This window comes from Rattus norvegicus, chromosome 17 (genome assembly GCF_021556685.1).
Source record: "Rattus norvegicus strain SHRSP/BbbUtx chromosome 17, alternate assembly SHRSP_T2T, whole genome shotgun sequence".
In the NCBI taxonomy this organism is placed as follows: domain Eukaryota; kingdom Metazoa; phylum Chordata; class Mammalia; order Rodentia; family Muridae; genus Rattus; species Rattus norvegicus.
The window spans coordinates 73,068,969-73,213,147 of NC_141550.1; the positions used below are offsets into that span (position 1 = coordinate 73,068,969).

General features: G+C 44.1%; 4 protein-coding genes and 3 long non-coding RNA genes across 12 annotated transcripts; 2 read left to right on the forward strand and 5 right to left on the reverse strand.

Annotated features, from left to right (window-relative positions):
- Window positions 1–43,118: 43,118 nt before the first annotated feature.
- Window positions 43,119–49,501, forward strand: Ucn3 (urocortin 3). Of its 2 annotated transcripts, none has more exons than XM_087591365.1 (2): window positions 43,119–43,422; window positions 48,571–49,497. In XM_087591365.1, exon 2 carries the CDS (start codon window positions 48,582–48,584, stop codon window positions 49,074–49,076), a length of 495 nt encoding a protein of 164 aa, XP_087447491.1. In that variant the 5' UTR covers window positions 43,119–43,422; window positions 48,571–48,581; the 3' UTR covers window positions 49,077–49,497.
- A 7,267-nt stretch (window positions 49,502–56,768) lies between these two features.
- Tubal3 (tubulin, alpha-like 3) lies at window positions 56,769–68,858 on the reverse strand. Of its 2 annotated transcripts, NM_001440124.1 has the most exon segments (4): window positions 56,775–58,161; window positions 59,797–59,949; window positions 65,635–65,878; window positions 68,816–68,858. In NM_001440124.1, coding segments are annotated over 4 exon segments (1,341 nt in total). In that variant the 5' UTR covers window positions 68,819–68,858; the 3' UTR covers window positions 56,775–57,220.
- Window positions 68,859–74,611: 5,753 nt separating this feature from the next.
- On the forward strand, window positions 74,612–103,750 carry Net1 (neuroepithelial cell transforming 1). 2 transcript variants are annotated; one of them, NM_001440284.1, is given in 12 exon segments: window positions 74,612–74,892; window positions 79,799–79,865; window positions 82,527–82,586; window positions 97,595–97,702; window positions 98,076–98,243; window positions 98,592–98,654; window positions 98,957–99,053; window positions 99,181–99,257; window positions 99,821–100,078; window positions 100,406–100,576; window positions 101,388–101,574; window positions 101,924–103,750. In NM_001440284.1, coding segments are annotated over 12 exon segments (1,788 nt in total). In that variant the 5' UTR covers window positions 74,612–74,764; the 3' UTR covers window positions 102,328–103,750.
- Window positions 89,098–92,240, reverse strand: LOC148000265 (uncharacterized). Its single transcript, XR_015641800.1, has 3 exons — window positions 92,123–92,240; window positions 91,279–91,378; window positions 89,098–90,812 (listed from the first exon to the last, which is right to left on the reverse strand). It is a non-coding gene; the product is annotated as an uncharacterized LOC148000265 (long non-coding RNA).
- An 11,379-nt stretch (window positions 103,751–115,129) lies between the features above and the next one.
- LOC148000266 (uncharacterized) lies at window positions 115,130–122,146 on the reverse strand. Of its 3 annotated transcripts, none has more exons than XR_015641801.1 (2): window positions 121,613–122,146; window positions 115,130–116,771 (listed from the first exon to the last, which is right to left on the reverse strand). It is a non-coding gene; the product is annotated as an uncharacterized LOC148000266 (long non-coding RNA). The 3 variants fall into 3 exon arrangements; XR_015641802.1 differs by lacking the exon at window positions 121,613–122,146 and adding an exon at window positions 118,994–119,084; XR_015641803.1 differs by lacking the exon at window positions 121,613–122,146 and adding an exon at window positions 117,086–117,567.
- A 9,574-nt stretch (window positions 122,147–131,720) lies between these two features.
- Window positions 131,721–133,674, reverse strand: LOC103694125 (uncharacterized). Its single transcript, XR_015641804.1, has 2 exons — window positions 133,526–133,674; window positions 131,721–132,122 (listed from the first exon to the last, which is right to left on the reverse strand). It is a non-coding gene; the product is annotated as an uncharacterized LOC103694125 (long non-coding RNA).
- A 1,308-nt stretch (window positions 133,675–134,982) lies between these two features.
- Calml5 (calmodulin-like 5) lies at window positions 134,983–135,902 on the reverse strand. The gene is given in 1 exon segment (NM_001400752.1): window positions 134,983–135,902. A coding segment is annotated over 1 exon segment (444 nt). The 5' UTR covers window positions 135,760–135,902; the 3' UTR covers window positions 134,983–135,315.
- Window positions 135,903–144,179: the final 8,277 nt, after the last annotated feature.

The window sequence follows — 144,179 nt, forward strand, 5'->3', positions numbered from 1 at the left end:
CAGGGAGAGTAACCATCATGATTCCGAAGTCACAAGGCAAACATAGTTTGGTAGTAACCTGTCAACTTACTGTCATGAGAACCTTTAATCAAAATCATATGACTAAAATATTAATCTCAGTGCTTAGCTGCAGATAAGGAGCCAACAGATGGTTGATAACCACTACTGCATCAGAGACATCCTGTCTGCGTTTTCGTTTCCAGCTCACTGACAGATGCTCAGCAGAGGCTTCATATTCAGAAGCTCAACCATAATGACCACACACACACACACACACACACACACACACACATACACACACGTGCGCGCACGTGCGCACACACATATACATACACACATTCACACACATATACATACACACACATACATACACACGCACACACACATACATATACATATACACATACACATACACACATACATACACACACATATACATATACACACACATATACATACACACATACACATACACACACATACATACACACATACACACACACACGCGCGCGCACGTGCGCACACACATATACATACACACATTCACACACATATACATACACACACATACATACACACGCACACACACATACATATACATATATACATACACATACACACACATACATACACACACATATACATATACACACATATACATACACACATACACATACACACACATACATACACACATACACACACATATACATATATACACACACACACATACATACACACACGCGTGCACGCAGGCACACACACACACGCGCGCGCACGCACTCGCACTCGCACTTGCACTCGCACTCGCACACACCACCCTACTTGTCTTCATTTTCCCAAAGGATTAGATGCTCAGGGAAATTTCCAAAAAGAAAGATACCGATCAAATGTAAAGACTGCATACTCGGGCTTCTTTATATGACAATCTCTGCTTCCTTGTTCCTTCTAGCAAGAAGGTATGTGTAAACCCCTGTGGATCCACAGAAAGAAGGAATAGTATGGGGAAAGGATCTGGAGAACAGAGACAGTGAAACAAACTATTGAACACGTTGAGAATACATGACTAGCAGAATATGAAAAGTTTGAGTTTGGATCTCATGCCTCCCAGGCTGGCCTAGAAAGCTGTCATTACCACAGGAGGATAACCTTGAGCCTCAGACTGGTCCTTCTGCCTTCTGAGTGCTGGGATTATAGGTGAGTGCTACTATGCCTGAGGTTCTTGGGATCAAACCCAGGGCTTATGCATGCTAGGCAGGTGGCATGCTACCAACTGAGCTATATCTCCAGGCATTCTGTTTCCTTTTCCATTGACATGTAATAACTGTATCATAATGCATGATAATTCACTATATATTTATACCTATGGTAATAATTGCATTAAAGCAATTAATTTTCATATCGCTATTTGTAGCCTTCAAATTCTTACATTAAAATTTTAATAGTTTGAGCTTGTCAAGGAAGCATCTATCTTTAATCTCAGTACTTGGAATATTAAGGCTGAAGAGTTGCCATGAATTCAAGACCAACCTGGATAAAAAGTGAAAAGAAACTACTAATATCAGAGGGAGGGGGGACAAACCATATATATATTTATATTAAGTCATTTTTTACCTACATAGTAAGAGCAAGGCCAGCCTGGGCCATGTAAGACCCTATATCAAATAAAATACGATTCTATCCTCTATAAACCTGTTTCAACAGTGCAAGTCCAGAACACTGACACCAATAATTGCTAATGACAAGGACATTGGGCAACAAGATGTTGCTGATGAGAATGCAAAATAATAAGCTACTTTAGGAGACACCTTATTACCTTCTTATTAAAGCAAACATGCTCTGTTCAATCTAGCAACCAATACTTCCAATGAGTTAAAAATGTGTGTCCAATATATTACTCTTGCAGAAGACCTCAATGTGATTCCCAGCGTATGTGTAGGGTGGCTCACAACTGCCTGTAACTCTATCTCCAGGGGAATAAAATACCCAATTTTTGGCCCTCACTAGCGCCTGCACTCATGTGCACAGAACTACACATAAATACAGACATACACATAATTACAAATAAAATAAGTATTTGTAAATCTCTACATGTGGGTATTAAATCAGCTTCACGGGTAATTGTGAGAGCTTTAAAGCAGCTACCTTTCAGTAAACGGACAGATAAACTATGGTGCACACAACAATGATACGTGATACAGAACTAAAAGATTATATATCAAGCCCCGCATTGTCATGGAGGAAACTTGAGTGCACAAGACTAAGAGGAAGAAGTCCATCAGAAAAGGATATAGCACAAATCTACTATAGGACATTCTGAAAAAATGAAAGGTGTTGCTTGCTCAGAGTCAGTGGGGAAGGGATAAGGAGAGTGACAGGCTAGTCTGTGTGACACGGTAGATACAAGTCATTGCGCATTTATCTACATCCATGAGAGGTGTGATGCAAAAAGAACATTAATAGAAAGCGAGTCCTAACGGACTTAGGGAATTATAAGAATGTGTTGGTGTAAATTTGTAACTAGCTCACTATTTTAATGAAGATATCAATAACTTGGGAGGCTGTTCATATGAAAAAGCAGGAGGTATATGGGAAATCTTTGTGTTTTCTCTATAGGTTTTTTTATAAACTAAAACCACAAAAATTAAATTGGGTTTAACATCCATCCTTGCAACTGTTAGTTAAATTCCCTTGGAATGTACAAATAGGTCACTAAACTCCACCAACCCAAAGGCTGGGTGGCATAAATAGCATCTGAGACTTAGAGCAGAGATGTCCCCACTTGGCTGTAACTACCTACCCCAAATTCCCACCAATGCAATGGAAAATTGCTTTGATTTATAACTTTCATTTGTTCTGTTACTATGAAACTGTTGCTATGTGGGAACATGGTATTCGGAGTAACCAGAATCTGTGTTCCTGGGCCCTGGAATAAACTATGGCTCCAGAATAAACTATCTCTTAACTCTTTAAGATGAGTACTGTTTCTACATAGAAAAGGGGAATGCAGGAGAGCTTTCCCATTAAAAACTAATCAAACTGGCATAAAGATAGATAGATAGATAGATAGATAGATAGATAGATAGATAGATAGATAGATAGATAGATAAACAGATACATAGACAAATACATAGATACATGATTGAATGGATAGATGGATGGATGGACAGATAGGTAAATAGATAGGTAGGTAGGTAGATAGATAGATAGATAGATAGATAGATAGATAGATAGATAGATGATAAGTAGACAGACAGATACATAGATACATAGATAGATACATGCATGGATGGATGGATGGATGGATGGATGGATGGATGGATGGATGGATAGATAGATAGGTAAATAGGTAGGTAGATAGATAGATAGATAGATAGATAGATAGATAGATAAACAGATACATAGACAAATACATAGATACATGATTGAATGGATAGATGGATGGATGGACAGATAGGTAAATAGGTAGGTAGATAGATAGATAGATAGATAGATAGATAGATAGATAGATAGATGATAAGTAGACAGACAGATACATAGATACATAGATAGATACATGCATGCATGGATGGATGGATGGATGGATGGATGGATGGATGGATAGGTAAATAGGTAGGTAGATAGATAGATAGATAGATAGATAGATAGATAGATAGATAGATAGATAGATAACAACGCAAGAAAAATTTTATTTGGAAAAACAGATCCACTACTTTAAAAGTAAACATGGAAAAAATGGAATGCTAAAAACCACTTGTAATTCAATCAACAGTTCTTTGGAACTTGCAACACTGATTTCAAGTGTCACTTGCCTTAGTGGGTGGGTAAGATTAGACTGGTTTCATCAGAGGTGTTACAGATGGAAAAATGAAACTGTCGATTTTTTTTTTTTTTGCTGACATGCTTACTGTCATATAACTCTGTGCAGTGGACATATTGTTAGTAAAAAAAATGCAAGATTGTCTGCCGTACTTAACTTTTTCTTTTTCTTTTTTCCCCCGGAGCTGGGGACCAAACCCAGGGCCTTGCGCTTGCTAGGCAAGCGCTCTACCACTGAGCTAAATCCCCAACCCCCTTAACTTTTTCTTATATACATTTTTCGGTGTTAAAGTTGAACTTTTGCTAGGCAAGCACTCTATGACTGTGCTATACCCCAGCCCTGAGCTTGTATTTTCAGAAAGTTGAGGGGAAGTGGATGGATAGGAAGAGGTCTTCTACAATTAGCAAAGAAAAGATGGGAATATCTTCCCATAGGACTTCTAAGTCTTAGTCTGAGCCTCCGTAGAGCAGGACTGCCACAGACTCGGTTTCTTTGATGATAATTCAAACAGCACTTCAGGAAATCATCCCTCTCACTGTTTGGAATGGGGTTAGCTCTGAGCAAATGTTCAAAGCTGGTGATGGCTGGTCTTGGTGGCCTACCATATGTGAGACTCTGGGTCCTTCCCCAGCAAATAAATAGTTTGAAGCTGACCTGGTTGGTCTTAGGCTGGTTCTTGGCATCTCTTCTTTTTCTGTTTCACACCCCCATCCCTGTGTGCTTTGTTCTGTTACTGACTGTCTGACTATGAACCACCTTCTGCCTGTGCTGAAGGAGTTCGTCCCTCTGTAGCATTGGGTTGAAGTCTGCAGTTCCTAAAGACTGGCAAGTTCCCAAGCACAGAACAAGATGTCTGTGATACTGTGCCTGGTAACACTTTAAGAGTCTAACAAGAGGGAAACTGTGAGCCTTGCTCCTAACATCACCCGGAAGTGCACACTGCCTTGTTCTGAGTCTCCTGTGTTGGGAACACAGAGAAAGCCATAGGTATATGCAGGAAGCAACATGTGAGTGTTGGTTATGATGCAGGATTTCTTTGTTGTTTTATTTTAGACTCTACAGTGAATCTTTCTTCCTAACCCTTCCTCCTTTCCAGGTTCAATGAACCATTCTCCTTCCTTCTGAGACTGAACCTATGACTGAAATGTGTTCTGCTCCTCCATGATTTGATTTGATTTCAAATACAGAGAACACAGATCTGTCTTCATGCAGGGCTTAAGAGAATCTTTGTCCCCTGGACATATTCTGACAAGGGGAAAGTGGAGCACAAACCAATGGACTAAAGACTTTGAACATTAGCCTGAGGTCACCCCAGAGTGGATCAGGAATGATCTGCCTCCCTGATGTCATTTAAGAAACCCCATTTTCTTAGTTAGGGTTTCCATTGCTGTAATACAACATGACCAAGGCAACTCTTCTAAAGGGAAACATTTAATTGGGGCCAGCTTACAGGTTCAGAGGTTCGATTCATTATCATCATGGCAGGAACATGGCAGCGTCCAGGCAGGCATGGTGCAGGAGGATCTGAAAGTTCTACCTCTTGTTCAGAAGGCTAACAGAAGAAGACTGGCTTCCAGGCAGCTAGAATGAGGGTCTCCAAGCCCACGCCCATACTCCAACAAGACCACACTTCCTAAGAGTAACATTCCCTAGGCAAAGCATATACAAACCATCACACCCCGACAGCAAGCCTGAATCATGCCTTCCTTAGTGTTACAAGGATAAACTGAATTTCAGGAGAGGAAAGCCACAACTATATCAAAGACAAAAATGCTGACCAACTGGTTAAAACTTCTTGATTGTGCCAAGCTAGGATGTTTGAGCCAGAGCCAAATTACCTTGGACTATCTTTAGTTCCTTTAATAACCTTTCATTGCCCACCTGTGGCTGACCTAATACCCTTTCAATGATCAAGCAAAATAAATTAGACTGTATTAACAAACTAAGGAAGTCATCACATAGCTTCAGACACCTAGGGAAGAGATTTCTCAGCTTTGATTGCTAATATAACCTGTCTGATATTCCTACTATTGTACTGGGAAAATGCCTTAATTTATGACTTCATACTTTTCCATCACTATAAACTTCATGAAGCTGTTTCCACACTGAAGCATGTTACTGTGGGCAACTGAATCTCTCTTCCCAGATCATGCTCACTCATATGCAACTCAAGAATAAGCTGTTTATTATGCCCATTGTGGTGAGATCTGTCTTTTGCATCCGTACATGGAAACTGAGGCAAATGCATTTTCAGTGGATATGCCCCCCTTGTATCTAACTTGGAGCTGACCCCTCTTTACTTTGTGCACTGTCAAACTCTCTCTCTCTCTCTCTCTCTCTCTCTCTCTCTCTCTCTCTCTCTCTCTCTCTCTCTCTCCCTTCTAACTCTTGAAACTCTTGATTTCCTGTCTCTCTACTATTTCTGCACTACTCAGTATTAGCTCATGTGCTTCTGAACTAGTGCTCCCTCTAGAGCCCCTGGGCCCATAGAAGATGTCTTCATTCTTTAGGGACCAGTTCCATACACAGTGTGGTCAACTCCACAGGTCAAGTAGAATTTCATATGTGCCCACAAACCTTTCTGTGAGGCTACATGGCTTACTCAGACTACTGTGCAAGCAGATATGTTGGATAAAACACATGGTAAAACAATTGCCTGTTTTCTCGTGTTTGGCATTCTAGACAGTTAGCAAGAATTTGGTGGTATGTAAACTGCACAGCTTAAGAGAATATAAATTAATAAAAGATATTACGCAGGAATACCACAGAGTCCCAGAAAGTCAGACACTGTCCTGTACATCTAGGAATATGTTATCCTACATAGCATTCTCCTGTCACAATTCTGTGGGTCATCAATTTGGGTTAATGGTTCTTCTGACTCCCCACTGGGATCAAATACAGATCTTGGGGCCTTTGGGTTTTCTGTTTGTTTGTTTGTTTGTTTGTTTGTTTGTTTGTTTGCTACTCAGTCCTCAAGAGACAATTTTATCCTTCCTCAGTGCAAAGCACACAGTGTACAAACTAAGCCATGCTCTAAAGAAAGCTGACTCCCTTCCTAGCAAATGAATAGGGGTGTGTGTGTGTGTGTGTGTGTGTGTGTGTGTGTGTGTGTGTTGTAATCTATGTTTTTTTTAATTTCTGAAGTCTAGCTAATATACCATAACAAAAAGCACTTTTCAGTCAAATAAAATTAAATCTTGCCTTGACGGTGTATCCACAATGTCCACTGTCCCTCCAGAAATTTCAATTTCCATATAAAATCAGGAAGGTCAATGGAAAGACTAGATAGAATGAGCTAGCCAAACAAACGTGGACACATTAAGGGAGGAACAATAGTAAAATAGATCTAAATCAAAAGCAAAGAGATGAAATTATGGGTGAGAAAATTTAGCAAGGAAAGGTAACAAGGAGTGGAGGAGTTAAGAGGCAAGTAGGAGTGGTAATCTAAAGGAAGGGTGTATGAAAACTTATATTGAAACCAAATCTCTCATAATCCAATTAAAAAGTACAGCTGAGGCAATAGTTCTCAACCTGTGGGTCATGGTCCCTTCGGCAAACTTCTATGTCCAAAAATATTTACCTTGCAAGTCATAACAGTAGCAAAATGACAGTTATGAATTAGCAACAAAGATAATTTTATGGTTGTGGGTCACCACAACATGAGGAGCTGTATTAAAGGGCCGCAGCATCAGAAAGGATTGAGAACCCACTGAGGTAGAGAAGTGTTATAATACAGGTGATAGGGAAGAAGAGCATGGAGAATGCTGGTGGATAAGGAATTACGTGGGAAGAAGTGCAAGGAGTGGGGTTGTTGAGTTAACCAAAACCAAGGAAGTGTGTTAAGCCCTCATGGAACCCACTAGCTAGTAAGTTAATTTCAAAGGATGACTTTTTAAAAGAGGAGCTTGAACGGAGTTACCGTGAATGGGTGGTTAATGCTGCCCCCCCAACTTAAAATGGCAATCCATGGAGGGGGGGGCACCTCACTATGACCTATTGATCAAAGGGACACAGAGGTCTCAAAACAACACAGATTATTACCATTTCCCTTAGATGTTCACTGCGACTACATTGACTACATTGTAAGATGTTGCTGAAGACACTGTATGCTTTGTAGACCATAAGAAAATCAATCTCAAATGAGCAAAAAAAAACAAAAAAACAAAAAAAAAACAAAAAACAAAACAAAAAAAAAAAAAACCTCCTTCCTCCCTGCTGGCTAACTTTCATAGTGCTAGAAGGTGTTATACTCTGTGGCCCTGGGTTGCTCAGTTTAGCCTAAACATTCCATCTTTTATTCTCAGCATTTTGGCCCCAACTACCTCTCCACATGAACAGTTATCCACTGCAAAAAGAAGCTTATCTGAGCAAGGTTGAGCAGAGCCAAGGTTTACAGACTTATTTAAAGGACATCTTAATAACACGACCATTCAGTAAAACTACAACAGCAACTTCTACTTTAAGGTATATGCCATGTCCAGTCTTGGGCTTTTAACCAAGACTATAGGGCCAGGTGTGGAATTCCCTCAGTAAAGCAGGTCTCAGCTACAGTCAGAGCAGTTAATCTTTCTATGACAGTAATGCTACCATTGAATGAATGGTAGGTCAGTACTGTGGCATTCTGGGTAAGATTATTGATGTCTTTCTTTTCCCCCAGAACTCTACATAGCACCTTCTTCCCTCTCATCAGGATCCACCCCTTTCTGTCTCTTATTAGAAACAAACAGTCTTCTAAGAGTTATATAATATAATATAATATAATATAATATAATATAATATAATATAATATAATTAATATTATATATAATATAATAATATAACAAAACTAGCACCAGAATTAGACAAAACAAACAGAAGGGAAAGAGCCCAAGAAGAGATACAAGAAACAGACACTCACTTGTTTGCACACCCAGGAATCCCACAAGAATCACTAGACTGGAAGCCACAATAAATACCCAAAAGAACTGTATAGTAAAAAGAGAGAAGAAAAATATATATAAATGAAATAAAAAATAAAAAATAATGAGCTAAAATTAAAAAACGAAGTCCTGACATAACGTTGCGAGGCACCAAACCACCAAAGATGCCGTGGAGTTCATTTTCTGTTGGCCATCTACTGAGGGACGTAACAGCCTACCCTTGAGAGTAGTTTTCTTCACAAGTGAGACTCCCTCGAAGAAAACTGAATTTTCTTTTGCAGTGGTTATCAACTGGAGATGGCTTCGGGGTTAGGGATGAGCGCATGTGCATGCATCTACTTCTCCTCTTATATGTACAGCTCCATCTGGTGCTAACTCCTGAAGGGCCCATGCATGCTGCCTCCAATCCTGTGTCTTCATATGTGTGTAGATCATATCGATTTAGAGGGTCTTGTCTTCTTGTTGTCCTCCACCACATCTGACTCTTGTACTCTTTCTGCTTCCCCTTCCACAGGGTTCCCAAAGCCCTGGAGTGAGAGATTTGATGGAGACATCCTGTTTAGAATTGAGTGTTCCACAGTTTCTCACTCTTTGCACATTGTCTGACTGTGGGTCTTTATATTTGTCCCCATGTGTGACAGGAGGAAGCTTCTCTGATGGTGGCTGAGCTTCACTGATCTATGAGTACAGCAGAATTTCATTAGGAGTCATTTTATTGCTACCTTTAAAAAAAAAAACAGTAATGTTCAGTTTTACCCTAGGTCCTCGGGCTGGCTAGTCCAAGGTTGTAGGGATCACCTGAGTAGTATCTGCTATAAGTTCCTTCAAAGGAAGTGGGTCTTCAGTCAAATCACATATTGACTGGTTACTCCCACAGATTTTGTGCCACCATCGCACCAGTGTATCTTGTAGGCAGGGTTCTATTGTAGATCTAAGGGTTTTGCCTGGGTTGGTGTTTATGCCTCTTGTTTGGTAGAGTGCAGAGTATATTCATGTATCAAAGACCCTAGAACATAAGGATGAGGTCTCTATGTAGACCCCAGCTCTACTTCTCTGTGTTTAATGAGGCATGTAGATGTCCTTAGCAACGGAACTTGCCATTAATTAGTTTGTGGAAAAAAAAAACATAAAGTCTTGGAAACTGCCTGGATTGTTTGAGAGTTTTCATCAGACCCTTTTGGACAAACAAGCTGCCCTTCTATACTACAAAGAGGACATTTGTCAATGCAACATAGCCAGGAATTGTCATAAAAATCATGGAGGCTGGAAAATAACAGGACACCTTACAATAGAAAAAAAGAACTGAATCAAGAAAAGGAAGTCATTACTTTATTATTTGTCTTTATGTTAGTTTTATATTAAACCCTTTGTTTGAACAGAAGGGAGATGATTGGTTGGCATGTGTGAGCTCTCCTCTATCCATATTGAATAGCTTTTTAGCATACCTGTTATGGGGATTGACAGCAAAGACATAAGAGCAAGAGAGTAGACTCAAGCAGCAGATCCTTGAAGTTCTGAGCTTATCAATAACATGAAGTGTGCCTTTTTATGCTCTTTATTATGCATTCAAACTCAACAATCACTTCTATCATAGAAACAAAGATTGCAAGTTCATAAAAGTTAAAAGGAACAAATGTGCTTCTTTAACATTTAGCAAGAATCCTTCAGTACATTCTTGGTTGCTCTGAAGCTTTGAGTTAAATATTGTTTCACTTTCTTTCCCTGACTCTGAAATTTTTAATGGATTCCTGACAAGATTAGGTTTTAACTCCTCCATCCTCTCTCTTCTCATCCCATCCCTGACTAACGTGTGACCTTTTATGACTGAAGTATTGAAAGCCATTAATGGTCTCATTGCTTCTGATTGCCAACATTTGCTAACTGTGCTATGGCATTTATCAATCTCTTGTTAGGCTGGGCAAGGATCATTCCCACCATTAGTTTAATCTCCACAAACTAATTCTCCTTAATTGTAAGCAGTTCAACTCTTACAACCCAGGCTAATAAACTACTAATGGATTTGCCATGGAGCCCACAGCAAAGAAAGAAATTTTTAAAAAACCAGTCGATTGATATTTAATGAAGTTAAATAGTAGTGAACCCTCAGAAATTAAAGTCACATTTCTACAGCTTTGACAATATTTGAGATTTTTTTTACTGGAAAACTGGGAAATGTTGCTCTAGTAACACGGCTTATGGTAATAAGGTAAGGGTAAGAAAATGATCTAACACTAGAGACTTAATGTTTTCCTTCCTGCATCTTTACCTCACTTCTCGAAAGAAGCAAAAGCGTGTTTCTCTTTAATTTTATTTTATTTTTGAGATTATAATACAATAACATTTCTCTCTTCCCTTTCCTTCCTCCCAAACTTTCCATATACTACCCCTGCTTTCCTTCAAAGTCATGGCCTCTTTTTTTTTTTCACTAACTGCTATTGCATATCCATATTTCTCTCTCTCTCTCTCTCTCTCTCTCTCTCTCTCTCTCTCTCTCTCTCTCTCTCTCTCTCTCTCTCCCTCTCTCTCTCTCTCTCGGTGTGTGTGTGTGTGTGTGTGATAGATAGATAGATAGATAGATAGATAGATAGATAGATAGATAGATAGACAGACAGACTTATATAATGTTACTTGTGTGCTTTGGAGGCTAACCATTTGGTACTGGACAACAAATTGGATGCTCTACTCTAGGGAAGACCATCTCTCCCTCTCCCAGCTTTCCCGCTTGTCTATAGTTCTTTGTGTAGGATTGAAGCCATGTGGATTTTCCCTGTCCAGTTTGGCATGTCCATTGGTCCTTATTCAGGTCACATTTAGGCAGTCATGTTGGTGAGATGTAGCTTCTAATGCTAAGAGACACCCTCTCACAGCAAACTTCCTGATCTTCTGCTCTTACAATCTTTCCACTCTTCTGCACTATGCCTTGAGCATTAGGTGTGGTGGTGTTTGTAGATGCATTGGTTGGGACTGGGCCTCACAATTCTGCATATTGATTGGTTGTGGCTTCCTGTAGTCATCTCTATGCATTGCAAAGGGAAGTTTCCATTGTGGGGGTGAAGTCTTTATTTCTCTGTGGACATAAGGAAAAATGTTTTTAGATTGCTGTTAAAGATTAGGCTAGTTTAATAATTAGAGGTTGTAGATTCCCTTCCAATAGCCATGACTTCACTAGAACTCAGTTAGATAGTTAGGTGGCCAGTACCAGGCACAGTTTCCCTCTTCTTGAGCAGATCTTATATCCAGTTAGAGAGATGCTGGTTACCACAAAGGTACCCATGGCATTACTGCTACTCATCATAACATGCTAGTCATTGGTGTGGTTTATAAGCATCCTAGTTAGAGCTGTTGTCTGCCTCTCTCCTTTGGAAGCTTGTATAGTGCCTCCTGGTACCATGAAATCTAGTCCTCAGGGAGGAGACATTCAGGTCAGTTCCAGCTCAGGAGTCTCTGAGCCCTGTTTTTGAGGTGCACAGTGTCTTTAGAAGTAGGGATTTATTTTCCACCTCCAGGAGGTATCCAACAGCAACAGCAATAAACTGTATGTTTTTTGGAGCCTCTTGGACATCCCTGGATAGCAACTCAAAAGATTCCTTTCTCATGTCTAGTATTGGAATTTTGTTAAATGGTCTTTGGCTCTTGGGAAGGGGCACAATCAGCCCAGATGAGAAGAGTTCATAAGATTATATATGTATATTTATATTTGGAATTACATGTTTTATAGATTTTGGGGTAAATAATTAATAGAATGATACCTTATGGCTTTATCAGACACCCTTACTGTTGTTTTACTCATATGCTTCCTTCCTCTGTGTTTATCTCTATTTCCCTCCACAAAGAGAGCCCTTGGAAGGTTATTTCTTTAATTGCTTCCCAAATAGGTTCTTAAAATTCCAGGGGAGTAAAAGCTCACCTCTAGGAAATGTAAGATTTTACTAACTATATAGGCTCAGGCAATAGCTGACCTCTTAATTACCGCTGGGGTCCAATTAAATTTCAGTACAAGAGGCATTATACTATTTTACTGCTTCGAAAACAAAGTTTGAATTCTGTCCAGGATCTCCTTCATAATCACGTTCCTAGTAGATGTTACTTCAAAGCTGTCATGATTGCATTACCCACTGCCTTGGCTAGTTTTGTGTGTCATTGACACAAGCTGGAGTTATCCCAGAGAAAGGAGCCTCCCTTGAGGAAATGCCTCCATGAGATCCAGCTGTAAGGCATTTTCTCAACTAGTGATCAAGGGTGGGAGGGCTCATTGTAGGTGGTACCATCCCTGAGCTGACAGTCTTGGGTTCTATAAGAGAGCAAGCTGAGTGAGTCATGGGAAGCAAGCCAATAAGTAACATCCCTCCATGGCCTCTGCATCAGCTCCTGCTTCCTGACGTACTTGAGTTCCAGTCCTGACTTCCTTTGGTGATGAACAGCAATGTGGAGGTGTAAGCTGAATAAATCCATTCCTCCACAACTTGCTTCCTGGTCATGATTTTGTATAGAAATAGAAACCCTGACTAAGACACTCCCGTTGTTATCAGACCATGAAGACCTAAAGCTTCTTTTCATAGTAGCTCAAAATATTCATGCATCTGGCTGGAAGCCTGGTTTTTAGGTAAATAACCAAACTCCTCCAGTTTTGAAAAACTAATGTATTCCATAATGAGATGCCATCTCAAAGTCCTCTCAGGTTTTGATAGGACAGTAGTGATTAGGAGAAGCTTTTGGTAACAGGAGAGAGAGAGAGAGAGAGAGAGAGAGAGAGAGAGAGAGAGAGAGAGAGAGAGAGGTGATAATTGATTAAGAGCCTGGACTTCACATCTTTCTGCAGCCCTCTATTCTGTATACTGTAAGCAACTTTCCTCCCAATTTGAGGAACAATTTGCCCCACTTGTGACTATTTTCCTCTTCCCTCCCTTCAATTTATTAAATATAAAATTAATTTCCACCCTTCCCATAAGACCCATGTCTTTAGTGCCAAAATTACCTCTAAGGTTGAGAGGAATTAAAACATTTCTATTTTATATATTATGTTACTCTTATCAAGATGGTCATTTCAGCTCCCTGGTGTGTGGGAGGCTGAGGCAAGTGGATTAAATTTTGAGGCCTGAGCTACACAACAAGACTCTGCCTCAAACAAACAAACGAACGAAATCAAACAAGCCAACAATAAACAAACCACAAATCAGCTAGAGGCACGCGACTTCATTCAGGCCTCAAAGATTTGCTGGGCCTAAAGCTCAGTCCTAATTTTGGGTAAGACACACAAGTCTAGGTAGAGTTGGAGCGATGGCTCAGCCACAAAGAGCTAGGCTCACAACACTCCCTTGCTCCAAAAAAAAAAAAAAGCTGGTTAAAATTAAAATTTTGGCTTAAAATTAGATAAGATATGAATTATCTAGATAAGAAAAATGATTTTAATGTGGAGATTTGTGCGTCTCCTGCCATAATTGCTCATAACTCTCAAAACATGAGCCAACTGAACTCTTCCTCCTTTAAAGAGCTTCTGTCAGAGATTGGGCCACGGCAAGGGAAGCAGGTATGTTACCATGCCCTGCTGCCATGGGTTGTATTCTGAAGCAATCAGGAAGCTGGTGTTACTATCAATTTTATATTTTTTTCCCAGAGAGCATCTAGCCCACTTGAAAGTTGGACTATGAGCCCACACTGCCACAGTCCTTGGGTTTCCAGTTGTAAATTCTCATACGAGACTTTCATTTTTCCCCCCCACACAGATCCTAGACAGAATTAAGATATTTTTATGTCTGTGTAAGAGGGGAGAATATTTTTTTGCATCTTGATGAGTCTCTTAAGTACAGAGCACTTTCTTAACAAATATTTTCTTAGTGGTTAGGTTTCTCTTCAGCAGTGGCCTCTTGTGATGGAGAGTTTAATATCCTCTTCCAGAAGCTACCCTTGATCTACTGACTAGAGGAGCAGAGATTTGTGAACACCAGAGTAACATGACTGTTTTCAAGTATGCTCTGTTGAACTATAATGCAAAGCTTAATACAATCCTGAGGTCTCTGGACATTCAGAAAGTTTGCTTCTAATTGACATGCACAGAAGTAAACTCGAGCAGATTATCCAGAGAGCAATGGTGTAATGAAAAGACTGGGGCGAGCCCTGGGTGCCTCCAAGCCTACTCTGGTACAGAAACAGAGAGAGAGAGAGAGAGACAGAGACAGAGACAGAGACAGAGACAGAGACAGAGAGACACAGAGACACAGAGAGAGAGACACAGAGAGAGAGAGACAGAGAGACACAGAGAGAGAGACAGAGAGAGAGAGAGAGAGAAGAGAGGAGAGAGGAGAGAGGAGAGGAGGGAACATTTTTTTAATTTTTGCATTTTTTATTTATTGTGTGTATGATACAACTTTGTACCCCTCCCCCTACAGATTTGATTCCTCTCTAAGCTCTTTTTGTTGTTGTTGTTGTGGTTGGTAGTGGTGGTGGTGGTGGTGGTGGTGGTGGTTGTGGTTGTTTTTGTTTTCCTTAACATATCTCAGAAGTTAGTGTTCTTATTAGCATTTGCTTAATAGACCTCATGAGGTCCTGCCTCAAAGTAAATGGCACAAGTCCCCAGTATAATTTCTATTTTTTTTTATGCCAAAGCAATAGAGTATCTCTCTCCTGAAATTCATGCCTGTGATTTTGACATTCTGTTCTCAAACCTCAGAGTATTTTGCTAAATAAAGGTAGTCTCTTCCCAAAAGAGAAAAAAAAAAATCCCACACCAAGCTAGTGAGGCTGTTTTATTTTCCATCCCAAAGTCCATGGTTTGCATTTCAACTCCACTATCTTGCTCCCACAGGGAGTGTCAGGGGGAAGAAATTCACACTGGAAACGGGACACAAATAGTGTTGACAGGAGCATTAATGTCTTAGTCCATTGTCTAGCTCATAGCTGAAAATAAGAGTCAACCGCAGGGTTGCTCCCTGTATCTGGGCAACTGAGAGGGTACTGTGATGTCATTTAGAGTACTAGGAGCCACACAGGAAATCATTTTGATGAGACTATTGACTTACAGTGAAGGCTTCCTACCTTCCTATATCTCTGTAACCCAGAGTTTTACCTCATCAATTACAATCTTGTCAGGTGCCCCTCAGGAGCCATCCGTGATTTTGCTTAGATTCCCTAGAAACTCTTTGAAGATGTCTTCAAAACCCACTAAAATGGTATATGTGGCTATTATGAAGAGAAACAAAAAGAAATTAATAATCTGAGAGGAGATGATACTCAGTTTTGAAAACTCTGAACTTGACCCATTTCTAGGTTATAGTCATAGCTAGATGGCTATTCAATGTACAGTCCGAAACTAGACATCCCTAAGTCGAAACCTCAGAATGAACTGTATACAGCAGAGGCTACAGCCTCTAAAGCAGACTAGGGTCTAGGCTAGCCAGACTCCTCCCAGAAAGATTCAAATGTGAGTACATGAATTCTGTGCAAGCTGGAGAGATGACTCTGCCATTAAAAGCACACACTGCTTCTGCAGGGGACCAGACTTCACTTTCCAGCTTCAACATCAGATAACTTACCTGTAACTCCAGCTCCCTGGAACCAGATACTCTCTTCCGGCCTGTACAGGCACCTGTACTCCCGTGCACATAACCACATACAGATGTACACAATTAAAAATAAAACAACTCTTTACCAAAAACAGAAATCCGTGAAGAACACTGAATTTCTAAGATGCCAGAAAGAGAAAACGGGCAGCTCAACCACACAGGTTGGTGGAGGATGCCAAAGGGGAAGATCATTCTAGAAACAACTGGCAGGACTGTTGGGTAACTAACCTTCACCAGGCTACTCTTCTCTGGTCCCCAAAACTTTCAGAGATACTCAAACCAAGGTATGTCATATCTAGACTAGACAGCTTAACTCGAATGCCTCAGCCAGATGGCAGGTTTGTTCTCAAATGAATCCAAAACACAGAACTCTTACCCAAGTAGGGGTCCAAATGAGAAACCCAACATCCCCCTAAACTCTGGGAAAACTGACCTCACCAAGACCTAGCCTACTGGGGAGAGGAGAAAAGTACTTGCTAGTTTTTAAAGATACCCTTTCCAGGTGAGTAGACGCATTCCCCACCCAGACTCAAACTGTTCAACTAGTAGCTAAGAAGCTCCTCCAGGAACTGGTTCCCTGGTTTGGTCTCCTCCTGGTAACGGGGTCAGACAGTGACCTGGCTTTCATAGATAAAACCTTTCAATTAATAGCTAAAGTTTTAGACATAGACTGGAGAATGATCAGACATTCATGGTGCCTCTAGACCTCAGAGGACTGGACAAGTTAAAAAAAAAAAAAAAAACCAGAACGTTAAAAGAAACTGAAACAAAGCTCTCACTAGAGTCTACCAAAGGATGGATAGGCCTCCTGGCCTCCTCCTTCAGCTTTGCTTCAGCCTGCTGCACCGCAGATAAAAAAAAGATTTGCCCCCATGGTGTTAGGGTTTTTTTTTTTAATCGATTTTTGTGAATTTTACATTATGCACCCCAGTCGTCCTCATCTCATCCCTTCATATCTACCCTCTGCCCCTGCAAACCCCCTCCTCAGAAAAGAAAAAATAAATGAATAAATAAATAAATAAACAAATAAGATATATATATATATATATATATATATATATATATATATATATATCATGGAAGCTGTAGTGTGTCACTCTGTGTCCCACAATATATTCATTTGTCTACACATCTTTACTTGCAAGTGTTCATTGCAATGAGTCATTGGTCTGGTCCGAGGCCTCTGGCTTCTGCCACACTATCTGTACCGGATCCTCACTGGGACTCCTTGAATATTCTGTGGTTGACCTGTGTCGTGGAGATCCTGCAGCTTCCGTTCTGCGGGACCAGCCCTTTCACATACTCCAGCAGAACACAGATGGGGTAGATGTTGGAGTGGGCCATCTCAGAGCCCTGGGCCTGGGTGGTAACCAAGCTGGTCATTCCACCAGTTCTCTCACACCTACACCACCAAGGACATTTCTCCTGTACCGCCCCAGCTAGTTCACCCAATGCTACAGCCACCAAGGGGCTGGGCTAACTCTCTAGCTCTTGTGTCCTTGGGACCACCTCACATGCTCCCACGTCACCAGGGCCAGCTCTACTGAGCTCCTAGGCAAGGTATAGCCAGCTCTCCTGAGTGCTGCAGCCATTGAGGAGATTCTGTTTGGAAGACCCTCCCCTCCCCAACCCCCACTTTTTGGGCTCAGAAACTGTCATTTTTCTCTAACCATTCCTGGGAGAATTCTCTAACCATTCCTTTCTTAAGTCACTACAGTTACTCCCCTCCTCCATAAAGGCTATTCACTAAGCTATCGGAGACGCCAAGCTGACCTGCAAGCCCACCACCAGTTTCCCTTTATTCCAGTGCAATGACACTGTCAGGGTCAGGCAGGTAGCCAAACGGGCACTAAAGCTAACTTGGAAAGGACTCCACATGGTGATTCTCTCCACTTCTATGCTATGAAGATACCGTACCCAGATCAAAGAAGTGGAAGCCACAGATGCTGCTGCCAAATGGACTGTGTCCAGACTATGGACCCATTGAAATTAAGGTTTCCTTGGTCCCTGCCCCTCTTCCTCCTCCCAGTACTTGTGGTTGGTATGAATACAAAATTATGGTTCAACCCCCATAGACCTCAGACCTGGACCTAGGAACTGAGGAAGGCAGATACAGGAAGTGTATTAGCTAGCGTGACTAGCATCTAGCAAGCCATATTCCATCTTGAGCTTTACTTGCTGTGGACCACTTTAAATGTCTAGTTGTACCAGAAAAAAGAAAGATATGGGCATCTATCTTTTGAGATAGGAATGCAGAGTTTACGATTCTGAGTATGCCCCGTGACGGGGCTCCATAATTGGCAAGAGCAAGGGAGTTTCCTTTACAAAAACTGGGTTTGTAAAACTGAGGTTTCTGAAAGAAAATTCTTTAAAAGATGCTGGGCTTTGGAAATATGAAAACAAAAAAACAAAAAACTGGGGAATCAGACTCTACACCACAGGAAGGGACTCTGGGAATAAAGCTTTCATTCCTAGTCAAAAATCAGCCAAGATTGCTGGTTATACTTAGACATTTATCCCCTGTACTACCAAGAATAGAAACTAACCAGACTGTAAGTCCACTGGCTGACAACATTCACTATGACTGTAGGCAGCCCAAATTAATGCTATGAGACTTATAAGGGTCTAAAACTTGTCTAATATCCAAAACCTTTAACCTAAGAACTTCTGCTTATTCTGATGCCTGCTACTCTGCCTTATGGATTAATTCATATGGATAACAATATTACCAGACTTCTGAGACTACTTGGTGGGCATGTACTAATGGTTTGTGCAAATATGCCTCTTCTTATGCTTTCCAAACTAAGAAGATAGATTAATAAGGACCTACAGATATTAAAAGTTTCCACTTCTGGCAGCAGCTCTCTGCTCCCAGACCCGGTGAGAGAGAGACCCAACCGCCTGGTCAGGTGGGCACTCCTGAGGCTGCAGAGCGGAAGAGACCACCAACACTGCTCACCCCTGCCCACATCCCTGGCCCAAGAGGAAACTGTATAAGGCCTCTGGGCTCCCGCGGGGGAGGGCCCAGGAGCGGCAGGACTTCTGCGCCTGAGACACCGCCGGAACCTGAAAGAAACAGACCGGATAAACAGTTCTCTGCACCCAAATCCCGTGGGAGGGAGAGCTAAACCTTCAGAGAGGCAGACAAGCCTGGGAAACCAGAAGTGACTGCTCCCTGCACACACATCTCGGACAGCAGAGGAAAAAGCCAAAGACCATCTGGAACCCTGGTGCACTGAAGCTCCCGGAAGGGGCGGCACAGGTCTTCCTGGTTGCTGCCGCTGCAGAGAGCCCGTGGGGAGCACCCCACGAGCGAACCTGAGCCTCGGGACCACAGGTAAGACCAAATTTTCTGCTGCAAGAAAGCTGCCTGGTGAACTCAAGACACAGGCCCACAGGAACAGCTGAAGACCTGTAGAGAGGAAAAACTACACGCCAGAAAGCAGAACACTCTGTCCCCATAACTGACTGAAAGAGAGGAAAACAGGTCTACAGCACTCCTGTCACACAGGCTTATAGGACAGTCTAGCCACTGTCAGAAATAGCAGAACAAAGTAACACTAGAGATAATCTGATGTCGAGAGGCAAGCGCAGGAACCCAAGCAACAGAAACCAAGACTACATGCCATCATCGGAGCCCAATTCTCCCACCAAAACAAACATGGAATATCCAAACACACCAGAAAAGCAAGATCTAGTTTCAAAATCATATTTGATCATGATGCTGGAGGACTTCAAGAAAGACATGAACACACTTAGGGAAGCACAGGAAAACATTAATAAACAAGTAAAAGCCTACAGAGAGGAATCGCAAAAATCCCTGAAAGAATTCCAGGAAAACACAATCAAACAGTTGAAGGAATTAAAAATGGAAATAGAAGCAATCAAGAAAGAACACATGGAAACAACCCTGGATATAGAAAACCAAAAGAAGAGACAAGGAGCTGTAGATACAAGCCTCACCAACAGAATTCAAGAGATGGAAGAGAGAATCTCAGGAGCAGAAGATTCCATAGAAATCATTGACTCAACTGTCAAAGATAATGTAAAGCGGAAAAAGCTACTGGTCCAAAACATACAGGAAATCCAGGACTCAATGAGAAGATCAAACCTAAGGATAATAGGTATAGAAGAGAGTGAAGACTCCCAGCTCAAAGGACCAGTAAATATCTTCAACAAAATCATAGAAGAAAACTTCCCTAACCTAAAAAAAGAGATACCCATAGACATACAAGAAGCCTACAGAACTCCAAATAGATTGGACCAGAAAAGAAACACCTCCCGTCACATAATTGTCAAAACACCAAACGCACAAAATAAAGAAAGAATATTAAAAGCAGTAAGGGAAAAAGGTCAAGTAACATATAAAGGGAGACCTATCAGAATCACACCAGACTTCTCGCCAGAAACTATGAAGGCCAGAAGATCCTGGACTGAGGTCATACAGACCCTAAGAGAACACAAATGCCAGCCCAGGTTACTGTATCCAGCAAAACTCTCAATTAACATTGATGGAGAAACCAAGATATTCCATGACAAAACCAAATTTACACAATATCTTTCTACAAATCCAGCACTACAAAGGATAATAAATGGTAAAGCCCAACATAAGGAGGCAAACTATACCCTAGAAGAAGCAAGAAATTAATCGTCTTGGCAACAAAACAAAGAGAATGAAAGCACACAAACATAACCTCACATCCAAATATGAATATAAAGGGAAGCAATAATCACTATTCCTTAATATCTCTCAATATCAATGGCCTCAACTCCCCAATAAAAAGACATAGATTAACAAACTGGATACGCAATGAGGACCCTGCATTCTGCTGCCTACAGGAAACACACCTCAGAGACAAAGACAGACACTACCTCAGAGTGAAAGGCTGGAAAACAACTTTCCAAGCAAATGGTCAGAAGAAGCAAGCTGGAGTAGCCATTCTAATATCAAATAAAATCAATTTCCAACTAAAAGTCATCAAAAAAGATAAGGAAGGACACTTCATATTCATCAAAGGAAAAATCCACCAAGATGAACTCTCAATCCTAAATATCTATGCCCCAAATACAAGGGCACCTACATACGTAAAAGAAACCTTACTAAAGCTCAAAACACACATTGCACCTCACACAATAATAGTGGGAGACTTCAACACCCCACTCTCATCAATGGACAGATCATGGAAACAGAAATTAAACAGTGATGTCGACAGACTAAGAGAAGTCATGAGCCAAATGGACTTAACGGATATTTATAGAACATTCTATCCTAAAGCAAAAGGATATACCTTCTTCTCAGCTCCTCATGGTACTTTCTCCAAAATTGACCATATAATTGGTCAAAAAACGGGCCTCAACAGGTACAGAAAGATAGAGATAATCCCATGCGTGCTATCAGACCACCACGGCCTAAAACTGGTCTTCAATAACAATAAGGGAAGAATGCCCACATATACGTGGAAATTGAACAATGCTCTACTCAATGATAACCTGGTCAAGGAAGAAATAAAGAAAAAAATTAAAAACTTTTTAGAATTTAATGAAAATGAAGATACAACATACCCAAACTTATGGGACACAATGAAAGCTGTGCTAAGAGGAAAACTCATAGCGCTGAGTGCCTGCAGAAGAAACAGGAAAGAGCATATGTCAGCAGCTTGACAGCACACCTAAAAGCTCTAGAACAAAAAGAAGCAAATACACCCAGGAGGAGTAGAAGGCAGGAAATAATCAAACTCAGAGCTGAAATCAACCAAGTAGAAACAAAAAGGACCATAGAAAGAATCAACAGAACCAAAAGTTGGTTCTTTGAGAAAATCAACAAGATAGATAAACCCTTAGCCAGACTAACGAGAGGACACAGAGAGTGCGTCCAAATTAACAAAATTAGAAATGAAAAGGGAGACATAACTACAGATTCAGAGGAAATTCAAAAAATCATCAGATCTTACTATAAAAACCTATATTCAACAAAATTTGAAAATCTTCAGGAAATGGACAATTTCCTAGACAGATACCAGGTATCGAAGTTAAATCAGGAACAGATAAACCAGTTAAACAACCCCATAACTCCTAAGGAAATAGAAGCAGTCATTAAAGGTCTTCCAACCAAAAAGAGCCCAGGTCCAGACGGGTTTAGTGCAGAATTCTATCAAACCTTCATAGAAGACCTCATACCAATATTATCCAAACTATTCCACAAAATTGAAACAGATGGAGCACTACCGAATTCCTTCTACGAAGCCACAATTACTCTTATACCTAAACCACACAAAGACACAACAAAGAAAGAGAACTTCAGACCAATTTCCCTTATGAATATCGACGCAAAAATACTCAATAAAATTCTGGCAAACCGAATTCAAGAGCACATCAAAACAATCATCCACCATGATCAAGTAGGCTTCATCCCAGGCATGCAGGGATGGTTTAATATACGGAAAACCATCAACGTGATCCATCATATAAACAAACTGAAAGAACAAAACCACATGATCATTTCATTAGATGCTGAGAAAGCATTTGACAAAATTCAACACCCCTTCATGATAAAAGTCCTGGAAAGAATAGGAATTCAAGGCCCATACCTAAACATAGTAAAAGCCATATACAGCAAACCAGTTGCTAACATTAAACTAAATGGAGAGAAACTTGAAGCAATCCCACTAAAATCAGGGACTAGACAAGGCTGCCCACTCTCTCCCTACTTATTCAATATAGTTCTTGAAGTTCTAACCAGAGCAATCAGACAACAAAAGGAGATCAAGGGGATACAGATCGGAAAAGAAGAAGTCAAAATATCACTATTTGCAGATGACATGATAGTATATTTAAGTGATCCCAAAAGTTCCACCAGAGAACTACTAAAGCTGATAAACAACTTCAGCAAAGTGGCTGGGTATAAAATTAACTCAAATAAATCAGTTGCCTTCCTCTATACAAAAGAGAAACAAGCCGAGAAAGAAATTAGGGAAACGACACCCTTCATAATAGACCCAAATAATATAAATTACCTCGGTGTGACTTTAACCAAGCAAGTAAAAGATCTGTACAATAAGAACTTCAAGACACTGAGGAAAGAAATTGAAGAAGACCTCAGAAGATGGAAAGATCTCCCATGCTCATGGATTGGCAGGATTAATATAGTAAAAATGGCCATTTTACCAAAAGCAATCTACAGATTCAATGCAATCCCCATCAAAATACCAATCCAATTCTTCAAAGAGTTAGACAGAACAATTTGCAAATTCATCTGGAATAACAAAAAACCCAGGATAGCTAAAGCTATCCTCAACAATAAAAGGACTTCAGGGGGAATCACTATCCCTGAACTCAAGCAGTATTACAGAGCAATAGTGATAAAAACTGCATGGTATTGGTACAGAGACAGACAGATAGACCAATGGAATAGAATTGAAGACCCAGAAATGAACCCACACACCTATGGTCACTTGATTTTTGACAAAGGAGCCAAAACCATCCAATGGAAAAAAGATAGCATTTTCAGCAAATGGTGCTGGTTCAACTGGAGGGCAACATGTAGAAGAATGCAGATCGATCCATGCTTATCACCCTGTACAAAGCTTAAGTCCAAGTGGATCAAGGACCTCCACATCAAACCAGACACACTCAAACTAATAGAAGAAAAACTAGGGAAGCATCTGGAACACATGGGCACTGGAAAAAATTTCCTGAACAAAACACCAATGGCTTATGCTCTAAGATCAAGAATCGACAAATGGGATCTCATAAAACTGCAAAGCTTCTGTAAGGCAAAGGACACGGTGGTTAGGACAAAACGGCAACCAACAGATTGGGAAAAGATCTTTACCAATCCTACAACAGATAGAGGCCTTATATCCAAAATATACAAAGAACTCAAGAAGTTAGACCACAGGGAAACAAATAACCCTATTAAAAAATGGGGTTCAGAGCTAAACAAAGAATTCACAGCTGAGGAATGCCGAATGGCTGAGAAACACCTAAAGAAATGTTCAACATCTTTAGTCATAAGGGAAATGCAAATCAAAACAACCCTGAGATTTCACCTCACACCAGTGAGAATGGCTAAGATCAAAAACTCAGGTGACAGCAGATGCTGGCGAGGATGTGGAGAAAGAGGAACACTCCTCCATTGTTGGTGGGATTGCAGACTGGTACAACCATTCTGGAAATCAGTCTGGAGGTTCCTCAGAAAATTGGACATTGAACTGCCTGAGGATCCAGCTATACCTCTCTTGGGCATATACCCAAAAGATGCCTCAACATATAAAAGAGACACGTGCTCCACTATGTTCATCGCAGCCTTATTTATAATAGCCAGAAAATGGAAAGAACCGAGATGCCCTTCAACAGAGGAATGGATACAGAAAATGTGGTACATCTACACAATGGAATATTACTCAGCTATCAAAAACAACGAGTCTATGAAATTCGTAGGCAAATGGTTGGAACTGGAAAATATCATCCTGAGTGAGCTAACCCAATCACAGAAAGACATACATGGTATGCACTCATTGATAAGTGGCTATTAGCCCAAATGCTTGAATTACCCTAGATCCCTAGAACAAACGAAACTCAAGACGGATGATCAAAATGTGAATGCTTCACTCCTTCTTTAAATGAGGAAAAAGAATACCCTTGGCTGGGAAGGGAGAGGCAAAGATTAAAACAGAGACTGAAGGAACACCCATTCAGAGCCTGCCCCACAGGTGGCCCAATCATATACAGCCACCCAATTGGACAAGATGGATGAAGCAAAGAAGTGCAGACCGACAGGAGCCGGATGTAGATCGCTCCTGAGAGACACAGCCAGAATACAGCAAATACAGAGGCGAATGCCAGCAGCAAACCACTGAACTGAGAATAGGTTTTGAAGGAATCAGAGAAAGAACTGGAAGAGCTTGAAGGGACTCGAGACCCCAAAAGTACAACAATGTCAAGCAACCAGAGCTTCCAGGGACTAAGCCACTACCTAAAGACTATACATGGACTGACCCTGGACTCTGACCTCATAGGTAGCAATGAATATCCTAGTAAGAGCACCAGTGGAAGGGGAAGCCCTGGGTCCTGCTAAGACTGAACCCCCAGTGAACTAGTCTATGGGGGGAGGGCGGCAATGGGGGGAGGGTTGGGAGGGGAACACCCATAAGGAAGGGGAGGGGGGAGGGGGATGTTTGCCCGGAAACCGGGAAAGGGAATAACACTCGAAATGTATATAAGAAATACTCAAGTTAATAAAAAAAAAAATGTTTTAAAAAAAAAAAAAAAGTTTCCACTTCTAAACTGAAAAGAGGTTAGATTCCTTTGCAGAGATGGTTCTACAATATTGGAGATGCTTAGACTTCTCGTGAAATAAAGGGAACTATGTATGTTTTGGGAGAAAACTGTCGTCTGTATGCTAATTGATCAGAGTCATTAGGAAAGAAATCTTGCCCGTGGTTGGAGAAATAATTGGTGCCAATCTCTGTTCTCTTGGTCTGCCTGGCTAACTTCTCTGCTGTCAGCACTGGTTGGCCCTTTAATTCTCACTCTGACTGGATTAACAGCAGGGCCCTGAATCTCAGATGAGTCCACGGTTTGACTCATTCACTAAGACCAGTGGGGAATATAGCAAAGCTCCAGAGCTTAACGCAGACTGTAGCACAGCTGGCTCCGTGACGGAAGCACCATTCAGCTATAAAACTCGGCACGTGGGCACCACCCCTTGCCAACGCTAAAGCAAGGGCCTAACCCGTCGAAGTCCAAATAATTCTGGGAAAGTCTCAAACTGTACCAACCTTGCTTTTTAGCTTCTGTGGGTCTGCTTCTGTCTAGCTACTCTTGTTAACTGAAGTACGTCAACCCAGGATGTTTGTTTTGGCTTAAAACCTCACCCTGTGGAAGGCCCAGGACTACACTGGAATCCCAAACACCTGGTGTCGTCACCAGCCAGCTAGTAAGGACTTTCTATTGGCTTAAATCCATGTCTGAGCAGTCTTCTCGAGTGAATAGCACTACATGATGATGCTATCTGGCTGCCCTTAGCAGCTCTAGATAAATTGACAAAGAGGAGGAATGGTCCCTGAGAAAATTAACCAACTTGTAGCATCCCATAATACAGGGAAGGATAACAATGAAGGCAGGCAGCTGGCAGCTGCTTGTGAACAGTCTAACGGTTTCTAAGTGTACCCTAGAAGAGAATCTTCTCTTTAGCACCGCAGAGCTCAAGCTGAGGAAAATCAAACAGAGACCCTCATTCTAAGGTTAGCTGAACTGCAGCAAAAATATTCAAGTCCCAGCCTCAGAGGGTGTTGGCAATTAAAGTAAGGGCATAATGTAGTAAAACAGTGGAATCCTCTAGCTTGGATAGGGATGTGCAGAGAGAACCCTACTGAAACTGAGAACTTTGAATCCTCAGATTTTTCAAGGTTTGACTCCCCTGAGGAAGTAGTCTCTCTACCCTAAGCAGAGAATGTACTCCCACTCCCACTCCTGTGAAATATCCCCTTTTTCCTCATTGACTGAGGAAATTAACCCTTCATTGTCTGCTAAACCACCACTGACCTTCTCTGAAGGAAGTTCCAGGTAAGACAATACTGATATCCCTCAACCAAGAGTTGCCTCTAGGGGCTGGAGAGATGGCTCAGTGGTTAAGAGCACTGACTATTCTTCCCGAGGTCCTGAGTTCAAGTCCCAGCAACCACATGGTGGCTCACAGCCATCTGTAATGAGATCTGATGCCCTCTTCTGGTGTGTCTGAAGACAGATACAGTGTAGTTATATATAATAAATGAATAAATGAATGAGTCTTAAAAAAAAAAAGAGTTGCCTCTAGACCTATAACGGGAGTTAAGGCAAAGCAGGTAGGCCCCTCGAGGAGAGGTAGAAAGTGGGGTCTGTGAGGAGATGTGCTACGCCACTAAAGAGCTTAAATTGTTTGCTATATTCATTTAAGCAGAAGTTTGGGAGATATGTATGGGAATGGTTTTTAAGATTGTAGAATAACAGCATAAAACTGAATCAGGCTGAGTTTATTGATATGACCCCTCTGAGTGGAGATTCTAGGTGACACGGAAGCTCACACAGTTGAAGTTGTCAAAAACTTGAATGGTCAGTTGAAGCATTGGTCAAAATATGGCCTACTAACAAGGACCTGAAGATGCCTGATATTCCTTGGCTTGGTGTTGATGAAGGGATTTTAAGGCCAATGGAAACTACAAAGCAACACACACATACACGCGTACACACGCACACACACACACATACAAACACACACACTACATATTACATATTACATACGTGTGTATATGTGTGTACAACCTACTGAGTCCATTTATTGTGGCTCGTAAGAGTTATTTTTAAGAGGAAAAATCATGTCAAAGACAACATAAGACACATTTGGAATTGTTAGACAGTTTTTTTTAATTAATTATAATGATAATAGGTTGATTTTTAAAAGTCTGATCCCGGGGCTGGGGATTTAGCTCAGTGGTAGAGCGCTTACCTAGGAAGCGCAAGGCCCTGGGTTCGGTCCCCAGCTCCAAAAAAAAGAACCAAAAAAAAAAAAAAAAAAAAAGATTAAAACTCTGATCCCATGGTGCTCTTCAGAAACAAACAAAGACCACATAAGACACATTTGGAATTGTTAGACTGTTTTTTTAATTAATTATAATGGATAATAGGTTGATTTTTAAAAGTCTGATTCCATGGTACTCTTCAGAAACAAAGATACAGAGAGGAAAATTAAAGATACAAGTTATTTAAGGTGAAATAATGCCAGCCAATAAGCACATAAATGAAAGGGTTAGAAAATGGCATATGTAATCTCAGTTTATCTGGGCATAGCTGACCTGTATCCTCCATTTTGAAAAAGGATCCCATCGGCAGTGTTGGTTAGAGAAACCAAACCTTGGAGGTAAAACACCCTGAGTAGGGAGTTATTTGGTCAATTCTCTTATTTCACAAAACAGAACCCTGACAGATAGCGCTGTCTTCAAACTAAACTTTGGAGGTTTGAAAGACAATCCCAGGGACAAAGGGTGGGCGAGTCAGAGATAAGCAAGGAATGTCGCTTGTGGAAATCTCATTTTCACTTCCAAGCTGCCCAGAGAGTGTAGTGAGGTTCTTGTTAGCAGCTCAGTTCTGCCTGGGCTGCCCTGCATCCCAAGCAGGTATGATGTCAGCTGACCTTCTGCAAACATTACGGACTGAGCAGCATACCTGCTGAGTGCCTGCTTCTTTCCAGCAAGAAACTCAACTCAAGGATCCCATGGGCTCCGTGAGCCATCCACCTGACATGCAAAGTGTGAAACGAGCATGATTGTTTCCTGACCTTGAGTGGAAAAAGAAAACTCAGTCAAAAAGAAAGGCAGGTTTTAAAGTGTTCTCATTGTTGTCATGTAGATAGAGAGAGAGAGAGAGAGAGAGATAGATAGATAGATAGATAGATAGATAGATAGATAGATAGAGATATAGATATTGTGTGTGTGCACACTTGAGCATGCTTGTGTGTATACACATGTGTGTGAGTGTGTGTGAGCATGTGTGTGTGTATGCAGGTGTACATGCATGTGCATGTGCGTGTGTCTATGCGTGTGTGTGGGAGTGTGGAAGTGTTGTGCACCTGTGTGAGTGTATGTGCATGTGTGTGTATGAGTGTGTGTGTGTGTGTGTGTGTGTGTGTGTAAAACCACAGTTAAAGAAAAAGAGGCCATGAATTTTATAGAGAGCAAGAAGGTACCTAAGAACAGAGGGATGAAAGGGACAATAAGAAGGATGTAACTTCAAAAAATTTAAAGAGTGTTTCCATTGGACATGGCACTGTGTTATATAACCATGTGTGTGTGCGTGTGTGCATGTGTGTGCGTGTGTGTGCGTGTGCGTGTGTGTGTGTGTGTGTGTGTGTGTACATGGGTATGTACAAATACACATGCACATTTTTAGGTGTGTATGTGGAGACCAACAATGATGTCAGTTTTCTTCTTTGGAACAGCCTCTCTCTCTCTGAACCTGGCTCCCACCATCTGACCACACTAGCTGGTCAGCCAGTGGGAGGGAGTCCCCTGTTTCCATTCTCCCAGGGCTGTAATTACAGGCAAACTTTAATTCCTAGCCTTTGACACGAGTTTCAGAGATCTGATTTCAAGTCCTCATGCTTCTGCAGAAAACACTTTACCATCTAAGCCATCTCTCCAGGCCCACAAAAGGAGATATCTCATTGAGAATTGTCTCTCGTGTGTGTACGTGTGTGTGTGTGTGTGTGTGTGTGTGTGTGTGTGTGTGTGTGTGTTGAATATGTATATGTGCATGTAAGTATGTATGCATGAGTGTGTATGTGTGCTTGTTAGTGTGTCTGCTTTAATAGGCAAATGGGAAACTATAAATTGTGACTAATTCTGAAATGTCAACACTAACTCAGAATGTTACTGACCACAGGAAGGGGAGCTATTATAATCTGGAAAAGTGGATGATGTCAGACCTCTAGGGGTCCCCCTAGATGGGCCTTGGCTATTGGTCCTTTGTCTTTTTCTTCAGAGACCAAGGGCTAAAGGACACTTTGCTATTGCTTTTTCCACCTAACAGAACTCTAGCCTAATACCTGCAAGATAATAGTCAAACATGAAAAGAATGAAGGCAGATGTCTTGACTTTTGGGGTGGTGGATAAGTGCATAAAACATAATCCATATTGAAAGTCTGAAATGTAATGTGAAGTCCCACAGCTTCCATTTTGAATGTTTATTCTAACAATACTTATTCATTGAGTCGTATAGGATTTGGGTCTGGTTAATTTGGGCTTGCAATGTTTTTATCCATTTGCAAGTTTTTTTAATAGAAAGTTCATAAAACTTTATAAGATATAATAAAAACAAAAATTATTCTTTGGAGGCAGTGAGTTCAGCAAAAAGTGAGAGGAATTTCCTTGGTCCCAGGGCATCTCTAGCTTTGGGAAAAACATCTATGGAATCATGGTGTATATGTGAAAGTGGGAGAATGAAAAGCACACTGGTTAGCAGCTCCCATTAGCTGACTAGAAATAGCCTACTGGGATTTGCAACAGAAACACTAGAGGTCCCAAGCTTCTAGGCACATAGGCAACACGGATAGATAGCTTGTCGAAATCCGAGTTACATGTATTTATAGTCACAGCACAGCTGCTATTTGATATTGCAACCTTTATTTTTCTGGGCTGGAAGGATAGCTCCTCAGGTAAGAGCACTGACATTCTTCCAATGGACCCAGGTTCGATTCGCAGCATGCACACGGCTGCTCACAACCATCCGTAACTCTAGTCCCAGGGGATCTGACGCCATCTTCTGGTCTCTGTGGGCACTGCATCCATATGGTGCACCGCCATTCGTGCAGGCAAAACATAGATACACAGAGAAATAAAACGGAAAGGAAGTATGCGGTGCTGGGGCCACGGAGGTGACTACAGAAGCATAACTACCTTAGGTCGATCCCCAAAGCCCACAGAGAAACACTGGGCATAGTGGCAAACACCTGTAACACCATGTGGAGACAGAGACAGGATACCTAAAACTTGGCGGCCAACCAGTCTAGCTGAAGTGATGAGATCCAGGTTTGCTGAGAGATCTGTCTCGAAAGATAACTACCAGATGCCAACATCCATCCCCTACACAAAGTCATGTACACCCATAAACACGTGTATGCTCACAAATGCACAGATTCCCCTTTGAATTTTACAATGCAAGTCAGCTTGGCATGGTGTTTCATTGTCAAAAGCAAACTCTTAGCGGTGTTACTGCTTTCTTATGGAGTACCAGGTCCTCACAAAACAAACTATACCTCCTACAGACTTCCTGGGTTGCTAGAGATAAACTATAACCACAATGCCATCTGATCCCCGCACTTGTCTTTCTGAGTAAATATCTAATAATCTCTCATCTTTATCTTATTTCAATAATATTATCTTCAATTACAGGCTCTGTGGCTAAAACAATCACTCACCTTCTAAGCAGGGCCCAGTTCCACACTCACTCAAGGCAAGCCATGGTCAAAGTCCCTGCTGTTGCACAAGACAAAGCCGCACAGAGCATGCCTGTGCCCAGGACCGGAGATCTAACATGGTCTGTGTGATCCTGACTACCTGATTTAACACACCTGAGCCTCAGTTTCCTCTTTTGAAAAAAAAATTGAATTCGATTTTTGGGCCAAATGTTTGATGATTATAGAAAAGTTTTTCCAAAGCTCAGAAATATTTAAAATTCCTAGAGAATATCTGTTTGGGAATACATTGTGGTTATAATGAACAATTTTTTTAGTTCTACCCAAGCCCACATTTTACAGAGCAAGCTCGCCAAAACATTCACCACACAGACGTAGATCAAAAGAACTTCCTCCTTCCCCACTTGACGATGGATACTCATTTTGAGAATCCAGTAAGGAAGAGGGGGGAGGGGAAGGTAGGGGGAGGGAGAGAGGAGGGGGAGCGGGAACATGCTACATGCATAAACACACTCGGGAACACACAGAGACATACACGCACATGCACACACAGCAATACATATGCAGACATACATACAAAAGCATATACACAGCCACCACCACCACCACCACCACCACCACCCCAATACCTCATTTCCCCTGCCTTGATCTAATCTTCTTTCAGTCATGGTATTTTCAAAATTGTGTCTGAAGGAGTTGTTTATTTTGAGTTTGGCTTGGGCTTGTTTCATTCAATTTAATGTAGTAATAAAAGCTGTGTTCCAGACACAGTTTTGCACAGAATTCTATTATATAAAATAGAGAAAAGCAGGAGTCCTAGTGGCTGCGTGGAAAGCAACCTGAAACCCTGCCCCTTCTGTCTCCTCCTCTTTAGCTCACCCCAAACCGAACCCCAACCCATCCTCCGATTTCATGGAAGATGCCTGTCTCACCATGACCATTCTTCATTTCCAGTGAGAGGGAATGGGGCGGAGGTGAGCCTAATTTGTTCAAAACTAACAGTTCTGTTCCCTGGTGATTCTTTTTTAACTAAAACAATTTCTATATAAAGTGGACCGTCAGCCCAGCTACGAAGAAGCCTGAGGCAGGAGGATTGCCAATTCAAAGCCTGCCTGGGCTGCAGGGTGAGCTTGAGGCCAGCCTAAGTGACCTAGTGAGGCGGTCTCAAATAGGAAAGCAATGGATAAGGCTGCAGCTCACTGACATAGTTCTTGGTTAGCATGCACGAGAGTCCTAGGTTCCATCCCAGCACTTCAGAATAATTTTAGTGGGTTTTTTAAGTACGTGTGCACGTGGTGCGTTCATGCATGCATGCGTGCGTGCATGCGTGCGTGCGCGTGTGTGTGTGTGTGTGCGTGCCTGTGTGTGCGCGTGCGTGCGTGCATGCGTGCATGCGTGCATGCGTGCGTGTGTGTGTGTGTGTGTGCGTGCCTGTGTGTGCGCGTGCGTGCGTGTATGTGTGCGCGCGCGCGAGCATGCGCACATGGTTTACATGTAGATGTCAGAGAACAGCTTGTGGGAGTTGGTTCAGTCCTTCCATCATGTGGGTCTGAGGAACCCATCTCAGCCATCAGTCTTGGCAGTGGGTACCTTTACTCACTAAGCCGTTTTACTACCACCAAAAATAACTTAAAAATACTTCTATAAACTGAGGTCATGTTATTTTAAGAGTTACTTCCGTGTGTAACCTTTCCAATATGGCCTCACTCTTCCAAAGCAAGCAAAAATACTCCTAATTTTTTCTTTTTTTTATATTGGGTGAGTATGGCATATTTCGGTCCTCCATTATGTTAGCCGCATGAAGTCAAGTTCAAGTCCCTTGACGTCATACAGTTTCTCTGCTCAGGCTCGCACAGTACTCTGAACACAAAGGTACCTAACTAACATTCTAAAACCAAAAGTTTCTTCCCCATTGCCCTTTCCTGTTGCCTAGAACTTTTTACTCTGAACGAAAGCACCTAAGTTTGTCATAACAGAAAATCTGCACTGAGGAAAGCATTGTGTCTGTCGAGGACACAGTTAAAAACAAATACTCAATTTCCAGCCTTGATCTTTGCAGGAATTTCTTATGTTCCCTCAATCTCTGCCGAAATAGGTTTGCAATCTCAATTTCAAATTCCCATGGATGGGGAGAACACTTTCCTTACACCTGCACCATCATTAGTACTGCAGAATTTATTTATTTATTTGTTTGTTTGTTTGTTTGTTTAAATGTTATTTGTGTGAATGTGTTGTTCCTGCTAATTGTGTGCTTACTGTCATGTGAGTGTAGTCTGCATGGTAACCAGAAGAGGACACCCAATCCCCTAGAGCTGGAGTCATGTCATGTGCTGGGGACCAAATTCCGGTCCCTGGCAAGAGCAGTCAAGGCTCTTAACTGCTGAGCCATCTCTCCAGCCACTAATGTAATTTTTTTTTTTTTTAGAGATTAAGTTTTACCATCCAATGGAAGAAAGATAGTATTTTCAACAAATGGTGCTGGTTCAACTGGAGGTCAGCATGTAGAAAAATGCAAGTCGATCCATTCTTATCACCATGTACAAAGCTTAAGTCCAAGTGGATCAAGGACCTCCATATCAAACCATATTCACTCAAACTAATAGAAGAAAAAGTGAGGAAGAGTCTCAAACACATGGGCACTGGAGAAAATTTCCTGAACAAAACACCAATGACTCATGCTCATGTTGATCAAGAATCAACAAATGGGACCTCATAAAATTGCAAAGCTTCTGTAAGGCAAAAGACACTGTCATTAGGACAAAGTGGCAACCAACAGATTGGGAAAAGATCTTTACCAATCCTACATCTGATAGAGGGCTAATATCCAAAATATATAAAGAACTTAAGAAGTTAGACTCCAGAGAGCCAAATAACCCTATTAAAAAATGAGGTACAGAGCTAAACAAAACACTCTCGACTGATGATTATCAAATGGCCAAAAAGTACCTAAAGAAATATGTCATCAGGGAGATGCAAATCAAAACAACCCTGAGATTCCACCTCACACCAGTCAGAATGGCTAAGATAAAAACTCAGGTGACAGCAGATGCTGGCAAGGATGTGGAGAAAGAGGAACACTCCTCCATTGTTGGTGGGATTTCAAACTGGTACAACCATTCTGGAAATCAGTCTGGAGGTTCCTCAGAAAATTGGACATTCCACTACCTGAGGACCCAGCTATACCTCTCTTGGGCATATACCCAAAAGATGCCCCAACATATAACAAAGACACATGCTCCACTATGTTCATTGCAGTCTTATTTATAATAGCCAGAAGCTGGAAAGAACCCAGATGCCCTTCAACAGAGGAATGGATTAAAAAAAATGTGGTACATCTACACAATGGAGTACTACTCAGCTATCAAAAACAATGACTTCATGAAATTCATAGGCAAATGGAATGAGCTAGAAAATATCATCCTGAGTGAGGTAACTCAATCACAGAAAAACACACTTGGTATGCACTCATTGATAAGTGGATATTAACCAAAAAGCTCAAATTACCCAAGATGCAATCTACAGACCACAGGAAGTTCAAGAAGAAGGATGACCAAAATGCGGATGCTCCCACTCCTTCTTAGAAGGGAAAAAAAATCCATAAGAGGGATATGGAAGCAAAGTTTAGAGCAGCAACTCAAGGAATGGCCATTCAGAACCTGCCCCACATGTGGCCCATATATATATATATATACAGTCACCAAAACTAGATAAGATTGATGAAGCTAGAAAATGCATGCTGATAGGGACCGGATATAGATCTCTCCTGAGAGACACATCCAGAACATGTCCAGTACAGAGGTCAATGCTAGCAGCAAACCACTGAACTGAGAACAGGACCCCCTTGGGTGGAATTAAATGAAGTATTGAAAGAGTTGAAGGAGTTTGCAACCCCCCCCCCCCAAAAAAAAGAAAAACCAACAATGCCAACCAACCAGATCTTCCAGGGACTAAATCACTACTGAAAGACTATATATACATGGACTGACCCAGGGCTCCAACTGCATATGTAGCAGAGAATAGCCTTGTTGGGGCAACAGGGGAAGGGGAAGCCCTTGGTCCTGCCAAGGTTGGACCCCAGTGCAGGGGAATACGGGAGGGGGCAAAAGGGTGATGTATATGGGGAATACCCATATGGGGGAGGGGAGGGAATGGGGGCTTATGGACAGGAAACCAGGAAAGGGAATAACCTTTGAAATGTAAGTAAAGAGATACATCTAATAAAAAAAATTTTTTTAAGTTTTAGAATATTTCACGGGGAAAAAAATCTGCTTCCACAATGAGACTGTTCTCTTTATCAACCCCACCCTGCCCCCATTGAGAAAATGATCAATATGCTTGGTATGAATGACAGTTCATTTTACTTATCACAGTTATGAAATAAGGGAATTAATTACCCTGCAGCCATATGATATTGAGGCTTGAGAGACAGATGGTTTGCTGAGCAAAGGTCTGTTCCTTCTCATTCTTGACAAATGTAGAGACAATCTTTTGATGTTATTAAAGTAGCTGCATTTTCTCATAGTAGCACTTACCTGTTTATTTTAGGAGCAGTGTTCCACTATGTAGCCCAGGATGGTCCAAAACTTGTAATCTTCCTATCCTGGTCTCCAAAGTGCTAAGATTACAAGCATGTGCCGTCACCAAACCATCTCCCATCTGATGAATTAGCCTGGTTTATTGTCAGTTCCTCAAGAGATGACTGGAGCATTAAGACAAACCAAGGTTGTCCTGGCTTTGGCTTTCAACGCTTCAAGAATTAAAGAGAGCACAGGGGTGAGAACAGAAGGTTGATAAAGTCAATAGAGTCAACACAAGAGGCTTCTGCATTCATGGGATGAAAGTGTGTAAAAGAAGAAGCCATGTGCAAGGAGGAGAGGTGAGACAGAAAGGTGAAAGGAAGCTGGCATGAAAGATGTGCCCATTACAGCAAAACACCCCTGGTGTCCCAGCCTCCTCTCAAGCCCCAACACTCTGGACCACACATGTCATCAACCCCCTTGCTTCCTGAGCCCAATTTCCAGCATCCAGAACCTTAATGTCTACCAGCTTGGGAGGAGGTGCATGTGGGTGAGGAGCCTGTGTACCTGCATGGGTGTGGGAGCCACAGGAAGCATCGCTATCATTCCTCAGGTGCCAGATGCTTTTCATTAAACAAGAGGAAGGCAAAGTGGAGGAGTCTTTCCACAGAAGTGACCTCGTAGGGCAAGAACAGGCTTTTGTCCACCCCATTTCTGGGTGGCCTGCCCAAAAAAGTGCCCACCAGGAGATTTGTGTCACCTTCTTCTTCTTCTTCTTCTTCTTCTTCTTCTTCTTCTTCTTCTTCTTCTTCTTCTTCTTCTTCTTCTTCTTCTTCTTCTTCTTTTCTTCTTCTTCTCCTCCTCCTCCTCCTTCTTCTTCCTCCTGCTCCTCCTCCTCCCCTTTCTCCTCCCCCTCCTCCTCATCCTCTACTCCTCCTCTTCTTCTCCCCTTTCTTCCTCCTCTTCCTCTTCCTCTTCCCTTTCTTCCTCCTCTTCCTCCTCATCCTCTCCCTCTTCCTCCTCCTCTCCCTCTTCCTCCTCCTTCTCCACTTCTTCCTTTGACAGCATTTCTCAGTGATCTGGAACTGGTCTAGTAGGCTGACTAGCCAAACAGCCATAGCAATCCCCCTGTCTCTGCCCTCCCAGCATTGGGATTACAAATACTCTCTACCCTGCTTCGGTTTGGCTGTCTGTATTGTTTGTTTGTTTGTTTGTTTGTTTGTTTGTTTGTTGATGTGGATTCTGAAGATTGACCTCAGGTCCTTTACCAGCTGGGCTGTCTTCCCCAATCCCTGTATTTATCAGTTTTCATCATGATCTTTAATACAGAGATATCCGAGCATACCCCAGATTACTTGGCGTTCGTCTTGTATTTTTTTCTAATAAAGAGAATGCACATCACTAGAGAAAAGATAAAATGAACTCTTCCAAATTCTTAATGAAATCATTCCAGAAAAATTTTTGCACTGCTATCAAGCCTGTCTGAAAAATGTCTCCATTGTTAACTCAAAGTAATGTCAATGAGACGGAAAGAAGCCAGCTGGGGTTTGGAGGGTGGACCTCCTGCTACACCGGGGTTCTGTTTGCTTTGGTTAATGGACTGTTTCATTTCGGTTTCCAAAAGGGGAGGAGGAAATTGGGCCCCTCACAGATGAGATCCTGTGCTAAGTAATAACACATACCATCTCGAGTAACTAACGCTCACAAGAATGGGCCTGGTTGGGTATAGTGGTTTTCACTTTCCCTGATGAAGAGAAATGAAGATGTAGAAAAGTCAGGTAACCAGCAAAAGATCGTCCATGTTAAACTACCACAGGGCTTGTTAAAACAGTCAGCCTGTCTGAATCCAAAGCGGAGCATCTATGAAAGTTTTATGACCACCTCAAATATGCCATTTATCTAGAAAAGCGCAGTTCAAAAGACATTATAAGTGGCAGTGCAATTTTTAAGTGGTCAAATTTTAACAAATAAAAATGAAACCATATAAGACAGACAGACAGATTAAAAAAAGGAGGGAGAGAGAGAGAGTTCAAAATACAAAATGGCAGGGCAGTAATGGTGAATACCATTAACCCCAGCACTGGGGAGGAGGCAGAGGCAAGGGGACCTCACTGAGTTTGAAGTTCTCGGATGGCAAGGGCTACACAGAGAAACCTTGGTTTTGCTTTGTTTTCTTTTTTCTTTTTTTCTTTTTGATTGATGTATAGAGTGTTCTGCCTGCATGTAGGCCTGTGTGCTAGACGGGGGCACCAGGTCTCATTATGGATTGTTTAATGAGCTACAGCATGGTTACTGGGAATTGAAGTCAGGGCCTCTGGGAGAACAGCCAGTACTCTTAACCTCTGAGCCATCTCTCCAGTCCTGACACTGTTTTTTAAAAAAATTAAATATGTTTACTAGGATGGCTTCCCTCTCCTCTTGATTCATGGTGCTTTTTGGACCACTTTCCCCTGAAAGCATCCTCCTATAAGGGTTGCTTCCCTCCTGTCAGTTACTCGAGTCGATACACAAAACTACAGTTTGTGCACAGATAGAGATAGGGCAGGTTTGCAGTATCCTGGGTTCTCCATATCCATGGAGAAGGAACTGGGGTTCCATGCCATGTACTTCTGGTGGCTCTTCTTTTTAGGAGCGAGGTGAATGAGACCCCTTTCAAAGGGCATGCTCTCGTGGGAAAGCCATCACCATTGGAAAAGGTTTCATTTCGTTTTATCTCTGTTTCTTGAGACAGAGTCTCACACCATAGCCCAAGATCACCTAGAACATACCCTATATCACAGACTCATTTCAAGCTCATGGCAATCCTCCTGCTTCAGCCTCCCAAGATCAATGCAAGCCACCACTCCCAGCTTAATCATATGTTCCTTTCAACATATGAGGTTATTTTGGTGACCAGAGACGTAGCTCAATTGGTAAAACACTTGACTGGCATGCACGAGATGCTTACTTTGATACACACACACACACACACACACACACACACACACACACAATCAGTGACATCATCACACACTCACACAAACACTGACACACACACTGACCACACACAAAATCAGTGTCAGCATTACACACACAATCAGTGACATCATCACACACACACACAAACACTGACACACACACACTAACCACACACACAAACATTGACACACACACTGACCACACATACATACACACATAAACACACACTCACACACACACACACACACACACACACACACAATCGGTGTCAGCATTACACACATTCACACACACAATCAGTGACCTCATCACATACACACACACACATATACACACAAACACTGACACACACACTGATCACACATACACACACACATAAACACTCACACACTGACACACACACACAATCAGTGTCAGCATTACACATACTCACACACACAATCAGTGACATCATCACACACTCACACAAACTTGACACACACACTAACCACACACACACACACAAACATTGACACACACACTGACCACAAATACACACACATACATAAACACACACACACACACACAATCAGTGACCTCATCACATATACACAAATAAACACTGACACACAACACACTGACCACACACACTGACACACACACAAAATCAGTGAAAACAAGCTTGAAGAAAGATAGAAGTAATTTGTGACAGCAGTTACATGCCTGCGGTCTCAGTACTCTGGAGATGGAGATTTGAGGATCTGGGATCTGGGAACCTGGTAAGCTGTAACAGTGAGACTCTGCCCCAAGAGAAGAGTTGGGAGGGATGAGAAGGGAAAGAGGAAGGAAAGTAGGAATGTTACCACAGATAAGGAACATTTTATAACAGCAAAAATGTCAATCGATAAGGAGAAATCAGTCCCTTAAGGGCATGTGCTCATAGCAGAGTCTCAAAAATTATGTGGGACAAATATTAGCCACAAGCACATAACAGAGTAAAAAGAGATTCTCTTGGGCCTCTTCTTAATTGTCTTCAACTCAACATAATTTTCAGGCTACCATGTTAGTTTAGGTCTTGGTCTGAGAATCAGCAGAAAGGGAAACTTCACTGTCCTGGCTTCAAGTTAAAACCTGTATCACTGAAGCTTTCTTACAGCTTTCTTAAGACTTGTTCCTTTTTCTCCACCATCAAGTTCAGATTTTAATAGTTATATTGTTAATGTAAGAGCTTCGAGCACACTTTATAAACATAAACCATTTCTAACTCCTATGTGAGGGCACGTAGCTTTTTCTTCTCACCCTGGCCCTTCACATATTCTCAACAGAGTGCTTACACCCTTAAACAGCATGCTAAATGCTGTTGCTAACTCATAAAAGAGCCTAATGGTTCACAGGGGCCAGAGAGATGTGCTAGCACAGCAGGAAGCCTTGCTAAGGCTTCAGGAGGGGATGGGGAGGAAAAACATGGCTTCCTAGCTTCCAAGTGACACTTGGGAACTTTACTCGGTAATCATACTCGTGTTGCTCCGAACTGTCCTTAAAGCTCTAAAGCAAATGATTACTTAGTGGTGTTTTCCTCACCACTTTCATCAACAGACGTTTATACCAAGACCGCAAGTGCCATGCACCCAGGTCTTTGTACCATTAGATACCGAACTCTGTTAGTGGTGGATTTGAAAGTCAACTCCCATCAACCCACGGAAACGGATGTGCTTGCTCTCATTGTTAAAACCCTAGGTTCCAGAGACAGTCACAGCCACAAAGAAGCCTGAATCTTCACAGGGGACTGACTTCTGGGAAGGAGGGTTTCTGGGAAGTCCAGAGGCAGCAGAGCAAATTCGTAAGAAAAGAAGTCACCCTCCCCCCTCCCCATCCCCCCTCTCCCGCTCTACCTGAAGTAGGCAGGAGAGCTAACCACAGGGTCATGAGAGCAGGAGAATTGGCCCCACCACTTGCTGGCTGCAATACTCGGGAGAGCAGACCCTGCACCTCACCTGGGCAGCACAGTAGAGCTGGCTCCGCCCTTTTCTGACTGTGGCATCGAGTGAGCTAGCCAGGGCAGTGCCAGAGAGCTCACCCTGGTGTATGGGTGTGAGGAAGCTGGCAGACTGACCAACTCAGCTGCCAACCAGGCCCAGATCCAGGGCTTTGAGTTGGCCCACTCCAACGTCTACCCTATCTATGAGCTGCTGGAGCGTGTGAAAGGTCCCTGCGGACCAAAACTGCAGGATCTCTATGATACAGGGCAAAAACAGTATATGTGAGAGGGGTCCCAGTGAGGATCCAGTATTGATAGTGTAGCAGAAGCCAGAAGCCTTGAACCAGACCAATGACTTGTTGCAACACACATTTGCAAGTAAGTTGCAAGGGCAAATGGGTATACTTTGTGACACACTAAAGTTTCCATGGTGAGATGGGTTTTTTTGTTGTTGTTTTGGTGGTTGTTGTATTTTGTTTATTTTTATTTATCTTTGTTTCATTTTGTATTTTCTTTTTAGGAACAAGGTAGCAAGGGCAAAATCAATGGGATGGGGAGCTGAGTGGGACTGGTATGCATGATGTGAAATTCACAGAGAATCAATAAAAAGTTAAGAAGAAAAAAGAAAAAGAAAAGAAAGGAAAGGAAAGTAACCAAGGTTTAGTGCCTCACCCTAGGCTGTTTTGGTTACCACAAATGGTGTGTGGACAGGTGGTTTTGTTACCACTGAACACAGAACAGACAGATGTTGCTGAATATCCTACAGGGCTCCATAAAGACTGCCACATCGAGGGACTGTCTGACCAAAGTGTCAGTACAACCAAGGTAGAGAGACCCTGATTTGCATGAGCCGTGTTTGCGATCATCCTAGGTCTGCCTCCCTTCCACATCAGAGCTCATAAAAGAGAAATGAGTCAAGTTCAAGTTTCCTACCACCTACCCTCCTTCTATCTACCTGAGGCCCCTGGATGCCTAAAAAAAAACAAAACACAACAAACAAAAAGCAACAACAACAAAAAGATTCTTCTCAAAGACTAGTATACACTAATTAATTAATTGATGACAGAGCTGGTGGATCTGAACATAAATCTAGTTGCACTTTACCTCTGACTTCCTGAGAATCTCATCTCTGAAGGAAGGGGCTTCCTTTTCATATCTCTCTAAAACTTGTGCTACTGGAGGGTAGGGTCCCAGGCTCTGTGCCCTATCACTGAGCTATAGTTTCCTATCTTATAAAGAAGGTTAGGTTAGAAGAGACTGGGTACCTTAGCCTCCTTCTCCACTTATCCCTAGAAAGATTTATGGACACTGAAGAGTCTTAATTGTCTAAGAAGTCCACCTAGCTAGTTCTTCACCCAGAATTTCAAGAAAGGAACAGTCATCTAGGCTGGGGTCTTTGGTTTTGACATGAAGACCATGAAGACCCAGCCCGTTCCATGGCTCTTTAAAAATTCTACTCAGCCGAAAGTCTAACATGGATTAGGAATGGTATCGTGCCTACTGTAAGGCTGGTCTAACCTTACTCTGTGACCCTGAGCCTATGTGGTCCCAACAAGATTTCCCACAGCCTCAGTCTTTTCATCCATGAATTAAGGGTCACCTGCATGGACTCTGCCCCCCTTCGAATCTTCTAAGACTTATTAAAACGATGTGTGCTCTTTAAACAGGTCTTCAAAGCACTTGTAAGTGTAGGCCAGACCTAGCTTCCTTTTGCCTGGCTCCTTCCCAGCTTCCTCTGTCCCTCAGCTCCATCCACACCAGACCACTGTGAGCTTGCCTCCTGCTCTCCTCTCACTGAGCACAGGGACCTCTCACTCGCTTAGATCTGCTCCATTCTAAACTAGGGTATTTGCCCTTGGTAATTGAGTGTGCCTTCTCTCTCCCCCTCCCCCACTCCCTCCCTCTCTCTCTCAAGCTCTTCTCTATACCAGCCCCAACTTCCTTATCAATGAATTCCCCCAGAGTCTGAAAAAAAAATGCCTGACTTACAGTAAGTATCCAGTAAATACTGGGTTCACAGATTAGTAAATTTCAAGTGATTTCCTACTAAAAATCTCTAGACACAGAAGTATTTGACAAACAGTGACAATGAGCTGTGTGAGTAGCCGGCTAACACCGCTGTCAGAAGCCACAAAAGGACAAGGCAACAGATGAACTGCAAACCACCTTCTCTGCTTGCAAAGCAGTTTGGAGCCCCAGATTACCAATGGGAGGGTGAACGGGAGAGAGAGGTTAGGGGAGGCTAGAATTAGCCTGAATTAAAACCAGTAATGAAACTGTCCAAAGACAAGGCTTCTCAGCTTACCTGTGGTTTGGGTTCTGTTGTTATCTTTTTTTTCTTTTGCCTTTAATTAAACAAGCAAGTTGCAAGGGCAGGAGGGGAAGAAGGAGGTGACTAGAAGAGGGAGAGGCGGGAGGTTCCAGTCTCCTGAGTACCTGTCATCTCTGTGACGTGCACAGCTGGCTCTAGTTGTATTTTAAATGAAATCTCATCCTAAAGTAGACACTACGTCTGGAATTACGATCCACCCTGTGATCTGTCACTTTTACATACATGCACAGGGGAGTGGAGCGGTTTCCATAGAGAGGAACTACCACAGCTCACTACGAACAATACCAGAGAAGACGAAGCTGCGACCCCGAACGGCCAGGAGTTCAGAGGACCTGCGGGGAGCAGCCCTCCGGGCCCAGAAGCTGTGCCCCTCGCCCTGAGCACTTCCACCCTAGAGCAAAGTCCTCTTACAGGTAAGGTTGTCCTCGGGGACTGACTTATGAAGTGTAAATGTATTTTCTCTCAACAAGGGCTGGCTACTAGACAGCTGAGAGCTGGCAGCAGCCCCTCGGTGGGAACTCCTGGGAAGGGAGTGCTGAACTCCACCGCCAGGCTTGTTTTAAATCAGCAGGAATTGGTACCAGAGACACCAGGGAGAAATTATTCAGGGGCAGAATGATTATTCCTGTGTTAGTATACAGAGACCTGCTTGGAAGAGACCTGCTTGCATATCCAATGCAGTCTGTACACACACACACACACACTCTCGAAAGCATGCATGCATTCATGTGTGTGTGTGCGCTCTCTCTCTCTCTCTCTCTCTCTCTCTCTCTCTCTCTCACACACACACACACACACACACACACACACACACCTCTTGTCTCTGAGTACAGTCTGTCTATGAATACAAAAACCGTCCTTGGTGATACTTTACAACTGCTTAGGGATCCCAGAGCCTCAGACACTAGAGGCCCATATTCCACACTGCCTCAGAGCAGCAAGAATGCATTGCTGTCCGGTACTTGGGTGTTCTTCTCACCTGTGGCATCTCCTTTCCTTCCCTGGCATGGTTGGGGGGAGGGCGGGGAGCAGGTCCCACAACAACCCCTGGTGCTAACCCAATGCAACAGGAAAGGTGAAGAATTCCCCCAGCCCTGAATCTGTTCCAGCTTCTAATGCTGAAAAGGGGGGGGGGGGGGCGGTTCAATGACTACAATGGCTTCCACCTGTGAAAGCCAGTGATCGGGAACACATTGGGGGATGTCTCACATCTACCGTTTCCCAGGAATTCTATTTGCTGTATCCTTTCTAAACTAGGCTATATAAAAATGAATAAATAAATAGAAAAAAAATAAATAAATAAACAAACAAACCTCTTCTGGGGATGGAATAGTTAGGACACAACTGTAAATAGCCTATCCTCCATCTTCCAGGGAAGAGCAGAGCCTGTCTTGCACAAGCCCTCACTTTTTACATTCAAGGGAAAGTGTCTCGGGTCTAGGTCTAGTCTGGGGAGTGTTCCACAAAACTCTCCCAAAAGTAAAATATTTCGAAAAGCTTCATCTTACAATATTCGAAGTGTTTAGTGTCCCCTAAGTTCTGCAGCGTGGACTCACTAAAATGTTTTAGCCTTTTTAGGTGCACTTCGTAGTTGAGTTTCTTATCTGTGTTTGCAGACATGGGCCCCAGAGGTCCGGCTCTGTCTTTGCTGCTACACTTGGGAAGCTGAGAAACCCATGGTTTCTGCATCCTGTGCTTTTTTTTTTTCCTGTGAGTCTGGCTGGATCGTTCATGGCCTCATATTTTAAGCTTGATTCTGTTAACTGTTGTCGGAAGTGAGTGGATCCCTTTAAAGACCCTGTAGGAAAGTACTGCTCAAACAGCCTCAAAGAGGTCAGACACCTGACAAGAAAAATATAGGTTCACAGATTGGCTTCCCAACCTTAACTAAATATGGTGTTTCCATAGGAAGTAACAAGGATGCCTTGATGCTGTTTCAGTTGGGGTAAAATGGTCCTGAAAACATTAACAGAGAAGTCCGTTCAAGAATCATGAATCGCCTAGGGAACCTTGGCATCTTTTCGTGTAGTTTTGCTTTACTTCATTTGTTTATTTCGGCTTTTCAAGGCAGTCACACATTGTCTTGGGTTGGCTGGTACTCCCTGTGTAACCAATATGGCCTTCAAGTCCGACTGCCCTATCCCTGCCTCCCAGTACTGACATTATAGTTATGTGGCACTATACCTGAAAATGAATATCTTTCCTCTGATTTTATAACCCTTGGAGAGATACAGATGAATTATTACAAGAAACATCCTGAAGAGAAATGTGACTCTGTCTCCCAACCCTAACCATGGCTTTGATTGTGAAAATACCCAGCGTGGTACAGAATCCTTATACTCGAGATACCCCAGAGCCAGGGCTTCTCTAGAGGGACAGTGGGTCTGGGTAATGGTCTTTGCTTTACATCTTTTTATTGGTGTCAAAGCTGATGTTCCTTTCTCACCCGAAACACCCACAGTCTCATAGGCGTACACTAGAACTTAGGGTCCACAAACAAAGTCCCACACAAGACATTTTCCCACAGACACTTACTATGTATCATTTACACATCATTTGCTTCCTTCCCATGATGACTTTCTTCTCTGATGGAATCACATGGCCTAAAGAGTAAGACAACAACATATTCCTCTCTGTGTGTCCCTGTCTCTGTCTCTCTCTCTTTCTCTGTCTCTGTCTCTCTCTGTCTCTCTCTGTTTCTCTGTCTCTGTCTCTGTCTCTCTCTCTCTCTCTCATACACACACACACACACACACACACACACACACACACACACACACACTCAGATAAATAGATGAAAAGGGATCTCACCTCTCAGCCCAGGGTCAGTTACTTGTGGACTTGAGATAGGACACAAATATCCTGAGGTAAATATGGGGGGCTCCAGGGAGGCCAGGTCATAGCAAAAGAGGAAACTTTAAAAAAAAATTTCCTGGGAAAACTGTAGACTGATTTTGCAGAACTGTTTTCTACACATATGTGTGCAGAAATGCATATGTGTGATTTCAACAAAAGCAGGACAACCAAAGCCCTTTGCCTCGGAGAGCATACTTGTCCCCTCAGTAACACATAATAATAGCATGTATCTGCACAGAGAAAATACCTCTAAAAGGAGAATGGAAACTAGGTTTTCCTGCCTTAGGGGAAATAAATTTCCTTAAGTGCCTGAAGGCTAATCTGAATGTCAGTTTATATAGCAAGTATTTATTGAAGATGCGATTTAGTATAGGGCTCTGTTGGCTGTATCTGCTGCTACCCAGGTTCTCAAGAGCCCCGGGGAACAAAGGGAGAGAAAATCTCCTCATCACAGAGCCTGGCACATAGCAGAAGAATTGGAAACAGCAAAGAAACACAGAGTTCAGAGTGGCCCGGGTCTTTAAGAGGCTGGCTTGTAAATTCGGGCTTAGTTCACACAGGAGGAGCAGCCAGGAGGGGTAGGGTTAGTCCCAAGATGGACTTGGGTGCAAATTACAATGTTTGTGCTTCTCGTATAAAAATCTAAGCTGGTCCCTGCTGCTGTGCCACAGTGGGTTTCAGGAGAGGAAGTGGAGTGAGTGTAGGATCTGGATGTCAAGGCTGTGTGTGCCTGAGAATCCCCTCACTTAGAGTCCAACCAGCTCCAGGAGGAAGCAGCCTAGGGAGTGGGGTTAGAGCACACACGTTCGCACATTGGCCATTTGACTTTAATTCATCACTTAGCCTTTGTGAGACAGTATTGTCACCCTGTTTGCCCAATGAGGACATTGAATGTCACAGGGCTAAGGAATCTGCCTGAGGCTTTCAAAGGACCAGATGGACCCTGAGCAAATTCTGTCTAATTCCGAAGTGTGTGCTGTCACTAAAGCCTGTGGCACACTCACAGCTGGCCTCTGTATATGTATTCAGTTTCTTTAAAGCAAGGTTCATTTTGTCACAAAATACTATAAAATATTTTCGATAAAAATATTTCATATTTTTATCAAATGCTTATGATGCTAGACATAAATAAATTGCTTTAAAAGGAAAGAAAGGTGGTAGCTATGATGTGCATCCAGGAAAGAAGAAACTTTTACAGGAAACTACAACCAGTGCAGGGGGCTTGAATGTGCATGTGTATGTACGTGTACATGTGTGTATATGCATATATGTGTGACTGCATGTATCTGTGTGTATTATATAAATGCACGTGTGTGAGTGTGTGTGTGTGTGTGTGTGTGTGTGTGTGTGTGTGTGTGTGGAATGTGTGTAGGACTTAGAGGTTGTTTCAGAGAACTGAACTCAGGCATACATGCAGTCTGAGCTGGGTCTGGTGGCATTTGCATAGTTTTCCAGTACTTGGGAGTCTGAGGCAGGAGGTTTATAGCAGGAGCTTGAGGCTAGCCCAGGCTACATCCTGATCAGTTCCATACTGGCCTGAGCTAAAGAGAAGGGTTCCTGTTTACAGCCTAAGGAAGTCTAAGATTGCCTTGAGACCACCCCTGTTCATCTATTGGGAAAGGGCATGGCCTAGGTCACATAGGCATTAAGGGGAGTTTAGAACCCAGCCTTCTGATTACATGTCCCCTGTCACTATACACCATGCCTGCAGATCACAAGACATCCTTTCTCACTGCTAAATACTCAGCAGAATCCCTGTGTTGGTTTACTTAAGAATATCTCTTGCCTTTTTATTATTGCAAATAGATTCTTCTTTTGTACAATATATGCCAACCACAGTTTCCCCTCCCCTGTCCACTCCTCCAAGCTTTTCCATACACACCTCCTCCTTCCCCCAGACCCCCACACACTTCTGCCAATCGTTCTAAAGGACAAGCACAGACAACTAGTTCTGAAGACCAGGAAGGTGGCCACGTATTTACTTAGTACACGTGTTATTGGCTTTTTTGGGCCAGTAGCAAAGCTAAATTAAACAAGCTAGAAATGCCAGACTGGCAAACTCTCAGACTGTAGGGACCATCAGAATTAATGGGCGGTTAACTGTTCTGCATTGCTCTAATAAAATACCAGGCATGGGCAACTTCAGGGAAGAAAGGGTTATTTTGGCTCATGGTCCCAGACGTCTCAGTCCATCATGGTACAGCAGAATATAGACGCTACCATCATGATAGAGGGAATTCAGACAAGAAACAGCCAGGGGTGATATACCTCCTAGAAACACACCCCATACCCCAGTGAGTTTCTCTCTCTCTCTCTCTCTCTCTCTCTCTCTCTCTCTCTCTCTCTCTCTCTCTCTCTCTCCCTTCTGAGTTTCCAGAACTTTCCAAAAGTACCTCTATCCAGAGACCAAATATTCAGGCCTGAAAGCCTACAGAAACCACTACATATCCAGAAATATCCGAAGGATGCGTTAAAACACAGATTGCTGGTCTCTGTGTTTTGATTTTCGCTGGTTGTAGAGAAAGATCTGAGAGTTGTTTGCCATTGAAACAAATTTCCAGAACATGCTGATGTTGCTTGTCTGAGGATCAACCTTGAGAAACCTCCCAGAAGACCATTAGAAAATACTCTATTAGACTATATACCCCATGTCCTCCTCAGACCTAAGTCCCTCTCACACCTATTTCCACATCCTTCTTTCCTAGTACAGGGAGCGATGCTGATGCCCACTTACTTCCTGCTGCTTCTGCTGCTGCTCCTAGGGGGCCCAAGGACAAGCCTCTCCCACAAGTTCTACAACGCAGGACCAGTCTTCAGCTGCCTCAACACAGCCCTGTCTGAGGTCAAGAAGAACAAGCTGGAGGATGTGCCGGTGCTGAGCAAGAAGAACTTTGGCTACCTGCCCACACAAGACCCTTCGGGAGAAGAAGAGGATGAACAAAAACACATCAAGAACAAAAGAACTTTCTCAGACGCTGTGGGTGGGAATGGAGGTAGAAGCATCCGGTACAGATACCAATCCCAAGCACAGCCCAAAGGAAAGCTGTACCCGGACAAGGTCAAAAACGACCGGGGCACCAAGTTCACTCTGTCCCTCGACGTTCCCACTAACATCATGAACATCCTCTTCAACATTGACAAGGCCAAGAATTTGCGAGCCAAGGCAGCGGCCAATGCTCAACTCATGGCACAGATTGGGAAAAAGAAATAAAGCAAAGGCCAGGCAGGAGGGCGCCCCATCGAGACAAGAGCCCCAGAATAAAGGGGAGGGAAACTGAGGACGTGCCCTCGAATTGCAAAGGACGGATGGTCCGTTTTCACAGGCTACTCCACTGCTGTACCCCTCTGACCCTCTCCTGCTTCCAGCCTGTGCCCACAATGGAGGTTAACGTCTCTCCCCATATCTTGTGTTTGCTTTCTAGTTCCCTGTGGCAACAGACAAGTTCACACAGTGCCCCTCCTTTCCAAGTTCCTCCCTGATGTCCCATGTCTGAAGAGAGAGCTCTCGGGCTCCCTCTTTGTTCTATGTTGGTCTGAGCCTCGGCAGAGACACGGAGAAGCACAGCTCACCCTCTTGCTACCAAGTACCTCCCCTACTTCCTCATCCGGATTAAAGTCAGTGGCTTCTTGAACTTGTGCTTGTCTCTGCTTTTTCTTCCATCAAACTCTGAGCTTAGAACAGGAAAGGCTAATGAGGGATGTTAATGCGGGTGGATCAATCCCCAGTCCCTCCAAGGAGCAGCATCTGATAAAGAGAAAAGGAAAGATTGAGTGTCAGTCTGTTGGCTTTCCCGTCTCCATCTCAATCCATCTCTGTAAATAGGTCCTACAAAAGGAGCATAATTTCAGATTTGTTTCTGAGAGAGCATCAGGGCTATGGAAGGGCAGTAAGCTGCAACGTTCCAAACCTCCCTAGGCATGGAGCCACGGGTTTTTTTTTTCCCCATGGTGTGTGTGTGTGTGTGTGTGTGTGTCTGTGTCTGTGTCTGTGTCTGTGTCTGTGTCTGTGTCTGTGTGTCTGTGTGTGTACATGTGTGTATAGATGCATGCATATGTGTAATAGCATTGTGTTGATGGATGTGGCTGCATGTGTGTATGCATGTTGAAGGTGGAGGCTGACGTCGTCGTCTTCCTGAATAAAACCCCATCCTTATACACGGAGGCAGAATCTCTTACTTGAACCATAGCTCACCGATTCAGATACTGTAGTTATCTAGGTTGCTCTGGGGATCCTCTGTCTCCCCCTCCCAGAATGTAGGATTATAGAAAACCCACCAACCACAGCCCCCCCGCCCCCAAACCCCACCCTTTTTATAGAGATACTGGGAAGCTTGCATGATGTCTTAATTTCTTTCTGTTGCTGCAATAAGACACTATGGCCATGGCAAATTATGAAAGAAAGTGCTTATTTTGTGCTTACAGTTTTGGAGAATTAAAGTCCAAAACCACCGTGGTGGGGAACATGCCAGCAAACAGGCAGGGAAACATGGTACTGGAACAGTAGCTGAGAGCTAACATCTTGAGACAGAAGGCAGAGCAGACAATGGCAAAATGGCTCGTTTTGAAACCTCAAAGCTTGCCCTCCAGCGACAAAGCTTTTCCAATAAGGACACGCCTCCTAATCCTTCCCAAACAGTTCTGCCAACTAGAAACCAAGTATTCAAACAAATGAGCCATTCTAAATCCAACCACCACACATGGCAAGTGCTCTACCCACTGAGCCATCTCCCCGACCCCTTCCCTGCAATCTCTTTGAACCCACATACCTACCCAATACAGAACAGGGCACTGCGGCAGATCCTGATGTCTCTCTGATACAAGGGGGTGCTTCTGCTGTCTGAAAGCCAATAAACTAAGTGAATGAACAGAGGCAAATCTGGAAAGAAGCCAATGATGAACTTGAGAGTGTGGACGGTTGTGTAAAATTACAAACATATTCATAGATACATATAAAGAATCCAAAGATAAGAATATTTAATATGAACAAAATTCTTCTAAAACTGGACCACACTAACAACTCTCTGGTGGCCTCCTGGCAGCAAGACTCAATGGTCAGATTCCCAGAAAAGACACACACACACACACACACACACACACACACACACCCAGGAGCATCAGCATCACAACCAAAGATAAAGTCAAAATAAAACCAAAGTTAGGCAGTCAAGTGTGGTAGCACACACCTTTAATCCCAGCACTTTCGAGGCAGAGAGTTCGAGACCAGCCTGGACTACAAAGCATGTTCCAGGACAACCACGGCTGTTACACAGAGAGACCCAGTCTTATAAAAGGCATTTTAAGAAAAATGAAGCTGGGGCATAGTTCAATGGTAGACATTTGCCTAGTTGTTGGCAAGGTCCTTGGTTAAAGTCCAATACACGGAGAGAGAGAAAGATGGAAATGAATTTGGAAAATGTTCTGCCACTTGTGCAAAAGTGCACAGCTTTCGGATCAAATATATGTAAGGAGCTATTTAAAAAAATAAACTTAATAGGAACAAATCCAAAAGAAAAACAAACAAGGATGTGGCAGATCACATGAGCACATAGACATGTGCAAACTTCGTAACGACTGCACTGCTACAACTACCACATGTGATGCTCTCATCTCTCATATGGGCAAATGTCTGTGAGTTTCACTACCCTGGTGATTTTAACGGCCACTCTCCAGAATTATTCGCCAACATTCCTGCAATTCAGAGAGAGACGAGTTGGCAATATACAGTGAAATTATAAAGTTTTACATTCTTTGACTTAATAACCATTCTTATATAAGCATTATGGGAAAATTTTAAACCTTAAACATTATTAAATGTTAAATGCTCTATCTCCTTAGATTAATACTCGAATCTCAGAGAAATTAATTTTTCTGCATATTACATGTGCAGGAGAAAATCTTGCAAAGTCACTAGTGTTCCAAAAACCAGGCCTGATACGTATCTATGAATATTATCTTACTTAACTTTAATGAGTATTTTCCAAGGTCTGTAAGTTGTTTTTTTTTTTTCAGTTTTGGAGACAGAGCTTGAAGTTAAAATGATACTGGAGGTGTCTCTGCTGTGGATGGCAGAGTCACATTCATCCGCTGGTGACCCCTCTCTTAGTCAGTATTGCAAGCACTAGAAACTAGTGTATAAGGATGGGGTTATATTCAGGAAGACAACGAAGTCAGCCTCTATCTTCAACATGCACTCCACCTCTAAGAGCTGTGAGCTTAACGAGCTGCAGATGTGAAAGCATTAGAAAATAAAAAAACCTTCACATAAATCAGGGAGTTAATAGTATGGTCCCCAGCATGTGAACTTACAGATGATGAAAATGTGGGATAACACATGAACTGGGATGGCTGTCCCAATCTGAAACTCATCACTGAGAGTCGGCAGAACACAAGGTTTCCTTTCAGCGAGCCCCCATCCAACAGTTCTGTTTGTCTGCACATACAAACCCTGACTTGAGATTAAACAGTACCTCTATATAAATTAATCATAATCCCTTCAACACATGGGAGGGAGAGTTGGCCACATCCAAAGAGCACCGTCATTCCTATCTAACAGGCCCAGTTCACTTTTGTGTTGGTAACTTTGGAGGAGAGCCATCTGTCACTGCCTGAGGAAGTCCCCTGGTCCTCCTGGTTTCTCCCCAGTCAGACGGGGACTAATGCACAGATGAGAAGTCACCCCGCCAAGCACAAGGGCATAGCAGTTCAGCTCAGTGATGAGCTGGTGTTAACTACTCTAGCAGCCATGGCAATCAGTACCTGACACAAAGGGAGCTTTGAACACACAGGAATTAAGCACTGTTCAGGGAGCTTCCATGAGTTCTAGACACATAATAATGCTGCCATTTTCCTAGGACGCTGTTTTGAATTATTCTGTAAGACAGTTGTGAAGGAACAATTCAATGACCTGGTGAGGGAGCCTCCTATAATCAGTGTTTGAGAACTCTCAGAAACTGTGGCACTGTCTAGTGATGGCCACTCACCCTCTTGGGATTAACAGTTTCGATGGCGTCACTTAGGTCTTCTTCAATCAAGTGGGAGGAAATGACTGATCAATGTGGAAGTGCACAAAGGTGTCAGGCCTCGCCTCTGTGAGCAGGTTTTGGTTGATCATGTCACACGGAATATTAGAGGACCATGTCTGACTCAGAACCCTGCAATGGTGGCCTGGACAAACGAGAAGGTGTCAACAACAGCGAGTTGAGTGGAATCCATTTATTATGCCTCTTAACTCGTGTGTAAATTACGTTTTATTGATTGCGTGCACATGCACACGCAAGTGTTCGATGCCACAGCACAAATGGGGACATTCGAGGTCAATGTACAAGAGCCATTCTCTTCTCCTCCTATGAAGTTCCCATGGTTTGAACTCAGGTCATCAGGCTTGGCAGCAAACACCCTGACCCCTGAACCATCTTGCTGGCCCTTCTAACAGACTTATATTCAGTTTATTACTTTCACTCTCCACGTTCACTACAGGCTACTCTCTATGAGAACAAGAATTATGTTGTTAAGTGTTGTGTCCCTGGTAGCTAGACTAAGGATAAACCTACCATGCATGAGTGACTAACAAATTAAACGAAGACGTTTCAAGCTTCTGGAGGTATAAAGAGGTTGTACACATTTGACTTTAAACTACACTGTTTACAAAAATCTAAGAACACCTGGCATAGAAGAATTATACTAAGCCCTTTCACTCGCAATTGAATTATGAACTTTTCATAAATAAATTTAAACCCTGTAGAGTCAAGTAATGATTTTTCTAGTTTATGAATGCTTCTTCAGACAGGTGAGGGTAACTAGTTTAAACTTATAGTTTAAATTTTAAAATTATTACTAAGGGCTTGTGGAAAAGTTTGTCATACTACAGCTGTCCTTAAATGGAAATGGGATAATATTCAATTCATACCTGACCTCAAATATTTAGTACCATTTTTTGAAGTATAAATAGCATTTTCTTTTTTTTTTTTTCTTTTTTTCCGGAGCTGGGGACCGAACCCAGGGCCTTGCGCTTCCTAGGCAAGTGCTCTACCACTGAGCTAAATCCCCAACTGAAGTATAAAAAACAGTATCAAAAATGTGTGTGGATCCTGTAAAGGCAAGTGTGTAAGTTTGCCTACCTGAAACGCTGGGCAGGTGTAGCAGCTGCCTGTAATCTTGGCATTCAGAAAAGGAAGATGGGGATTGCAGAGCAAGCTGGGTGTTCCGCTCAATCGGAAAGCTCTGAACTCATCTCAGAGACCTTACCTCAGCAAACAGTGAAGAGAGTGATCGAGGGAGGCACACGCCCAGTTCAGCCTCCGACCCCCACACACCTGTGCACACATGGGCACATACACTTGTGCACACACATGCTCCCCACACGAGTGCACACATGCATATAAGCGCGCGTGTGCACACACACACACACACACACACACACACACACACACCTCACGTATACACATGGAAAAAAGGAAAACCCAGACTTTCAAATAGTGGGATTCATAAGGTTTATTTTAAAACTCAAGAAACGGTTCTCATTTGAATACTATTATGTAGTTAATTTTTAAAATAAAATCTACAAGTGGTTTGTGTGTGAGCAAGAGGACGTGCTTCACCGATGCCCTCTAGTGGCTAAAGAAAAAAGGTAACAAAGGTGTAATAAAGAAGGTAATGAATTTTAGCTTAAAAAAAAAAAAAGGCCTAACAGAATTGTAAAGCACTGTATAGGATATTCAAAAAGAGGTGTGGCCTTGTTGGAAGACATGTGTCATTACGGGGTGGGCTTTGATGTTTCAAAAGCCAACTCCAGGCATAGTGTCTCTATCTCTCTGCCTCAGCTACCGTTACAGCATTGTCTTAGTTAGGGTCTTATTGCTGTGAACAGACACCATGACCAATGCAAGTTTTATAAAGGACAAGGGGCTGGCTTATAGGTTCAGAGGTTCAGTCCATTATCATAAAGACAGGAGCATGGCAGCATCCAGGCAGGCATGGTACAGGAGGAGCTGAGAGTTCTATATCTGAAGGCTGCTAGCAGAATACTGACTCCAGGCAGCTAGGATTGGGGTATTAAAGCCCACCCCACTGTGACACACCTACTCCAACAAGACCTCCCCTCCTCATAGTGCTGCTCTCTGAGCCGAGCATATTCAATCCGTGGCAAGCAGCATGTCTATCTGTTACTGGCCATAAGAATAGTAGGCTATGGTTGGGGGGTTTAGCTCAGTGGTAGAGCGCTTGCCTAGCCAGCGCAAGGCCCTGGGTTTGGTCCCCAGCTCCGGGAAAAAAAAAAAAAAAGAATAGTAGGCTATCTCTCTGAAACTGTAAGAAAAGTCCCCAATTAATTCCCAATTAAATGCTTTCTCTGTTTCTAAGAGCTGTCTTGGTGTCTCTTCACAGAAGTAGACCAGTAACTAGGACAGTGGGGAAGATGTCCTTGATGGTAAATGTTGTCAAGTTGACAAGACTTCCAGTAGCCTAGGAGACAAACTTCCGAGTATGTCTAATTCTATGAGGCATTTTCTAGATAGGGTTAATTAACACTGGAAGACTCATCTGAAAATACAGACAGCCCCACTCCATGGGCTGCAGCCCTGGAATAAAAAGAAAAATGTCAGCCAGGCATCAGCATTGAGATCTCCCCCTCTCCATCTCCCTCTTTGCCCTTCTTCCTTCCTCTCCCCTTCCCTCTCACGAACTCATGTGTGAAGTGGTTTTTAAATACCCCACCCTCTCTTTACGTCTCTCCCGGTTCCCCAGGTTTTCTTTACTCCAGTTCAGAATTTACATCGTCATCATCAGACCTCTGAAGTGGTTCAGAACCAAGCCTGCTGGCCACATTCATGAACTCCTCTGTAATTGAATGCCATTGTCAACTTGACCGGATCTTAGGATCACCTCAGAGACATATGTCAGGTGTGTCTATAATGGTATTTCCAAAGAGATTTAGCTGAGGAGAGAAAGTCCATCCTAAATGGGGGGCTGTGTACCCACAACAAGAGAAAGGGGAGAAAAGGGAGAAGGAAATCTTTTTTTTTTTTTTCGGAGCTGGGGACCGAACCCAGGGCCTTGTGCTTACTAGGCAAGCGCTCTACCACTGAGCTAAATCCCCAACCCCGAGAAGGAAATCTTGATAAACACTATCATTTATGTCTCCCTGCTTACTGACTGGATGTGATGTGACCAGCTGCTTAATGCTCCTGCTGTTCAAGCCCCGAACCTCCCCCATCCCCTCAAACCATGAGTGTAAAAAAGAAAAGAAAGAAAAAAGAAAATAAACAACAACAAAAGAAAAACACCACTCCCTTTGTTAAGTTGTTTTTGTCTGATTCATTCTAATAGCAAGAATAAAAGTAACTGCCAATAGCCTTGTGAGGTGGGAGAAATGGTCCAGGGGACAAAGTGCTTGCTGAACAAGTATAAGGATCAGAGTCCAGACCTCCAGTACCCACAGAAAGTCAAAGACGGCATGGTTGCCTACCTCTAATCCCAGTGCCTGAGAGCCTGGGCCTAGACAAGCTGGTGATGGAGAGACCCTGCCTTGGCAAATAAAGTGGTAAGAGATTGAGAGAGACACTTGTCATCAGTTTCTGGCTGCCATTTGAAATGGCCATATGCCATACTCCTGCAGACATACAAACACGTGCGCGTGTACACACACACACACACACACACACACACACACACATATACACACAGAGAGACACACACATACACAGACACAGACACATGCACACACATGCAAACAAATAAAGCTTCCTTCAGACAGGGCACCTGAAGAGGCAATAGGTACTTTCTTACCTGCAGGATACTCATACCCAAATTCTAAAAGTGCCCAACAGTACTCGTTTGCTTGCTTGTTTGTTTTGTTTGAAAAGCAAACTGAGGACTTAAAGCTCACACTTGGAAAAAGAAAAAGAAATGTTCTGAAAGTGTTTATGATTTAATGATGTGCAATGCATAGATAATGGAGAAATAACATTCATTATCTGTGCATTTTCCACCTCAGACAGACAAAGGAAAGCAGAAACATTAGAGTTCCACACTCCCCCAATGCTGCATTTCATTTTGTTTGGCAAAGAATAAAGCTGGACTTTTACTATGACGTAAGAACTAACATAAAATAACTCTACCTAGAAGAGACCCAGTAGTTCAAATGATTCTAATCCCCAGTAGGCTCTCAGGTAGCAGAGGTGAATTCTACTGTACACAAGAAAATATTACTTTATTGTTTACATTAATACATTTATTTAATTTAATGCAGAACTTTGGATCTTGCTGATTTGATTTTTGCTCTCCTCTTATCCACTAGGGATATAGAAAACAAAGCATGAGAGTTTTAACTCAGCGTTCATTTGCCTGATTACCTTTTCGTCAGAAACTTAGACCCACTTCTTCATAATCTTTTTCCAGAGCAGCCAGATCTTCCCTGGCCTCTTCAAACTCCCCAAGCTCCATGCCTTCTGTGATGTACCAGTGCAGAAATGCCTTCTTGGCGTACATGAGGTCAAATTTGTGGTCTAGGCGGGCCCAGGCTTCCACAATCGCTGTGGTATTGCTCAACATACACACAGCACGCTGAACCCTGGCTAGATCCCCTCCTGGTACCACTGTGGGTGGCTGACAATTGATGCCCACCTTGAAACCAGTTGGACACCAATCTACAAACTGAACAGAGGTCCTCGACTTCATGGCTGCAATTGCTTCATTGACATCCTTGGGGACCACATCTCCTCTGTATAGTAAGCAGCAAGCCATGTACTTCCCAAGCCGGGGATCACACTTGACCAACTGGTTGGAGAGCTCAAAGCAAGAAGCAGTGATGTCAGGCACAGAGAGGTGCTCTTGGTACGCCTTTTCAGCAGAGATGATGGGGGCGAGGGTGGTGATGGGGAAATGTATTCGTGGATAAGGTACTAGGTTGGTCTGGAATTCAATTAAGTCCACATTCAAAGGTCCTTCAAATCGCAGGGAAGCAGTAATGGAAGACAGCACCTGAGCAATCAACCTGTTGATACTCGAATAGGAAGGATGCTCGACGCCAAGTTTGCGATGGCAGATGTTGTACACAGCCTCATTGTCCACCATGAAGGTACAGTCTGAGTATTCTATGGTGGAGTGAGTGGTGAGGATGGCATTGTACGGTTCTACCACCGCAGTGGAGATTCGAGGAGATGGATAGACAGAGAACTCCAATTTTGTCTTCTTGCAATACTCTACAGAGAGTCGCTCCATCAAGAGAGATGTAAATCCTGACCCCGTGCCTCCTCCAAAGCTTCGGTAAATCAGAAATCCCTGAAGTCCACTGCATTGCTCTGCCTGGGGGGAAAAACAGGCAGTTAACTAGATGATAATGGTGGAATATAACTTCCCAAGAACAAAAGACTCAGAAAGGAGGGGAGGGCAAAGGCTCCATCAGGAGCCTTACAAGCATGCAGGTCTGATCTTCGGAAGCTACCTACACAGTTTTAGAAAGAGGGAGGGAAGAGGAGGGAGAAGGGGAGGAGGAGGAAAAGGAGGAGGGAGAGAAGAGAGAGGAGGGGAAAGAACTGGTCATAGTGCCAAATGGTTATAATCCCAGGACTGGAGAGGTGGAGGGCAGACGGATTACCAGGGTTTGATGATAACCTGTTGGCCAGGATATCTGTGTTATCTTGGTTGGCCAGTCCCACATCAATAAGAGACCCTGTCTCAAACAGACCACAAAATAGATGCTATCTGAAGGATGACAGGCAAGTTTGTCCCCTGGTCCCCACATGCACCTGTGTATACAAATACACACAAGAAAAATATGTCCTTTAAGAGGATTCAGAATGGTTTCTTTGCCACATCAGCTACACAGCAACCATAGCTACTCTAAAATATACCTGAGTTGGGAAAGCCTGGAGTTGGAAAAATCTTTAGGGTTTGACAACTGCCTACGTGGTCCTAATCCCAAACTCCAAAATGTTCCAAATCCTCTCTTTTCTTTCCTTTTGAGTACTTACATGATGCCACTGATAGAAATTCCATATCACAGCTCATAGAAACGGGTGGCAGGCAACACAGCATACAGGCACACTAAAAGTACTGCATTAAATTGTCTGAAGCCTGTGACTATAAGTGGTATTTGAAATTTAAATAAATTTTACATTTCACTTGGGTTCCCTAAAAATTCATATGTGTGTGTAAATACTCTAAAGCCTAGAGAAAAATACCCACCCAGTAGTTCTGGTCCCAATCATGACAGATAAGGGAGACTCAGCGTATAAAAGCGAAGCCTAAATATTTGGCTACTTTTCATTGTTTCCCATGAATTTATCTACATATGATGTGAAGGTTTTGTCAATAGTAAAGAAAAGGAAGTCGGGCTGGGGATTTAGCTCAGTGGTAGAGCGCTTACCTAGGAAGCGCAAGGCCCTGGGTTCGGTCCCCAGCTCCGGGAAAAAAAAAAAACAAAGAAAAGGAAGTCAGCAAAATACAGGGGCAAAGTAGAGTCCTCTCCATGATATATAATGTGCCTCTCAAGTTACACACTGCATCCAGGATACTATGATAGGCAATATGCTACCAGTGGTTACACCAAACCACTTACCTAACAAAGGACCTGCAGATTCCTACCCTTACAGAACTATTAGACAAGTCAGCAAATAATCTTCACAAAATCTCTGCCCCGGTCATCTTCACAAGTAGTGGCGACAATTGGAAAAGAATAGATTTGAGAGAGCTTTGAACGTGTCTGCTAACACACACAGCATAAGTCATCCAATGGTAGGAACATAAAGGGAAGCTACCTGGTAGTTGTAAAGGCTTCCCATGTAACCACGTAGCTAAAGCCCCCCCTTAAGCATCTACAGGAGGCCCAGGGTGAACGGCTTGTGACAGAAAGAGGGCAGTAAGCAAGGCCGGTGGATGCTGCTACGAGACCACAAGTATCCAGCATAACCTATCCAGAAAGGGAGAAGAGCCACTTGCCAGCTTTCGGATCCTTTCTAGAACAAGCTCGATGACCTCTGAACCCACAGAGTAGCGACCTCGTGCATAGTTGTTTGCAGCATCCTCCTTTCCATTCACAAGTTGTTCTGGGTGGAAGAGTGAGTGGTACTTCCCCACACGGACGCCATCTGCAGAGAGGGAGGAGTGGTCAGTGCTTACATTCACTTTAACTGCTGGCCTCTTTCAACCTCTCACAGAATTCTATACTCTGGTCTCCATCCTTTTCCCATGGTGTGGCCAAGGAATGGAATTTATCCTGCGGAAATGGTCTTTCTTAGTCTGGAAAAACAAATTCTTCTGGTTGGTGTTGGTAGGCAAGGTATTTGATATTCCAAAATAGACCTAGAACTTTTTATCCTCCTGCCCCTGCTCTCTGAGGTTTGGAATTACAGGTGTGTACTGCCATATCTTCTTTAACATCGAACTAAAATATTAATTACAAGATTCTTGCATGTTAGGCAAGCACTCTACCAACTACAACTCCCCAGTAGTTTCTTAGTTTTATTTCTTCGTAACACCCAGCAGAGCAATATATAGCCCGGATATAAGTATCTTTGGCCTTACCCTTTTTGACCTTAGTAAAATTTTTAATCTTTGCATTACATTAACATTCTTTGACATAGGTCTACTTTGACCCATCAATTTGTTATATGCTCTAACTCTATTCTAATAAAGATAACAACTCTCATCTAATATACACAGATTGTATTTCTCTAGTAGGGCAGACTAGCTTCCAAAGATGGCCATAAAAACACTTCCCATCAAGATGAACTCTCAATCCTAAATATCTATGCTCCAAATGAAAGGGCACCTACATTCATAAAAGAAACCTTACTAAAGCTCAAAGCACACATTGCACCTCACACAATAATAGTAGGAGATTTCAACATCCCACTCTCATCAATAGACAGATCATGGAAACAGAAATTAAACAGAGACATAATCAGACTAATAGGAGTTATGAACCAAATGGACTTAACAGATATTTATAAAACATCCCATCCTAAATCAAAAGGATATACCTTCTTCTCAGAACCTCATGGAACCTTCTCCAAAATTGACCATATACTCGGTCACAAAACAGGCCTCAACAGGATACAGGAAGATAGAAATAATCCCATGCATCCTATCAGATCACCATGCACTAAGACTGGTTTTCAATAACAACAATAATGACAGAATACCCACATATACATGGAAGTTGAACAATGCTCTATTCAGTGATAACTTGGCCAAGGAATAAATAAAGAAAGAAATTAAAGGCTTCTTAGAATTTAATGAAAATGAAGAAACAACATTTCCAAACTTATGGGACACAATGAAAGTGGTAGGTACTAAGAGGAAAACTCATAGCTCTGAGTGTCTGCGAAAAGAAACAGGAGAGAGCATATGTCAGCAGCTTGACAGCACACCTAAAATCTCTAGAACAAAAGAAATAAATAAACCCAAGAGGAGTAGAAGGCAGGAAATAATCAAACTCAAGGCTGAAATCAACCAAGTAGAAATGAAAAGAATTATACAAAGAATCAACGAAACCAGGAGCTGGCTCTTTGAGAAAATCAACAAGATAGATAAACCCTTAGCCAGACTAACCAGAGGTCACAGAGAGTATATCCAAATTAACAAAATCAGAAATGAAAAAAGAGACATAACAACAGAATCTGAAGAAATTAAAAAAAATTATCAGATCCTACTACCAAAGCCTATATTCAACAAAACTGGAAAAATCTGCAGGAAATGGACAATTTTCTAGATAGATACCAGGTACCAAAGTTTAATCAGGAACAAATAAACCATCTAAACAACCCCATAACTCCTGAAGAAATAGAAGCAGTTATTAAAAGTCTCCCAACCAAAAGGAGCCCAGGGCCAGATGGATTCAGTGCAGAATTTGATCAGACCTTCATAGAAGACCTCATACCAATACTATCCAAACTATTCCACAAAACAGAAACAGACGGAACGCTACCGAATTCCTTCTATGAAGCCACAATTACTCGTATACAGAAACCACACAAAGACTCAACAAAGAGAACCTCAGACCAATTTCCCTTATGAATATTGACGCAAAAATGCTCAATAAAATTCTTGCAAACTGAATCCAAGAAAACATCAAAACGATCATCCATCATGATCAAGTAGGCTTCATCCCAGGGATGCAGGGATGGTTTAATATACAAAAATCCATCAATGTAATTCACTATATAAACAAACTCAAAGATAAGAACCACATGATCATTTCATTAGCTACTGAAAAAGCATTTGACAAAATTCAACACCCCTTCATGATGAAAGTCCTGGAAAGATCAGGAATTCAAGCCCCATACCTAAACATAGTAAAAGCAATATACAGCAAACCAGTAGCTAACATCAAACTAAATAGAGAGAAACTTGAAGCAATCCCACTAAAATCAGGGACTAGACAAGGCTGCCCACTCTCTCCCTACTTATTCAATATAGTACTTGAAGTCCTTGCCAGAGAAATCAGACAAGGAAAGGAGGTCAATGGGATACAAACTGGAAGGGAAAAAAAATCAAAATATCACTATTTGCGAATGATATGATAGTGTACTTAAGTGACCCCAAAAGTTCCACCAGAGAACTACTTAACCTGATAAACAACTTCAGCAAAGTGTCAGGGTATAAAATTAACTCAAAGAAATCAGTAGCCTTCCTCTACTCAAAGGATAAACAGGCTGAGAAAGAAATTATGGATATGACACCCTTCACAATAGTCCCAAATAATATAAAATACCTCGGTGTGACTCTAACCAAGCAAGTGAAAGATCTGTATGACAAGAACTTCAAGTCTCTGAAGAAAGAAATTGAGGAAGATCTCAGAAGATGGAAAGATCTCCCATGCTCATGGATTGGCAAGATTAATATAGTAAAGATGGCCATTTTGTCAAAAGCAATCTACAGATTCAGTGCAATCCCCATCAAGATTCCTACTCAATTCTTTATAGACATAGAAAAAGCAATTTGAAAATTCATCTGGAATAACAAAGAACCCAGGATATCGAAAACTGTACTCAATAATAAAAGAACATCCCTGACTTCAAGCAGTATTACAGAGCAATAGTCATAAAAACTGTATGGTATTGGTACAGAGACCGGCAGATAGATAAGTGGAACAGAATTGAAGACCCAGAAATGAACACACACACACACCCATGATCACTTGATCTTTGACAAAGGAGCTAAAACCATCCAATAGAAGAAAGGTAGCATTTTCAACAAATGGTGCTGGTTCAACTGGAGGTCAGCCTGTAGAAGAATGCAAATCAATCCATGCTTATCACCTTGTATAAAGCTTAAGTCCAAGTGGATCAAGGACCTCCACATCAAACCAGATACACTCAAACTAATAGAAGAAAAAGTGGGGAAGAGTCTCAAACACATGGGCACTGGAAAAATTTCCTGAACAAAACACCAATGGCCTATGCTCTAAGATCAAGAATCGACCAATGGGACCTCATAAAACTGCAAAGCTTCTGTAAGGCAAAAGACACTGTCATTAGGACAAAATGGCAACCAACAGATTGGGAAAAGACCTTCACCAATCCTACATCTGATAGAGGACTAATATACAAAATATACAAAGAACTTAAGAAGTTAGACTCCAGAGAGCCAAATAACCCTATTAAAAAATGGGGTACAGAGCTAAATGAAACATTCTCAGCTGGGGATTATCGAATGGCCAAAAAGTACCTAAAGAAATGTTCAACAACCTTAGTCATCAGGGAAATGCAAATCAAAACAACCCTGAGATTCCACCTCACACTAGTCAGAATGGCTAAGATAAAAACTCAGGTGACAGCAGATGCTGGCAAGGATGTGGAGAACGAGGAACACTCCTCCATTGTTTGTGGGATTGCAAACTGGTACAACCACTCTGGAAATCAGTCTGGAAGTTCCTTAGAAAATTTGACATTCAACTACCTGAGGACCCAGCTATACCTCTCCTGGGCATATGCCCAAAAGATGTTCTAACATACAACAAAGACACATGCTCCACTTATTAGCAGCTTTATTTATAATAGCCAGAAGCTGGAAAGAACCCAGATGCCCTTCAACAGAGGAATGGATTCAAAAAACTGTGGTACATCTACACAATGGAGTACTACTCACCTATCAAAAACAATGACTTCATGAAATTCATAGGCAAATGGAATGAACTAGAAAATATCATCCTGAGTGAGGTAACTCAATCACAGAAAAACACACTTGGTATGCACTCATTGATGAGTGGATATTAGCCAAAAAGCTCGAATTACCCAAGATGCAATCCACAGACCACAGGAAGCTCAAGAAGAAGGATGACCAAAATGCGGATGCTCCCACTCCTTCTTAAAAGGGGGAAAAAATATCCATAGGAAGGGATATGGAAACAAAGTTTAGAGCAATGACTCAAAGAAAGGCTATTCAGAGCCTGCCCCGCATGTGGCCCACATAGATAGATAGATAGATAGATAGATAGATAGATAGATAGATAGATAGATAGATAGATAGATAGATAGATAGAGATAGAGATATTCACCAAAACTAGATAAGATTAATGAAGCTAAAAAATGCATGCTGATAGGGATCAGATATAGATCTCTCCCAAGAGACACATCCAGAGCATGTCCAACACAGAGGTCAATGCTAGCAGCAAACCACTGAACTGAGAATAGGACCCCCTTGGGGGAAATTAGAAGAAGTATTGAAAGAGTTGAAGGAGCTTGTAACACCTTAAAAACAACAATGCCAACCAACCAGAGTTACCAGGGACTAAACCACTACTAAAAGACTCTACATGGACTGACCCAGGGCTCCAACTGCATATGTAGTAGAGAATAGCCTTGTTGGGGCACTAGTGGAAGTGGAAGCCCTTGGTCCTGCCAAGGTTGGACCCCCAGTGCAGGGGAATATGGGGGCAGTAACGGGGATGTATTGGGGAAATACCCCTATGGGTGAGGGAGAGGGGAGGGTATGGGGGCTTATGGACAGAAAACGGGGAAGGGGAATAACATTTGAAATGTAAGTAAAGAAATATACCTAATAAAAAATTTAAAAGGAAAAAACTCTTCCCATCATACATTTGCTTCTAAAACTTTCTACTCTTGCATAAAAAAGTGGAGTGGGGTCTATATCCCTTCTCTGATGTCTTCATAACTACCTTGGCTTATTGAGAACAGAAGAAGGGGCACTAGGTGACCTTCAGAGCTGGGTGGCAGACACCATGTACATCTATCTGCCTTGTACCCATGGAATAATTGTTCTTGAGACCTGGTACCATGCTACGACAAGGATCTAGGCATTTTAGAGACAGGCCACGTGACAAGGACTAAAAGCCCCACCAACATCTATGCCTCAGGACTCAGAACATCAACTTGACACATAGGTGAATGAACCCCCATCCAGGTGAGTGCCCTGGCTCCCGTCCGAATCTTTAAATCTAGAATCAAGTAGAATAGTGAGAATTTGTGCCTTCTGAACTCCACAACAGATTACTACTCTCTTATGACAATGACAAAGTTTCAGCTTCTTTGCCAATAGCTTCTAGTTTTGCTCTCAGAGCCAGGAAAAATATTCAATGTTGGGCCGAAGTGTGTGTATGGGTAAACTAGGAGTTTTACATAGTTTCACCCCACAGGAAAGAAGGCCAACCTTCTTCCCATTGGAGTATGTTTGTCATGTTACAGACTGAGGTTTGAGGAAGGTCTACATGATCCTGTTCATATAGACTAGTCCAATCTCATAATCTTACCCACTTGGTTTGTTTGACTGTGATCTTGGTCAAAAGCACTAGCAAGTCAAATTTAGATTACCTATAACGGTTGGTTCTAGGTCCATGAAAAGTGTTCTGGGCACATGCTTCCCAGTGCTTGTCTCATGAAAGAAGGTATCTAAAGATACAGTCCTGTGATCCATATTAGGATTTTCCAAATGATTGTGTTGACCATCCAGGATAAAGCCATCTGGCTGGATTCCATGTTCCAGGCAATACAGTTCCCAGCAAGCATCACCAATCTGGACACCAGCTTGACCAATGTGAATGGAGAGACACTCCCTCTGCAATAAGCCACAGTGAGTTAGAACAGAGTAGGAGCTGAGACAGCATAAGCACTACTGATTACAAATGTCAAAGACCAAACTAGCTTAGAAATCACAGAGGAAGTACATTATAATCTAGCTGAGTGGTTCTCAACCCTTCTACTGTTGCGACCCTTGAATAGAGTTCCTCTTGTTGTGTTGACACTCGACCATAAAATTGTGTTTGTTGTTACTTCATAACTGCAATTTTGCTACTGTTATGAATCATATTGTAACTATCTGTGTTGTATGGTGGTCCTAGGCAACCCATGTGATGCCCAGGTTGAGAACCACTGCTCTAAAGAGTTCTAGGAAAGGGGCTAGGTGGTCCAGCAGGTAAAAGCAATGGCCAGCCCCTTTAACCTGACACTCCAAATTTAATCCGTGGAACACACGTACAGGTGGAAGGAGATAACCATCTCCACAACAGTGTCCCAGGAGAAACAGGTTCCAAGGAGCAGCCAAGGGTCATAGAAACCCGAACTGAGGACTAACATGGTGCTTACATTATTTCATACTGGTGAGTCTGTGCGTTGACTTGACAGCCCTGAGTTAGATCCCTGGAACCAAGGTAAAGATAGAAAGAGAGAACAGACTCTACAAATGGGTGGTGACGTGCAATGTTCATATAGTCACATCATACATACAGATGCATGCATACACACATTATTATTATTTTGTGTGTCTATGTGCATAGGAATTCAGATCCCCAGAACCCAGATAAACACAGTGTGGGGCAACTTGCCTATAATTCTAGACTGGGAAGACAGGGATAGAAGACCCAGAAAGCAAACTATTTGCAAGAGTAACTGCATCAGTGAACTCTAGGCTTGACTGGGAGACCATAGTTGAGTGAATAAAATGCAAGAAAAATTGAGAATGATTCCTCACATCAACCTTGGGCCTCCAGATGCATGAACTCTCATATACACATGTCAGCGCTCGCACATACACACACACACACACACACACACACACACACACACACACACAAGAAAAAAGAAAAGAAATCATGATTATACAAAACAAACTCTAGTTACTTCTGAATAAGTTTTTTTTCTTACGTAACAGTTACTTTTTTTTGAAGTCTGCCTTCATCAGCATCCATTATTTTTCTTAAAGGAAAACAATCCTTTGAGTATTTGAGCTGGGATATATTGACTATTTTTTTAGGAGAGAGAAGGAAAACGTAAGTCGTAGAAATCTACGGCAATATCTGATGTTAATTAAGCAGCTGCATTTTGTTTGCCCGTGGTCCTGGACCGAGTCTGCCCCTAGCTGCATTGTCTTCTACATTCTCAGGTGCTCAAGCAGCTTGGCTCGGTCTTGAAGCCCAGGGGCAATGCCACATGCACTGTCTCAAAGCCTGAACTCAACTACAGACCTCAGACTTCCCACCAATCACTGGCCTATGGAATCCACAGGCCCCCAGTGTGGGTGAGAAGGCAGAGGTCAAGGGCTCTGACCTGGCACACCCTGGCAATCTGATGTGGACTCTGTGGTGCTCCTCAAAACCTTGCACTTTGTCTCCACTGGCATGGCATACCATAGACTTCTCCACTTCAAGAGAATTTCAGGTTCAATAGTTAGAATTTCATCCTTGTTTCTTCTTTGTGCAACTCTGTTTCTAGTGTCAACGGCTGTCAAAGTAACATCAACTCAACTTCACTTAGAATGAACGAATAGCCTTTCCAAGTATTGGCATGTGAAAAATCAAAACAGTGCATTCCATCACGACCAAAGTCCATAAATCCTTATCTGCAAAGAATAATTTCATCCCTCTACCTTCGTCTTGGACTTTAAAAGCTGTAAACGCATTAGCCAAACCAGACCTTTGTCCTCTAAGTTTAAGAACGATTTCAAAAGGAGGGGTTGGCTGTTCACCATGTCTGCACCTCTCAGAACCTCTTCACCTATGAAATTCCCATGCAGACAGCTCTGAGGAATTCCCTTCTCCAGCTGCCAGCTGCCCCCTCAGGAACTCAGTTGAGAGGCACATTTGCTGACAGTAAGCCGCAGTGAAAAACAATCACCAACGGAGATAAATTGCTGTCCTTTGGGTGCTCAGACAACATGATAAGTAACATGGTTCTTTCTCAACACACCACAAACAAGTTGACCTGGCAAGCCCTGTTCCTGGCTTCAGAAGCATCCAAGGGTAGAGAGGACTAGACTGACTTTATTTCTCTCTCAACCTCTGTCACCTTTCCAAGCTCTCTCTTAGAATATTCATCGCAGTACTGAAGAGTCTAAGGACGCAACTATCCATTAAATATCAACATCAACAAGTCCCAGCACACTAATAAATGCCACTCCAAAACCGATCTTGAGTTTCCGAGAAAACCTAATTATCAATTAAGCCTTTAATGCCAAGATAGCTGTAGATTCAGCTGCAACTCGAAGAAATACGACAAAAGGCCTCCTATACCCGTCATTCATCTGCTCTCAGAGGAAATCTCTTGCAAGTCAACAACACAGCCAGAACGCTGACATCGATCCAGTCATGACACAGAACATTCTACTGCTACAAGTATCTTTCGTGTTGGAAGCCATGATTCCTTACAAGTGAAAACAACTTAAGCCAACTTAATGAGGGAGAGAAAGCCCACACTGGGGCAAGACAGAGAAGAGCAGTTCGAAAGGTTGCTTCCACTGAAAAATTCGAAATTCTAAGGTGCTAATAACTACTGTGAGAGGGGAAGTGGTTCTCTAAATGTAATCCCAAAACAGAACTAACAGAAGTAACTGTATTCACTCTCACACAGAACTAAAGAGAGGGTAAAGAAAACGTTCTGTCTTTACCCTGCCTCACGTTAGCGATGTATTAAGGATTTAGGTTGGAGGACCATGTCTAAATACAACGTACAAAATCCGCTGCCATCCCAACACTGTTAATTGCATCCCATGCCCACTTACCATGCTGATCTGAAGGTGCCCCTACAGCACTCTGATGACAATTAAGGAGCAGTCATTTCTAGCTCAGCCTTATCACAGGGAATGACTCCACCTGAGGGCTGTAAACATTCTTCCCTTAAAGCAACACGCCCAGTTTTTGAGTTTTCAGTTCTCCGACAGCAACCGAGCCATATTGGGCCTAAACAAGCTATAATGACGTTTGCGCCAGCTACAGCTTAGTCTACTAAGCTAGTGACAATTTACCCTCGACTGCTTCTAAGCTACGTATAGGTAGAATATAATAAATTACTTTGTGCATGCTTGGGAGAGGATGTGCATGCCTTTGGAGACCAGAGGACAGCCACTCTAGTGTGGGTCCTCAGAAGCCACCCACCTTGGTTTATGTTGCAGGGTCTCTCACTGGCCTGACACTTGCTGATTAAGCCAGGCTGGTTGGCTGGTGAGCCCTTGGGATCCATTTGCCCCCACCTCTACATCACTGATTGTCTTAGTCACTGTTCTCTTGGTGTGAAGAGACACCAGGACCAAGGTGACTCTTCTAGAAGAAAGCATTTAACTGGGGCTTGCTTACAGGTTCAAAGGTTCAGTCCCTTATCATGGAGGAAAGAACAGTAGCATGCAGGTGTATAGGGTGCTAGAAGAGTAGCCAGAAGTTCTATAGCCACATCCACAGGCATAGGCATGAGAGAGAGAGAGAGAGAGAGAGAGAGAGAGAGAGACAGAGAGACAGAGAGACAGAGAGACAGAGAGACAGACAGAGACAGAGAGACAGACAGAGACAGACAGAGACACAGAGAGACACAGAGAGAGAGAGAGAGAGAGAGAGAGAGAGAGGAGAGAATGACACACTTCCTCCAAAAGGAGACCACACCTCTTAATCCTTTCAGATAGTTCCACTCGCTGATGATCAACTATTCAAATCTGTGAGCCTATAGGGGTATTCTTATTCAAACCACCATACGGATGTAACTGATACAACGGGGATACAACTAAGGTTTTCAGGTTTGTGCAGCAAGCCCTTTCCTGATTATCTTCACAGCTCACAAATATCCTCCAAAATTTTCCCTTTGGTATTAAGAATTGAGTCAACATTTATGAGGAAAATGAAAGCATGTGGATAACACTCGCTACACTTGCAAATCAGCCTAGAAGTGCTGGGAGTCAAACTTTAGTCTTCCTCAAGAGCAGCAAGAGCTCTTAACCACGGAGCTGTCTCTCCAGCCCCAATCAACCCTTTCTGTTTGTTCCATGTGCTTTTCATAAGTATCTTGTCTTTGAATAGGTTTAGACCATTCTAAATACAAACAAGACCAGACACATTCAGTGCTGTATAAACATAGATCAGTCCTAAATACTTAGGGAGAACAAAGTATCATTTCTCTTTGTTTTCTTTTCTCTCTTTCTGAGGTAGGCTCTTAGTGTGTAGACTATATGAAACTCAAATTCTGGCCTCTTCATGCTGAGATTAAAACCATGTATTGGAGACTGGTTCTAATGCTTTTGATTCAATTGTGAACCTGCATGCCCAAGTGCTAAAGATCCTTGTCCCCAACTGGTTTTCGATCGACCAATAAAGATGCCCACAACCAATGGCTGGGCAAAGGGAGACATGGTGGGACCCTTAGAATTGTGGGCTAGGACGCAGAGCGGAAGAGACAGAGAGATCACCACAAAGCGGTGGGAGATATATGGACGCAGGAGCTGCAGGAAAGAAAGTCAATCAGCCATTGGAGAATTCAGGTGGGTGGTCACTGGCCACTTCCCCGATTGGGCCTGGGGTAGCAGGGGAAGGTTTAGAAGTGCCCAGCCTTTGAGGTAACCAAGACATTTTAAAATTAACTAGCGCACTCGCGTGCGTGCGTCTTCCATTCTCAAATCCAGAGAGCTCCTGGGCAGATGACTGGAAGCGCGAGACCCACTGGATGCACGAAGCGGTGTAGCCCAAATTTACCGCTACAGCCATGTGTCGCTATTGCTTGGTCAGGTGCACTCTTCCTACCAGCACCTGCACTTGGTACAACAGCACTCCCAGACATAGGGGCTGTAGGGGGTATTTTCTAGATTTGTGCTATTACTTTGTTAATACAGTACTTTAATTTGTTAAATTTATTTTCTTAGAGAAGCAAGTTTAAATTCATAAACCTTTATGGGAGCATCTCCTCATATAAACTACAGCAATTCTCTGTAATGTGTGCCTTCCTTATACAATTAGTCCAAAAGGCCATAGGACCAAAATTGAGGCTCTCCAGAGAAAAAAAAGAAAATTGTGATGTAGATAACAGCATCTGTGTCTTCAACAGTTCCTAGTCAAGAGTTCAAGCCCACAGGGCACCTACTGATGGCAGATCTCACAGCCCCTATCATCATATACAGCAAGTCCTTGGAATAAATCATATATAAATACAGTACTAGTTTGGACACAGTTGGTAGCTATGCTTAGGTCTTGAAAGAATGAAGAAAATTAAACTGATAAAAGCATGGTGCTTGCTATTAGGATTCCCTTTCATTTCCATTCGTTTCTTAAGCAGTTTTTAATAAATGTGGTTTCAGTGACCAGCTCTCCACATACAGCAAACCAAAAGAGCAGCCTTGAAATTCTTTTCAAGCAAGGCTTTGGATTTTGTTGTTGTTGAGCTCATTGTTTTTAAGATTTATGTTTATTTTATGTGTGTGGGTGGGTGTGGGCATGGGCCCCATGTGTGTGGGCACCCGTGGAGGTGAGAAGAAGGCATTGGATTACACTGGAGTTACAGGCAGTTGTGGGCTGCTCAGTGTGGATACTGAAATCCAAACTTGTACATTCTACACGGTCGACAAGTTCTACTCACTGCTGAGCTGCCTCTCCAGCCCTGGTTTTGGCTTTTTGAGACAAAGCCCTATCGTGTTTACCAAACTACCTTGAACTTCCCGTCTTCCTGCCTCTACATTCCAAGTCCTGAGGTTACAAACCTGTGAAACGTTGTTTGGCAAAGGAAAATACTCTCAGCAACAAGCCAGTGGTTTTGATTTTTTTTTGTTGTTGTTGTTTAAATCACTCAACTATGAAAAAATAATTCTGACATTTTTGAAATGGTGTTTGATGACCCTCCATTGGTGGGCTCTAAAAATCACTGGCCGTTGTCATTCTGCCCTCATTACACCTAAACCCCTCTCCTCTCCCTCCATCCTCACCCATTAGGAGCACAACTCAGCCTTTTAAGTCTTCAGTGTCTTTCCCTGAGATAGTCAAACACACGCGCACGCACACACACACACACACACACACACAATGTTTTTGTCAAAGTTTCTATTGCTGCAATGAAACACCATGCCAAAAAGCAAGTTGGAGAAAAATAGGGTTTGTTTGTTTGTTCGTTCGTTTGTTTGTTTGTTTTATGCTTCCTTATCACAGTTCATCGTCAAAGGAAGGCAGGACAGGAACTCAGCAGTACAGGAACCTGGAGGCAGGAGCTGATGCAGAGTGCTGCTTACTGGCCTGCTCCTCATGGCTTGCTCAGTCTTCTTTCTTATAGAACTAGCCCAGGGATGGCACCACCTGTGATGGGGTGGTCCCTTCCCTATCAATCACTAATTAAGAAAAATGCCCTACAGGCTTGTCTACAGCCCAATCTTACAGAGATTTATTTTAAATGAGGTTTCTCTTCTCTCTGATGACTTAGTTTGTGTCCAGTTAACATAAAACTATCCAGACACAGGGGTTGAAGAGATTGCTTGGGTTAAGGCTTAAGGGTACTTGCTGGCTTCTCAAGCCCCAGTTTTAGCTCTGAGCATCTGTAGTGGGTAGTTCATAATCATCTGTAACTCCCTCCTAGGACATCCAATGCCCTCTTCTGGCCTCTGTACATACATGCATACACACATACATGCATACATACAGACATGCATACATGCATACATACAGAGAGAGAGAGAGAGAGAGAGAGAGAGAAATAAAATCTAAAACAATTACTACACATCCAATTAATTGTCTCAGCTCATAAATCTTTCTTCCCAGCTTTTTAGAGTGATTGATGTCAGTACATATGTCTGAAGATTTTTGCAGGGGAATAAAAAAATCAATCTACACTTGAAGGTAGATAACACTTAGCCCCAGTCAAACTAGTGAGATAATCTACTCAGGGGAAGAGACCTAGCATCCAATTTTACATAAACAAATAAAAGGTTAAATACCACCAATTTTCTCCACTCTAACCTGAAAAAAAATACATTAAAACAGAGGAACCATTTGCCCAGAGTTGAAGACTCAGTGATTCATACACTTAGTGTTCTCCTAGGCAGAGAAAATTACTGAATCCAGAGAGCAGGGGGATGGGACATTTAGACATGTGCATTTGTAGGCATCCACTGGCTTTTCCGGGGTTTTAGGACCAACTCTCGATGTGTGGTTCTGATGACTTGAGTGGCAAATGTTCTTCACAGGCTCAGGTCTTTGAACACCTGTGCCCAGCTGTTTAGGAATGTTTATGAGGAGGTCCCTTACGTGGAGAAAGTATGTCACCGGGGGCTGGCTTTTGGAGGTCATAGGGCACTCTACTTCCAGTTCATGCTCTTTACCTCGTATTTGCAGTCAAAGATGTGACCACTTGTGCTGCTAACCCCGTCCCTGCAACTTGCTGCCGCCTCTACCAACCATGACAGACTCTCGTCCCTCTGGAACCGTAAGCCCAAATAAACTCATCCTTCCATACACTGCTTGGGTCGTTGTATTTTATCACAACAGAACAGCAACTGATACAACAGGCCAGCTTCCTTCCACTTGCTTCAATATACCATGGCAGTTCTCTGACGAAGATGTGTCTTGAGTTCCTTTTCTTATGCTACGACCTAGCTGAAAGCCTCGTATTTTATTGTAGATATTCAATAGATATGGGTGAGTAGTTAAAAAAAAAAAAAAAAAAGGAACAATTTCCCAAGAATGAAACTTGAGTTTTCCTGCACTGCTCCCACGAAGTCCCCACACCAGCATCTATCTTTTATTAACTATCATACTGACAGTAAATGTTCTCTAAGGACCAGTGGTGACAACACCAAAACCAGCTTCTGTATCTGCAGGGATAGAGACAAACCACCTTGCTTCCGTTGATAAAGGTGTGTGGTTCCACCAAAATATCTGCATTCCATTAAACTCTGGGTAGAGTTTCTTCATCAGTGTTCCCAGCTAATGAATTGTTTTTAGATATATCCCAATCATTCATACGGATTGCCTTTAATTTTTCTATTATACACAAAGTCATTAATATCTTCCTGTATACGAGAGAGACTACATTTAAGACCATAAGCAATATTTAAAAATCAAAGAACGTTTTTATTTGCCAATCTTCGTATACAAACCTGAAAAGGTCCCTTGTTTCATGCTGCACCTTTTGCAGTCTTGCAAGCAGAGAAAGACGGGAGGACATAACTAGATTTCACTGGTTATGTAGAGACACCGGAAGAACACAGGTATTGTCTTTGGCAATTGGGCATATATCCCACACGAATAATTTGGTGTTTATATGCCCAACTGCGCCTTACTTTGGGGTCAATACCTTCAGCCCATCTAATGCTAAACAACATCAAATGGTAAACAGCTTCCAATCCATTTTCCTGGCCTGCCGTGAAAGTTATAGTGAAGAGAGACCGCCTTTGGAAGAATAAGGGGTGTAGTTAGAATAAATCCCCAAACACCTAACTTTTACCCTACTACTTTGCGTTTGTCCTTCAGACACCTTAAAGTGTGGTGTGAGGTCTTCCGACTGGGGCGGGACTCCACGTAGCCTAGCAACCGCTTCCCGTTCTCTGATTGGTCGATCTCTGGGCAGCCGCCATTTTCAAATCCCCGGATGATGGCCGCAGCCGCTCTCTGCTAGAAGGCAACTTGCTGCTTCGCAGAAGCTGGCGGGCACCGTGCCCGCCACGATCGGTCTGCTGGGCACTGGGCCACCGCCCCACCCACCCCCCTCTCCGGACATGGAGCCAGAGCCGGCGGCTCCTAAGCAACCCCGGCCGCGGAGGAGAAGCCGCAGGGCCTCAGTGCTCAGCGAGGACCAAGCCGCGGGGCTTCCGGCCGACACACCCGGGCCGGCGGCGAACGAGAGGTGAGGGTGGCCAGAGGTGGGTGGGGGAGAGCGGGGGACGGAGTCTGGAGACTCAGGACCGGGATGGACGGGAGAACCGGGAGGTGAGCAAGGACTGGTAATGGGGCAGGGGAGGCTGGGGATGCCTGGACAGAAATGCCGCGGGAGGAGAGTGCGCTAGCCCGGCGGGATGCACCGAGGGCTAGCCTTGAGCCGAGGCCCCAAACAGCCACTGCTCGGTCCTGCCTTGAAGGGGCGGACTCGATGGACTTGTTGACAGTCTTCTTTAACCCACTCCCTGGGGAGCCATACTTCTGCACCAGAGCTGTTCTCTCCATGCAGGCTCTCATATCCAGACTGTCATGGACCCTGTGGTGAGAAGAGGAATTGTCACCTGAGCAGACAGACACCAACCCTTTCAGCCTTTTAAAAGCAACTATTCAAATGAAATGTTTTTTACAGACCAGAACAGGTCAGGCTCCCAGAGTGAAGAGATCAGAGAGAAAAGACACTTTCTGGCTTTTCTGTTATTAACACATTTTCACAGTCTGTGTTGTGTCTTCCTTTCTGTGTGTCTAGAAAAGGCGGACCCTAGATTAATTTCAGAAATCTGTGTCTGGAAGAGAGGCTGTGGAAGTCAAAATATTTTTATTAAATAGGAAATGGAAACGGCAGTTGTCTGGACTACTCTGTCATTCTTTTGAGCTTCAAACTATGAAGAATAGTCTCAAAGTACTGAATATAGTGGTTTCCCATGATAATGTTTGACATTGACGTTACAAAGCGTATAACTTTTGTTCAAATTCTGTGTCTATGCAGTGAGTTTCTGGTAGTGTCTGCTTCATCTAAGGCATTGTGAACTTCAGTGCCTACCGTGGGTCTGTGCAGAGAATTCCACAGAGAATTCCACAGACAGAGAAATCTTGTCTGTCAGTTTTAAATCTGTAAAAGTAATAGCTTTGTGTCTGCGCCGTCTTGTCAGACATCCCCATGGTCCACTTGACATGATTTCAGTTTTTCTGGTTTTGTTTCTGAGACAAGTTCTCGCTATGTGACTTGATCATCCCAGAACTTACTACATAGAGACGCTGGCCACAAACTCACTGTGCTTCTGTACCAGAGCTGTTTTCCACCGAATCTGGTAGACTGCAGGTGCTCAGACCAAAATCCATGGAACTGTGAGGAGAGGAATTGTCACCTAGCAGGCTCCAAACCATTCTGCCTAAAAACTGGTGTTTCTTCCTTAGCCCCACCCCATTCTCAGATTGCAGTATGTACCTCCCTACCCAGGTCATTTGATACGATGTTAAACTAATCTTTTATATAACTTATAGTGCAATCATGCCCAATGGTTTTGAGGAAAAAGCAAACACTTTAATTAATAAGGCATGGGTAAACCCATTGTATTAAGTAACTCTATAAAGAACTGGGTTCTTTCACTTGGCACTAATTTTTTATTAGTTTGAAGTTTAATGCAATATTTGCCAAAATTCTTGCTTTCTGAAACTTCCTGTCTTCCAAAAAGACCGTGTGTTTAAGAAGTCAGGGTGCAGAAAGAAGTCATCTCTGAGACAGAATTACAAGAATTAGGATGGGCTGGTCAAAGAGCAGAGAAGGAGGGCTTCCAGAAGATGAATGGAAGCAGTGCTTCATTCTACCCTCAGTCTGTAATACTGTTGCCCCTGCCCTAATATCAGACACTGTTGAGGACAGTGGGGATGGACAAAAGCAGATGGAGCTCTTGCTCTTGGGAAGCTTACATTCTCTTGGGAGGAGTTAGTCATAACATGTAGTGAATTAAAGCCTTTTTGGTTCTGTGCAGAAGAGGAAAGATTCTAGGACCCAGAGTTGGTAGATGACTCCAAGGAAACATTATCTTCCAGACAGAATGCACAAGACCTGCAAGCAGGTTCAAACCAGACATAATCCTAGCACTGAGAATGGGAGAGCGGACACACTGTCCCACCCAGAACCAAGAAGCTATTTGCAATTGATGCCTGCTGGAAAAAGGAAAGTTGTTTTGTTTCCAATGGGGTATTATTGGTATATCAACCACACTCAGAGCAAGGACCATGCCCAGGTATCTTAGTGACTGTTCTGTTTCTGTGAAGAGACACCATAATTGAGATAACTCTTACAAAAGAGGCTGGCTTATACAGTTGCAGAGGCTAGTCCATTATCATGATGTGAGCATGTAGGCAGACACGGTGCTAGGGTTCTGTATCCTCATCTGGAGGCCAAAGACAGTCTGACTGGGCCTGGCATGGGCTTTTGAAACCTCAAAACTCATCCGCAGTGACACACTTCCTCCAACAAGGCCATACCCCTTAATCCTTCTAATCCTTTCAAAGAGTTTGCATTCATTCATATATATATATATATATATATATATATATATATATATATATATATATATGACTATAGGTGTTGACGTAGGTTTTTTTCAAAGCCTACTTTAATAAGGGTTCTTAAATGCTTCAATCTCCCTTCTAGCCCACCACCCACCAGAGGTAATGGAAAGGAAAGGTTAATAAGGCAAAGAGAGACGTGGACCTGTTCAGAAGGGGCAATTCCAGTCTTCGTTGTCAGGATATGAGCATCTCAGTTCATATGAATCAGCAGTGGTAGCCCGATCCACTGGCAAACGCCCCTCATGAATCAACAAGGGCAGTTTGATCCAGAAAAAAAAAAAAAAACATGAGGCTTTGCCAGTCACCAATCAGCCCAAGTCCAGGAATATCGTGAGAAGTTCTTTGTTGCGTTTCTCTCTGAAGTCATGACAATCAGTGAAGAAGGCAAGGTGAACCAATGCCAGAGCGTCAGTTTTTAGGTTATAATTACACACTTTCCAAACATCATGTGTCCTCTCTGGCGTCTGCTCCAGCACATAACATGCCCTTTTCCCAGGCAGCTTCCAGAAAAACACCATGTGTCCTATTCTCAGTGAAACATCTTCTCAAATGTCTGCTTCGGCAAAAACATCCTCTCATAAGACAGTTTCCAGAAAATATCACATGACGCAATGAGAAACCAGCAATTTCTACTTCAGATAGGGACCATTCTTACTCAGACCACCACACCAGAAGTAGCTGGTCCACACAAAACTAGACACCATGCTTTTGTCTGCTTGATTGGTTGTTTTGATGTGTGTATCCTGCACATAAATGAGTTTGTTTTAGTATTTTTTGTCTTACTGTCTTTTTTTTTTAATTTGTTTTTGATTTTTGGGTTTGTTGTTTTTCCCATTTGTTTGAGGTGGGGGGAGATCAGGAATTGGGTGGGTGGGGAGGTGGGAAGGATCTAGGAGGAATTGCGAAAGGGGAAAGAATATGGCCAAAGTATATTCTGTGAAAGAAAAAATTTCTATTTCGCTTTTATTTGGTTGGTTTTGGGGAAGCAGGTACAGGCATATGTGTGTTTCTTTCACCATGTGGACCCTAGAAATCAGACGGTGGCAGATTTGGTGGCGGGTGTTTTATACAGCCTAAGCTGTCTTAACAACCAGTTCTGTTTTTGATGAGGCCTTTCTCATAGCCAGTTTTTCTTTATTGTCTTTGCTGAAATACACACTTCTGCTTTCTCTTCAACTTCAAAAAGCTTGTAATTTTGCCATCTGTAGTGTTATGATATATACATACATCTGTAATGTAATGTATGGTAAAGGAAGATCATGCATGAAGGCCAACAGATTTACATATGGACCATGGACCTGGCCAAGAAGCTAAATAATAACTTGCATAAAAGTTGATGTAAAATAGCTAGAATTTTATTAGCAACTCTCTACATTTTTTTCCTGAATCTTAAATTAAGATTTATTTTTAATGAAATTCATATTTTTCTTGCATGTATGTATATACACTATGTGTGTGACTAGTGCCCATGAAGGCCAAAAACCGGGCATTAGATCCCTAAAGTTAGAGTTAAGGTTGTTGTGAGCCACCAGGTGGCGCCCAAGCTCCTACAAGAGTAGGAAGTGGTCTTAACTGATGTGCTAGATCTCCAACCCCCTAGCATCTTAGAATCAACCAGAAAAGGCCAGATACACACTTTATCTCTAGCCACAGTGGATATCGCTTCATGTTCTCTTCTAGTCAACCCACCATTAGCTTCCGACAGCTCCACCCGGTTATACTGGCGCCTCTTCACTTCCGTCCCATTATACAGCCCCTCCTCCATTTACCGGCTGAACCTGCCAACAGGCCAGTGCTGGTAACTACCTCCCAGCCTCAGCGCGCTCCCTCGGTTTCTGCTTTCCTTTGGCTGTCGTTTATCCACGTTGGGAAAAAACCGTTCCACATTCTGTACGCCTAAAGGGTTAACCGTAGAGCGCATGGTTATAACCTATGCCGTTTCGATTTTTTTTTACATATTTTGTAAATGCAGACATTTATATTTTTGTAAATATACAGGCCTATATTTTAGAAAGGTTAACACAGAGGTTGGGTTAACTCCAGTTTTTAAAAATCAGACGAACTGATTTTTAACTGATTTACATTAATGTAAATAACAGAATCTGGGTTTTATTGAATTAATGTCTTTTTTTACTTATTTTAAATATTAGCTGTAAGTTTTGAGTTATACCAAGTTCATTAGTTTTTTATTATTAATAATTATCAAGGCTACTATATATATTAATAGATTTTATATTGTTGAGTTATGTATATACTCATAAGATGAACTGTTTTTTAATAGTGATCTCTTCACTAATTTTATATATATAGTCTCTCTTCAGTATAAAGATTCGGGGATGGCATGTACCCTGTTATATTTTGGTATTACCAGGAAAGACCTTGCTCTCTCTAGGTGCTGACATCGGGTCACTATTTTAACTAGTTTTGAGACTAAGACTGTAAGAATTATGGCTTTTATCTGTCAATTCTCTTACTATTTTGAAGTAATTCTCTTTATCTGACTCTTCTGTCCATAGATGCTCCCTTCGGAGAGGCAGCTCCTTCACATTTCTAACCCCTGGCCCGCACTGGGACTTCACTTTGGTGAGTGGTCGCCTGGGTTTTCATCTGCAATCCTTAGGTCATCCCTTGTTTATAAGTTCTCTCCTCTCCTTCCTATGCAGGTGTGTCCATCTGCAGCCTCTCCCAACCCATGTGAGAATTCCATATGTGTTGCTCTAGATTCCGTGCAAGTTGTTTGCAGGTTCCCCAGATGGAAATATTTAGGGGTTAGGGTTAGCTGGCTTTGCAAAGTCATGATCACCATGTTCATTCTTTTCTGTATCTTTTTTAACATGGCCTTTTTTTTTTCCCTCTGGTTTTTCTAGGTAGGGTTTCCTCTGTGTAGCATTGGCTGCCCTGGATCTCGCTCTGCAGATCAGGTGTCTTAGTTAGGGTTTTACTGTTGTGAACAGACACCATGACCAAGGCAACTCTTATAAGGACAACATTTCATTGGGACTGGCTTACAGGTTCAGAGGTTCAGTCCATTATCATCAAGGTGGGAACATGGCAGCATCCAGGCAGGCATGGTGCAGGAGGAGCTGAGAGTTCTACATCTTCATCTGAAGGCTGCTAGCAGAATACTGACTTCCAGGCAGCTAGGATGAGGGTCTTAAAGCCCATGCACACAGTGACACACCCACTCCAACAGGGCCAAACCTTGTAGTAGTCCCACCCCCTGGGCAGAGCATATACAAACCATCACATTTCACTTCCTGGCCCCCATAGGCTTGTTCAAACATAAGTCAATGGGGGCCATACCTAAACATAGTAAAATGCAAAATACATTTAGTTCCACTTTCAAAGTCCCCATAGTTCTATAGAAGTTTCTGACCCCCATCCAGTCACTTAACTGTAATCCCCAAAGCAAGACAAGAAACCAGCTGGGCAAACTCCAAACTCTGCATCTCCAGGTCTGCCCAGTTCTAATCACTCTCAGCAACAAAGCCTTCCATATTCCTACTAGGAATCCCATTAAGCCCAGCTTAAAGCATTCTACTGCTTTCTAAAATCCCAAATCCACATTCCTCCAAACAAAAGCGTGGTCAGGCCTATCACAGCAGTACCCCAGTCCATGGTACCAACTTCTGTCTCAGTAGTGCCACGTCCTGGGCCAAGCATATACAAACCATCACATCAGGCTGGCCTCAAACCCACAGATATGCCTGTCTCTGCCTCCCAAGTGTACCACCACCGTCCTGTTAACATGACCTCCCAATCAGTGAAGGTTGCTTATCATCTGTCACTTGAGTTATGGAGTGTCTTCTCAGTCCCGACTTAGAGTGTTCCGTTATTACTATATCGTCTTCTCAGTTGGGAATTCTGTGTTGCACTTTTTGCTGCTTGAATGTTTCCTTCTGGTTTGCCCATTCCCTAGTAGAAGGTTTTTGTTTCTTTGTTTTTTGGTTTTGTTTTGTTTTTTTTCTTAGAATAATTTTAGATTTGAGGGGTTGTTTATAATTTTTTAATTATGTTTATTCATTTTGTTTTATGTGTGTTTTGTTTGCATGTGTATATGTACCACATTCCTGCTCAGTGCCCATGGAGGTCAGAGGAGGGTATTTATGGATTCACTGGAACTGGAGTTATGGGTAGTTACAAATCATTTTGTGGCTGCTGGGAAGCAAACCTGGGTCCCTGCAAGAGCAACAAGTGCTCTTCACAGCCGAGCTGTCTCTCCAGCTCTAAGGGGTGATTTTTGTAGGATTTGAACTTGAGATTTTTTTGTTTCTCCACTTACATTACCTTTTGCTTCTCCTTTGTGCAGGGGGGGGTTAGATAGCTTTTGCACCTTCACAGAGTTCCTCTCGTTTTCACGGTGACTTGCTTTGTCTACGCTGGCTCGCTGTTTTCTGTGCTGTCTGGCTCTGTCATTCCCCCTCCATCTATTGAGGCCTTTTTCTTTTCTCTCTTAACTACTCTGCTCAATTCTAATTGCACTCCAAGCCCTTCTCCTGGGGTCAAGAACTAGAAAAGAGCCTTAGATGGTCAGTTTTGGGTATTTGCAACAGTAGAATGTGTAATTTTAAGGTGCGGAAAGATAAGATGCTATTAAGGATGTCTATCCAGTAGTTCTGCCAGCACTGGCCCCAAGCAGAACTGATTGATTACTCAGTATTATTCCAGGACATGGTGGGTCCTCTTGCATTTGATAAATCCTGCTTTAGGCAATAAACCGGAGTTTAGGCTATGAGAAAAGGATTTTTCCCCTAAGAAAGACTTCCCTCACCCCTTGATAAACATTCCTTTTTAGAAACCTGCTGTGTTTCTGTATAAAACATTTTCTTCTTCTTGTAACAGTTCAGAAGACTCATAACGTAATCTGCAAATGTCACATGAGTAAAGTTTTTTAGCGGGAGAGCAGTCAGTCAGAGGGACCGTTTAGGCCACACATATTCCAGAGGCAATTTGTAAATCTCCCTATTCAAAATAATTTTTGAAGTGATTTTTTAAAAATAGTTATCTTAATTATGTGTGCGCCTATGCGTGTCCATGTGCCCACAGAGGTAAGAAGAAGGCACTGGATGCCCAGGAGATTGTGAGCTGCTGACCTAGGTGCTGGGACCAGAACCCCTGTCCAATGAGAGCAGCCATCAGTCTAAGTGCCCCAGCTCCTCAGAGTGGTTTGCCAGTTGAAGGGAATCTTTGTTTGATGCAGTAACATAACTTATGGATGAGCCAATCTTTTTTTTTTTCTTACAGAAAAGAAAACGACGAGAGAAAGATGATGATGTTGTAAGCCTTAGCAGCCTTGATTTGAAGGTGAGCCCTGCTACCCTATTAAATACAAACAACATCTTATTCCTATGCTGTGGGAGCAAGGAATCTGGGGTTCGGGAGGCAGAGAGGTTCATTCCAGGTGTTTGTTTGTTTGTTTGTTTGTTTGTTTGTTTTTTAAGTATAAAACTGAGCAGAGATGTATAAAACGGGCTCCAGATGCCCTCTGTGGTGGCTTGAATGAGAATGGCCCCCACAGGTTCACAGATTTACATGTTTGGTCCCCAGTGGACAGTTTGGAAGGATTAGGAAGTGTGGCCTTGTTAAGAAGGTATACCACCTCCCATATCAGGCCCAGTAGTGCGCTCTCTCACCCCCACCCCTCGATCTCTCTCAGATTGCCTTGGTCATAGTATCTTTTTGTGGTTCTGCTTCTTGTGAGAATAAAAGGAGAACCATTCTCAAAACCCTGATGAGCTGTGATAGGCAGGAGCCAAGGCCTTGACCTATGCAAACAAAAAGCTGGTAGCTGCAGGGGCCGGTCCTAAGAGCACCACACCCTTCCCAGAGGGCCAGGCTCTCTTGTCTCTGGCCCACTGGTGCGCTCAAGACTCACCTGGAGTCCAAACTTCCCTGTGAAATCTCCCAAACATTAAATACCGGGTCACATGGGGTTTTGTTTCATTTCCTTTATAACAAAAACTAAGCAAGCCTACAAGTCAGGTGGCCTCAAATACATGGCCTGCAATAAAGCATTCACAGTTATATAAAATACTGGGTGCTCTCTTATCAAGCTGTTCTTGGGTCCAAAGCTGCTGTCCTTGGATTAGCAGTTTCCCTCAGTTGGTAAATGCTGGGCCATGCAACAGACAGTGGCGTGGGACCTGTGCAGGGTGTGGTCTCTTTCTCTCTAGCCAGATGATTTTGTTTAAGTAGCCAGAACAGAAAAACATTGGGTTAGAGTCTGACATTCTCAAAATTATCTCTCAAGAAAAACACTAAAAATGGTATTCTTCCAGCAGCCTCCTGCTTTTGCTCTTTCTAAATGTAATCAATGTGTATCATTTTCTGTCTGTCCTATTTTACTGTTTTACTTTATTTATCTTTATGTTCAGTAAGCTAGCCACATACCCTGACGTGTAAGTAATCAGAAAAACACTTGACAGACGAATGTATGAAGTAATAAAGGTCAGATGAATGAAAGAAGACCAGGGTCCTTAAATAGATGGTGGGATGGTGTGATCACTGGGTTATGTGTTGTGGTTTTGGACGTCTCATATTTAGAATTTCATATTAGAAATTGTCGCCAGTTTTGTCCTATAACTGACTGTTCACTACATGCTTCTTTCAGTAAAACATAGCACTGTCTATAGTGTGTGCGTGCGTGTGTGTGTGTGTGAAGAGCCTTATTCTGTGTCACATGTAAACAGTTCATATAAGGTGCATGTTTGTCTCTTCAAAGGCATGTCTCTCCTCTACATTTCCCCAAGCCGTAAACTTGCCTTTGCCTTTTGACGTGAAGTGGAAAGTGGCCTTTGATCTTTGTTACTAAGAAAGGCTCCAGGGTGAGCAATGCTGAACTGTGTCTTCATGAAAGGGTTCTGTAAGTAGAAGAGGTGGTTACAAAAAAAACACAGAGGGCTTCAGAACGTCGCTCAGCTCTTTAACAGTTTAAAGGTATAGCAGGGACTACATTCTGAGTATTGGCACACTCTGCCATTTTTGGATTAAGCATAATGAAATAATATACAAATGAGAAATTTTTAAGGCATCAGGAGTGAAAATAAAGAGTTGGCAGCTTTCGACCTAGCACTGTAAATGCCTCTTGTAATCAGTGGCGTCTTGAACCGTGTGGGTAATTTGGTGATATTCCTAGACACGCATGTGAGTGGTTGAAGGTGGTTGTGTGTAACCCACACGGGAAAGCTACTGAGTTAACCAGCCCATTGGTAAATGCCTGTGCACGCCATCTGCCTGCAAGCCTGAGCTTTACCTGCTGTCTTGTGAAGTATCAAATATTATTTCCCTGTGACCAGTCCCATAAAGTGAAGCCAGCTGCTGGTGCCAGTGCTGAAGTAAAGAAAATCTGGAGATAGACACAGAAAATCAAGAAACAAAAAGATAAGTCCAAGACTAAGGTTCTAAGAAACCATTGCTAGCCCGCAGTGTATAAGTGAAGATTAGCTTAGATTGCTAGATATATATTATATTTGTGCTTTTTAGCATGCGGGAACATTTTTCTTACCACAAAAACTTAAAAAGTAGCCAGCTATTTAAATGTCACCAAGGCAATTTTTTACATGTATACACTTGACAACATATGAATCTCTGTACAGTAGGATTACATAGGCTATCATGATCCACTAACTAACCCTTTCAGAGTAGCCACTGTATGTATGCATGCATGCATGTATGTCTACACTAAACATTGTCTGTCAGTTTACTTCTCTAGGTCAGGAAGGCCTGTGTTTAGTCTGGAGTGTAGGTCACTGGAGCTATAATTACAGAGTTGCAAGGTTCAGTTTGCCAGTTCTGTATATTTACCTTCCAAAAACATTATAACTTCATAGTTGGCCATCAGCTTGTGATGAAAAGCACATACCTGCATTCTTATTTACGTGTATTTTATGACTTTGTAGATTTTTCCCAACTTTGGCATAGGTACACAAACAAACAAACCAAAAAAATCAAATACTTAAACAGCACATTAAACCACTTGGATCTGATCCAAAGGTAACGGAATCCACGTCTTCCTCAAACGCACAGAGAACATTTTTCAGGTACCCATGCGTTAGACTGGAGAATAAGCCTTAATAAACTTCATAAGGCTGCAATTACACAAACCGTTTTTTTTCTGGTCTTAGTAAAGTAAAACAAGAAAGCAGACAACAAGGGGAAGTAGAAAATGCACAAGTATCTGAAAGAGTCCACTGTTCTTGAAAGCCAGCAGTGCACTGGAGGACAGGTCACTGGGGACGTGAAGTGCTTGAGGCCCGTGAGAAGGAAAGCACAGTGACCATGGTGGCACAGCCTGGCTTCCAGTACTGAGAGAGACAGAGGCAGGGGAGTGGAAAATTGAAGGCTACCCCCAACTTCACTTCAGGGGTCTAGCAAAAGAAAATGAGTGTCAGTGTAAAGCTAACAAGAGGAAGGGGGGTGCAGAAAAGTGGCAGAGGAAAGAATAGTGCAAGTGAAAAGCCACAGAGAAAGTCAGTGACTCCAGAACTCATTTCCTGGAAAAGGTTAATGGAGCTGACAAACTTTTGTATAGTTTGAGCAAGCAAAAAGGAAGGCTCAAATGACTAACATAAATATAAGAAAAGAATGTGGCTTCCAATTAACAATATAAAAGTAAAGCATTGTTACAGCAGCACCATAAGAAACCCCACCTAGACCAGTGTCAGATGCCTAGAGACAGACCAACCCAAAGGGCAGTGAGAAAGCTAGATATGCCTGTGACCAGTACACAGTTGAGCCAAAGCCCTGAACAAGAATTACCATGACCTCTAACTCGCCAGGAAAAAAACAAAAACAACCGAAAGCAAAAGGGACTGCTCCCTAACTCACTCTGAAGGCACAGCTTGATCCCAAAGCTAAAGAAGGCACGAGAAAAACAATAAACCAGTATCCTATAAATATCATCTGTAGCATCTCAACAAGAAGATACTAACAGAGTGGATCCAGTAGCATAAGTCCCACCTCTTACTGAGCAGTAGACAGGATAACTAAATGACATACACACACGGGAGAACATATTCAAAACTAAAAATGAAGGAGCTTACAGCACATGCTCCAGCACAGGCAAACCTGGCAGACATTTCCCTAAGGGAATAAGCTAATGCCACTGCTTGGACTGGTGCTGTATGTCCAGTGTTTAGCATCAGATCACTGCATCAGACCTAGGACCTATAAAAGCTAAGTTTTTCTGTTACAGACTCCTCCTATTCCCCAGCTCTGGTTAACATGAAGCAAAGGCCTCTTATTTTGTAACTATTGTCATGCATTCGTCCATCCGCCTACTTCACAGATTCCTATTTCTAGCTTTTCACTACGGCTCTTCAAGCCAGTGACAATTAACTAAAGTGTTTGCTGCTACTCAGGAGCCTGGAAGTCTGCCCTTGTGCCTCATCCTCCCCAACCCCCCACAGCTGAGTGTGCACCTTACCGCCCTGTCTCCTGGAAGTATATTTTAACCCATCTCGTAGGAAGCATTCTCAATGTATATAATGTGGTAGTGATCCATTGTCCGCTCACAGCAACACGTGAAGCTAATCCATTTATCTTCTGTCAATTCGTTGTAGAGAATGGCTGCCTTACGACCAATTACAGTTAAAATATCAATATATCAGGTAACGTGGCCATCAGGATCATGAATTAATATAATTTATTGGTGTCCTGTACTCTTGCTTAAACATGATTCCAAGTGGCCCAGTTCCATCGATCCTTACATTGCTCTGACACTTGCCCAATCTCAAGTTTGACTCTGCCTGACACTGCTCATGTGAGGCAGCTCTGATGTCATGACATGCTATTTGTAAGAGGCTGTTGAGTCCGTATTTGGTTCGCCAGCACACCAGGGGCTGTTTTCAGCAGCAGTTTTCTATCATGGGAGGCATTAACCTTGCTCTAACATCCTTGGGCTCTGCATTCTGAAACGTCCTGACATTGCCAGAGGTATCACACAGCATTCTTGTCTGCCATTAGCACATCAGACTGGATCAGCTGTGCAAGGTTACACGTAGCAGGCAGCTTAAATCATGGCCTGCTACAGAGATTTCTGTTGCCCAGAGTCCCACTCAAACCTCAAGACTCTGAAAGTACTCGATAGTCAGCCTTTCAGGCCGTCTCTCGGATGAGAGAATTCCCAGATGCAGCAGAATGAATGCGCCCTTCAGAAAATGTTGGGCCCTGCCTGTTGCTGTGTTCTAGTACTGGTGGTGCAGTTTAGGACTGCCTGTCCTTCAAAGGAGAGAGTCCAGAAAGCCTCCGGCCATCAGCTCTATTAAAACTCCCCAGTGTGGTAACCTCTGAATTTTTATTTGTATTTGATTTCCTAAGGCATCCAGAACACTTCCTGTTTACTAAGCCTTTTTAATATTGATGTCATTGGCATGGTAGACTAACATAATGTTTTATGGACTGTCGGGGTCACTGCAGAGTCTATGGCCAGCAACAAAACAATTAACAGACAGTTAACAACCTCAGAACATGAAAGAGAATATGGACTTCCCTCATAAAAAACCAACTGCTTCTTGTGGTCATCCAGTGAAGGTTCCAAGAACACAGACCAGATTAATAGTCATAGGCCGGGCGCCAAAGGAGATTGACCATTCTGTACAGTGGACAGAGGAAGAAACACCACATCCGTTTACTGTGCTCTGCTGTCATTCACCACAGCCCCACAAGAAGCTCTTAGGTTGAGTGTGTATGGTGGAGGCCACCACACCCACAGTCCTCCTTGCCTGATGGCTGTTCTCAGTGTCTGTTCCTGGTGTGCAGTACTGCTTCTGATCTTAGCCTAAATGTAAGGATTCAGACGACAAGGATGCTGAATTTGGCTGTTGTCACCACAGTTCAGAAAACATTAAGAAGAATCCGCTGAATATTTTTTCAGGGCTTTTAAAAATTAACGGTAAAAATTAATTCTATTAATAAAAATTAATTAAATTTTTAAAATGTAAAGCAGTTCTTAAAAACCACGGTTTCCCCCACTGCTCATTTGTTAGCACTGTTTATAAAGCCGTGGCCTTGCCTCTGCATTAGCAGAACCCTCATCTCACTCCGGCCCTGTAGTCCTTTCCACCTTGTGTGTCCTGTCTGTAAGGCCAGGCATAGTGGAGGTGACCTAGCCTGGGACCCTCCGTGGAATGAGCTCTCACGGACAGATGGCCTATCTTGAGATGTGTCCTCAGGTAATAGATGGGACAATGAAACAGGAGACTGAACATGTGATGTGTGTAATTAAGCCACTTTCCACCCTGGGCAGATCTGTCCTGGCTGGGACACACTGAAGAGCCATGTAAATGCACCGTGGAGTTGTCTTCTCAAGACCTCTAAAGAGGGCTGCTTATTACCACAGCTCCTGAGGGCTCCCAGTCAGTGACGTCCTCGGAGTCACCTGTTCTCACAGCCTAAGCACAAATTGCACACAGCAGCATCTAATGAGCACAGTGGGAGGCAAGCCATACATCGAGGTGAGGCGAGGTGAGAGGTGAGGTGAGGCGTGAGGTGAGGTGTGACGCTGTGCAGAAGCGGAGACTGAAGTCAGTGAGGGGAGAGGGAAGTGAGCTGAAGACGCAGCAGCCCGGCCAGTGCAGGTTCAGAGAGAATGGGAGGAGTCCAGCATCCTCATACACTGTAAGAGATGTGGGCTGGCAAGATGACTCAGGAGGTAAAGGCCTTGGCCATACAAGCTAGGCACCCAGAGAACCCACAGTGGAAGGAGAGAACCAGGCCCTAAAGTCATCCTCTGAGTTATAGCTGCACACATAAATATCACACATGCAATAATAATAATAATAACAATAATAATAATAACAATAACAATAATAAAAGATTTCAAGACAAATAATACATTTTACTGGAAATTGTTATTATCCTGTGTATTTGAGACAAAGTCACCACAGACAGCAGTACCCATTTTATCTGGGTTTATTATTATTATTTGTTGTTATTACAGAGAACAAGATGCAAACGTCACCTTTTGTCTTGTTCCATAGCACTTAATTGATCTCAGCTAAGCTCTTTTCTAAACCAAAGTGCTTACTAAAGCTTGAGTACACGCACTCTTGTAATCCAGTAACTTTTTAAAAACAAATCCACAAATAACTTCGTTACTAATTCTTTCATAATGCATCTTTTTTGTTTGTAGCTTATTCATCCTCTGAAGAGCTGGTTTCTCAAAAGTTCCCGTTTCTTTAATGGTACTTCCCTTTTTAGTAACATTTTAAATGTTATTTATAACTTATCTATTTTAGTTAGACAAATAATACATGTTTGTGATTTTTAACTCTAGAGTTTTAAAAATAGAACAGTTCCTTGCATTTAGAAAAGGTCCTGAAGTATTTGTAACCTGTGGAAACTGTTTCATGCACTACACAACATTTAAATATATATTTAGTTTATTAACTAGCTACATGAGGGCCAGAGGTATAAATTTTAACTGTCGTCTATGTTTTTCTTCAACTGAAAAGTTTGTTTATGTAATCATCTATACAGCAACCTAGACAAACATGATTACCATGTTGAGAGTAGGTTGTCCCTGCATTCCACAATATTTCCTGTAGAGGGCAGCAGAGAACTTAGTTGGTCTTTGACAGTCCTGAGCCTACTTGCCAACTTACCTGATAAAAGAATATGGAAACAGTACCTACAGCAAAAAGTGGTGGTTACTTTCAGGTTGAGTTTACTTCACGTTAAATGTAGGTTGAGTTTTTCGCATTAAATGTGGGAATGATGTAAGGATAACCTAACAGTCCCCTTTTGGTAGACAGAGGACACAATGTGACCTTTCTCTTGCCCTCTCCACCAAGGCAGAGCAAAGAATAAATAACTAAATCTGACCTTGAAAACCAGCAGTTTTATCAGAAACTTGATCCAGTTTGCCACGCTGTGTTATTTTTAGATAAGAGAAAGATAAGTTTTAATTTTTCACATCTTATTCCCCACACAGTGGAAATTCAGTTAGCTGATCACCCCCACGTGCCATCAGTCAAGAGCTGTGACTGACTTGCCGTTGAGAGCCTCGTCAGGCATGGCCACTGGTTGAAATAAGGCCTCCCCTAGCGTTAAACAATGGGAATTATCTCTGTGCCTATCTGAAGTCACCTAAAGGCCCAGCCGCTGCCCTGGTCTCCTTCACTATCAGACACTGGCAGTCAGTAACTAAATGAGCACAGGACTCAGGAGGTTAGGCTTGAAACCTAGTTCTGCTGAACACTGCTTTCTAGGTACTGTGTAGGGGCCAAAACATATGTGAAGGGTTTCATGCCTATTCCCTTGTCTGAAAGATATACCATAACAAAGGTAAACACAGTCAACTCTCTCCAACACCTTTAAACACATTTCTTAAATTCCAGTCTTTCTCCATCTTTAAGGTGATGGGCGCAGTATTTGTGACATTATTAAAGTCACATGCATGGAGCTGTAGCACAGGGTAGGTCCGTAGTTGCTCTCCTGCTCTTCCCCTCTCCCTTTCAGTTTCCCGTTGAGTAAACTGAAGAGCTGGGTCAACGGTCTGTGCCAGCTGACCTGCACCTGTCCACAGTGTGCCTGTAGGACATTGAGGAGTTGTGAGTTCGTGGTTGGACCATAAGCCTACACATTTGAAAGGAAACTAAGAGTTCAGTGGTGGTCAGCCAAAGGTTTTTGTGTTTGTTTGTTTGTTTGTTTGTTTGCTAGCTCCCATTTGCTTCACACAGACTCCACTTTCCCCCTGGGGTCCCAGCTGAAAGAAGGAAATGAAAGCTATCCCTTCCCCTCCTTATCTTGGCCATACTTCACACAGAGCTAAGTGGAAAAACAATTTCGAGAAAACATTGGGTAAGAGACCCAGCCTCTTTCCTAACTCCTACTGCACTTCGTCCTCTCTTCCCTGAGACTGTGTGGCCATAGTACTGGCCTCACTTGCGTTGTTTTTTAACTGAGGAAGTTAACTGTGCCAGACGACTCAATGGGTCCTGGCGTACACTATTTACTCGTATTATCTCGAAGAACTTAAGCAGACCTTTGATCTTACCTGAAAGTCCACAGCGTCCAGGTTCCTCCGAGTAGTGCTGTAAAGAGGCTTCTTATACAAAGAGTCATCCAGCTTTAAGGCTAAGCACATCACATGTCACCTAGGTGTAACCAAGTAACAGGTGATTGACAGAATATAGCAACTCAAAAAGTTCAAAGTTCAAAACAGCAAGATGCTCCCTCCTGTGAGATGCTCGCAGCTGCCTGAATGAGTTAGCACAGGCCTGAGGCCCAGCACTCAGAAGACAGACTCAGAGCCTGGTCCACATAGTGTCTTACAGGCCCCCCTCTCAGGAAAACCACACTGGTAGTCATAGACAGTAGACAGCAATGGCCTTCCCTGGACAAGGTGGCGCTAGGCTGCACATTAGTAAGTCATGCTTTAGTCTCATCTCACTGTTTGCCACTGATTGTCCCCTCCCAGGATTTGCCCCTGTCCAACTGACAGATCTTGAGGTGCTCAGTAAAGAACTGCAGATCTTTCCCTTCCCTCTTCCCCTCTTTCTTGCTTTCTCTCTCTTTAGTTTGCAGAATTCTTTCCCCTGGTGGTCATTCCTCCAGAATTGTACCCCTTAAACTGTGTTTTCATTCAGATTTTTCCTAAGAAAATCCATGCAAATGTCTTCTCCTGAATACCCCTCCTGAATGATTTGTGTGTTCTTGTTGCTTCAAATGCAGTGTGTCAAGATGAAATTTAGTATTTTCTTGCAAAGTCATTGTTCTGCTTGTGAAAGTTATTATATGTTTAAAATCCTTGGCATCTTGCCTGTGTCCTTTCCTTCCCCACTGCCCCAACCTGAGGCAAAACTTTATGCCTTGTGAGATTTGCCTGTTTTCCCAGTCACCTTTTAACCACCTTCAATACCTCCAACCCCACATTAGCAACAGGCGTCTGCACTGTCGACAGCCTGCGGCCTTGTAGGAGTCTGTCTCCTCATCCTTGTGCTTCTTACTCAATCCTGTGAAGCAAGAGGCATCGGAGGCCCAGGGAATCACCGCCTTTAGACTTGTCCCTGTGTCAGGCGGGAGGGTGGCCCCGAGTGGCACTTGCTAGCTAGCTGCACAGCTTACTTGGAACTTGCAAAAGCTTCCTTTTCCCTGCCTCCCCATATAGCCTGCCATTACACACTAGGATCTCGGCTATAAGCCTACATTTTATCAGCCAAGTATCTACAGTTGTGCCTTTTCCATACAGGGCTTAGTTTATGCTTGTAAATACTTCACAATAGCCTTGCAGTTTACCAGCATCTCATATCAGCACACTGTTAAGATGGACCTACTGTGCAGAACACACAGGAGGGAGTTCCATTTATCTCAGGTCCTATCTGGAGAAATAATGCCTTTCCATAAAGGAACGTTTTTGCAAAGTCAGCAACTTGCCTCCTGGGTGACTTTCCCTGGGGGGTGGGCTTGTTCTTCCCCTATAAAATGCAACGTTCTGTATGCAGGTCGTTGACCCCGTTAAGACCACATCAAGATAAGTTTAGGGAAGGATCCTGATGTGTGTTTTTATGGCATAAAATGTCTCACACCAAATTGTGAATTGTTAATTTTTTAAAACAGAAATGTCTGGTGACCAGCATACTGAGCCTAAAAATTTGAACTAGCGCAGGCTAGCTTTGCCCAGGACAGGGCAGTCCAGAATAGAGTGAACTGAAGATGCCACTGTGCTTCCGTCAGTCCTCGAATTTTTTGTAAAAGGTGGGGAGGGAAGCAGTAACTACTTTAGTTTTTCAGTGCACAAAGTAACAGATTTACTGTGACATTTTCACTTATGCCTCTCCCCGTTACTCCTCTGTCCCCCACCCTCTGCCCCGATAGGAACCTTGTTTTAAGAGGTAGGTAATTTTGCAGCTGTGCTTAAGCCGATGTGCTTAACTGGGCTCTTTTTACTACATAATTTTTTTTTTTTTTTTTTTTTGGAGCTGGGGACCGAACCCAGGGCCTTGCGCTTCCTAGGTAAGCGCTCTACCACTGAGCTAAATCCCTAGCCCCACTACATAATTTTTTAACCCAGAAGAAGTCTTTGCTGTTTTTATCCCATACTCAGTCCTCTCCAAGGCACTAATTTTAGAGAAAAGGATCTGTAACTAAGTGCTAGAGAAGCAACTGAGGTGTGTTCCCCTGGCGTTCACTCAGCCTCCTGTGGGCTTCAGCTCTTGCAGTGCAAGTTCCAGTGCTTTTTTTATTGAGAGGGACAGACGCTGCTCACAGCTACGGAGCAGCCTAGGTGCGCCCCTCGGCTGTTATCGGGAGTCACGTGGGTCCTGGCCCCGCCCCGGGCTCCTGAGGTCTGCGTGCGTGCTCGCTGCCTTTGCAGAAGCACAGCGCTCCACCGCGAGCGGGAGGCATGGGCGCATGGCTGCCAGGCCAGGCTGAGCACTCAGAAGAAAAGCCCGGCGTCTTGGCGGTGTTGCCCTGCAGGGCTGACTCGCATGTGGACTAACCCGAAAGACTTGAAGGGACACTTGTAAAGCATGGTGGCGCATGATGAGATCGGAGGTCTCCTGCCCATTAAAAGGACGATCCGGGTCTTAGATGTTAATAACCAGCCCTTCAGGGAGCAGGAGGTAAGAGCAGACCAAAGGAATGTTTTCCAACTCCGCAGAACTTCTAAGACTTTGCAACTTCACTTTTAAACTTTTAACCGTATTACGTCCTAAAATGTATAACTATTATAAGCAAGGCTGAAATGTGTTTAGGAACTGTGGTCTAAGTTTAAGCAAATTTTTTTATATAGCATAGCTAAATTTTGAAAAGTTACATACAAAGGCGATTTTAAATATATTTGAGTCTCTGAGTAAACGTTTCTCGTGTTCGGTATGGTTGTGGTTTTTTTCTAACTGCTGTTACTAAGTCTTGTGGACTGTTTAAGGGAGGAAGGAGAAATAAGAACAAGTGAGTAAAGTCCGACCTGGGATACGTGTTCACTTTGCTTTCCCCGTACTTAAGCTTGCCCTCTTTTCCTCCGAAGGGAGGTTTGAGTTCAGAACACTCACCCTCTGCCTGCCTGGCTTTGCTTGAAGTCGTTTTGGCTTTCTCAAATCTTTATAAACATTTATGAAAAAATTATTTTATGAAATTTTATGTAATTTGTGAGTTGTTTGGTGCAGAGGTGTGTCCTGCTGCCTGGTCGCTTCCGTGGTAGAAATGGTTATGGTTTCAGCCTACCAGATCTTTTGATAGTGGTGATTTTGGGGGGGAAGGGGAGACATATGTAATTGTCCATTTTAATTAAACATGAGCAGTTTAATCACATGCCTCAGGGAATGTTTGTTCTACATGCATAGGCTGCCATCTTTGTGTGGGGGTTGATACTGAATTCTGTTATTTGTTTGGGTTCACTTTTCTTACATGTTATAAAATGAATAAGCATTGTCTGGGTAGAGAATGCTTCTTCATACAATTCTGTGAGTGAAAATACCCAAAGGAGCTATCTCTTAGGCCATCAAGGATGTGCATTTTTGTTAGTATGAGACATGGGCTGTTTTCCTGGTCCCTTTACTTGGAGCATTCAAATAACCAGGAACGGAGTCCTGGCTTCAGAACTGGTAACACAGCCCTAATGACCTGAGTGTAAAAGAAGAGAATACTTGGTGATCAAAACTCGTCTTTATCTTTCTCAAGGGAAAAAAAACTTTTTTTATTCTTGTTTTCCTGTTTTTAAAGTTGTTGCCAAGTGAGAGATTATATATGAGCAATCCAAAAGGAATAAAAAAAAAAAAAGTACCATGATTCGATTGACTCTACAATATGCCCTGTAGTGAATGACATCATTAGGGGAAAAAAGCTACAAAAAGCTAAATTCCCCCAAGGGTTTCATCCAGCTGCTGGGTTTATCAATAAGATACATCCCAGTAAAGCTTTAAGGTAGACTTAACTCTGCTTATAGATACTCTGGCAATGTCCTAGGACACAGAGTTAGTGGGGGTGAACCATGAGAAGCCCAGGGCTAGGCAGATTCATTCCCTCATGTGATGGACGCGTAGTCTGATTAAAGATTAACTCAGCAAACAGCAGAGCCTCCTGAGCGGCTTTCCCCTTCCAAGTGAACCCTGACCCTCATCACCCTGCAATGGAAGCTCCTTGAGGGTGAGCCTTGTTAGCACTCGTTGTTTATTCTCCCAGATCTGCTGCTTGTCTTTAGGAGGGACTCTAAGCAAATCACCCCTGCCACCATTACAGAATTAAGCTGGGCCTGGCATGGTGGGGGCAGGGGAGGGGGTATTAGGGGGGAGGGGAGCCTTCGGGGGAGTGTGGGGCGGACTTTCATCACCTCCAAATATCACTACTGAGTCCTGTCCAGGAGAGGTGCATGTGGGTATAACAACAGCCTTATGATACAGATGCTCATGTCCTCAGTACATCAGATAGTACATCAGATAGCTGGGTGGTTCGCTTGGACCTGTAGAAGGACCACTTTTGCTTATAATTTACATAGCTCACATTGTAAGGCACATTCTCAAAGAAACAGATTTTGCTCCTACCTTTTTGCTGACTCTTGAGTGCCTAATCCGTTTCACTTCTCCGCCAAAAAGAAAAGTATGATCTTTTCTTCTACATTGTCTGTATCCTGAAACTGACAGTAGGCCATTTTACCTTTTTCATTATTTGAAAAGGAGTTCCCAACGGCTATCATGTTAGCCATTTTTGTTTGTATATTTTGGTTTGGTTTAGTTTAGTTTTTGGTTTGGTTTGGTTTTGCTTTTCTCAACTCACACTGGGTAGCCCAGGCTAGATCAGGCTGGCCTGGAACTGTTGCCAAGCCTCGGTTTAACCTGCCAAGTGTACACACTATATTAGGTACCCTGACTTTTACTTTCTAACTCACTGGGCAGTGCACCTTTCTAAAGACCTTCAAATGGATATTAAATATTTGGTAATTTACTGGGAAGTGAAACTTGTGTGCTTTGAACAGGGAAGAGGTGCCAACCTCTGTTTCCGAAGCACAAGAGTCAGGCAGCTGCTCTGTGTCTAGTTCATGCTGCAAGGCTTGCTTCGTGAGGTAATTCTATCTCCATTCACTGGAGACGCTTTGTGCTGTCTTTACTAAATGGAAAGGAATGCCCCAAGCTGCCCCTGCACACGGGTGTGTCACTCAGTCTGCACAGATGTGTGCTGGAGGCACTCACATGTGCCCTCGTCAGACAGCATCTGCCATTTTACTGCGTGTCTCAAGGCTTCTTGGTCAGCTCATTGTGGTTTATAGTTTAAGTTTTGCTTCCCAGTTAGTTAGTTGGAGGATGGAGGGAGTGGTTTATAACTCTGTTCTTAAAGCCTCCAAAGTTTTGGATTCTCTTTGAAGTCTTCAGTCATCACCAGTCCTTCCTGGTGGGTGTGTGGGTGTGTGTACGCACACACACACACAATCAGGAGCTCAGAAGCTTTCTGGGCTGTTGGACTCATTGAAGCTTCTACTTAATTTTGTCATTTTTTCCCACTTTGTTCTTAAATTATATGAGGGTTATTTTTATTTGGTGCCCTTGCCCTTCTCTTTTAAAGTAATTTTGGTCTTGTCAGAATTTTTAGGGGAAAGCATATTTTTCTGTTACTTTTTAATTTAATGGTGATCTCTTTTTGAGGTAGGGTTTCTCTATGTAATCCTGGTTTGCCTTTTGCCTTGAACTCAAAGAGATCTACCTGACTCTGCCTCCCAAGTGTTGGGATTAGAGGTGTGCACCCCTACCCAGCTTGGGTGGTCTCTAATGCAATATTAAGTTATATATCCTTCCAACCCTCATCATTTACCTCACATCTTATCACGTGCACCAAGTGCACACAGTGTGCACTCCCCTTGTGGATGCACTTGACTTGGAGTTCTTCGTTTCAGGAACTGTGTGTCCTGTGTAGCTCATACCAGCTCTGTGAAGCTCTGAGACCCAAGGATGCTAAGTGCTCCTTTGCTAGGCTATTGCTGTTTTCAAAGCTGTACTGGTTCTGAGCCCTGACAGGAGAGGCCCTGGCTGTGCCATCACAAGATCTAGAGCCCGGGTTCTAGGCCTGTCAGAACCAAGGAGTCCTTTGAATCTCCCCTCTGCCCATTTCTTGACCCATTTCAGTATTGGACATGCTTAAAGGTTATTCTCCAACTGAAGTAGTTAAGGAAATACACAATACTGGGACAGAGACGAAACATTGGTTTTCTTAAGCTGTTGTTATTTGGTATTGTTCTAGTTTAGCATGAAGAACAACAATCATTTTTGTAGTTCCCTGTCTGCTACGAACACTGTTTGGTAAGAGGTTTAACGTTGTCTGGGCTTGTATGAAATCGTTACACCTCAACCCATATTTATTATAATCTGGTTTTGTTTTCCCAGGAGCCAAGCAATAAAAGAGTTCGGCCCCTAGGTCGGGTCACATCCTTGGCAAACTTAATCTCTCCCGTAAGAAATGGAGCAGTCAGGCGCTTTGGTCAGACCATACAGGTGAGAGCGGGAGGGATGCATTAGGGCATGTTTTATAGACGCTGGAGATTTGTCTCCTTTGAGCTGTACAAACATGTTTGCGTTGTTAGACATGGTGTTTGGTTTGGGGATCTGAGTGGGGAATGCTTTACGGGTAGTGTTTGTACAAGCCGTGTTCATTTGGATCCTGTGTCAAAGGCTCCTCCTCTCATCTACATTCCCCACAACTAACTGGAGTTACTGAGTATTTATACTGTTAGATTAAACTTAAATGATTGCTTTATACATTGAGAAATCTTCAGAAATGTGGCTTAATTTTTTAGGATGCATTGTTTAAATGTAGGTAATTATTGCAGCCTCCAAATCTCACCATCTCCTTGGTTTGCCTCTCTAGTCCTTTACCCTTCGTGGTGACCACAGATCTCCAGCCTCTACCCAGAAGTCATTCAGCAGGGCCACAGTCCCCACACCCACCAAGAGAAGAAGCAGTGCACTATGGTCGGAGATGCTAGACATCAGTATGAAGGAGTCCTTGACCACTCGAGAGATCAAACGACAGGAGGTACGCAGCACTCAGTACCCAAGTACCCGAACAGTATTTATTGAGTTATACTGAGAGAGAAAAAAAAAGTTTGAAAATTTATATCTTGCCAGAGGAATAGGAAACTAACACCTGATTGTTTTTATTTGAGCAACTATTCCCAGCCACCCAGTCTATAACAATTCATAATGGGTGGTGGTGGTCGTCAGATTCAGCAACTCTAGTGGGTCAAATGATAGAAAAAGGTTGCAAGCTTACTTTAGATTCCATCCTGAATTAGAATTTTCAGACCAAGTCTCTTAATTAGGCACTGCAAATGTCAATTACATGAACTTCATGTCTGACCTGTGTTGTTACTGGATGTTTTAGGCAATATATGAATTGTCCCGAGGAGAACAGGACTTAATCGAGGATCTCAAGCTCGCTAGAAAGGTCAGTAGTCGCTCACCGTGTGCCAGCCTTACAGATGACGTCTCACAGCTTCTAAAGGGAGCCTCCCTAACCTTGGAAGTAGAAAGCAGAGGAGGTTTACTGATGACTACATCTTAGGCTTGAGACTGAAACACAGCTTTTCAAGTGTGACCATTAGTAAACTTTTAGGCGTGAGCATAAATTACAGCATTTCTCCAAAAGCTGTGTCCTCGATATGTACTTACGAGGGTGTGCTCAAGGACAGTTTGCCCAAGTGTTTCCCCTGCTCGTTCTCTGCGTGATGTGTCTCTTCCCTCTGACAGGCCTACCATGACCCCATGTTAAAGCTGTCCATCATGTCAGAAGAGGAGCTCACACATATATTTGGAGACCTGGATGCTTACATCCCTCTACACGAAGGTCAGTTTTACCCTTCCTTTCCATTTGTCTCAAAAGCACGAACAATCATTTTACATTAACGATGATATCACTCTCGCCAGTCCTCTCCTGTCAGTGTGTCACTGCTCTCTCTCTCTTGTGCCCTCAGATCTGTTAGCAAGAATAGGAGAAGCAACCAAGCCTGACGGGACCGTGGAACAGATCGGTCACATTCTCGTGAATTGGGTACGTGAGTAAGTCATCCTGTGTAACCAGCAGTGCTGCGGCCTACAGTGTCACTCACACCAGCCTTATCTGCCACCAGTCTCTAAGAGCAATGAAACATTAAAGTCCAGCAAAGTTATGATGATAAGAACTTACAGTCTTGTAAAAAAATACAGAACTGTATTGTGTTACAGATCTGCTTGCAAATAATGTCCCTGCTTCAGCAGACTGTCCATGGTGCTATGGTACTTAGCATCTGATGCAGTCTTCATGTAAATAAATGCTTGAAGACTTGCTGTATGCCAGGCCCTGTTGAAGGATTCCTGGGGACTCGGTAATGAAGGCCATTTCTGTGTTTATGACCTCAGACAAGAGAACGCACAGGCCCACAGCGTCAGGGTGTGACATATGATAGAAGCAGCACAGATAATAATGTCTTAGTGAGGCCACGAGACCTCAGTTGAGCCAGGAGAACTCCACAGCCGGTTACACACGTGGGGTCAGGCTGTCTTGTGGTTTGTGCTCATGGCTTACTGTGCACCCGGTCACGTCAGGATGCGTCATGCTCTGTCTTTGCACCCCAGTTACCAGGCCTGAACGCCTACAGAGGCTACTGTAGCAACCAGCTGGCGGCCAAGGCTCTTCTGGATCAGAAGAAACAGGACCCACGAGTCCAAGACTTCCTCCAGCGCTGTCTGGAGTCTCCCTTCAGTCGAAAGCTAGATCTTTGGAGTTTCCTAGATATTCCTCGAAGTCGCCTCGTCAAGTACCCCTTGCTGTTAAAAGAAATCCTTAGACATACGCCCAAAGACCACCTCGATGTTCAGCTTCTGGAGAAAGCAGTAAGTGAACCCATAAAGGGTCTTGCAAGTTTATCATGGGTGACCTTAGAAAAGCATACAGTGGTACTTTTAAATCTCACATCATCAAAAGACTGGGTTTTTATCTAGTTCTTTCCACTGGCTGGCAGCCCTGAGCTAGTCACCCAGTATGGCTGTTCACAGGTATAGTGAAGAGACGGGCTGGGTGACTCTGAGTCCATTCGAGCTTTAGATTCTGTCCTTCTGTGTGAGGTCGCTCAGGAGGAAGGCAGGGAGGGGGAAGGAGGATGGGCAGATAGGCTGCAGCTGCTCCATCTGGCCTTACCCTTCTGTCTTCATCATTTCTAGATTTTAATAATACAAGAAGTTCTTTCTGATATCAACTTGAAGAAAGGCGAATCCGAGTGTCAGTATTACATCGACAAACTGGAGTACCTGGATGAGAAGCAGAAGGACCCCAGGATCGAGGCGAGCAAGGTGCTGCTGTGTCATGGGGAGCTGAAGAATAAAAGTGGCCATGTGAGTTTCCACACGAACTGAAGGGAAACCACTGCTTCCCATTCCTACCTCAAGTCCTGCGAATAAACGATGAGGCAGTTGTTAAAAATGAGCCTGCAGCCTGCAACAGCAGATTAATGCTTGTCTGTGTGACCAGCAAAGAAGACTTAAACCTCTCCACTAGCAGTCGTCCTTTCTGCTCGCGATCCATAGGCCTGCCTGTGGCTGGCTCCCGTCTCATGAGCTCTTGCCTTGGGGATGGTGTCTGGTAGCAGGGCCAGAGGTTCCAGTACCACTCACGTTTTACAGCGTAAATAAGAGCAACTTTATTTTTTTAAATATTCATTACAAAAGAACCTTCTGGAATTAAGGAGTCGGGAATGCTATTTCTGGTTTCTGTGCGCTTTCCAACAGCTCCATTTGTAAGTCGGGGTTGTTTAAGAGAAAGTTGAAATGCAGCCTATCTGATTTCTGTCACAGAGCCTAACTGTTCTGTGAAGGCTTGGACCTGTAGACACAGCGGAACCGTGCCCTGTGTAGCAGCTCGCACAGGTCTCCCTGTGGAAGCTGCAGTGCATAGTCTGCTGACGCCGGGTCTTCCGGATCCATGGCATTTACTCAGCTGTTGCCTAACGCTGGCCTGTGGCCAGACAGGAGAGAGAGAAGAGCTTTGGGTGGCCTGAGCTTCACTGCTCCACATCAAAGCCATGAGATCACTGTTTTATGCCATTTATAAAGAACTTAGAATCAAAGTCTAATGTCAAATTTACTTCAGCAATTAAACCCCTTATTTAAGAACTTTTGGGTGTTTTTTTCCCCTTCATTTCTGCAGAAACTGTACATTTTCTTATTTCAAGACATCTTGGTTTTGACTCGGCCTGTCACCCGAAATGAGCGCCACTCCTACCAGGTTTACCGCCAGCCCATCCCAGTGCAGGAGCTGGTGCTGGAAGACCTGCAGGACGGGGATGTGCGCATGGGCGGCTCCTTCCGAGGAGCCTTTGGCAACTCAGACAAAGGTAAGGGCGCACTCTAGGGTAGTTTACTCAAGGGAGCCAGATTAGCCCGGGAGGAAAGGGGTGAAGCAGAGTGACCACACATTTGAAGCTAACCTGGGCTTCAGAATGAGACCCCATCTTGAAAACCAACACTGAAGAGAAGAAACAAACATCCCTAAATGAGATTAGAGTCAACCCTTAGAACTTGGAAAGCAGACTGTTCCCTAGTCGTGCCTGGCACAGCATGAGTTGGTCAGGGACTCCGGCCAGCAGCTGTCTGGACAGTGTATGTCTAGTCGTAAGTGCTGGAACTCTGCTTAAGACTTCATGACCACCTTCTTAGTCTTGATTTCTTCTTTCCTCCCTTCAGCTAAAAATATCTTTAGAGTGCGCTTCCAGGACCCTTCTCCAGGCCAGTCCCACACACTGCAAGCCAACGATGTGTTCCACAAGCAGCAGTGGTTCAACTGCATTCGCTCGGCCATCGCCCCTTTCCAGCGGGCCGCCAGCCCCCTCGAGCTGCAGGGCTTGCCAGACCTGCACGAAGAGTGTGAGGAGAACAACCCTTCTGCTGGGAATCTCAGAGCCCAGCGACGGTCATGCGTGCTTCCTGGTGTTATGCAGGTAGACCATGAAAGTGTGCTGGAGTGTGGCTCGAGTGTACAGACCTCGGAGGACACCAGGAACGCAAAGGCACATCGGCCTCAGCATGGCCTGCGAAGAGCAAGGGACAAGGCGCAGTTGGGTGGCAAAAAGAAAGAGACTTTGGTATGAGTGTGTGTGTTCCCCGGTGGGAGCTGTTTATTTATAAATGTGTACAGTTTTCTTGTAACGGGAGCGTCGAGGGCTACTCTGTACCAGATGTAATATGTCCATGGATTGGGTCTCTCTCTCATCCTCTCCCTCTCCCTTCCTCCCCCCCGAACCCCCACGTCCTCGTCTGCATTGTCGTCATTGTCGTTGTTGTTAATGGCAGCTAAAGATACACAGGTTACTGTTAGAGTGAAGACTTTGAAGGGGTGTTTTCATGGATGGTGGCTTTTATCAGAAGAAATGTGGCAGAACCAGTGTCGTCCATGCTGGTAGACCGTGACTTTCCACCAAATGCCAGTGTTTGCCAAGCTTAAACCTTGCAAATGCTGAAGTTCCGTCAGCGTTCTTTGTTAGAGCTCAGGTGGAGTGCGGAATTTTAATAATGACACCTGCAGTCTACATGGGCGAGGTCTGAGTTTGAAATATTTCATATTTACAGGGAGCGCTGCTTCCTTGGAGAACAAGCATAAAGCCTGTTGTCTTCCCCTTTTCTCAACTGGAACGAACGAACGAACACCGTGTCAGTCTCACACGGTTCTCCTTCTCCATTCATTCATTCTGCCAACTATTTAATTTTTTTTATTGTAAAGTAGTTTTTAGTATTTGCTTTTATTTTTTTACGTTGATGCCTTTTTAAATTGGCATATCCTTGAAGTTTTTCCTCCTGATTTTGTGTGTGTGTGTGTGTGTGTGTGTGTGTCATATTAATTTTATCAAGTGAAACCAAGCCATATTGTTTGAGCCAATTAAGAAAACAGCAGTTTTTACAGTGTATCATGTCAGGGTGATAAAGTCCCATGAAATGACTTAGTGTATTCTAGACTACTGAAAGAAACCACAGGAAGGGTGGGTGGAAGTTTTTGTGTTGTCAGAAAAGCAAGAGAGAAGGCAGGAGACTGGGATAGTAAAGGGAAGGGAAAGAGTAACTTGTCTAAAATTGTCTGGCTGAACCAGAGGAGCGGAGCTAGGAGCAGCCTGACCTGAGGGTATGTAGGAAGTTGGAGAAGGCCAGGGGGAATGTGAACTCTGTTTGCTTTGGTTTCTCATACCTGCAAATGCTAAATTTGAGAAGAAGCCACACGGCATGTTGGAAATTTGGTTAATTCTGGTTGGTTTTCTTCATTCAAGAAAGCTCGTGATTCTTCACTGCAAAATGTTTGCATTAGAAATGGGGTCATGCTCTTTAAAGGGGGGAGAAGGACAGAGGCCCCATGTCAGCCCAGGGTTTTACTGGTGATCAGTTCAAGTCATTGTTAACCATTATGTGAAATATATCTCCAGTGGAACTGAAAATTGGAAAAGGCTGTAAATAAATCAATCAAATGATTTCTTTGTATAAACGAATTATACAATTAAAAAAAAGCACACACATAATAACCCAAAACACTTCTCGCCTGGTGGTTATTTGGGGGGCCGTCCACTGGACCATGAGGGCTTAGCTAAGGGGGGAAATAGTGCACACCTTTAATTACCCTTCTGAGATTGGTTGGTGCATAAGAAATGGCCGTAGTGTAATTCTTACAAGCCATGTGGTCTTTGCAGGACATGGTGTAATCAGAAGGCACCATTGTATTGCAGACAGCCAACCATATGGCTGTCTCCTGGATGCGAAACTAGAGCAAATAGCAAACATCTTCATTAATGTGGCTAAATCCAGACTGGGAGATCAGTATCTCAGCCTCCTCACTTTGAAAATTCAGATTCAGAAGTGTGCCTTACCCAGCATCGTGATCTGCAACACCAGAAAACAGGGCAGTGGTCCTGTCTACCTAACGTTCCCATTCGGAGTTTAATTTCTCTCAGTGGCTTTGTTCAGCTTCCAGAGTTACAAAAGCAAGTGGTTTAGATGTGGCAATGGAGTGATGCTTGGTTTCTCGGGGGAGAAAACAGTCGTGCCATGAGGTGAACGATCCTCAGGAGCAGCGTTTCTGTTGGGCTGTTTGGGCATCACCACCGATTTGTGATGTCTTAAAAAGTAAAAGTTCCTGGGCCTCACCTGCACCATCTCACTGTGTCCAGATGTTTGAAGGGAACAGAGTTGACCATGAATTTTTATGGTCGCATCAGGCCACTTTATTTAAGTGTACAAAATGGTTTTCTAAGACAGTCTTTCTTTTAAGTAGCCCTGGCTGGCTAAGAACTCACTCTAACCCATATTGCCTTCAAGTTCATGATGGACCCTCTTGGCTCTGCCTCCCAAGTGCTAGGGTTACAGATGTGTGCCACCACACCCAGCCCACACGTAGTGCCTTCTAAACTCTAGTAAAAGTCTTGGACCGTTTCTCCGGGAAGAAGTGTAACCATATGTACACATCTACACAACTTCAGAGCCTTAGGCATTCTCCAAAATCCCTCTGATCTCAAGTTCAGATCTGCCCAAGTCTGTCCTGGTAGGGCTCTGCAACCTAGAAACTAAGAATTTGTTTTTCCTGTGGGTTCTCAAAGCATCGTTCTACCCTCACTTTCAAATAATTGTTTCAAATATATCATCTTCCACAGTCAAACCTGTGACTGTTAACACATTTGTGACACATTCGAGTGTTGTAGATGAAATTTTCTCCAAGATAACCTTGAAAAATAGAAATAATACTCTTCTCATTTTGTAAAACTGAATTTGAGACCCCAAGTCCTGGCTTCAAAATGGTAGCTTTCTGAGTCCTGTCAAAATGTCCTCCCTCTGCTTTTATACAGAGGATGGGCTGCTTGGGGGTGATAAATGTGGATCTGAAGAGAGCCTAATTCTCTCCCTGGCCTCCTGTGAGCCAGTTTGGTAACTTCCGAGAGTAGTAACTGTCATGGAGAAGACAATTTAAAAGATCTTGAAACACCTATCAGGATAAACTTACAATGAGTTACAACACTTCAAAGCCCATAGCTTCTTGAGTCTTTTAAAAATGAACTTTGGACCAAGGAAATGGCTCCATGGATAGAGAGGCGTCTGCTACCAAGCCCAACCACCTGATGCCCATGATGGGGGGAGAGAACCGACTTCCGCAAGTTGTCCCCTGATCTCCACACACGCGCTATGGCGGACGTGTGCTCAAACACGCATGTGCACATACATACACATACAAGAAAAGTAAATCAAAGTCTTAGTTAAACGTTTTATTCCCTATTAAATATTTCAGTGGACTGATTTATTGGTTCCATAGCTGTTTAGTGAAAGAAAATAATCAAGCATCTCTCCTGCCATTTCCTGTGCAAACCATCGCTCAGTAAGGAAGATAGGAAGGGAGGGTTGTGCCCAGCAGAAGCCTACCTCATTAGGTGAAGAAGTAACATACCACCGTCTAGTAACCATGGATGATGGACCTCAATGTAGATCATAAATAAAGGACATGACACAGGGGGGCGGGGGGCTGAATCTGAGGCAGAAGATGGAGGTGGGTAGGTAAGAAGGAAATGGGCAGGCTCTGGAAGACTTCAGACCCATCCAACACTTACAGTGCATGAACCAACCTTATTTGGAACTAAATCAAGCTCTTGAAATGAAACTGAGGGGTTTCAATAAGACCCTACCCTTTCCCATTTGGCTGGTTCGAGGGTTTTTCACTATCAGTCAACGAGCCTGGTAAGGTAAGGTTCCCAGTTCCCACTGGCCACTGGTGGAGACCAAACTGATGATTCAGACCCCAGAGTTCTGCCGCCTGTCTCCCCACCAGACCCTGTCTTCTCCATAGCCTGTGCTGCCCTATGGTCTTTGCCAACTTTCCCTTTCATTGTGGGGTCTCCTCCCTACCCTACTCTGGTATCCAAATAGACAACCAGCAAATGGCCTAAGTGAGCCCCATCCTGGGCACAAGCCCTAAAGAACAAGCCTACTTCCTGCCTCTGCTGCCGCCACCCAGGACTCAGTGCTGCCTGTCTTCTCTTCCGTCTCCCTCAGTCCCCGCCATGTTGAGCTTTCTCAACTACACTTCCAACCCACTCCTGTCGGTGTCCCCCGACTCCTGCATCTCAACTCTCCAGCTCCCCCTAAGTGGTAACTTAACATACCTTCCATGGCCAAAGCTTGCACCTTCCAAAGCCAGTCCCTGGGCTGCAGTCTCCCAGCAGCTATACTTGCTCCGTTGTGAAAAACGTTCTCGTCTTTTGTTCCCGCATATTCTCCTCAGCACCTTTCCTTAGCCCCCTTTATGAACTTATCTCCTGGCATTTGTATGCTGAAACTTAATTGCCAGTTTGATAGCACTAAAGGGGGGAAAGGCCTTTACAAAGTGAGTCAGGTCGTTACTTAAAAGCTCGTGGGCTCAGTTGGCAAAGGCTTCAGCTGCCAAGCTTAATGACCTGAATTTGATCCCTGAGACCATCGTGGCAGGAGAGAACCCACTCCCACGAGGGACATCTGCATTTATATCACAAAAGGCCAGGTGTGGTGGTGTACAGTGATCTATGATGCTAGCCTAGCCTCTCTGGTGATCCCCGGGTTCCAGTGAGAGATTCCACTTTGTAAAAAGGTGGACCATTCCTGAGAGACAGTGCTGGAAGCCGACTCTGGCCTACACACAGGCACGCACACGCAGTGCTGGGAATTCCCATATGCTCCTCTTCACACACAGGCACAGCCTCCTGGGCACCATGAAGGTAGGTTTGCTTTCCCTCATTGCTATATCTTACTTCATTACCTAGAGGCCATGGTTTACAGGAGAGGCTACTTGGTGAAGAGCTTTAACAAGTGTGAGAATCATGTAGCGCACTGTCACTGTCCCAGAACAACCCCTTTTCTGCTTGGTCCCCTTCCCTTTCCCAACCATCACTAATCTGTTTCCTCCATAGTTCCGTCTCTTCTTCCATACATTATGTTTGAAATCTCTCAGCAGTTTTTTCCAGTTGGCTTTGGTCTCCTGGTGCCACACAATTCATGCTTCTGTGTGTGCTGTCTTACCTTGCGAGATCACTTCTCTCTAGTGCTGAATAATACTGTCTAGACGCCTTATGGCTTATACATTTACTTAATTCATTTGTACTGCTGTCACAAAACTCCAGAGAACACCAATGTGTTTCTTATCACTCTGGAGTCTGTTCACGAAGTACAGTCAGATCTGATGCTTATGCTGGCTTTCAAGATGTCTCCACATGGGATTACGTATGGGTATCCTCCCATGGCAAGAGTGACTGACGGAAGCGAACAAACCAATTCCTTCAAACTGTGTGTGCACACGCACACATGCACATGTGTATGCGTGTGTGTGCAGAGACTGGTGCTAAATGTCTTCCTTCGGTCATTCCACCTTATCTTCTGAGGAAAGATCGATTCGTTAAGCCTGAAGCTCACTGACTTGCTTGCTGGTCTGTAGGCAGAGACTGAGTGTCAGTTTTCAGCAAGAAGGTCTGAGCTTCTCCTGCTGGATATCTGGGGCACCTTCGCTCTCCCATGGCTCCCAAGAGAACTCTCTGTCCAGAGGATCAGGGGCCCTGGTGCCAAACCCAGGCCAAACACAGCATTTGAAAGAACAGCAGCCAGCGGGTGCTGGATTCCGTCCATGTACAGAGATCTGCCTGGACTTGTTCTTCAAGGCAAGAGGACAGAACAACCAGGGGAGGAGAGGCAATAGATTTTCTGAGTATCAGAACAGCACCCCATCCGGGTGAGGAGACTTGTGACCCCCTTTAACCTCCTCCAATCAAATCTGACAGAAGTTAGTCTGTTCCTGGCTGACCTGTTCTCTCAGCTTTTATGTCTGCTTTTGTCTCCTTTCTCTTCCGTGCCTGTGAGGGGAGAGGGGATCAGACATCTCTCTGAGGCCTCAAGCACCCTTTGGGACTGGACTAGATCAGCAACTCAGGCCTCTCACACCACAGAAGGCCTGCACAGTGATGTCATCGGCCATCAAGCCTCTTGTCTGTGGTTGAATGTCTCTCTCTCTTCCCACCAGGCCTCTCGGCACTCCAAACCTCATCTGTCGGTTAGATGTGACTCAGGAGGTTGGCATCAGGATCAGGCCTCCCTGCACACCTGCAAAATGAGTGCTTCGGGGCTGGAAAAGGGGCCTCTGTTATCTGACATTGTTTACTGCTGCCGAGCGTGGAGTGCAGGCCTGCTGGTCCCCATTCCTCCCCACCCAAGTCTCAGGCCTGAGCAAGTCTATCCTGGGGGACTGCCAGGTGTGAGCTCAGCACTCAGCTCCCTACTCTGGGGATATTTGGTGAAGAATAAGAGATAGAGGAGCAGCGTAAGCAAACTATGAGGGAGAAGGAAGAAGGTGAGCTTCAGACATTAGGGAAGCAGGCATAGGCTGGGCCACGGCGTGCATTTTCGTCTCCTTTTCTGTCTCTTCTCACATGTGTGGTAAGGGCCCTCACCTCAGTACACAGGTCAGAAGGAAGATGTTTACTGGAGATACTGTCCTGACAGGACATATAAGCTAAGGCAGCAAGGAAGCAGGCCACAGGGCAAGCCTTGCGATACTCACAGATTAAACATTAGAACGAGAGCACATGTCATTCTTCCATCCAAGCAAAGGCATGTAGAAATGCATCTCTGAGGTGGCTGAAACCCAAAACAGCTTTTCAACTCTCTAGACCCAGGGGGCCTGTGATCGCCTCGTGTTCTTTTCAGACCTCCAGTGATCCCAGCCAGCAGAGGCCTCTTCCAAAACAAAGGGAAATAATACCTGTGCCTATAAATACACACGCACACACTCCCTCTCTGAGGGCAAGTGGGGAGGGGTCCCAAATGATGGAACTACATTTGCCTCGAGCCAAGGACATGAGACAGTCATTTCCACCATGGAAACTGTTTCTGTCATCCCCCACTGTGCTAACATGACAGGCGGCAGGCCCAACACCGTGGAATCTCCAGGGCTTTCTGATGAACTTCTCGTTTGCCATAACAGACAAGGGCAGCTGCCTGCTTCACAGGATGAGGAATTTATTGTTTGAGATGATTCTAGAGTTAGAGGTGGGTAACTCCAGCAAGGCTCGGGGCAGGGTGGTAATGGTCCTATCGTTTTTCTCCTTCTGTCGCTCCAGCCTGGAAAACCATCTATGTGTCTTCTCCACTTCCCACTGGCCAGTGAGCTCCTGCCCTTCCCTCGGCACCCAGCTGAGCCTTTCTCTCTGAAACAACATTCCCTGAGTGCTTGCTCTGCAGAGCTGGTCACTGCCTATGCTGGTCCAGTCTCACCCTGTCATGGTCTTCCATTGATCTTTCTTCTCAGGTGAGGCTTTGCTTCTACTGATCTACTTTCTGAATCTCCAACTCCATATTTTTCCTGACGTAGCGAATGCATTCAGAGTTGCTCCCTGAACAAATGGCGAAGGCTGTATGACTTTTTAGCTGTAGCTTCAACAGGGCTTTATATCATAAATAGCAAGCTGATTAGAGACTTAACTTTTTATATCTGAGATGACCCTGCACAGCCAGCCTTCACAATGCCCCACCCCCAAGGATCCCGTATCTTGAGACGTATGCATACCCACAATGCACTGGGGCTAACACATTTGAATAAGGCCAGTAGCACATGGTGAACTGACAGTATGATTCCTGAAGCCAGATCATTAAAAAAAAAAAAAAGTTGATATTCTTGTTTTAATGTTTTAATTCTCTATTTTGAAGGAAACCTTTGTGTCACCGAAGACACTCGAGCTGCCTTATAGACAGGTCTATGTTAGGAGAAGCCAAGGCCTTTAGCAGACAGTCCATGAGGAGGCCCAGTCAAGCCTTGGGGCCAGTGTCACCCCATGTGCTGGTGTCTCAGCTGCTTATGGAAGCTGTTGAAATGTGTGGTGATTGAATATGCCCAAACTAAGACAGAATGGAACTGATCTAAATTGCCTTAGATAAACAGTGCATTTCCCATTACTTTTAGCCACCAAGCTTTCGTGGTTTTGGTTAGATATACATCCTAAAGACCATACCAGACTGTGGTACCTGTGGGGGCGGAACTGTAGAAAGTCCCCTAATATCCAGGCTGAATGAGAGGAAATGAATAAGAAGTAAAATTCAGGATGAGACAGAGGCCTAGTCACCTGAGACACGGAACAGGGGAACAGGCCACATATCTGCTGGGTGTTGCTCATGGCCTAAAGCCTGAGGCCCAAATCCTCTGTAGCCAAATCCTATGTCTTAGGAAACACAGGCAACTAACCCGCGCTAAAATTTCCCAACCATTCTGTTTTCATGTTATAATGGGGGCAGACCTTGAAGAAAGTCAGTTTGTCCCTGAACGTACAGCTCCTAAGAGGCAGGAGGTCTGCCTCTGAGTCCTGCCAAGTGGATGTCCCTGGCTTATTTTCTATTGCTGTGACCAAGGCAACTTAAAGAGGAGAGGGTCTATTTCAGCATATAGTTTACAGTCCATCACGAAAGGAAGTCAGGGCAAGAACTCAAGACAGGAACCTAGAAGCAGGTACTGAAGCGGGGAGTAGAGGAATGTTGCTTCGTGACTTGCTCCCTCTGGCTACCTTTCTTATACATCCCAGACCCCCCTGCCCAGAGATGGTATTACCCAAAGTGTGCTGGGCCCACCCACATCAATTAGCAATAAAGAAAATGGCCCTCTGACACACTCACAGGCCAATCTGGTGAACGCAATAAACTCAGTTGTGTGTCAAGTCAGCTACTGAAGCCAAGTTGGCTACCTGTTAGAGAGAGACTCTTTTTCCCTGCCCCCTTCTCACCCCCCCAACTCCCCTTTCTGCCTCTTTGCTGCCTACCTCTCTCCAAAAGTGAATCGCTCCAGTCCTCCTAACCCACAATGCACAAAAACAATGCAAAGTATCTCTCATCATGCAGGTGTCAGCCACATGGCCATGTGGGAAGACGGAAGAGGGTCTTCTCAGTGCGATATCCTTGACATTCGTCTTTGCTTATTATTTATTGCTTCTTATTGTGTAAATAATTATTTCCTGAGGCAGGGTACACATGCACAGCAGTAAGTGGTCAACTCTCAGGAGCTGGTTCCCTCCTCCACCACGTGGGTCCCAGTAATTGAACTGAGATCATCAGGTTTGTCAATGGGCGCCCTTATCCACTGAGCAATCTCACCAGACCCTATTTGAATTTTTTTAAGGCACACCAAATGCTGATATGTTTAATAGCTGAAGGAGGGAATTGTATAAACAAAACTAAGGGAACTCACGAAAACGTAAGCAAAACTCTTTGACTATTCAAGTGCCATGAAAAATGGTGAGGCAGCAAGGATTTCAATCAAGTCCCCTTTCTTGTATGCTGGACCTTCCAGATCAGGAATGTTCTGTTTTATCTACTCTTCAGGCTCACTGATTCCACTCTACTTCACACACCCTTCCTGCTCCCACCTCCCTAACCAAGAGACCTCTTCCATAGAGATATTAATCCATACAACTAAACATGGACTAAATCATTGGCTTGACTGTAGACTCCCGTGATCTGAAGATCATAGGCCTTCAGGGATGGTCATGGCCCCCCTGTTTGCCTGTCCTTCAGGATCCCTCTGAGAAAGCTTGCAGTTCACTTGGTCCTAGGCTCAGGAGTTCAGAAGTATGTTGGCCTCACACATCGAGTGGCTATTAGTCCTCTACAAAGGTCTGTTGAGGCCCTGAGGAACCCATACCCTGTCTTATCTACATCCGTACACGCCCTCACACCTGCAAAAAATAAGATGCAGAGAGAAGGACTAGCTATGGAAAAAAATCACACCCTCCTATACCTTCACAGGATAGGAGTGTGTGTGTGTGTGTGTGTGTGTGTGTGTGTGTGTGTGTGTGTGTGAGAGAGAGAGAGAGAGAGAGAGAGAGAGAGAGAGAGAGAGAGAGAGCATATTCAAGCAAACAACCATAGCTGTTTGTTCTTTATAACCACCCACCTTGATTTTTGAGACAGGTTCTCTCTTTGGGGCATTGAGCCCAGGTACCCATTTGTCTACCTTTCCAGCATAGTTATGGGTGCACACCATCACACTCAGGCTTTTACCTACACAGTTGCTGGGGACTGAACTCAGGTCTTCCTACTTGCAGGGCCAGCACTTTATTGACTGAAAGATCTCCCCAGCCACCTCCACAATAAGACTATAGCAGGCATTATTCCAGTCACCTGCCTTGAGAACCCACGCAGATCACCGGATGACTCAGCTGCTGTTGAGAGTGACTGATATCTACCCCAGGTTCTTATGTTCATTAAATTGTTCTTCAAATCAAATTTCACTGGACCTCAAGGACAAAAGCATCTCTCCTTTTTTATTCAGGCCAAACAGTGTCAAGCCCCAAAGGCCGTTTGTCCTTGAGTCCCCTTGGGTATGCTGAAAATTGGCAGATTACAGATAAAAAAAAAAAAAGTGGTCTGTTGTACCTTTTTTGATGAGCAAAAAAAAAAAAAAAAAAAAAAAAAAAAGCAATTTTGAGGCACTAAGGAATTCTGGGAAAGCTTTGGTGAAATGAATCAGAAAGTTTGAAATAGAAGCTTCGTGAAGTCCCTTCTGTAGCTGGGGCCATTCTCATGCTACTGATACAGATCATGGCCTCTTACCTGGATTTGAACAATGGATGGGAAGCAAGTAGCATCTGTGCCCCATTTGAGAAGCCACCTTCCTCTCCAGGAGCTAAGTTGAGGTACAAGTGTGAAGGACTAAGATCAGAAGTGGGGAACTCATGACCTTAGCTGTCCCACTTCGTTTATACCCTGTCTCTCTCCAGGAGGCCCTGGCCAGCCACCCTCAGGCCTCCTTCTGTGGCCCTAGCCTTGACCTTTCTCAATACCATGAGAGATTTGGAAAGGTTATTTTCAAAAGCTCAGTCATTGGTGTAACACAATCACACTTTCACCTTTAAAACACATTATCTCCTTGACATTTTCCGTCTACACTTCCCGTTTTTAAGAAGTGTATTTTAAAAGAATGCTGAATGCCATTGTTATTAAGTGGAAAGCCAGTTTCCTTTGCTTAAAAATAGAAGAAAAGAGTAACAATAGCCTACTGCAGGCAAAGCCACGGTAATGAGATTTTGGCTACCTTTGCTGGTTTCATTCTGAAGATCCTCACTCATCTTTTGTTTGCCCACATGAGCCCTCAAATTGCCTTAGATGCCACTAGGGGAATGGGTCCCCAGTTTTGGAGAACGCTGCATCTGAACAACTCTGCAGTCTTTCCAGGGTTGCCATCTTGATTGCAAACCCCATGTCTCCTTCTCAGCTGCTCTTGGCACTTTCCTGAAATAATTATAACACACACAAAACCCACAATTCCCTGGTCTACAAGTATAGGTGCTTTAAATGACCTTTATTTTTTTTTTCCACAGCCAGCCCATAGAACAAGAGACCAGCATTGTGTTTCGAGAGAGATAAAGGACCCTGTTTCCAAAATCCCCTACTGCTGGCTGAGACAGATACCATAGTGGTTCCTGATAGGAAATCCCCTTCTGCCTCATGGAAAACCTAGAGAAAGAAGTGGAGCAGCCCCACAGAGGTAACTAGCCTCCACCCAGGCTCCCATATGTGAAAATTTTCCATCAGCGCGGGCTAGAATCCTGTTTGGCTGTAGGAAGTTGATGCTGTAATTTCTACTATGGTCTAGATATAGTTTATGCCCCAGAGCTCCTATGGTAAAAGCCTGGCCCCAATGTAATGATATGGAGAGGTGATGAGCCCTTTAAAAGGTGGAGATAACTAGCAGGCCAGTGATCAGAGTTTTTGCAGTACAGCTGTGTGAGGACCAGAATTTGGAAATCCAGAACCTGCGTAGAACTAGGTAGGCTTGGGAACTTCCTATAATCCCAACACTTGAAAAACAGATGTAGGATTCCTAAGGTAAGCTGGCTAACCATGAGACCAAGGTTCAGTGAGAGGTCTACTTCAGTAAATACGGTAGAGAGCAATGGGGAACATACCTGACATCAACTTCAGGCCTCCATATACATGTGGGCTTGTATACACGCCAACACATACATACACATGTACACATGCCACTTATATACAGAAAACAAAACCAAACCCCAAAACCCTCAGACCCAATTTGCTCAAGGGCTACTATTGGAAGTAGGAATTAATACACATCCTAGAGAAGAGGGTTATGTCTCTTGGGATTGGATTAGTTGCTGAGTGTGAGTTGTTATGAAACAAAGCCACCTCACAAAATGTTCCTTAGGCATCCCTAACTGCTTTCTCAGAGTCCCACCACACAACGCCACCCACCGTACTATGATAGAGGGCACAAGGCCTTGACCAGAAATGGCTGCCTGGCATGACCTTTTCAACCATCAAATGTTTGAGTGGAAGAAGCCTCTCATCTTTATATGGTACCTGTCACACGTGTACTTTGTGATAGTGGCATCAAATGGACTAAGAGACTCTAAAATGTAGCAGATGAGATGTAGAGACCCTCTGGGAGTCTCACTACCAGAAAGATGAGAACCACAAAGTCGTTTGTAAAGGATCTCAGAATAAATATCTATCCCGCCATCTGCACCCTCACATAAAGAATGATCTATCACAGGGGATGAGACCATCATCATCCACCTTATCTGGACCAGAGAGGGTCTAGGCAACATGAACCCGAACATATGACATGACCAGTTTGTTCATGCTAGTAATGGTGGTGATCCAGCTATCTTGAAACTAGTGTGGATGAAGGAACACACTCGATTGCCTAAATTGCATGGCATACATAATATGCCACATACTTGTCCCCCCAACCCCATTCTCTGGGAATCTTTGCACTAGGACATGAGAAGTGTTTATTGGAGTGTATCAAGTCCTGGGCACTGTGGGTTACTGGTTCTGAAAGATCCCACGCAGAGAGACCCTTACTCAAGTCTTGGGAAATCGCGGACCCCAGACACAGAGAGACCATTTTGGATGTAATAAGCAAAGGCGAGGTTTATTACGGAGACCTATTACAGAGATCTCCGGGCCGACACATATCCCACGCAGGAGACAGAGGTGTCGACCCCGAGAGGCTGGGAAAAAAAGTATTTAAAGGCAGAGGCTGTGAGCACCAGGGGATGGGGGATGTCAAAGGGGAATGCACCACAAGTTACAGGATTGTTTTATGGCTCCAGGAGATAAGGGGACGCCAGAAGGTTTTATGGCCCCCTGGTTCCTGGAACAGAGCTACTAAATCAGGAGAAGGGTAGGGTCTTCAGGTCCTCATTATTTTTAAACGTTTGTCAAAACTGATGGAGCATTTGTATTTGAAACACCTCTGGTTAGGCTTGGGCTGTCCGGTTTCTTGGAATGCTCTCTGTAGGACACAATGGCTGAAAAGCACAAGTAGGGGCTTATCAGGGTCTGGAGGATGGCCCTGAGTGAGCTGGGGGGGGATGTCTTCCTGCCAGACGTCCCATGAATCAGTCCCATTAACTCAGGCTGGTTCCTGCATTCCTTTTTTTTATGGCTTGTCAGTCCTGCCTGAACAGTGTTTCCTGTGCTCCTTTATCTTTATGGCCTGCTAGTCTTGGCTGCAGGGCTTAGCCCTGGGTCTGTGGCCTTTTGGGGTTTATTTTTTAATTTTTATATTTATAAACCTAGAATTCGTATAATTTTCTTTTCATTCCCGTCTTCTCCTATTAAATAATTCTAATCTTAGAATTTTGATATCAAGTCTTATTTGGTCTCACCAGTTGTCCTAACTGACTGGTACTGTTGTCTCACAACCATCAACCGCATAGCACCCACTCAATTTTTAACAAAAGCAATTAACCTGTTTGTCACGCAGGAGCCAAAAACTAAAACCAAGAAAATTATTAATAATGGCCCAGCTGTAGCAGAGAGTAGGGTAGTCATCTAGGGAGATCTACTAAACTAGCTCTCGAACCATCTCTGATGTGTTTTTCTGTCTGTCTTTTGTCTAACCTTTCTCTAAGTTTATTTATGGAGTCTTTAATTACTCCTGAATGGTCTGTATAGAAGCAACATTCTTTCAGTGTAGCACACAGACTCCTTCTTTAAGGAATATCAGGTCTAATCTTTTCTTATTTTGAAGGACTACCTCTGAGAGGGAGGTTAGGTATTCTTGGAGGTCAGCTAAAAAGTCTTTAGCATCAGGATTTTATCTGGACACTATCTAAACCTATATACCAAGGTCATGACTGTCTTTCAGAACTTCTAAACTTATATAGGTTGTGATCCCTGAGGCACAGTCCCAAGAAGTGTTAGGAGTATTAACATATGTAATGTTACATCATTTGTAATAGAAATCAAGCCTATCCCACACCTATCTTGATAGAACCCAGGACAAACATGACTGAATTTCCCTCTAGGTCCCAGCTCTCAGCCCTAACAGCTAGTACACGGCTGGTGAGGGCTGAGAATTGACGGCTGTCAGGGTGGTCAGCAGCACCAGGTACGGTCCTTTCCAGCGAGGCTCGAGTGTCTGGGCTCAGTGTAGCTGCTTCCGACCTGGAACTGATGGGATGTCTCAGGGGTCTCCGGGGCATAGGCTGCTGTCAGCTGTGAGCAGATTTCTTTCTGTATCACCTGTAGGTCTTTTAGCCTGGCACACAAATCATTATTACTATGGCACTATGACATGTTGGTTCAGTAACATCATCTAATACAGTCAGGGGAGCTTAGGCCCCATATAAGATCTCAAAGGGGGTAAAGCTGAGTCTGGAAGGGGTATTTCTTGCTCTGAAGAGAGCAAGAGGGAAGGAGTGTCACCCAGTCTGTGCCAGTCTCCATGGTCAATTTGGTCAGGGTCTCTTTTAGAGTTCTATTTATTTACTCTACGTGTCCTGAGCTTTGAGGTCTGTAAATACAATGTGATTTCTAATCGACCTCTAAATACTTGGCCACACCCTGGCTTACCTTGGCGGCGAAAGTAGGGCCGTTGTCTGACCAGATTACCTTGGGCATTCCAGACCTGGGGAAGATTTCTTCCAGTATCTTCTTGATGATTGTAGAGGCCGTCTCTCGTTTGGTGAGGAAAGCTTCTATCTATTCCTGAAAAAGTATCTACAAGCACTAGGAGATACTTGTGATTATATTTTTTCTGGTTTTATCTCAGTGAAGTTCACTTTGACTTTTTATTAAACTCTCTAGGTCTCTTTGTCTTGTTTGTTTGTTAAGCATTCACTTACTGACATATCTTATACTTTTTACTGTCTCTCTTGGCTAAAATCTTAAAGTCTATTACATATATTTTAACTATTTGGACAAACTTCTTATCTCCTAAATGAGTCCATTTCTTAATTTGGCAAAGTGAGTCTTTTGTTTGTTCTTTGGGGGGGGGGGTACAGCTTTCTCCCCAAGTGTGTCATTGTCTTTTTATCTTTTAAACAACTTGGGCCTTTTCTTCTGTTGTACATTCTAAGTGAGGCCATCCCTTAGTCTAATCCCAGTTCCCAGTGGCTGTCTCTTGTAGGCCTGTAACCAGGATAGGCTCCTGTATAGCCATTTCTCGAGCCACTTTATCTGTTTTGTTACTGTCCCATGTCACTGAATCTCTTTCCTCCTGATATCCTGAGCAATGAATAGTACTCACAGTTGTTGGCTTCATCAGGGCATCTAAGAGATGGCAAAGGCATCTGTGGCGCTGATGTGCTGGGGGGTTGGGGTTCAGCCATTCTAGTTGACATTGTGTTGTCTACCATGGCAGCACCCACTTGTCTCTGACCTTTATTCGTGAAGAGAACTGTTCCCGTCTGTGGACAAGCTCCTCGGCTTTCAGCAGGGGTCAATCAGCCAGTCACAGAGGTCTTTCCTCCACCCATGGGCTTCTGTCAGTGTTTGACACTCGTGCTGTGGTGGCTCCAGGTCCGGATTGGGCAGCAAGGTGACCAGATTGTCCCCAACTGGTGGAGAATCTAGTCCATGGCAGCTGACTAGTGGTCCCATCTTTTGGGACACTCTATCAGCCACTCTATCACAGTTTAAGTCCTGGATTGGGTGATAATTGTCAGTGCCCGGCTGGCAGGAACGGTGTGTTCCAAGCAGAAAAGCACTAACTCATTCATCTCCCAGCATCAGTTACTGGTGTACTGAGACAGGTCTTAAGCTCCACATATACAGTCTATAGATATGTATACACATGGCCTCATCCAGCCATTTCAGCCCACGCAAGCCAATTTGGAGAGCAATTTTCTCATGAGCAAGGGATAGGGGCAGTCAGGGATGACCATGAATTAGTGGGTGGGTTACCCGGCCCACGCCAAGGTCCACTGTTCTTCGGGCAGTCCATAAGTATTGTTTGTTGTCAGTAGGCCCCTGTACCAAAGGTCTTTGGATACTGGCCCACTGGAGCATAGGAGCACAGAGCATTGGGTCCCTGTCCAGCACTCTAGGACCAAGAAGCTCTCCAGTGGCCCCTCTTGTTCTTTCTTGGGCAGTCCCTGACCCAGTGTCCTTTTTCTTTGTATTAGGCACACTGATCTTTAGCCAGGAATTCTCTTCTGTTGTCAGGTACTATCTTCCTAGGTTCCCTAACTACTGTGGCCAGTATATGTTCCTCTCTCGTCTTTTATCTCTCTTTAGCTCTCTAACTTCCTCTTCTTTTTGTCTCTTTTCTTCTCTAGCTTTCTGTTCTTTTTACCTCTTTCTTTTTTAACCTTATTTTCTCTGTAACTTATATTAACTCTCAGCAACTTAACTTAACCCTTTAAATTTCTGTAACATTTTCTTTATCCTTTTTTTATCTTAGCCAGATTGGTGGGGCATTTTTTAGCCCCTCAGAGACCCACCCTTGGAGCCTGGCAGCAGACCTGGAGCACTCCCTACCTTTAGGCGTCTGAAGAGAGCAGGCAGAAGTGAGGGCCTTCCATCCATCTCTGGAACACTTTTTCTGGCCTCTAGTAGGATTCTGTCTTTCCTCGGTGGTAAAGAAGACCTGTAACAGTTACTAACAAGCATCTCAAATGGGATGGTGAGAAAACAAGGGAATCTTGAGAATAGAGGTCCACTGAAGAGGGCAAATAGCATTTAGTCACACAGCTAAGCCAGGAGGCTTTCTTGGACAAAAAGACCTTGTGTCTGTGAAACAGAGAAGTGAGCAGAGGGGCAGTCTATCTGTTACAGGTTGTCTCTCTGGACTTAGATTTTCCCTTAAGGAGTACCTTCCTTTAGTGTCAGCTCAGTGGCTTTATCGCTCAAGAGACCCATCCTCTAAATGGCACTGGGCTTCCAGTAACAACTAATAACAAAAGGATGGAGAGACGTTAGAACCTGGGTGTTAGATTCTAAGCACTGACAAAAGAATTGTAACCAGTTCACTTGGGGCTTTCAGGACCTCAGTAGCAGCCCTTTACCAAACTTTCTCAGTGGGCTAAAGGCCCATGGAAAAGAAAACATTAATCCTGACCTTGGCCACAGCCAAAGCCTGAATTTTAAATCTTGACTGGCAAAACAAAACAAAGTTCTTTACAGTTTGTTGTAGATTCTTTGAAACTATTTTAGGGGCTTCTCTGCCCCCCAACCTGGGACATTTCGACCATAGGGGCAGGAACTGGCTGCTGTGGGGATAGGATCAAAGGCATTCTCCATGCTAATGATGACCAGTGAGAAAAGTAATTTAATGCTGGAGACTGACTCCTCTCTTGGAATAGGGCCAGCAGATAAGGCAGGCTCCTTAAAGAACTTCTCCTAATGAGCACTCTCTTTCTGTGAGCAAGAGTTGAAGGTCTGGCCACTAAAAGCAGAAATTCTTTTCTTGTTTTTGTTTTCTTTAGAGTCTTCCCCCACCTCACTCTCAGCCTTTTTAGATCATTCTTCCTGTAGCATTTCTAACACAGCCTGTCCCTTTTTTATATCCTGTTGACAGCATTTCTGATCTTTTAGGCAGCTACGCACTAAGTGTCATACCGGCTGAAACTCCGCCTTTAAGATTCCTTGCTCCCAAGCAAAATTTAAATCCTTTTTCAGCTTATCTCAGCTGTCCACCGTGAGATTCCCAGAGATCGCAAACCAAGGTGTAGCAATTCACTAAGAAATCTCTTTGTAGTGTTTCTTTTTATCCTAAACCTTTTTCTTTTAAACAGCTCCTGAAGAGCCAGAAAAATTGGGTGAGACTTGAGAAGTCCCCATGCTCGCTGTAGCAGCTCCGCAGCTAATTTCGCTCCCCCCTACTGTGTGTTGCGAGCACAAGCACAGATAAAACACTATGTTTTAAAAACTTAACGTTGGCTATCAACCAACACACCGCCACTAGAGCGGGGTCCATAAAATTAAGTTTTTTACTCACTATACTTGTTTCATACCGGAGGCCTAATCTGGGGAACTTTTTTATTTATGAGCGGTTTCTTCCTCAAGGCTTTTGTTAATGTCTGTTTACACAACTGTTAACAGCAGCTAGGTTGGTCAAAGGGAGTAAAGGGAGGGGTCTCTCTCCTTGGGGAGGAGGCTCAAGAGAGAAAGACAAAACTCCCTGGCAGAAAACAATTTCTCTCAAGCAAATTATTTTTAACTTTTAACTTAAGCACCAAGAGGACCAAGTAAAACTCTTTGACGAACAAAGCAAACAGTTTCATGATTTCAAACACAGTCGTCAGTCCAAGATTCAAACACAGTCGTCAGTCCAAAATTCAAACACAGTCGTCAGTCCAAAATTCAAACACAGTCGTCAGTCCAAAATTCAAAAACGAAACAAAAGCCAAAAAGACACTCGACAATACCACAGAAAACAAGCCAGACAAACAATATCAAGACAAAGCATCTTATAACCAACTTTCACAGATGCCTGGTACCTTCAGTACGTGGCCCAAACTGCAGCTTAACCTTAGCTGCTTTTGGGATGAGATGGACCATCTGATTCCACCTCCCAACAGGATTCCAGAGTGTCCTCTTGTCCTAACGACTAAGCACACTTGTCCGTGCCTATATTTAAATAGGCAGCCGAACTCGACCTCTGACGGAGTGGGATTCCTCGTCCACTCCCGCCTAGGTAAAAGGAGCATTCCATCTCCTTTGTTCCAGAAAACCAGAGTCAGGTCCTCCTGACTGTCCATAGCCGGGCTCTCCCGACTGTTCTCCGCCCGTGGAACGTCTTCCAGGGGCTGCAGCCTTGCGGGCCCGGGGCGTCCCCCCTTCCGCAGCCAGGGGGTCCTCACGGACCACAAAGGCAGCTGCACTGAGTGGGGATACACATCCACTCTCCTACAGGGCAGGAATACACATCCACCCTCTTACCACAGGGCAGGAATACACATCCACCCTCTCAGCACAAGGCAGGAATACCCATCTGCCCTCTTACCACAGGGCAGGAATACCCATCTGCCCTCTTAACACTGACCAGTACTAAGACACACATATATACACACACGGCGGAACCAAAACAGAGACAGACACAGACTGACAATTGCGGCGCCGCTCACACAGAAACACTCAGACAAACATCCAACTCACCTCCAAGGGGTCTTCGGAGTCTGGGGTAGTCGCGCAGATCCCGGACGAGCCCCCATAAATATGAAAGATCCCACGCAGAGAGACCCTTACTCAAGTCTTGGGAAATCGCGGACCCCAGACACAGAGAGACCATTTTGGATGTAATAAGCAAAGGCGAGGTTTATTACGGAGACCTATTACAGAGATCTCCGGGCCGACACATATCCCACGCAGGAGACAGAGGTGTCGACCCCGAGAGGCTGGGAAAAAAAGTATTTAAAGGCAGAGGCTGTGAGCACCAGGGGATGGGGGATGTCAAAGGGGAATGCACCACAAGTTACAGGATTGTTTTATGGCTCCAGGAGATAAGGGGACGCCAGAAGGTTTTATGGCCCCCTGGTTCCTGGAACAGAGCTACTAAATCAGGAGAAGGGTAGGGTCTTCAGGTCCTCATTATTTTTAAACGTTTGTCAAAACTGATGGAGCATTTGTATTTGAAACACCTCTGGTTAGGCTTGGGCTGTCCGGTTTCTTGGAATGCTCTCTGTAGGACACAATGGCTGAAAAGCACAAGTAGGGGCTTATCAGGGTCTGGAGGATGGCCCTGAGTGAGCTGGGGGGGGATGTCTTCCTGCCAGACGTCCCATGAATCAGTCCCATTAACTCAGGCTGGTTCCTGCATTCCTTTTTTTTATGGCTTTTCAGTCCTGCCTGAACAGTGTTTCCTGTGCTCCTTTATCTTTATGGCCTGCTAGTCTTGGCTGCAGGGCTTAGCCCTGGGTCTGTGGCCTTTTGGGGTTTATTTTTTAATTTTTATATTTATAAACCTAGAATTCGTATAATTTTCTTTTCAGTTCCTGTACTCAAGTTGGCAGGTGACACCTCATCCGAATTCCACCTCTAACCAATATTTCCCTTTCTCGTCACTCCCTTCTGTTACCTTCCTGCCCACACCAGCCTGGACCCTTGGTGCAACGGATCAAGGGGCACATGGTGGAGCTGTGGCTGGGTCCTCAGCTACACAAGGGAAGGGTGGATGCTATGCAAGAAAGAACAGAGCAACCATGTAGCAAGGAAAGTAAGTGTCCAATGTCTTAGACAAACACATGATTTTGATAAAGATTCCCTGCATCTGAAAACTCTTCATGCTTTTTGTTTTGTTTTTGCTAAATTCTCAAGTGTGAGAGTTCCACTAAGTGGTGTTTAAAGGCATCTTGAATTTTCTCAAAGCCGATGTGGACTTTCCAGTCTCAATGGAAAGAGTACACAGTATAGCTGTTGTGAATAGCAGTTGGGGATAGAACTCTGTTGGTAGCATGCACAAAATGCTGGCTGGGTCCAGTCCCCAATGCCACATAAACCAGGCCTGGTGACTTATGCCTGGTCTCCTAGGAAGTTAGAGGTGAGAGGATCTGACCTTCAAGGTCATCTTCAGGTACACAGAGCATTTGGCAGCCTCGACTACATAATGTGGTGAGAGAGAAAATTTCTTCGGAAACAGGCCCCCAGCTCTACTTACCTCCTGCAAAAGTCTCTACTTTTCTACTGTGCAGAACTTTGACTTTGTGTTCATTGAAAGGTGAACCTACTGCTTTCGGTTACAAAAATCCCATCCTAACATCCATTAACTGGGAAGAAGAATGTGTCCGAGAAACTATAATAGTTGCAAAGACTCAACTCCATGTTGAGAATTAAAGCAAACATTATTTCCAGGAAAACAAGGCTCTTCAAATAGTCTATACATCTCAGAAGAAGGACGGATATTTGAGTCCCTCCATGGCGTGGATGAGAGACCCTCTGCATGTTCTCTCCTACCTATCCATCTCCCAAAGGACCACATACCCCTGTCTTTGTGCTTAGTATACCAAAGAAGCTTCCACAACCAGCCCTAACGTTAGTCTGCAGGCTACCGGAAGCAGGTAGGAATTGCTTCCAAAGACTCTTCGTTCGGTTCCATTACTGTTGAGCAGGTCTTCTCTGGGCTAGCCGAATCTGCCACTGCTATGCACACAGTAAGATTTCTGGTCATTCTTGTCTTGACAGTCTCAGAAGAACCACTTGTGCCCAAAAGGAGAGCAAAGGGAATCTCCAAGTTGTTTGTCAAACAAAGTGGAATCTTGGGTGTTGGGATAAGCTGACCAAGCAAAGACAAGCTGTCCCGTTGCTGCCATTGCTCATGTGCTAGTGGGAGTGACAAAGTCAGAGAGAAACAAGAAAAAAAAAGGGCAGAGAAGGAGGCCCTGGCAGAGTTAAGTATCTGAGGGACTGACATTTACTCAGATCTTTGAGAGAAGGAGCCTGGTGGTGAGGCCGGTTAAAACAGAGAACCCCCAAGGCATGGGGAGCACCCCACCCTCTCCCCTCCTGATGACTTAGCTCTCAGTGCTCTGAGCCAGCCTGGTTGAGATCCCTCCAGATGGTCGGGCTGGCTGGCCTCTCCCCAAACAAGACCAACCCAGAAGGGTGTGGCTGCACTGCTAGGTACAAACCTGCCTTGATAATCACACTGGAAAAGAGGAACATCTTTTACAAGCCCTCCGGATACCATTCATAACAGTCATTTCAGCCTAGAATTTCAATGAGCTTGAAAAGGGATTAGGTAGCTTAAAGGCAGTGTAACCCCTGCTCCACCTACATGCAACCAGAGGTTCTCCTCAGAGTCACCACCGATCTGCTTGGTCTACTTCCCTTCTAGACAGCTTAGAAATAAGGTGTAGTATAGCCCCAGATCTCCAAGAAAATCCAGTCTCCCCTAAGCCCACAATGCACAATGGGTTTCTAAAGTTACTGGATGTTTTAAAAAACCAGCCAAGGGGCTGGAGTTGCATAGTTCAGTTGCTGGAGTGTTGCGTGGCATACACGAGGCCCTGGGTACAATCCCCAGTACGACATAAACTAGGCATGGTGGTACATTCGTCCCAGTACTTAAGAGACAGAGGTGGGGAGCTCGAAGTCACCCTTGACTGTATAACAAGTTCAAGGCCAACCTGGAACCACCCAAAGCTTCCAACAGCCCAAGAGCAGTATCGTGGTAGTTTTCCCTAGCTCCAGTTATTTCTTCTGTATCCCCGTGGAGAGAGTTCTTCCTGAAATCCAGGGCTGGGCCAAGCACTCTTCTTGATAGACCAGACTGGCCGTCTTTAATGGTAGTGGCGAGTCTTTGATAAAGGAAGAAAAACAATGCAGAGAGAAGGCAGAGAGGGAGGAAGAAAGGGGAGAGCTCGCTGCCCCTCCCACACTGGGCTTCCTCTCTGGGCCGAGCATCCCTTTCTATCCTTAAGTTTGTGAAATCTCCCTAATCTTATCTCTCTTCTGTAGGCCTGCCACAGAACAGTTGTGGGCAGCATCTCAGAAATTCCCTTTTCCCTCTAAAGATGTTAGCTTAGGGGAGGGAGAAAGTGTGGTATTCAGAACTTGCCTCAGTTCCGATGTGACAGAGAGGTAGAAAGCCCTAGGTTTGAGGGAGAGATGAGGCGGGCTGGCCCCCATAGCCACATTCTCTGAGCTGAGTATGAGGAACACGTACCGCCCACGCTCCCAGCTCTTGGCCAACATTGTCCAGACACCAGAGAAATCCCGGGCTTGACTCAATGCTCAGAAAGAGCACATTCTGCCCTGCTTCTATCAAAAAGCTGAACCGAGCTTCTCAGTAGCTACAGGACTCTGAGAACTCTACTGGGCTTTCACCATCGGTTGAGGCAAGAGGCCACATGGCCTCATGTTAGCCACCAGGATGGCCAGCACAGCAGGGACACTTCACAGGACTTTGGGTGGGTGCAGGGGTGAGGCTCAGCCTGGTGCGTTCACACCACTCACCTCCTCCCAAACTCCAAAGGTTTAGGCATGGAGGATTATTCAATCTGCCCATTCCTAGAAGCCCTTCCTCTGACTCAGCTCTCAACACTCATAGCCACAGATTACGAAACCAGATCTTCCCGGGGCTGACTTCACATTCTGCTTCCTCTAGCCCCCAGGGGGTGCTCACCTGCTCAGACTCCAGTGACCACATTCATCGTCCCCCGCCCCCAGGGTGGGTCTTCACGCCTACTTACTTCATCCCAAACCTCAAACCTCCGTCTTGAATCATTTCCCTGAAGCACAAAGGTGATCTCCTCTGATTAAAAACTTCATCTGAGGGCTAGCAAAAGGGCTCGGGGGTTAAAGTTGCTTACTGCCAATCCTGACGACCTGGGTTAGATCCTCGGGACCCACGGAAAGAGAAAACTCATTCTTCCCAGTCGTTCTCAGACCCCCACATGAGCTCTGTGGCACATATGTTCACACACACACACACACACACACACACACACACACACGGAATAAGTAAATGTAATACAAAGGCATTTTTAAAGCCTCATCTGAGGCCTGACAATATAGCCCTATGACAGTAGTATACTTACAGTGGCTTAAATCTAGACCATCCACCAAAGAGGAGGTTCTGAACCCCAGTCTTTTAATTTCTAGCATTATTTTGAAAGTTGGGGAGCCTTTAGAAGGTAAAGCTTAAGGGACGGGCCTTTGGAGGTTTACACACCCCTGGGCTTCCCACCTGCATTCTCTGGTGCCATGTTCTGCCTTAGGCTCTTACCGCTTTCGAGAATCTTCTCTTGTCCTCCCCTCCAGAGTGAACAGAAACCCTCCTAAAGCCTGAGCCCAACCCCCCTTCGGTCCCTCACATTGCTTCTTTTCTGTATTTTGTCAGAAAGATGAGGAACATAGAGATGTGGCTGATATGCTTCTTACTTAGTCAGCTTACAAATTTGAATTCTATTTCTATAACGGCTGAGACATCTCGCCTCACAGCACCGAGACATGGCAGAGTGTGTGTGTGTGTGTGTGTGTGTGTGTGTGTGTGTGTGTGTGTCCTGTCTTCATTTTGCTTGAAGTCAAGACGGCTGTGATTTGTATCCTTTGTTTTAGATTTGAGTAAACTGAGGCACATGAGTGTCACTGACCTGCACAAGGTTACAGAGCCAGAGAATGGCTCTACCGAGATTTAACAACTCCATCCTCCTTTGTCTCACCATGGAGACCCTCTGCAGTAGTTTCTACCTTTGACACCTGCATCTCTCCGGGTCTGTAACCCCACCACCACCACACACACAGAGCTGTTTGTTTGCTTTTACACATCCAGGACCCTGCCAAGAACGCCCCGTGCCTGGTAAAAACTACCCCACCTCTACTGCCCAGGAGTGGTGTCGCCTCCTCCAAGTCTCTGCTCTCTGGTGAGCCATCTCCTCTGCCTGGACTCCTTAACCAGATACTCGCCTCCCTCTGTATGCGTTGCTTCATGGCTACAGCTCATCTCGTCTCCCTGGCAAGGCACGCAGGTGTGTGTAGGACCTTCCTCCAAGCCCCATGAGAATGGGGAGCACCCAGGAAATCACTTGTGGGATGACTGAATGGATGAATGAGGACCAGCAACACTGCCCACACTGTCATGATACAGGGCTCCAATTTCAAAGGGAAATAAGGCTGAATGTGGCTCCATGGGAGCATGGAGAGTCGCGCCCGTTTAGATGGAAAGTCAGCGGGATAGGAGGACAGAGCTCTGGCATTGGCAGAAACACCAGGCAGAAACCTGTCTCCAGGTCACGGTGAGTGGGCTTCAGCAATAGGCCACCAGTGCAGCACCCTGCGTTCCCAAAGTGATTTAAGCATATTTGGCCAACCCACAGACCTCCCACTAGTGGAGATCCATGGAGCTCAATGCTTGCCCCCTAGTATCTTCCCCTCCCCTTGGAGGCAATTTGCCTGGGGGACCAAAACAGAGGCTGGGAGTGGGGAGTGCCTTGTATAGTCACAGTTTCCAAAGGCAAGTTAGAGCAGAGGTTCTTAATCTTGCCTTCTCAATCTTGGCTGAGCAAGCGCCTTAAAAAAAAAAAGACAGCCACACCCAGGCCTCTCCCTATACCCACTGTTTGGGGGAGGCAGCTTAGGGGTGGGCACATGGGTGGCATTTTTTTCAAAAGCTTCTGGGTGTTTCTATATACTCCATAAGGATGGGTCTTCAACCCCTCCCGCTGTCCTCACAACATTAAGACTGATGACTTCTATCCCATTTTACAGCTGAGTAAACTGAGGCATGAGAGTCTTACAGTCTTACTCAAAGTCGCCAGCTAGGGAACAGCTTTGTTGAGACTTGAGAACTTCAGATTTCTTCTCCTGACCACCGAGGCTGATGGTAGGCTGTTAAGTCAGTGTAGCACAATGGTGTAAATACTGGGAAAGGCAGCGCTGAAATGAGAAGCTGCCACCCACCCCCAGTGTAGAGATGGGAGCACCTGGTGTGAGGGAGCACCTGGTGTAAGGGAGCAGCTGTACCTCCCTGGAGATAGTAAACACCTGTAGATACGCAAGAACTTGCTTGCGAAAGTGGCCTTTGGAGCCGTTCCCAGATCGTCCTCAAGCCAGAGAGAAAGAAACCCAGGGAGGGGCAAGGTGAGGTCATCTGTGGGCTGAGCAGGGTGGAGTCACTAAGACAGACTCCGTCTTCGCCCCCTACAGGACAACTGAGTCTGATCTTACTGAATTGAGAGCCATGTTTAATGACCTTCCAATATCAGAGAAAATAGGAAAGAATATCTAGGTTGGTTCTGAGACTCTAGAACATCTACTAGGAGTGAGGGGCTGGAAAGATCACTCTGGTTATACTGCTTACTGCTATTCCAGAGGAACAGAGCTCAACTGAATCCCAACCACCACCACCACCCACAGTGAGTGGCTCACAGTAACTCCATCTTCAGGGGGATCCTTCATCCTCTGTTGGCCCCCACAGGCACCTGCACACACGTGGTGCACTCGCACACACATGCGCACACGCAAATAAGATAAAATATTAATATTAATAATTTGAAGGCTGGAGAGGTGTCTCAACAGTTAACAGTGCTTGCCACCCAACTATGAAGACCCACAGTTAACATTCCAGGATCAAAGGTTGACCATGATCCCCCTCAGGCCTGCAGCCTTTGCATTAAGGATGGCGGAGACAAGGTCACTGGGGCCTGCTGGCTGCTGGCCTAGCTGAAGAAGAAGGAGGATGAGGAGGAGGAGGAAGAAGAGGAAGAGAAAGAGGAGGAGGAGGAGGAGGAGGAGGAGGAGGAGAAGGAGAAGGAGAAGGAGAAGGAGAAGGAGAAGGAGAAGGAGAAGGAGAAGGAGAAGGAGAAGGAGAAGGAGAAGGAGAAAGAGCTTCTCATTCAGTGAGAAACTCCATCTCAGAGGGGCAAGATGGAAAATAAAAGGTGAGGATTCCCGATAGCCTCCTCTGGCTTCTGCACACAGTTCCTCAGGTCGGTTCACAGCCTCACAATACACAACACACACACACACACACACACACACACACACACACACACGTGCGTAAAGAATTTCACAGGTGGGAAATGAAGACGTTGCAGCCTAAAATCCTATCAATAGGTCCAAGGAGTCCAGTCTGTATGAGTTATTACATGTGTGTGTGTGTATTTCACATGTGTTTATTGAGATAGCATCCCGTGTCAGGGCATGTGTATGGAGGACAGAGGATGAATTGAAGGAGCCTGCTCTCCCTCTTCACACTCTAGATCCCAGGACTCTACCTCAGGTCTTCAGGCTGGCTGTCAAGCGTCTTTGCCAGCTGGGCCAGCTGGCTGCCCACCCCCAGCCCCCGGATTTTTTTTTATAATGTTTTAGATACTCCTTCCTCTGTGTCCTCTCTGGCTAATCCCAGATTCTCAGTCATCCTGCCTCAACCACCAGTGTGCTGGAATTCAGGCTCGCACAACCACACCCTGCTGGTCCAACGTCTACATTTTATCTAGCCCACATAGTGTAGAATCTCCCCATTTCTAAACTAAGGGATGACTGGCTGGAAATGGAGGGCTACATAGTCATGGTTCTCAGGCAACAGAGTCCAAGAAAGAAGCTCCTCTCTCCAGCCTCACCTGAAATGCTTCTTCTTATTGAGTGCAGCCATGTTTCAATCCCTTTTTACCTTGACAACATTATAAAAACCATCCCTCCTAGAGACCAGAGAGAGTGCCTGTAGGTCCTGGAACCCAGGTCAGCCTGCTGTAATAGTACATGCACTGAAAAGGCTGTGCCTTTCAGCAAACATGCTGGAGAGTTCCCCATCTAGGCTAGGCTCAGTTCCTTATCTGGAGTTCTGGAAAGAACAGTGCCAGACCCTGCTTGGAAAGGCTGAGGGGAGGAGAGGTAAAACAGGGACTTTGAATAGGGATGGGGTCCCCAGGACTGTCAAGAATGGATGTAGACACGAGGGGTAGACACTCGGTTAGATGGTAGAGTGTTTGCCTAGCATAGGCAAAACCCTGGGTTCTCAAGTCTGCATAAACTAGGTGTGGTGGAGCACACCTATAATCCTATAATGAGGATTAAAAAATCTTGGGGCAATCCAATGAAAACCGCGTGTTATTTAAGGACATAGCTTTCAGACACGTGGTATAGTTCATCTTAAATCAGTTTGCTAGTTAGTGACTTGGAAGGTCTGGGGAAATTTTGTTTTGGTTTAATAAGTTTCATGTTTCAAAGGGAACAGTTCCAGTAGACTGTTAAAAGGTCAGTTCTGATCAGCTAAATGTCAGTGGTGCCTCTGTGTGTGATTCAGATCTAAGACCCTGAGAACCATCAACTACTGACCAAGCAGGCTGAAAACTAGCTGCACATGAAGAGAGTCACTCCGAGCCGGGTAGGCTGGGTAAGTACACACCTGCAATTCCAGGGTTCAGCAGTGGAAGGTAGGAGACTACAAGTCAACCAAAAGGAAGCAGCCGCTCTCCCAAATCTGAGATTCAAAGCACAAAAACCAAAGAAGCGAAACCCGGAGAACTTTAGTCTGTCCGGCCATGCTATGATGGTTAGATGAGTTGATTACACTTAAAATAGTTTACTAAACTCAAACCAAAATTCTAGTTCTAAGCTGGATAAATAAAACTTCAAAGAGATTTACAAACACTGTCAAAAACAAGTCCTCCAAGATAAATCTTATCATTTCATATATATATATATATATATATATATATATATATATATATATTTTTTTTTTTTTTTTTTCGAGACAGGATTTTATTTTTTCCAGCCCAGGATGGCCTTGAAGACACTGTGTAGCTGAGACTTACCTCAGACTTTGATTCTCCTACCTCTACCTCCAGAGTGCTGGCAGGTACAAACAGAGCTCATAGCCCCGCCACCACCACCACCACCACCACCACCACCACCGCCACCACCGAGCCACCACCACCTCCACTCCAGCAGCAAGCCCAGGTATGTCCCAGAGGAAGCTGGAGATCTCAGATGTCAAATTAACTCCTAAGTAATGATCTATGTTGAGACCCCAAACTCTCTCCAGAGCCTTGTACACACCCAACTTCTACTCTCTTATGGTTGAGATCTTGAATATCTTCCCTAAACATCCATGCCCCAAAGGCACCATTGGGAGGTGGTTGTCTATTTAAGAGGTGGGACTTGGTGGAAGGAAATTAAATCATTGGGAGTGTGCCCCTGGGGTGGGGTCTCACATTTTCCTCAAGTTTGTTACTTGCTCCCGGGCTGCCGGAAGGTAATTAGCTTTGCTATGCAAAGAGATGTAACTCAGAAAGCAAGGACTAAAAACTCTGAAACTATAAACCAATGTAAACCATTGACTGTCTCTATTGAATTGATTGTCAACAGACCTTTTGTTACAGTCATGGAAGACTGACTAATACCCTCACACCCAAGGTAGTATTATGCAATTGAGGGGCTCCTCATAAACACTCACTAGTACTTAGCATCTACCTACAAACATAATATAGCAGGGATGTTGTTAGGCCACTCGTGTGTCACTCCAGGCATGTAAGGGAACACTCACCATTGCTCGTCTGAAGACCCAGGCTATCCAACTCCATGGTCAGACTGCCTAAGAGTAGGCTTTGATTGACAAACATATCTTAATGAGTGACTCTTCCACAGGCACACCTACCCACAATCTACTGCCCCGGAGGCCCAGTGATGTCTTATCATTTTACTATAATCTACAGCCCTTTTTGAAGATGGTATGTAAGCTCTCAAGCCTAAACATTTCTTTGGGTTTTCACTTCTTTTACGTGACCCTTCTGTATGGATGCAAAGTAAGTTGCCTTGCCGATTCAGCTGTCTTCCAACCATTTAATGTGTAAATGCTAATCCCTGAAGCTGAGAAGGGAAAAGGTTTTCTCCTACCTAACACACATGACATGATAAATGGTAGAGTGTTTAGCTAGAGAGCATAGAACTCCGGCTTTGATCTTCGGCACTGAATGAACAGTATGTGGCAGTGCACAGGTTCAAGTCCAGCATGGGGTAGGTTGTGGGACAAAGACTTCTTCTTGCAAGACCCAAGAATTTCAGTTCCAATGCGTATTCATGTTAAAATGTTTTGGTCTTGGGTCCCTGTTGCAGAGAAAAACTAGATATAACCCGAGCGAGAACATTTCCTGCTGTTGGCTGGGTGCTGTAGGAAATGCCTTGATTGAAGCCAGGTAATGTCTTTGTCTCTTCCTGATTCTTCCCAGCCCTGCAGTTATAAAGTTTGCAAAGATTACATGTCTAGTTAATTAAACCCAAGCTCTTTTATCCCCAGTCATCCAAGAGGTGGTGGATTCAGAGTTAGAAAATTCACTTAGGTTTCCTACTGTGAGGGTCCGGGTGAGCATAGATAGTTAGCAAAAAAAATACCATCTAATTCTCACTAGGTGTGGCTTAGGCTGGAGGATGATTTTCGTCTAAGTACCCCTCTGTAATCTCTAATCTTCTAAGGCCCGCGGGTATTATTTTTAGTCTAAAGTAGGTAGTCTACACCCAGACCAGAAAACAAAACACTAAGGGGAATCTTGAAGAAACAGCCACGCAGAATTTCACCTTTATTATTCTCATGCACTAGACAAAAATATTCACACAGAAAAGACTTTTTCAGAGAAAATCAATTTTTTTGTCCCTCTTAGACCCAAGCAGTTGCTGTCAGATGCTTAGACCCCGTGGATCAGTAAGATTTCAAAATAGATTTAAAGACACGAGACACCCAATCCAAAACTCCAAATGACCCTCTGTTAATCATGATAGCTTCCTGCCAGAAAGGACATTCAACGCCAAAAACCTGGGAACGGCAGGTTCTCAAGGGTTTTCAACAAAAACCGAACGGACACAAAGCTTTTCTCTATTGCTTTTGATCATTTTGAAACGGCCACATGTAGCCCAAGCCCGCCTGAAAGTCACTATTGAGCCAGGAATGACTCTGAACTTCTAATCCTCCTGCATCTGCTTCCCAAGTGTTAGGCTCACAGACTTATGCCACCACATGGGATTTTACACCATGCTGGGAATCAAAACCAGGCTTCTTACATACTATACAATCCTTTCCCCGACAAGTACATCTGCGGTCCATCTTGTCTGTTTATATTTAATTTTATCTTGCCCCAGAAAACTTGCAGTATTTCCTCTTGGACCAGAGTGTAATCCCCACTTTAGACAATCAGCCTGAGGCTGTCTCTGCCCCATTTCCCTACCTTATCTCCTCATCCTTCCACCAGAGCACCTGCCTGCCCTTCTACCCCTGGCACTTCCCTCCCCAAAGCACACTGAAGGGAGCCAGAGTCAGCTTCCGGATCTCTCTTACCCATTGCACCCACCAGGCCTCACCTCATTCCAGCCCTGGGCCTTCCCTACAAACCAGGACTCCACCCAGCAGGCTAGAAGGTAACCAAAGGGGCCAGATATCTGAAGACAGACTGGAGGGGAACAAGGGTAGCTGTGTATAAGGACCAAAGAAACTGAAGAAACCTCAGAGTAATCCCACCATGGAGAAATTTAAAAAAAAAAAAATCTCACAGACATGGCTGACTTCCCTCAGTGAACACCCTTCCTCCCTCCACTGAGCTCTGTGCTGAAACTGGGCTGAAGCAGACAGGCTCTACCACTCACCACAGCAGGTGTGGGCTCCCACAGGGGTGTGCACCCAGCACAGGTGTGCCAGAATGTGGGGCTGAAGGGACTGGCTGGGCTGAAGCATTTTGCAATAGCTCTTCAGAGAAGCTGTCTCTGTCTCTCTCCTCGCCGGGATGAGAGCCACTGACTTGGCATGGCTGAGACAGTCATTTGAGCTTAAATTCCATTCGAAAGAGAGAGAGAGAGAGAGAGAGAGAGAGAGAGAGAGAGAGAGAGAGGGAGGGAGGGAGGGAGGGAGGGAGGGAGGAAGAAAGAAAGAAAGAAAGAAAGAAAGAAAGAAAGAAAGAAAGAAAGAAAGAAAGAAAGAAAGAAAAGAAAGAGAAAGAAGAGAAGGGAAGGCTGGAGGGAGGAAAGGAGGGAGGGAGGGAGGGAGGTGGAGAGGAGAAAATCCCATTTCATGAAGGAGGAAGCAGGAACCCAGACTTGTTAAACAGCAAGCACAACTCTTCCTGTAGTGTTCAAAACCGGACAGCAGTGTCCTCACCAGTAGTGACCTTGCCTGCCTGGGATGTGGACTGGGCTGGGAGGCGCCCTGGCAGCCCTCCATTTTTCTCCTCCATCTTTTATCTGGAATGAACCCCTGAAGCTGAATCCTTGAAAGGATTATCAGAGTCTTACAAGGCCAAGAGGGAGCCACTGTCAGAAGTCTGAGCAAGCAGTATTTTATCCTGTGGGGACGCAAATGCCCTGCTCTCAGCTTTGGAAACCCGTATGGGTATGTCTGCCTTCTGCGTGTAACCGCCACCACTTCCTCTCTCACTCCCATCCCTTTGCCCATCATATATGTGCTCTGGTCACGCCTCATCTGGCTACACATCTGTGACTTTTGTACAGTGGATCCCATTACTCCAGACTCATCTTTTTAAAATATCTTTAAGGATGATCTATTTCAGATACAGAATCCGTGCAAACACAGAAATATGTACATATATTCAGATACACACAGGGATACATGCATGCAGCTCCATGTACACATATACACACATGCAGGCATACATCTCTAAACCCATGTGGATATCCATGAATAATATGGACAGGCATGCACATACACACAGACGGACTTACACAGACATAGACATGCACACAGACAGACTTGTGCACGTATAGGCATGCACAGAGGCACAAATAGAGAGACAGTTCTTGCCCTCTTTATTCAAGGTTAACACACGACAGGCTGTGTGAGAAAGAGGATGTTTTTCCTTTGGGGGGTTGCAGTTAGTCCTACAACAACTTTGTCCATCTGACTACCCCCAATCACAGACCAATACTCACTTTTCCTCCTTGTTGAGAACTAGGGAAGACCAGCAGTAGACAGACAGAAGGGCTTCTCAGATCAGCTTTCTCCCCAGCTCTATGAAAGTGATTGCAGCTCCAAAGAAATTTTTTTTTTGAAAGCCCTTAGGATTTTCCTCTTTAATTAAACACCGAGCACACAGAATTTGCATTCTTTTTATTTAAACCATTATAAGAGCCCTGGGAGGTAGGAAGCACCCATTCCACAGCAAGAGGGAGAGGAAAGACCAACCCAAAGAAACCGTCCTTTGACCAGCGTCTCAGCAGGCAGAGAGGAGACTTAGTGAGCAGCTCCAGATGTCCCAGCATCCAGATCTAATAACGTCATCCTCATCCATGAGGTAGTTTCCCACACACCAACACAGACTTCTTTTTTAACCCCACCACAAAAGCAGAGCCCCGCTAGAAGGCACGAGTGCCTGTCAGAGTCAGGCAGCTGAGGAGGCGGGGCTTGCATCCAGCAGTCTCACTTCTCACTTCTCGAGGAAGACTCTCAGAAACTCCTCATAGTTCACCTTCCCATCTTGGTCTGCATCAGCCACACGGATCATGTCATTCAGCTCCTCCTCGGACAGCGTCTCACCCATCTGGGACAAGCCTTGCTTGAGTTCGTCCATCGTGATGTACCCATCACCATTCTGGTCAAAGACCCGGAACACAGCCTGCAGCTCCTCCTTGCTCCCTTTCTTATACTTCTCCATGGCGGTCAAGAATTCTTCAAAGCTAATGGTGCCATCGCCATCTGTGTCTATCCTGGAGATGAGAGCTTTCAGGTCCTTCTCTGGGATGTTCTTACCCATCTGCTTCATTACGTCTCCAAGTTCCTGGACGTTGATACGGCCATCCTTATTCTTGTCAACCCTATCGAAAGCTTGGTGTAACTCAGCCACCTGCTCCTTAGTAAACCCGTGAGACATGGCCGTGTTCTCGGTACAAAGCTTCCAAGCTCGGTGTCAACCAGATGTCAGTCTACCACTCCTGGGGTTTCTGTTCCAGTGCTCAAGGCTGCTGCTGGGCTCTGAGGCTGTGTCTGTTGAAGGGCTGAGCTATAGGTAGCCTTGCCCTGGCACAGGAACCCCCTCCTTTTCTGCGATTGGAGCAAAGGGAGGAGGCTTCCCCACCCTCTACTTGCCCTCAGGCAAGATGCTCCTCCCAGGGAAGGACCAGCTGCAGACAAGGAATGAAGTAATTTTAATGGATGAGAAGACCTGTGGATAAGTTGATAGGAAGTGGCCTCGAGGGCATGGGGCAAAACCTGCCTGCCTCTTCTGGCCCAGATAGCAGACCACCCTACTGCAGGGACATCTACCTAGACACACTTCCCCTGTGGCTGGTTTTCACAGAGGCTTTGGCCAAGCTGGTGGTTTCAAGAGTGCTTCCCCAGTTTCAGAGACTCACTGGGGAGAGGCACTGGTGTTGAAGAAGCTGTGGAGGGTCAGGATCAGGAATCCTTAGTGGGGTTCAGATTAGTACTTCTCTCAGCTCTTGTCCCAAGGGTGAGGTTGATGGAACGGGAGAAGTACCAAGTCTTTCTGGATTTAACGAAAGCCTTCACTGCACTCGCAGTCCTGGGCAAGAAAGGAGGATGGGGCAATCTGTCTTTAGCATCCAGGAAGTAAGGGGGTGGGTATTGTCCTGCTGCCGAGGCATTGTTTAGAAAAACAAACATGAAGTGTGGTTTCAGAGGTGAGAGGAAGGACCTCTCATCTCCCCTAGGGAGTCCTACAATTCCGCAGCTAAATCCAGTGTTCCCTGGACTCTCTGGTTCTTCATCGGAGGTGAGAGATGTTCATTCCGTGCACAAGGAGGGGAAACAACTTAGATCGAAGAGCCTTGCCTGGGTGGGTGCTGCTTCTGCACTGGGAGGCAATGTGTGGCCAGCAAAATCCAAGGACAGGACAGCTGCGAAAGGAACTTGAGCTCTTTGGGATCTCCTGTATCAGCACTAGGCACACTAGTCCACCTAGGACCCCCTACCCACGGCCTTCTGTGTATAGTCTGCATTCTGGAAGGAAGCTTATCCCTGCACAACCTGGAGCAGGTTGTTGAATTTAGATCAAGACCTCACTCTTATGGGGTAGTCCTTGAGGCTTTCCAATGGTGGGAACAATGCTCCTGAGTAGACATTTGCCATGTAGTACCCAAGATGAGTTTCAAGTAAGCCCTTTTCGACCACTAAAGATTCTTCTTTCTTCCTCCACCCTTACCCAACCTTAGAAACAAACTTCCTTACTACCCTCCTGAGAAACTTAACAAACTCCACCTGTCTCTAATTCAACCAGGTAAATGCATCTCTGAAGTGAGAAACAGCCAGACACTCTGGTACTTTACCCCAACTCCCACCCTGTGTCCACAGAACCTCAGATGTAGAGAGAATTGTAAAGAGAGACGCTCCAGTTAGGGAGTTCCTTCCCCACAACACCCCCCCCCAAAAAAAACTCTTGAAGAAGGATTGCTATTTCATCCCTGTGCTGGAAAAATACAGAGGCCTCAATGAATATTAAGCAGCCAATTTCTCAATGAGGTTGACAACCAGTTCTGGGTGGAGAGTGTCATCGCAACCTGGACCGCAGCGTAAGGAAGCATCTCGCTGGGTGAGAGACACAGGAAAGGTGGGGCTTTTAATAACAACCTTCAATGCAGATGCTTTGTTTGGTTTTTTTAAAAGAATATTTGAAGATATCCATCTATATTTGAAATTTCCTTTTCTCCTCATCTAATTAGCAGAGCCCGTGACTAAGTACGTAGCAATCATTGTGCTATCATGACCCTTTGGCTAATTAGTGCTTTGCATGCAGTGTTAGGAGATTTGCTGTTCCTAGTTCTGGATTCATTGCTGATCTGGCCAAATCTGTCCCAATGTCTTCATCTGTAAACAAAGGTGATGCATCTATGGTGTCCAGGGAGAATAATTAAGACCAAAGTCAAAAGTTCAGGGGAACAGATGCTTCTACTCTATGATAAACCTCATATTCAAGGAGAAGCTAATTTACCTTCGGTGGGAGCCTCAAAGAATATCTACTTGAATGGGAAGTTCATTCTGTCTCATTATCAATTCTTTCTTGTTTGAACAACAACAAAACAAAAAAAAAAACCCACCAAAATGTATGTCTACTTCAAGGATACAGATAAATCATGTAGGCCACGTCTCGAAATGTTAGCAGATTGTGAACGTCCAACCACCATCCTTTTCTTTTGGTTTTTTTTTTGTTTGTTTGTTTGTTTGTTCTTCCTCTTCCTCCTCCTCCTCTTCCTCCTCCTCTTCCTCCTCCTCCCTTTCCTCCTCAAGACAGGGTTTCTTTGTGTAGCCCTGGCTGTAACTCACTTTGTAGACAATGCTAGCCTCTAACTCAAAGGTTCACCTGTCTCTGCCTCCTCTACTCCTGCCCTTGTCCCTACCCCTGCCCCTGCCCTGCCCCTGCCTTTGCCTCCAGAGTGCTGGGATTAAAAACTTTGGTATCAATGGGAGAGGAGGTCCTCGGTCCCAATGTAGGCTTGAAGCCCCAGTGTAGGGGGATGCTAGAGGGTCAAAGTGGGAGTAGGTGAGTGGGTGGGGGAGCACCCTCTTAGAGGCAAAGGGAAGGGGGAATGGGATGGAGAGGTTTGTGGAGGGAAGATCGGGAAGGGGGACAACATTTGGAATGTAAATAAATAAAATAACCAATAAAAAAGTTTTTTTTTAAGGTAGATTTGATTTAAATAAAAATAAACAATAGCAGAACAACAGCAACCAAAGGTGCACTTCTACCATCCGGCTAACCAAAGCCGTTTCCTGTAAAATGGAACTGTCTGGAAAGATATCTGTGAAGCCGAGACTACGGCTCTGTTGTCAAAGTGCTTTCCATTCAAGCCCAGGACCCTTGTAAAAGGCCAAGTCCACGTTTATAGTCCCATCACTGAGCGGTAGAGATGAGAGCATCGCTGGAGCTTGATGGACAGCTAGTCTAGCCAAATCCATGAGCGCCAGGTTCATCAAGAGCTTCATCCGGAAGACAATAGAAGAAGCGATCGAGGAAGACCCCTCTAGACATGTGCACATACACACACGATATACCCAGAAAGAAGGATCGAGGGAGGGATAAAGGAACAAATCTACCTGGGCTGGGGATAAAGCGAGCCCAGTGGTAGGGGCCTGCCTAGTATGCTTAAGGCCCCAACTTCCACCCCCAGTACCACCAAATAATAATAAATAATAATAAATAATAATAATAATAATAATAATTAGCAGAGTGATGCCATGGCGAAGAAAGGTAATCGTTATGTGATGAAGTAGAGTCGTTAGCAGGAAAGACCTATGACTCCTGGGGAGTCATATGAAAGGCTTCTCCCTCCTCCTGCCGTGTGGGCTCTGCTTCCTCTCATAGGACATGCTTTGCCATGTATAAACACTGAAATGGCTTCTTACCTCCTTCCCACCTAGTCTCCTGACTCAGTGTCAACTGTACGACTTGCCTTCCCAGGGTAGAAGTCATCAGGGACAGCCATGCCGCAGGAACCTCATAGAGTCAGACTTGAGGTTGAGAAAGATGTTGCTGACTGCCCAAACCCACTTCCGCCAAGGCCCTTCTTCATTGGCTGGTTTAACACACCAAGCTGGCTCTATGGTGTGATTTGTATGGGAAGGAGCAGAGATGCCTTGGTCTCGTGACTGCCTATAGGGGAGACACCTGCACCTCTCAAGAGGTTCCTGTTTGATAAAGAAACAATGGATAACGTTCATTCATGAGTAGCTGAGGGCTTCGGGGCTTGCTTCTTGACACATAGCTGGGGGACACTTGAGAAGGACACTCAGGTAGCTCAGCAAGAGAGGGGAAGAGAGTGGCAGATCTGTCCAATGCAAAGAGGCTGGCCCGGAAGGTGGCGAGTGACACATGGCAGGTGTTACGGGCACAAGAGAACTGAAGCTGAGAGGGTGAGGTTTGCTGATAAGGAGCTTCTGGAACCAAGTAGGGAAGGAGAGGGGCAGTGGTTAACAGAAGAAGAGGCTGGAGCAGGGGTGAGGCAGGATGTGCCTTTGGGTTGATTATTGGAGGTGGACTCTGGCCTAGGCTGTAAATGATCTCTCATGACTACTTGGCCTATCTTCTCAAGAAGATGTGGACTCTTCTAAGTGAGAATGACTATTGCCCTGGATAAGAAGACGTAAGCCCTTCTTTAAGGCTGACTAAAGACCTCTGCAGGTAGCAAAGTAGAGATGAAAACTGCCTTGAATATGCTGGACCAGTCCCTGAAGAGAAAGTGGCCACAGTGGCCACCGGACAGTCTTACGCAAGGACCGTATGTAAGTGTACCTGTGCGCAGGCATGTGTTTCTGTGCTCACGTGTATGAATGCTGACTAGCAGTATGCACACATGTTTGTTTATGTGTGCATGTGCATGTGTGGTCATGCATCCTGGTTAGTTTTGGAATTAGTTTGTTTGTTTGTTGTTGCTGTTGTTGTTGTTGTCAACTTGACACAAGCTAGAATTATCTGGGAAGAGGAACCTCAATTAAGAAAATGCCTCCAGGGTTGGGGATTTAGCTCAGTGGTAGAGCGCTTGCCTAGGAAGCGCAAGGCCCTGGGTTCGGTCCCCAGCTCCGAAAAAAAGAAAAGAAAAAAAAAAAAAAAAAGAAAATGCCTCCATCAGATTGAACTGCACACAAATCTGTGTGGGGCAGTTTCCTGATGAATGATTGATATTAAAGGGCCCAGCACACTTGGGACAACGTTTCTCCTAGGCATGTGGTCCTGGAAGGTATGAAAAAAAACAAACCAAGCAAACCACAGAAGCAAGTCAGGAAGCAACTTTCATCCATGGTCTCTGCCTCGGTTCCTGCCTTGAGTTCTGCTGTGCCGTGTATACTCACATGTGTGAGTTTGTATTCGTACGTATAGTGTGTGTACAGGTGTTGGGAGAAGGTGTGTGGGTCGCTGTACTCCAGCCCAGATGTTTAGGACAAATGGTTAAAGCCGACTCCTGCATTCACACCCAGTACTTGCAAAATCGTTTGGTTGCTGTGAGAAACACTCTTGCAAAGACTCCAGAGAAACCAGGTTGGGAAACACAGACCCTGCCGTGGACTCTTCTGTGTCCTGTGACTTGCAGGAACCTGATTTCACTCTCCTCACACCTGAGCTTCCATGGTTTAGGAACATCAGGCTCTTCTCCAGGAGTCTGGGTGGAGTCACCTCGTCTCACGGGGACGTGATCTATGGGAGAGAACTGGGCAGAGCTTTGACAGCTCAATCCCAGGTTTCCTAAGCACCAATTTCACGGACGTGAAGGGCAACGCTTCCTGCCCTGTTCTTAGTGTCTTCCACAGTCTGGCTATGTACCTGTTGAAAGAATTGGACAGATGACAGGAAATGATTTCAAGTTGAAGACTCAGAGGTTGAAATCCATGCTGCGCTGTCGGTTACTGTCCAATCACCAAGGCAACTTCTGAGCTACAACAACAGTATGTCACCCTGCAGTCCCCTGGGAAGAGGGTTGAGGCCCTGCTCTCACGGAGCTTAAACCTAGGTAGGGTTCTGTGGTGAGGAGAAGCCTTGGGCTGGTAAGGGCTGCTATTTATTCAGTGCTTGAGGTTTGCCTGAACTTGTTCGGCTCTTACCCAGCATTGACATACCTGGGAACTTGGCAGGACACACATTGCTTTGTGTCCCCAAACTCAGGGACCATGTATTGGGTCCCCTCTCACAAACACAGCCCCTAGTCCTCCAGGACTTTCTGTGAGAAATTTTTGGAGACATTTTTTTTAAATATTTATTTGACAGTAGATTTATATAATTTTATTTATTTATTTTTGTTAGCATTCTGTCTAAACTCCACCCAACAGTTACCTGGCAACAGCCAGGTAGGCTCCGCCCCACAGTTACCTGACAATACCCAGGAATGCCTGACTCACTCTAAAAGGGGCTGCTTGCCCCCTCTTTCTCTTGCTCTTGCCTTCCTGCTCCTGCTCTGTCCTCTGGTCCCCCACACACAACATGGTCATAGCCAGCTTCTACCTCTCTCTCTCTCTCTCTCTCTCTCTCTCTCTCTCTCTCTCTCTCTGCCTTTCTCTGCCTCTACTATCCTCTTGACTCCCCTCTCCACGCCCTGAATAAACTCTATTCTATACTATACGGTCTGTGGCTGGTCTCTGGTGGGGTGGAGGGGAGGGATGCCCCCACACCTCACCACACCCCCACTAAACATATCCCTTCCTCTATCTTTGTATAAACACATCCATTTTGACACAGGATCCTGTGTACTCAGGCTGGCCTCAGACTCACTAAAATGACCCTGAATCTCTCATTCCGCTGCCTCCGCCTTCTGTTACTTGTAAGTCTGCACTGCCACATGCCATGTGTTCAATGCTGGGACTGAACTCAGAATTCTATGACTGCTAGGCAAATACTCAGTCAACTGAGCCACACACCCAGCCCCGAGTGAAGGGTTTTTCCAAACAACTGAAGAATTTTGTCTAATCATACAGATGAGTGTTTCTCAACCTGTGGGTCCTGACACCTTTGGGGGGTTGCATATTAGATATTCATATTACGATGAGTAACAGTAGCATAATTATAGTTATGAAGTAGCAGTGAAAATAATTTTGTGGCTGGGGGTCACCACAACATGAGGAACTGTATTAAATGGCTGCAGCTTTAGGAAGGCTGAGGGCCATTGCTCTAGATCAACTCTTTCTGAAGTAGATCATGTGCTACGTTTCTTCTCATTTAAAGAGACTCTAGTGGTTCAGTACTCTGTAACTAAACTCATGCTCAATTCTGCCATATGGCACTGCGCACCGTCTGTGCGGGTCTGTCTGCCACACCTGAGACAGTCCTATCTGCTGTCATTTTCCCCAGGTCATTGTTGTCACATGTTGTCAACCATGTAGCTAGCCGTCCCTCTTCATCATCTTCTCGAAGTGAGTCTTGTGTTCCCATTGGTTCATGGCTCTTAGCCATAGCACTCAAAGCTTTACTCTGGGTAAAGACTTTGCAAAGCAGACACTTCATCTAGAAGTAGACCATGGATTCTGTACTGTGTTTGGAAAATGGAGATGACCAAGAGTCAATAAGCACACTGGATAAAAATGGCTGCTGTGACACAGATACAGAAGTCCTTTGGGAGAGTTTGCCTCTAAATAACTCAATGTAAGTAGGTGACACCAAAAGTCAAGTGTAAGCAGAGATAGACTTAAGTCACTGGGAACCCAGAAGTTATAAAAGACAAGGTTAACCCATCTGACCCTACATTAGGCTCAGGATGACTGGCTCATCTTACCTGCAGCTTCTATGATCAAGAATCCAACCAATTGAAGAGATAAAATATTGCTTTATAATTTTTTATTCTTGTGAATTTCTTATATATATTCACAATGAAATAGGATTGTATTCGCCATCCCTGTTTCCTTCCTCCCAGTTCCCAAATATCCTCCCCAACAAGTTTTCCTCCTAAATTCATGTGCGTGTGTGTGTGTGTGTGTGTGTGTGTGTGTGTGTGAGAGAGAGAGAGAGAGAGAGAGGACTAAAATAGAGTCCTCAAACTCCCTCCCCCCAATTAAGACAGAACAATTTCTATCCTGGTGCCATCTCCATTACTATGACAAGTTTCCTGACCAAAGGGCAACTGAAAGGAACAAAGGATTTATGGAAATTAGAGTTCCAGGTCACAGACCATCACCAGGGGGAATTCCAGTCAGGAACTTGAAGGCAGGTCTGCCTGCTACTCAACATAGCCTTACGTCTGACCAAAGAATTCACTCACAAACAGAGAATGCAGCAGGAGCCATAGAGGATGGTACCTGCTGGCTTTCCCCAAAGAGACTAAAGGCTTGGAAAGAGAGTAGGAGGTATCTGAAAAGCTAAACTGTCTCTATTGCAGCGAGACTGGGTACAGAGAAAAATACGTATTTATTGTTTGTTTGGTGTATATTTACATGTGTATGTGAGTGCATATGTGTGTGTCCAGGGGTTGCATGGGCACATATGTATGTAGAGGCCAGAGGAAAACCTTAGGTGTCATTCCTTGGGAGTCATCAGACCTTGTTGTTTGAGATAGGCCTCTTGTTTAGTCTAGTTGCAAATCTGGGTGGGTTGGCTAGCCAGCCCACCCAAGGATCAGGCTGTCTCCTTCTCCTTAGTCCTGGGGTTACCAATATGTGCCACTAGCTCTGGATTAAAAAACAAAAACAAAAACAAAAACCTCACATCCCCACGCTTACATGGCAGGCAGTTTAGCTATGGGTCCATTTTCCCAGCCTTGGAGAAACACTCCTGGTAGGAGTCAGAGGAATTCGACTATGATTTGGCCCCATGGCTTACTACTTTGGGCCTTTGGAGAAATGACAGTTCTTGGAGCCTTA

Coding starts and splice junctions, on each gene's coding strand:
- Ucn3 (XM_087591365.1), top strand. CDS start 48,582: ATGCTGATGCCCACTTACTTCCTGCTGCTTCTGCTGCTGCTCCTAGGG.
- Tubal3 (XM_087590216.1), bottom strand. CDS start 58,081: ATGGAGCGACTCTCTGTAGAGTATTGCAAGAAGACAAAATTGGAGTTC.